At 43.9% G+C, this 142,451-nt stretch overlaps 7 protein-coding genes and 2 pseudogenes across 14 annotated transcripts; 5 read left to right on the forward strand and 4 right to left on the reverse strand.

The window, feature by feature from the left end:
- Positions 1-15,027: 15,027 nt before the first annotated feature.
- Positions 15,028-21,489, reverse strand: LOC106586739 (junctional adhesion molecule 2A-like; annotated as a pseudogene).
- A 5,369-nt stretch (positions 21,490-26,858) lies between these two features.
- Positions 26,859-34,321, forward strand: LOC106586767 (titin homolog). Its single transcript, XM_014174373.2, has 7 exons — positions 26,859-26,959; positions 27,090-27,132; positions 29,907-32,042; positions 32,941-33,023; positions 33,169-33,309; positions 33,397-33,508; positions 33,689-34,321. The coding sequence occupies exons 2-7, from the start codon at positions 27,090-27,092 to the stop codon at positions 33,754-33,756; spliced, it is 2,583 nt and encodes an 860-aa protein (XP_014029848.2). The 5' UTR covers positions 26,859-26,959; the 3' UTR covers positions 33,757-34,321.
- A 15,972-nt stretch (positions 34,322-50,293) lies between these two features.
- LOC106586737 (protein-lysine methyltransferase METTL21C-like) lies at positions 50,294-56,031 on the forward strand. Its single transcript, XM_045707442.1, has 4 exons — positions 50,294-50,453; positions 50,655-50,791; positions 55,081-55,198; positions 55,335-56,031. The coding sequence occupies exons 1-4, from the start codon at positions 50,294-50,296 to the stop codon at positions 55,745-55,747; spliced, it is 828 nt and encodes a 275-aa protein (XP_045563398.1). The 3' UTR covers positions 55,748-56,031.
- A 6-nt stretch (positions 56,032-56,037) lies between these two features.
- grk1a (G protein-coupled receptor kinase 1 a) lies at positions 56,038-61,572 on the reverse strand. The gene is made up of 7 exons (XM_014174369.2): positions 59,994-61,572; positions 59,180-59,307; positions 58,780-58,937; positions 58,608-58,691; positions 58,382-58,506; positions 57,903-58,104; positions 56,038-57,716 (listed from the first exon to the last, which is right to left on the reverse strand). Exons 1-7 carry the CDS (start codon positions 60,690-60,692, stop codon positions 57,427-57,429), a joined length of 1,686 nt encoding a protein of 561 aa, XP_014029844.2. The 5' UTR covers positions 60,693-61,572; the 3' UTR covers positions 56,038-57,426.
- Positions 61,573-61,705: 133 nt separating this feature from the next.
- On the reverse strand, positions 61,706-75,664 carry LOC106586764 (transcription factor Dp-1). Of its 3 annotated transcripts, XM_014174372.2 has the most exons (12): positions 74,687-75,585; positions 72,798-72,841; positions 72,612-72,678; positions 72,163-72,266; positions 71,305-71,426; positions 70,945-71,110; positions 67,023-67,169; positions 66,769-66,837; positions 66,488-66,639; positions 66,113-66,279; positions 65,805-65,886; positions 61,706-62,891 (listed from the first exon to the last, which is right to left on the reverse strand). In XM_014174372.2, exons 2-12 carry the CDS (start codon positions 72,807-72,809, stop codon positions 62,753-62,755), a joined length of 1,227 nt encoding a protein of 408 aa, XP_014029847.1. In that variant the 5' UTR covers positions 72,810-72,841; positions 74,687-75,585; the 3' UTR covers positions 61,706-62,752. The 3 variants fall into 3 exon arrangements, with proteins under 3 accessions (XP_014029847.1, XP_014029845.2, XP_014029846.1); XM_014174370.2 differs by lacking the exons at positions 72,798-72,841; positions 74,687-75,585 and adding an exon at positions 75,622-75,664; XM_014174371.2 differs by lacking the exon at positions 72,798-72,841.
- A 14,507-nt stretch (positions 75,665-90,171) lies between these two features.
- On the forward strand, positions 90,172-95,976 carry LOC106586765 (DCN1-like protein 2; annotated as a pseudogene).
- A 6,589-nt stretch (positions 95,977-102,565) lies between these two features.
- LOC106586762 (growth hormone-regulated TBC protein 1-A) lies at positions 102,566-112,151 on the forward strand. The gene is made up of 8 exons (XM_014174368.2): positions 102,566-103,755; positions 104,190-104,335; positions 104,508-104,672; positions 104,923-105,047; positions 106,732-106,828; positions 110,416-110,588; positions 110,720-110,905; positions 111,175-112,151. The coding sequence occupies exons 1-8, from the start codon at positions 103,637-103,639 to the stop codon at positions 111,277-111,279; spliced, it is 1,116 nt and encodes a 371-aa protein (XP_014029843.1). The 5' UTR covers positions 102,566-103,636; the 3' UTR covers positions 111,280-112,151.
- Positions 112,152-116,041: 3,890 nt separating this feature from the next.
- On the reverse strand, positions 116,042-125,314 carry LOC106586760 (lysosome-associated membrane glycoprotein 1). The gene is made up of 6 exons (XM_014174360.2): positions 124,964-125,314; positions 120,678-120,877; positions 120,241-120,369; positions 119,896-119,962; positions 119,255-119,422; positions 116,042-119,038 (listed from the first exon to the last, which is right to left on the reverse strand). The coding sequence occupies exons 1-6, from the start codon at positions 125,019-125,021 to the stop codon at positions 118,899-118,901; spliced, it is 762 nt and encodes a 253-aa protein (XP_014029835.1). The 5' UTR covers positions 125,022-125,314; the 3' UTR covers positions 116,042-118,898.
- On the forward strand, positions 124,758-139,298 carry LOC106586761 (high affinity immunoglobulin epsilon receptor subunit gamma). Of its 6 annotated transcripts, none has more exons than XM_014174363.2 (7): positions 124,758-124,863; positions 137,557-137,651; positions 138,000-138,044; positions 138,153-138,206; positions 138,331-138,366; positions 138,509-138,568; positions 138,912-139,298. In XM_014174363.2, the coding sequence occupies exons 1-7, from the start codon at positions 124,857-124,859 to the stop codon at positions 138,993-138,995; spliced, it is 381 nt and encodes a 126-aa protein (XP_014029838.1). In that variant the 5' UTR covers positions 124,758-124,856; the 3' UTR covers positions 138,996-139,298. The 6 variants fall into 6 exon arrangements, with proteins under 6 accessions (XP_014029838.1, XP_014029839.1, XP_014029842.1 ...); XM_014174364.2 differs by having other exon boundaries at positions 124,820-124,843; XM_014174367.2 differs by lacking the exon at positions 124,758-124,863 and adding an exon at positions 125,238-125,476.
- Positions 139,299-142,451: the final 3,153 nt, after the last annotated feature.

Raw genomic sequence — 142,451 nt, forward strand, 5'->3', positions numbered from 1 at the left:
TCCAATTCCGAGGTGCATATTGAAGATATTGGAAGAACTGTCCACATTTACTTTTCATCAGCCAACAAATGAGTAGACCTAACAAACAGCAAAAGCACTAGCCTATGTCATTCTTTCAATCAATCAATCAAATATATTTATGAAGCCCTTTTTACATCAGCTGATGTCACAAAGTGCTGTACAGAAACCCAGTCTAAAACCCCAAACAATGCAGATGTAGAAGCACGGTGGCTAGGAAAAACTCCCTAGAAAGGCAGGAACCTAGGAAGAAACAGAGAGGAAACAGGCTCTGAGGGGTGGCCAGTCCTCTTCTGGCTGTGCCAGGTGGAGATTATAACAGTACATGGCCAAGATGTTCAAACATTCTAACAGGGTCAAATAATAATAATCACAGTGGTGGTAGAGGGTGCAACAGGTCAGCACCTCAGGAGTAAATGTCAGTTGGCTCTTCATAGCTGATCATTCAGAGTTAGAGTATTCTACTATCCCCTATAGTACAAAAGTTGATCTATTCTATTCTGTGTATTCTACTATCCCCATAGTACAAAAGTTGATCTATTCTATTCTGTGTATTCTACTATCCCCATCATACAAAAGTTGACCTATGCTATTCTGTGTGAGAAATAAATATTCCAAGCATAGTCTGGGACTGTTGTGGGATGCAATAGATTCCAAATTAATCCAACCACTAGCATAAAAAAAAACGTTTTACGCAATGTGGCTGACGCAACAGATCAGAGCATTTAGCTTTAAATGTTAATTGTCTATGGCGGCTCCGGTTCTGGGCGTACTCCTCGCTCCACCCGCTGATCCTTCTGCTTTATTACCACCTGACCGTGGATCGTCATTGAAGGAACCGGACTGTAGATCATTGCTGGAGGTTCTGGGCTGCGGGCCGCCGCTGGAGGTTCTGGGCTGCGGGCCGCCGCTGGAGGTTCTGGGCTGCGGACCACCGCTGAAGGCTCTGGACTGGGGAGCGTCGCTGGAGGCTCCGGACTGGGGAGCGTCGCTGGTGGCTCCGGACTGGGGAGTGTAGCAGGAGGCTCCGGACTGAGGAGCGTCGCCGGAGGCTCCGGACTGAGGAGCGTCGCCGGAGGCTTCGGACTGAGGAGCGTCGCCGCAGGCTCCGGACTGGGAGGCGTCATAATAGGTTCCGGACTAGTGACCGTTGCTGCTGGCTCCATGCCATGGATCATCTCTACAGGTTCCGTGCCATGGATCATCACTGGAGGCTTCTTACCATGGATTGTCTCTACAGGTGCCGGGCCATGGATTATTCCTACCGGCTTCGTGCCCTGGTTTATCCCTACAGGCTCCGGTCCATTTATAATCCCTCCAGGCTTTTTGCCAAGGATTATCTCTTCAGGTTCCGGGCCATGGATTACCTCTGGAGGCTTCGTGCCATGGAATATCCCTACAGGCACCGGGCCATGGATCATCACTAGAGGCTTAGTGCCATGGATCATCTCTACAGGTGTCGGACCATCGATTATCACTGGAGGCTTTGTACGTGCAGCAGGAACCGGTCTCACCGGACTGGGGAGACGCACTGAGGACCGAGTGCTCAAAGCAGGCACCGGCCGTACTGGGTTATGGATGTGCACTGGAGGGAGAGTGCGAAGAACAGGCACAGGACCTACTGGATTCTGGAGGCGCGCTGGAGGGAGAGCGCGAGAGGCAGGCACATGCTTACCACAAAAAGCATGGGTAGTTGACTCAGGCCTCACCTCTGGCCCAGCCAAACTACCCGTGTGCCCCCCAAAAACATTTTTGGGGCTGCCTCTCATTTTTCCCAGGTAGGCTCCGATATCTATCGATTACCTGGCCCCAAGTCCAGTTCCTCCTCTCCATCCACTCCGTATATGACCAGGTGTCTATTTCTGCCCGGGGACGCCGCTTGATCCAATCATGGTGGGTAGTTCTGTAACAGGGGTCGTCTAAAGGGGACCAAGGCGTAGCGTGTAAAGTGCTCATATTTCCTTTCAATGATAACACTTAAACAAAATAACAAAAAACGACAGCCAACAGTTCCGTCAGGTACATAGACAAAACGGAAAACAACTACCCACAAAATCCCAGGAAGAAAAACCCCTGCTTAAATATGATCTCCAATCAGAGGCAACGAGGACCAGCTGCCTCCAATTGGAGATCAACCCAAAAACAACAACATAGAAATAGAAAACCTAGAACACAAACATAGAAATAGAAAACATAGAAAAACACAAAACACCCCCTGTCACGCCCTGACCTACTCTACTATAGAAAATAACATCTTACTAGGGTCAGGACGTGACACCTAGAGGCGGTAGAGGGAGCACACGTAACACATATCAGCTATGTTTAAAAGAGGTTTCTAACCTCAAAGGGTCTTTCTTATCTGGATAAATAAAGGTTAAATAAAAATGATGTTTTTTTGAAAGGCAGTAAATGAGGCTGAATGAACTGTTTCGCTGCCAGACAAGGCTCCACTGAAAGCAAGGTGTAGCAGTGGTAAGATGTTGGGACTCTGCTGTTTGGGACTCTGCTGTTGGGACAGCTTTATGTAGGCCCTAACAGTTTGTGGGTACCATTTGTCACTGGTATAGTTCAATTAATGTATTGTTAAGTGTTGTGTTGTGTTGTGTAGTGGCTTTGCTGGCATGCATCCAGCAAAGCCTGACCAAGATTTACATGCTCAAATCACCACTCGGTGTAAATACTTTCTGTAAATTAATAGAAACTAGAACTGGGAAAAGATACTGAGCACAGCTAAACATTTGTACAGGTGGAAAACAGATGTATAGTAGGGAAACAGAACTGAACACACAGTCAAATGGAAACATAGAAAAATAATGAATAGAACCAATTCCCCCACAAGCATAGACATGTTAGTTTATTTACAAACGTATCAAGATAAAGTATTGCAGTCAGGCAACATCAGAGATGTGAATAGGCAATATTTATTTCCAAAGTCGCAATGTATTTTCTCTTGCTTCAGCTGAAATAATGGCCACCATTGACTTCCAGAAATGTAGAAAACATTTTTACGTGGTTGCATCATATTTCTGTGCATACTTTCCATTGAAGCTTGCATGCTTCAAAATATGTACAAACGGAGTACACATTTGAGAAGTGCCCTCTGTGCTCCGTTTCGTATACTTTGATTTGGACTCATTCTTCGACCCTCCCGTGCTCCAATTTGCGTGCTCGGAGCATGGTAGTTTGCATTTTGATAAATACCCCTTGTCGCTGAGAATATGCTCCTTATTTGAAACAGGTGACAAAACACACATATCGTCTGACACACTCCTCTTTCACAGTTCCTCCTTTCACTTTCATGTTTAAAATAAACTGGTAGTGTTGTTGTCGAGAACTCACACACACTCACACACAGACTCATGAGCACACACACAACGACTCACAAAGATATTCACATACATATACAGGTGCAATCAGAAAGTATTCAGACCCCCTTTTCTACATTTTGTTACATTCCAGCCTTATTCTAAAATGGATTAAAAAAATTATATATCCTCATCAATCTACACACAATACCCGATAATGACAAACCGAAAACAGGTTTTGATAGATTTTTGCCAATTACATACGTTTTCAGAACCTTTCCTATGAGACTCGAAATTGAGCTCAGGCGCGTCCTGTTCCCATCGATCATCCTTGAGATGTTTCTACAACATGATTGGAGTACACTTGTGGTAAATTCAATTGATTGGACATTATTTGGAAAGGTACACACCTGTCTATATAAGGTCCCACAGTTGACAGTGCGTGTCAGAGCAAAAACCAAGCCATGAGGACAAAGGAATTCTCCGTAGTGCTCTGAGATAGGATTGTGTCGAGGCACAGATCTGGGGTAGGGTACCAAAAAATTCCTGCAGCATTGAAGGTTCCCAAGAACACGGTGGCCTTCATCATTCTTAAATGAAAGAAGTTAGAAACCACCAATTGGGGGAGAAGGGCCTTGGTCAGGGAGGTGATCAAGAACCCAATGGTCACTCTGACAGAGCTCCAGAGTTCCTCTGTGGAGCTGGAAGAAACGTCCAGAAGGACAATCATCTCATCAGCACTCCACCAATCAGGCCTTTATGGTAGAGTGGACAGACGGAAGCCACTCCACAGTAAAAAGCACATGACAGCCCACTTGGAGTTTGCCAAAAGGCACCTAAAGGACACTCAGACCATGACAAACAAGATTCTCTGGTCTGATGAAACCAAGATTGAACTCTTTGGCCTGGAGGAAACCTGGCACCGGAGGGCTCAGGACCTTTGACTGGGGCAAAGGTTCACCTTCCAACAGGATAACAACCCTAAGAACACAGCCAAGAAAACGCAGGATTGACTTCGGGACAAGTCTGTGAATGTCCTTGAGTGGCCCAGCCAGAGCCCGGACTTGAACCCGTTCGAACATCTCTGGAGAGACCTGAAAAGAGCTGTACAGCGACGCTCCCAATCCAACCTGACAGAGCTTGAGAGGTCTGCAGAGAAGAATGAGATAAACTTCCAAATACAGATCTGAATACTTATGTAAATGTCACATTTAAGTTTTAAGAATAAGGCTGTAATGTAACAAAATGTGGAAAAGGGGGTCTGAATACTTTCTGATTGCACCTGTATATGTATGTGAATATTTTTGTGACGTAACGCCCTGGCCATAAAGAGGGGTTTTTGTTCTTTATTTTGGTTAGGCCAGGGTGTTACATTGGGTGGGCGTTCTATGTTCATTTTTCTATGTTTTTGTATTTCTTTGTTTTGGGCCGTGTGTGGCTCCCAATCAGGCACAGCTGTAGTTCGTTGTTGCTGATTGGGAGTCACACATAAGTAGCCTGGTTTTCCTTTGGGGTTTTGTGGGTGATTGTTTCTGTTTAGAGTATTTCCTAACAGGACTGTTTTGCTGTCGTCTTTTGTTCATTTTTGTAGTGTTCTCTTTTGTATTAAAATTCATTCAAGATGAACACATCCTCCGCTGCACCTTGGTCTTTCTCTAACGACGGCCGTTACATGTGAGTCGTTGTGTGTGTGCTCATGAATCTGTGTGTGAGTGTGTGTGAGTTCTCGACAACAACACTACCAGTTTATTTTAAACATGAAAGTGAAAGGAGGAACTGTGAAAGAGGAGTGTGTCAGACGATATGTGTGTTTTGTCACCTGTTTCAAATAAGGAGCATATTCTCAGCGACAAGGGGTATTTATCAAAATGCAAACTACCATGCTCCGAGCACGCAAATTGGAGCACGGGAGGGTCGAAGAATGAGTCCAAATCAAAGTATACGAAACGGAGCACAGAGGGCACTTCTCAAATGCGTACTCCGTTTGTACATATTTTGAAGCATGCAAGCTTCAAGGGAAAGTATGCACAGAAATATGATGTAACCACGTAAAAATGTTTTCTACATTTATGGAAGTCAATGGCGGCCATTATTTCAGCTGAAGCGAGAGAAAATACATTCCGACTTTGGAATGAAATATTGCCTATTCACATCTCTGATGTTGCCTGACTGCAATATTTTATCTTGATACGTTTGTAAATACATGCTGTGTTAATTTTGCCATGTTTACCTGCCTACAATACCCACTGTAGTGTGCGTAAATTGCAAGCCCATAGTAAGTCAATTGGGTTAACCGGCTAGCTACTACTGTTAGCTAGCCAGATATCCGCGAAGAATAGTTTGCTAGCTAGCTACCCACGAATAATTGACATCTACCCACTAGTTTTAGGTCATTTTTGCCTGTTCAACTGTCTGGTTAGCGGCATTATTATGATACACATGTAGCTAGCTGATAGTTATGAAGTAAAACGTTTGCTTTGTGTATATCTTGTTTGGTCTCTATTGCCATTGTCCTGGCTGGAAGAAGGTTCAGTGAAAGAGTAAGTCCATAGTAAGTCAATAGAGCGAAGAATTGGTAGCTAGCTACTTATGAAAAATGTACGTCTACCTTGTATACCATTGGTTTTAGGTCATTTTAGCCTGTTTAACTATCTGGATTGCTCAATTATTACGTTCACATAGAGCTTGCTGGTAATTATGAAGTAAAAAGTTTCCTTTGCGTATATCTTGTTTGATCTTTATTGTTCCCATTGTCCTGGCTGGAAGAAGGTTCAGTGAATGGAGATGTGCAGCGTGAGGTAATACGGTAGGGGAAGTGCGAATGCTTTTTATGCGTTCTCCACATTCTCGTCCTCATAAGAACATACTCAAGAGAATGGTTTGCTAACATCAGCAAACCACTCGCCCACACCAGTTGAAACTGTGAAGAACCAACTTCTCCAGGGTGCCAGTGGCCATCAAATGTGAGCTGAAGTCAGTTACGACGTCATACTGCAATCAGGTCAAGACCTTGGTGAGGACAACAAGCATGCAGATGAGCTTCCCTGAGACTGTTTCTAAAAGCTTGTGCAGACATTCTTCGATTGTGCAAACCCACAGTTTTATCAGCTGTCCGGCATCTCAGACCATCCCACAGGTGAAAAAGCCAGATGTGGAGTTCCTGGGCTGGCATGTTTACACATTTTACCTTCAGTTAACTAGGCAAGTCAGTTAAGAACAAATTCTTATTTTCAATGACAGCCTAGGAACAGTGGGGGCAGAACAACAGATTTGTACCTTGTCAGCTCAGGGATTTGAGCTTGCAACCTTTCGGTTACTAGTCCAACGCTCTAACCACTAGGCTACACTGCCACCCCTGGTCTGCGGTTGTGAAGCCGGTTGGACATACTGCCAAATTTTCTAAAACGACGTTGGAGGCGGTTTATGGTAGACAAATGAACATTCAATTCTCTGGCAACAGCTCTGGTAGACATATCTGCAGTCTGCATGCCAATTGTACACTCCGTCAAAACTTGAGACATCTGTGGCATTGTGTTGTGTGATAAAAAAAATATTATTCTATGGTATAATGGTGTTTGCAACAATTAGATGTGCATTCCGCCACCTATCATGTAGGCGGATAATAAGGATCCCAAAAAGTAAAACATTTGGGTAAAGATAAATAGAAAATCATACAAACTACAAAAAAGAAAATTAACTAAACAAAATCAACCTGCTTTTCTGTAAAAACCTAATTCTAATCAAGTCCCAACACAGAAGATCCCCAGAAGCCTCTTGTGAGGGCTGGACATTTCCAAGCGACAATAGTCCTTGTAGTGTTTCTGTCATGAAGTGCCCCAAAAACTTCTCGGCTGTAGATATAATGATATCCAGATTTTGGACTTCTTAGATATTAATCACTGTGGCTATAAATGCCACAAAATCCACCTTCTTCACGATGAATGTATCCAGATCACCCGATTTACTTAAAACATTAGCAACTGGTTGCAATGCATCCACCTCCATATTTTCAACACTGTTGCCTCTTGCCCCTTCGACTGTTCACCGCCTCCACATAGGAGATCCGTTGGAAGCCCTGATCCTTGACACCTTGACCTCCTTCACCCTAACAGGGCACTCAGGGAAGTCCGGAGTATTATCCCCACCACAGTTGCAACATTTTTCAATCACAGATTTTTCAAATTCATACTTCTCCTGTCAGAGAACATTTGAAATGTGACCATATCCTTTACAATTTCCACACACAAATGCTCTCACGGCATACCTCACATATCCAAGCTTCACATATTCAGGTAGAGTCTCCTCAAACAACAATAATATTGACAGGCTTTTCTCCTTCCTTCCATTTACCATATGGGTCAGGCGATGTGTACTGACCACTCCTGGGATTTTATGACTAATGTACTCATCATCTATATTTAACGAGACTCCAGCTATAACTCCTTTGGCAGGCGCCCTGCTCCGAAGATCAATATGTTACTTCTGACGTGGACAATTTAGCCAGATCCAGTACACGCTTCTTCTGTTCTTCATCAACACAATTAACCAAAACAAGGCCGCTTCTAGTCACCTTGATTGAATCCACCTTTCCCACTGCTTTCTACACAGTCCTCGATATTACAAATGGATTTCCAAAATAAATCTCCTCGTCCAAAAAAAACACAGTCCAATGTCTACTACAACATTTGCTTGTGCTGATCCATTCTTTGATTTCACTATTTTCCATTCCTTATCACACACTTCACTTGCCACACTTTCAGATTCAAGAACAATCGCCATTTCCTTCTCCCTTCCGGCAAACCTCCTTAGTACTATGCCACTGCTGTGACAAAACTGCACATTTTAGAGTGGCCTTTTGTTGTCCACAGCACAAGGTGCACCTGTGTAATGATCATGCTGTTTAATTAGCTTATTGATATGTCACACCTGTCAGGTGGATGGATTATCTTGGCAAAGGAGAAATGTTCAGTAACAGGGAAGTAAACATACTTGTGCACAAAATTTGAGAGAAATAAGTTTGTGCGTATGGAACATTTCTGTGATCTTTTACTTTAGCTCATGAAACATGGGACCAACACCTTACATGCTGCATTTATATTTTTGTTCAGTATAGAACAGATATGATATTCAGTCATGCAGAACTCAATTGGGCATCATGTCAGCTCTATTCATTACAGACATGCCACTAAAGGTCTCTTCACAATCCCCAAGTCCAGAGCTGACTATGGGAGGCGCACAGTACTACATAAAGCCATGGCTACATGGAACTCTATTCCACATCAGGTAACTGATGCAAGCATTAGAATCAGATAAAAAAAACAGATACAAATACAGCTCATGGAACAGCATGGACTGTGAAAAGACACAAAGGCACAGACATACACATGATAACACACACACTCTACACACACGTACACATGGATTTTGTACTGTAGATACGTGGTAGATATGTCATGTAATATTTTGTATTGTATATAACTGCCTTGAAGTTTCTGGACCCCAGGAAGAGTAGCTGCTGCCTTTGCAGAAGCTAAAGGGGATCCTTAATAAGTACAAATTGAATTCCCATCTGCAATGTTCTGAACATAGAGGTCCTGTATTCTAATTATATTGTTCTGGATGTTTCACCTCAGTGAATACACCCCAGATGTAATGTCTCAGGAACCTTGGTCCAAGTCTATTGTGATGCTGCTGCCTACGGTAAAGTCTGTTTTCTCAGCGTGATGTGATACTGATGCCTCGCTAACTGTTTTCTCGTGCTGAGCGTTAATGAAATGTCGTTGTTTTATTATTAAACAACTAATTGACCGACGTTGGTTCAATTACTTAAATTCCATTTACTTCATTATTTTTTGTGAAATAACCGTGCCGTTTCTCTAAATATAAATAGTTTCAATAGGAAAATATTCGACTTAGTTCAGCGCAGAAAACGTGGTAATGAACTACAATGACCAGAATCCATTGCGCCTATTCTTCCAGGCACTGCACACAGCATGAGAGAGGAATGTAAACACAATGACGAGAAGGATAGAGACAGTTTGTGAGGTAGTTCTAGCGGATTCATAGTTGTAGCAGCCTTGAAAGAATGTATTCTCTACTTTGAAGAACTACTCAAATATTGATTTCGTCCGACAGCTCTGCAGTATGGGCAGCTGTTGCGACCCAATGATCATTGACTACCGTTTTCGCTAGTCAAGAGCACATATATAACGTTAGATGGTTGTTTGGCTGCTACTGCCTGAGAGATGACGACTTTAAGAAATTAAATAATAAAGTAATCTGATAAAGTTATATGCTATACACAACTTAAATATTTTATTGAATTAAAGTAATGAGAGTAAATGATGGTTAATAAGTGATAAGCTGACGGGCAGTCACCATCATTTGGTTCTTATTAATTGCTTTGTCCTATGTTTTTGGAGACAATAGAATGTTTCCAATGTTTTGGCAATTGAATGTTCTCAATATTTAGCTTTGGAATTTCTATTAAAAAACGAAAATAATAAAAAAAAGAATAAAAACATTTACGAACCCAACCCAAACCGACCTCAATTAGCACTAATCACCGACCTCAAAAAATCACTAACCACTCAGCACTACTGTTTTCTCAGTGTTATGTGATGCATGGCTAATGTCTGTTTAGCAGAGGCGGGCACAGAGAGAGACAGGCCAAGGATACGTCTTAGAGGAGAGCTTGTTTGAGGCTTAATTTAACATCTGACAACAGGAGGTTCTGGCGCAGAATCTGGGGGACAGCCATCACCTCACACACACGGTGACAAGACCAAGGTCACACACACGGTGACAAGTCCAAGGTCAAACACACGGTGACAAGACCACACTCACACACACGCATGTACACAAACACAAGATCCCAAACATATGCACATACATGTAGCGGGTTTCTTATGCACCACAGGAGAACCAAGAAATGAAGAGCGACACCACGGCTGTCTTTTAGGCTTTTATGTCGATCTGCAATAGTATTATGAAAAGACAGGACAGGAACACATCAGTCTCCAATGTACCACCTGACAAGTTGTTCTTTCTCTCTCAGTGTTTTCTCAGACTCTCACAATCACACTCATACATAAAGCCATAATGTATAGTATAAAATAATAACCAGTCCTTAATACAAAGAATGTATAATCTTAATTCTTAGACAATAGAACCATACCTGCAATAGTATTATGAAAAGACAGGACAGGAACACATCAGTCTCCAATGCACCACCTGACAAGTTGTTCTACACAGGAGCATGAAGAAAGGTAAAACACATATCCTGTCTCACATCCCCAATACATTGCTAGGTGCTTTCAGTGTTGATAGTAGCAAAATACAACAACTCATGTACAAAACCACTGCAACACAAACAAGTTACAACATAAAATCGCCTTAGAGGGCAAAACTACATCCCCCATAATGCAACACCATCACTAGTCGGCAGCTCAGCTAGCCGTCTGCATCACAGAAAGAAAGTCATACTAGCTAGCAACACTTTTAGCACTCTGTAACTATATTAATAACAACAATAAAACTCTGAAAGTTACGTGTTTCGATAGTCTCACATCCCCTTATAACAATATCTACAGCATTAACCTTGGGACGTTTATTTATTTCACGTTACGGACTTCTACAAAGGAGTAATCTGCAACCCGTACCTTTCTCTCTCAGTGTTTTCTCAGACTGAGGAGAGCGGGATCTATGGGTAGTACCAGGGTGTCAGTAGGTGACGTAAGCACCCAGATAAAATAAAATACATTTAATGAAACAAAACCTGAAGATGTTAACATCATTCAGCTACTGTAGCTGCCTACCTAACATCAACAGGCATCACCAGTAGCGCAACAATTACAATTAGAAACCAAAAGTAAAGTTCCTGGCGATCTGACTCCCCCCTTCTGTCTGAACTTGGAACATTCCTGTTCGCGGGCTTTTGGCCACTGACCCTCAACCTGATTATTCTGTTCTGCGTTGTGTACTATTCTAATAATTTGAAGTTTGCTGGAATAACCATTTTAACTCTACTACATACACACGAGTATTTGAAAAAACTGAATTGAATTGATGTTCAGAAAAACAGTTTATGGCCCAAACGTAGAGGCAGCAGATTAACAATAGAACAATAAAATAACTAAATGAACACGAGAGACATTGTTTCTGGACCACTAATAGATACAAGCTAAGTCTTAGCTAAGGTCTCTGTGCAGTGTTTTCCCCAGAGAAATACCCTGCTCAGTAGCACCACCTTGAGGGAACCAACTCAAAGGAAATATGTGCATGATGACAGCATGAACATTCAAACGTTTGTTCATTTTTTCAACCGACTACTTTTTACCTACCTACCACTTTATTCCTTATACATTTTAAGATATTTAAAAAAAGTAATAGGATCAGTATAAGGTTTATAGCCAAATGTATCATGTTGTCAAATAGGAGGCAACGTGTGGTAAAATATATTTAATGAAAACAAGATATTCAGATGATTTAATAGTCACATGTGCGTACAAACACCTGTTCAAACATGACACATCCTTCATCACACAAAAGCCCAAAACAAATACTTAAAAAATATGGGTATACAAATATCTCTGTAAAACAACAATGTTAATATAATTCATTGCTTCTCAGTACAGTAATAAACAGCAGAATTGTAAATAAAACACACTGAGAAGGGTACAGCAGTGAGCTTTATCATAGGTGGTGTAAGCTAGCTAAAATATGTATTCTGTTGCACATTCTCTCCATCCATCCACCGAATGTGTCTGTGTGTGTGTGTGTATGTACGTGCTATACCCTCAGATCATGAAGGACTGGGTGTGGTTGTAGTTCTTAGGCTGCAGAAAGGGAAAGGCGTATCCATCAGTTAACTAGACTGGTTACTATTATCACCAACTCACTCAACAACTCAGGCTTATCAATACACTGGTGTGGTCAACAACTGCTCCAAGAACAGTCCAATTTAAAACAAGACCACTGCTCAACTAAGTTAATACTGACAGTAGAAGGAATAATAACAGTTCCTGATCAACAACAACTGGGAATGGCAACACACTCACATTTCTGGTGGGACTGTAGAAGTTGGTGCAACAAAAAGCAAAGAAACAAACACCACAATGAATGACTTTCTTTTTCTGTTAAGAAGAGTTATGACATTAAGAGTCTCAGCCATGTATATCAGTGGAGGCTGCTGAGGGGAGGACGACTCATAATAATAGCTGGAACGGCATCAAACGCATGGAAACGATATGTTTCACATATTTGATACCATTTCACTAATTCCGCTCCAGCCATTACCACAAGCCTGTCCTTTCTTACCTCTATTTAACTAGGCCAGTAAGTTAAAAACAAATTCTAATTTCCAATGACAACCTACACAATGCAGGGCCAATTGTGCGCCACCCTATGGGACTCCAAATCACAGCCGGTTGCGATAGAGCCTGGGATTGAACCAGGGTGTCTGTGGTGATGCCTCTAGCACTGAAATGCAGTGCCTTAGACTGCTGCACCACTCGGGAGCCCAATGAAGGTGACCTATACAGTTGAAGTCAGAAGTTTACATACACCTTGGCCAAATACATTTAAACTCGGTTTTTCAGTATTCCTGACATTTAATCCTAGTAAAAAATCCATGTCTTAGGTCAGTTAGGATCACCACTTTATTTTAAGAATGTGAAATGTCAGAGTAATAGTAGAGAGATTTCTTTCTTTCAGATTTTATTTCTTTCATCACATTCCCAGTGGGTCAGAAGTTTACATACACTCAATTAGTATTTGGTAGCATCGCCTTTAAATTGTTTAACTTGGGTCAAACGTTTAAGGTAGCCTTCCACAAGCTTCCCACCGGAGGTTGGGTGAATTTTGACCCATTCCTCCTGGCTGAGCTGGTGTAACTGAGTCAGGTTTGTAGGCCTCCTTGCTCTCACACGCTTTTTCAGTCCTGCCCACACATTTTTTATAGGATTAAGGTCACGGCTTTGTGATGGCCACTCCAATACATTGACTTTGTTGTCCTTAAGCCATTTTGACACAACTTTGGAAGTATGCTTGGGGTCATTGTCCATTTGGAAGACCCATTTGCGACCAAGCTTTAACTTCCTGACTGATGTCTTGAGATGTTGCTTCAATATATCCACATAATTTCCCTTCCTCATGACGCCATCTATTTTGTGAAGTGCACCAGTCCCTCCTGCCGCAAAGCACCTCCACAACATGATGCTGCCACCCCCGTGCTTCACGGTTGGGATGGTGTTCTTCGGATTGCAAGCCTCCCCCTTTTTCCTCCAAACATAACGATGGTCATTATGGCCAAACAGTTGTATTTTTGTGTCATCAGACCAGAGGACATTTCTCCAAAAAGTACGATCTTTGTCCCCATGTGCAGTTGAAAACCGTAGTCTGGGTTTTTTATGGCGGCTTTGGAGCAGCGGCTTCTTCCTTACTGAGCGGCCTTTCAGGTTATATCGATATAGGACTCGTTTTACTGTGGATATAGATACTTTTGTACCTGTTTCCTCCAGCATCTTCACAAGGTACTTTGCTGTTGTTCTGGGATTGATTTTGCACTTTTCGCACCAAAGTACGTTCATCTCTAGGAGACAGAATGCGTCTCCTTCCTGAGCGGTATGATGGCTGCATGGTCCCATGGTGTTTATACTTGCGTACTATTGTTTGTACAGATGAACATGGTACCTTCGGGCATTTGGAAATTGCTCCCAAGGATGAACCCGACTTGTGGAGGTCTACAATTTTCTTTCTGAGTTCTTGGCTGATTTCTTTTGGTTTTCCCATGATGTCAAGCAACGAGGCACTGCGTTTGAAGGCAGACCTTGAAATACATCCACAGGTACACCTCCAATTGACTCAAATGATGTCAATTAGCCTATCAGAAGTTTCTAAAGCCATGACATAATTTTCTGGAATTTTCCAAGCTGTTTAAAGGCACAGTCAACTTAGTGAATGTACACTTCTGACCCACTGGAATTGTGATACAGTGAGTTATAAGTGAAATAATCTGTCTGTAAACATTTGTTAGAGAAATTACTTGTGTCAAGCACAAAGTAGATGTCCTAACCGACTTGCCAAAACTATAGTTTGTTACCAACAAATTTGTGGAGTGGTTGAAAATCAAGTTTTAATGACTCCAACCTAAGTGTATGTAAACTTCCGACTTCAACTGTATATATATATATATTTATATATGTGTGTATATGTTGTGTGAAACTGTACCTCTTGCACGTGTAACTATAACATGCATACACATCAGCAACACAATAAGAAGTTGACAGAATGGTTGTCTGAAATACTGACCTGCTTCCTTCCTGCTCCTCTGTTGGCAAGCATGAAGAAAGAAGAGGAACAGGACAATTAGAAAATATTGTTAATTGTAAACTGGGTGGTTCGAGCCCTGAATGCTGATTGGCTGACAGCCGTGGTATATCAGACCGTATACCACGGGTATGACAAAACATTTATTTTCCCTGCTCTAATTACGTTGGTATCCAGTTTATAATAACACCTCAGGGGTTTGTGGTATATGGCCATTATACCACGGCTAAGGGCTGTATCCAGGCACTCCGCGTTGCGTTGTGCATAAGAACATCCGTTAGCCGTGGTATATCGGCCTTATGCCACACCCCCTCGTGCCTTATTGCTTAATTGTATCAGTCGGCCACAAGCACATATAGTCTGTGTGGTGATGTACTCACCCTTTTTGCAGCAGCCCTGTCAATGGGAGACACACATCCAGGCAGCACATGAGGATGAGTAGGAAGAGGCCTACAGCTCCGGCTATCAGTGTCGTCATGCTGAACGAATCTGAAGGAGGGGGGACAGAGGGAGAGAGGGATGAAGAAAGGGGAAAGGGGTGATACCTAGTCAGTTGTACAACTGAAGACATTCAACTGAAATGTCTTCCTCATTTAACCCACCCCTCTGAATCAGAGGTGCGGGGGGCTGCCTTAATCAACATCCACGTCATCGGCGCCCGGGGAACAATGGGTTAACTGACTTGCTCAGGTGTAGAACGACAGATTTTTACCTTGTCAGCTCGGGGATTCGATCCAGCAACCTTTCGGTTACTGGCCCAACGCTCCTACCCGGCACAGGGGACAGGGGTCAAGAGAGAACAGAGAGAGGCAGGAAAGATAAGGATGAAGGATGGTTGGAGAAGGATGAAGGATGATTGGAGAAGGATGAAGGATGATTGGAGAAAGATTAAGGATGAAGGATGATTGGAGAAGGATGATAGGAGAAGGATGAAGGATTATTGGAGAAGGATAAGGGATGATTGGAGAAGGATGAAAGATGATTGGAGAAGGATGAAGGATGATTGGAGAAGGATTAAGGATGAAGGAGGATTGGAGAAGGATTAAGGATGATTGGAGGATGAAGGATGATTGGAGAAGGATGATTGGAAAAGGATGAAGGATGATTGGAAAAGGATGAAGGATGATTGGTGATGGATGAAGGATGATTGGAGAAGGATGAAGGATGATTGGAGAAGGATGAAGGATGATAGAAGAGATGACGAAGAAAAGGAAAAGAAAATACAGAAATAGTTCAATTTCCACAAACCCACAGACATTCTAGCGCACACACATACACACACATACACACACATACACACACACATACACACACACACACACACAGACACACACAGACACACACAGACACACTGGATTGTACGTACATTATATGACCTTCATGTGATGGGCCACAGAGCTTTTGGACGCCCCCATGCTATTGGAGACTTCACAGCGGTACTGGCCCGAGTCGGCCTTGGACACACTCTTAATCTTCTGCTCCGGAGACACACAGAGAGAGGAGAGAGGGGGTGAGGACAGAGAATGAAGAGAGAGGGGGTGAGGACAGAGAGAGGATAAAGGTGAGGAGAGAGGGGTGAGGACAGATAGAGAAGAGAGGTGAGGACAGAGAGAGAAGAGAGGAGGTGAGGACAGAGCGAGGAGAGAGGGGTGAGGACAGAAAGAGTAGTGAGGTGGTGAGCATAGAGGGAGAAGAAAGGGGGTGAGGACAGAGGGAGGAGAGACGGAGTGATGACAGAGGGAGGAGAGACGGAGTGATGACAGAGGGAGGAGAGACAGGGTGATGACAGAGGGAGGAGAGACAGGGTGATGACAGAGGGAGGAGAGACAGGGTGATGTCAAAGAGGGAGGAGTGACAGAGGGAGGAGAGAAAAAGGTGATGACAGAGGGAGGAGAGACGGAGTGATGACAGAGGGAGGAGAGACGGAGTGAGGACAGAGGGAGAAGAGACGGAGTGAGGACAGAGGGAGGAGAGACGGAGTGATGACAGAGGGAGGAGAGACAGGGTGATGACAGAGGGAGGAGAGACAGGGTGATGACAGAGGGAGGAGAGACAGGGTGATGTCAAAGAGGGAGGAGTGACAGAGGGAGGAGAGAAAAAGGTGATGATAGAGGGAGGAGAGACGGAGTGATGACAGAGGGAGGAGAGACGGAGTGAGGACAGAGGGAGGAGAGACGGAGTGAGGACAGAGGGAGGAGAGACGGGGTGAGGACAGAGGGAGGAGAGATGGAGTGATGACAGAGGGAGGAGAGACAGAGTGAGGACAAAGGGAGGAGAGACAGGGTGATGACAGAGGGAGGAGAGACAGGGTGATGTCAAAGAGGGAGGAGTGACAGAGGGAGGAGAGAAAAAGGTGATGACAGAGGGAGGAGAGACGGAGTGATGACAGAGGGAGGAGAGACGGAGTGAGGACAGAGGGAGGAGAGACAGGGTGAGGACAGAGGGAGGAGAGACGGGGTAAGGACAGAGGGAGGAGAGATGGAGTGATGACAGAGGGAGGAGAGACAGAGTGAGGACAAAGGGAGGAGAGACAGGGTGATGACAGAGGGAGGAGAGACAGGGTGAGGACAGAGGGAGGAGAGACGGAGTGATGACAGAGGGAGGAGAGACAGGGTGATGATAGTGGGAGGAGAGGCAGGGTGATGATAGAGGGAGGAGAGACAGGGTGAGGACAGAGGGAGGAGAGACGGGGTGAATACAGAGGGAGGAGAGACGGAGTGAGGACAGAGGGAGGAGAGACAGGGTGAGGACAGAGGGAGGAGAGACAGGGTGATGACAGTGGGAGGAGAGACGGAGTGAGGACAGAGGGAGGAGAGACGGAGTGAGGACAGACGGAGGAGAGACAGGGTGATGACAGAGGGAGGAGAGACAGGGTGATGACAGAGGGAGGGGAGACAGGGTGATGACAGAGGGAGGAGAGACGGAGTGAGGACAGAGGGAGGAGAGACGGAGTGAGGACAGAGGGAGGAGAGACAGGGTGATGACAGAGGGAGGAGAGACGGAGTGAGGACAGAGGGAGGAGAGGCAGGGTGATGATAGAGGGAGGAGAGACGGAGTGAGGACAGAGGGAGGAGAGACAGGGTGAGAACAGAGGGAGGAGAGACAGAGTGATGACAGAGGGAGGAGAGACAGGGTGATGACAGAGGGAGGAGAGACGGAGTGAGGACAGAGGGAGGAGAGACAGGGTGAGGACAGAGGGAGGAGAGACGGAGTGAGGACAGAGGGAGGAGAGACAGGGTGATGACAGAGGGAGGAGAGACGGAGTTAGGACAGAGGGAGGAGAGACGGACTGAGGACAGAGGGAGGAGAGATGGAGTGAGGACAGAGGGAGGAGAGACAGGGTGAGAACAGAGGGAGGAGAGACGGAGTGAGGACAGAGGGAGAACGGAGTGAGGACAGAGGGAGGAGAGACAGGGTGATGACAGAGGGAGGAGAGACAGGGTGATGACAGAGGGAGGAGAGACAGGGTGATGACAGAGGGAGGAGAGACAGAGTGAGGACAGAGGGAGAGGAGATGGAGTGAGGACAGAGGGAGGAGAGACAGGGTGATGACAGAGGGAGGAGAGACGGAGTGAGGACAGAGGGAGGAGAGGCAGGGTGATGATAGACGGAGGAGCGACGGAGTGAGGACAGAGGGAGGAGAGACGTCTCTCCTCCCTCTGTCATCACCCTGTCTCTCCTCCTTCTGTCATCACCCTGTCTCTCCTCCCTCTGTCCTCACCCCTCTCTGTCCTCACCCCTCTCTCCTCTCCTCTCTGTCCTCACCTCCTCTCTCTGTCCTCACCCCTCTCTCCTCTCTGTCCTCTCTCCTCACCTCCTCTCTGTCCTCTCTCCTCTCTGTCCTCTCTCCTCTCTGTCCTCTCTCCTCTCTGTCCTCTCTCCTCTCTCTCCTCTCTCCTCTCTCTCCTCACCTCCTCTCTCCTCTCTGTCCTCACCTCCTCTCTGTCCTCACCCCTCTCTCCTCTCTGTCCTCACCCCTCTCTCCTCTCTGTCCTCACCTCCTCTCTGTCCTCACCCCTCTGTCCTCACCTCCTTTCTGTCCTCACCCCTCTCTCCTCTCTGTCCTCACCCCTCTCTCCTCTCTGTCCTCACTCCTCTATCCTCTCTGTCATCACCTCCTCTCTCCTCTCTGTCCTCTCTCCTCTCTGTCCTCACCTCCTCTCTCTGTCTTCACCTCCTCTCTGTCCTCTCTCCTCTCTGTCCTCACCCCTCTCTCCTCTCTGTCCTCACTCCTCTATCCTCTCTGTCATCACCTCCTCTCTCCTCTTTGTCCTCTCTTCTCTGTCCTCACCTCCTCTCTCTGTCCTCACCTCCTCTCTGTCCTCTCTCCTCTCTGTCCTCACTCCTCTCTCCTCTCTGTCCTCACTCCTCTCTCCTGTCTGTCCTCACCCCTCTCTCCTCTCTGTCCTCACTCCTCTCTCCTCTCTGTCCTCACCCCTCTCTCCTCTCTGTCCTCACTCCTCTCTCCTCTCTGTCCTCACCCCTCTCTCCTCTCTGTCCTCACCCCTCTCTCCTCTCTGTCCTCACTCCTCTCTCCTCTCTGTCCTCACTCCTCTCTCCTCTCTCCTCTCTGTCCTCACCCCTCTCTCCTCTCTGTCCTCACTCCTCTCTCCTCTCTGTCCTCACCCCTCTCTCCTCTCTGTCCTCACTCCTCTCTCCTCTCTGTCCTCACTCCTCTCTCCTCTCTGTCCTCACCCCTCTCTCCTCTCTGTCCTCACTCCTCTCTCCTCTCTGTCCTCACCCCTCTCTCCTCTCTGTCCTCACCCCTCTCTCCTCTCTGTCCTCACCCCTCTCTCCTCTCTGTCCTCACCCCTCTCTCCTCTCTGTCCTCACCTCTTTCCTCTCTGTCCTCACTCCTCTCTCCTCTCTGTCCTCACCCCTCTCTCCTCTCTGTCCTCACCCCTCTCTCCTCTCTGTCCTCACCTCTTTCCTCTCTCTGTGACTTAAATAGTCCCTTTAATAATGTTTACATACTGTTTTACTCATTTCATATGTATATATTGTATTCTACTGTATTTTAGTCAATGCCAGTCCAACATTACTCCATCTTATTTCTTAATTCCATTCTTTAACTTTAGATGTGTGTGTTTTGTTGTGAATTGTTAGATACTACTGCACTGTTGGAGCTAGGAACACAAGCATTTAGCTACACCTTAATAACATCTGCTAAATATGTGTATGTGACCAATTTGATTTGATTTGACAACACACAAGACAACCGTGTGGCTCAGTTAGTAGAGCATGGTGCTTGCAACGCCAGGGTTGTGGTTTCCATTCCAACACGAGAACACTACCAGAATAATAAATGTATGAAAATAAGTTGCTCTGAATAAGTGTTAAATTACTCAAATGTAAAGGCACAGGGTGGGTGGATGACACTGTTACTAACACACACACACACACACACACACAGCAGCTCACCCAGTACGTTGAGGGTAACGTTGACCTCTCCAGGTTGGTGTGGTCTGCTGGTGCGCTGACCTCACAGCGGTACAACCCAGAGTCCTTCTGGGTAACGGCATGCAGTGTCACCGTTGCCCCCTTGATCTTGGCCCGACCTGCAAAGGATCCTGGAATACCACAAGGACCACATTTAACATTTACGTCATTTAGCAGACGCTCTTATCCAGAGCGACTTACAAATTGGTGGATTCACCTTATGATATCCAGTGGAACAACCACTTTACAATAGTGCATCTAAATCTTTTAAGGGGGGGGGTTAGAAGGATTACTTTATGCTATCCTAGGTATTCCTTAAAGAGGTGGGGTTTCAGGTGTCTCCGGAAGGTGGTGATTGACTCCGCTGTCCTGGCGTCATGAGGGAGCTTGTTCCACCATTGGGGTGCCAGAGCAGCGAACAGTTTTGACTGGGCTGAGCGGGAACTGTGCTTCCTCAGAGGTAGGGAGGCGAGCAGGCCAGAGGTGGATGAACGCAGTGCCCTTGTTTGGGTGTAGGGACTGATCAGAGCCTGAAGGTACGGAGGTGCCGTTCCCCTCACAGCTCCGTAGGCAAGCACCATGGTCTTGTAGCGGATGCGAGCTTCAACAGGAAGCCAGTGGAGAGAGCGGAGGAGCGGGGTGACGTGAGAGAACTTGGGAAGGTTGAACACCAGACGGGCTGCGGCGTTCTGGATGAGTTGTAGGGCTTTAATGGCACAGGCAGGGAGCCTAGCCAACAGCGAGTTGCAGTAATCCAGACGGGAGATGACAAGTGCCTGGATTAGGACCTGCGCCGCTTCCTGTGTGAGGCAGGGTCATACTCTGCGAATGTTGTAGAGCATGAACCTACAGGATCGGGTCACCGCCTTGATGTTAGTGGAGAACGACAGGGTGTTGTCCAGGGTCACGCCAAGGTTCTTAGCACTCTGGGAGGAGGACACAATGGAGTTGTCAACCGTGATGGCGAGATCATGGAACGGGCAGTCCTTCCCCAGGAGGAAGAGCAGCTCCGTCTTGCCGAGGTTCAGCTTGAGGTGGTGAGGGTTGAGGAAAGAGAGAAGAAACATGTGAAGAGGGGGAGAGATGGAAGAGAGGTAGGGGAAACGAGGCAGAGCGAGGTCTAGTAGTCACCGGGGAATTCTCCAGCGAAATAAACAAAGTGGATGTCCTTCCCTTTCTTCTTCCACTCAATACGAGGGTTAGTCTCCTTCTCTGTCTTGAACTGACAGGACAGCACAGCGTCTGAGAGAGAAAGAGAGAGATGTACAAAAACAGTTCATCAACTGTCACAATTCATCCCTCCTCCTCTCTTACCTGAGTACTCATGGACCTCCATTTTGGCCTTACTGGTGCTCACTGTCAAAGAGAGGCAGGCAGGACCTGAGAGAGAGAGAGAGAGAGAGAGAGAGAGAGAGAGAGAGAGAGAGAGAGAGAGAGAGAGAGAATGATTCACAAGTAAATAGTACACACAGCAGCACTGAATGATAACTATTTGTAGCAATGTTTCTAACTTTCTTAAATGCAAAGTTAAACATTGATTCAACTGAGATTTGTGCTACACAGTCCAGATTGGGCTGAGGGGGGTACTTCAGAAGATATTTGTTTGCGAAAGAGCAGACACACAGCCAGACACACACACACACACATTGCAAACACTCATTCACACACCTACTATACACCCTCACTAACACATGTTAACACACACAGAGAGAGAGAGGTGGAGTAAACCTTCAGAATGTACAGTACATGACCTGGTGCCTGGTGGTACCAGCAGGAATGGAGTGTGTAGGAGATATAGAGGTGATTGATGACAGCCTGTCTACTACTGCTAGACCTGATTAACCTTCCCACACACACACACACACACACACACACACACACACACACACACACACACACACACACACACACACACACACACTAACATATGATTACACACTGCTGAAACAACATGTAAATATCAACACAGGCGAACACACATCAACTGGCAGATGATTTGTTTATACACACTTTCTCTCTCTCTCTGATTGATTCAATTAGAAGCAGGGTCATGACGGTGCTATCGACAACATCAAACAGGGAGATCAGCCTGCCTGCCTGGGCATCACAGAGGTTGGCTCTCCAGAGCCCTGAAGCCCCTTAGTGGTCTGGCCTTTCATCAGCCTCTGGGTCTCTGGGTCTCTGGGTCTCTGGGCTTGGACAGCATCAGAGGGTTTAATGTAAACCGAAGACCTGTATGATCCCAGAACCAGTCCTCCCAATCCCAACGCACGCCCAGCCCCTAAACACATTACACACTACACACACACTTCACCAAACCTAACTGTTAAAAGTGTGCTCGGAAACGTACATACATACATAGCCTGCATATATACACACACACACACACACACACACACACACACACACACACACACACACACACACACACACACACACACACACACACATACATACATACATACATACAGACGCATGCACACACACACAGCTTGAGAGGCGCTGATGCAGTGCATGATGGGTATACTAGAAAAATGATATTTAGCCTGACGTGCAAACTGCCTCTTAACTTACTGTCATTACACAAATGATATCTGTTTTGCAATGTAAAAATACAACATCTGAAATCATCACACATCAACACTATGGCATGTATGGTCCTATTGAATACTACTCTCCTGCATTAGTCATGTATGGTCCTATTGAATACTACTCTCCTGCATTAGTCATGTATGGTCCTATTGAATAGTACTCTCCTGCATTAGTCATGTATGGTCCTATTGAATACTACTCTCCTGCATTAGTCATGTATGGTCCTATTGAATACTACTCTCCTGCATTAGTCATGTATGGTCCTATTGAATACTACTCTCCTGCATTAGTCATGTATGATCCTATTGAATACTACTCTCCTGCATTAGTCATGTATGGTCCTATTGAATACTACTCTCCTGCATTAGTCATGTATGGTCCTATTGAATACTACTCTCCTGCATTAGTCATGTATGGTCCTATTGAATACTATTCTCCTGCATTAGTCATGTATGGTCCTATTAAATACTACTCTCCTGCATTAGTCATATATGGTCCTATTAAATACTACTCTCCTGCATTAGTCATGTATGGTCCTATTGAATACTACTCTCCTGCATTAGTCATGTATGAAGGCTATAGTTTGTATGATTGTTCATTCACTCCCTTAAAAATGATATTTTTAGACAAAATTTACGTTAGGGATAATTCAGAAAGTAAAAGGCTACTCACTCTGTGACAAGAGGAGGAGAAGGGTGAGAGACAAAATCCCCATGCTGTCCATAGTTATTAAACACTACTGAGCAGTGAACTGAAATATCCTGGAAATGCTCTTGAGTGTCTGAGAACACACGCTCCACAAGAGACTGATGAAATTCCAGACTGAGAAGTTCCTGAAGTTTTCCATGTGCGCGCTCCCAATGGAGACCATCTCATCTAGCGGAGGAACTCAGGCGCGCGCTCACCATGAAACACGCGTCTGTGGTTCGTGGTGGGCAAACGTTTTGCTCCCATAGAGGATTTTACCGCATATGTATCTCTAATGTGTATTTCGGCCAACGTATGCGTAGGTTGTAAACGGCTATAAACGATGTTATTAACGGGACCAATTATAAACCGTCACAACACACCACACAGCAAACACACAACCACCACATAACGTCGCATCAAAATTGTGGGTCTTGATGTGCCATTGTTACTATCATAGCCTACAGTAGCCTACATATTGATGATCAATTTGTAATTTCCAACAATTTGTAATAAACATTTATTTTTATCAATTTGTGACAAGATGCGATTTTACTCTTGTTGACTTAACTATTTCTAAGTTAAGGTTTTGTCATTAAGATGTCTGTTGTGCTCCTTGTAAGATCTACGACTCTGCTTTGGAGCGTTGACATCTATTTGTGATATTTGTATTTTTATACTTTTTAGTTGTTGTAATAACTTATAGTTCGATAAGACTTACTTTGATATTGTTGGTGAGGTGATTTATAAATTCAGAATGGCTGTTTCCAACAGTTTGAACTGTCTTGTTTAGTTCCATACATAAGCACATCACTGGGGCCAAGCTTCCTGCCATCCAGGACCTTTATACCAGGCGGTGTCAGAGGAAGGCCCTAAAAATGTTCAAAGACTCCAGACACCTGTTATAGACGGTTCTCTCGGATATCGCACGGCAAGTGATACCCACGCACCAAGTCTGGAACCAACAGGACCAGGACTAACAGCTAACTAACAGCTTCTACCCCCAAACCATAAGACTGTAAATAGTTTGTTAAATAGTTAACCAAATATCTACCCGGACCACACACACACAGTGTTCCTAAGTTAGTTACTGTCTGTGTAACTGCTGTGTTGAGAGAGAGCCCCGCTGCTGTTACCTCAACACACACAGTGTTCCTAAGTTAGTTACTGTCTGTGTAGCTGCTGTGTTGAGAGAGAGCCCCGCTGCTGTTACCTCAACACACACAGTGTTCCTAAGTTAGTTACTGTCTGTGTAGCTTCTATGTTGAGAGACAGCCCCGCTGCTGTTACCTCAACACACACAGTGTTCCTAAGTTACTGTCTGTGTAGCTGCTGTGTTGAGAGAGAGCCCCGCTGCTGTTACCTCAACACACACAGTGTTCCTAAGTTAGTTACTGTCTGTGTAGCTTCTATGTTGAGAGACAGCCCCGCTGCTGTTACCTCAACACACACAGTGTTCCTAAGTTACTGTCTGTGTAGCTGCTGTGTTGAGAGACAGCCCCGCTGCTGTTACCTCAACACACACAGTGTTCCTAAGTTAGTTACTGTCTGTGTAGCTGCTGTGTTGAGAGACAGCCCCGCTGCTGTTACCTCAACACACACAGTGTTCCTAAGTTAGTTACTGTCTGTGTAGCTGCTGTGTTGAGAGACAGCCCCGCTGCTGTTACCTCAACACACACAGTGTTCCTAAGTTAGTTACTGTCTGTGTAGCTTCTATGTTGAGAGACAGCCCCGCTGCTGTTACCTCAACACACACAGTGTTCCTAAGTTAGTTACTGTCTGTGTAGCTGCTGTGTTGAGAGACAGCCCCGCTGCTGTTACCTCAACACACACAGCACATTGTTTTTTATTTATTTAACCTTTATTTAACTAGGCAAGTCAGTTAAGAACACATTCTTATTGACAATGTCATCCTACCCTGGCCAATCCCTAACGACGCTGGGCCAATTGTGCACCGCCCTATGAGAAGTAGGAGCTACATTCACTATTTCATTTAATATTTGTTGTAGATTAGACACATGTGGAGGGGTTGTCATGAAACCCTATTTCCATTACCCACAACCATTCCCTCTGACTACACACTCACTGCACATGACCACACAGGCACCATTCATCAGTATTCTACCATATTTACTACCTTTTCTTGTCAGGCCACGAAAACCGATAAGCAGCGGGTCAAAGTTCACAAAACAAAACGTGAGCGACAGATTAATGACAGGCTGGCTTTCGATGTGATGTGTATGGAAATACAAACATTTCCTTATTCCTCAGTTTCTGACTGTTGACGTTCTTTAGCCCAGTCTAAACTGAAAAACAATCCTCTGATCTAGTCTTGTACCTTCCGGATCGGTTGTAGCTCTTTGGTGATGGTTCAACCTTACCTTCCAAAGATCTTAGGGGAGTTTCAGCCAGTGCCGTTACACCTATCGACCTATCCCTTTCCTGAGCTCTAGAAACAGACTTTCAGCATCATTTCTTGTTTTTGATAGCAACTGTTTTAAGAAGTTTGAGCTGAACTAAACCAGTAAACAATGAAGGGGAGGATCTGTTGGATTGTTTTAAGACAGAACCTCAGTCTCCTGTTCTGTGTGGCTCAGTTGGTAGAGAATGGCGCTTGCAACGTCATTGGTTTGATTCCCGCTGGGGCCACCCATACCAAAAAGTGTATGCACGCATGACTGTACATTTCTTTGGATGAAAGTGTCTGCTAAATGGCATATAGTAATAGTATAATCCTGTCCTGTCAAACCTCTCTGTTCTGTAGTGACCACTGAATTAGGAGGTTGCCCCCTAGTGGGATAGGAACATACTATTCAGTCTGAACAAGGACCATACTTTCGACCCCATGTCCCAAACCAGGAAACAAACTGGGTGAATGAATGTTGTTTCCAAGTTATTCAACCAAAGAATTGAGACATTGAACTGACGTCTGTGTCCAGTGGCTAGTCATGACTTAGAATTGCTGTTCAGAAAACGACAGGTTTGAGCAAGTCAATTGTTATGATATCTTTAATCACATTCAAAATATCCAAAGGAAATTAACCATTGCAGGATTGTTAGAAAAGGACCACTTTACAGTTGAATAGCCATTCCTTAACCTGATGTTATACATCTGCCCCTGTGAGAAGTAGGAGCTTCATTCACTATTTCATTTTATATTCATTGTAGATTAGACACATTCTGCAAGGCCTCATACACGTGACCAAAACATGCTGTAATAAAGTCTGCCAGCGACTGTTGTTGATTATTGCTATATGGTTATTGCATATTGAGATAGGGATATTGTTTTTCTTCTGTAATGAGAAGTTATCAGAGTGTTGTGCACTTTGGGCCCATGTAATGTCTGGCGAACCAGGAAGCATAGGGAGAAAAATAGAGGGCTGCTAAAGAGATACTGAGGTAGGGGAACAGATGTGTTGATGGACTAACCTGCAGGTGATAGGAGTGGAGGGGGGGGGGTTTAGGGGAGGGGGGTCATAAAGAGTGTAGGAATAGCTCTTTATAGGGTCAGGAGAGCTCATAACAAGCTTATAAAGAGACAGACACCACAAAGCAGACAGCTGGAGCCGTTACCTAGACTCCATTCACAGGTAAGACAATAACAGCAAAGCGTTGAATTAATTATTTGTTTTTACTCAAAAAGAACAAGGTTGGTGATTTATTAGACAGTTGTGTCTTGAGTATTCAGTGTTCTAATCAGTAATTTCTCTCCCTCTCCAGATGAAGATGAAGACTCTGGTCTTACTGTTGTTGAGCCTGGCAGGTAAGGTGTCTGTCTCAGTGAGAGCTCTAGAAAGATTTCTAAGTTCTCTCCCAAAGTTCTCTTCTCTTATTTTCCTAAAGAATGATAGGCTGAAGTGTTGTACATATAGCCTATCACATGATACAGCACCAAAATATATATTTCAAAGATGTGTTTGACCTACTACATTTCTTCATTGGCGTAGCACACACCCGTAGCACACACCCCCACCGCCCCAGCAAGGCAGGGGGGCCCACAAACTTTTTAAATCTATTTTTGGGGATGTCGGGCCCCCTAGATAGCATATGAACCCCTCATAAGCCATGATTTTTGGGGGGGGATGACAGGAAATGTTCCTTAAGGCTAATGGCAAAATGTGTAGAATAGCAAGAAATTATCTCAGGGATTCTTGAAAGTTGGGACAATCCTACATTTTTTTTTATATATGTCATTATTTGAGCTTGAAGTTTACATTTAGGGGAATTTAAAAGGGAAAATACTTGTTTGGGAATTTTCTAAATATTATACATTTCCATGTCGGGTCTATGCCTGGAAGTACCCTTGTCCGGAGCAAAGATTCTCAAATCTGGCAAAAATGTATATTCACTGAAAAATGATTGTATGTAGTAACTTGCAATAGCCCTCTGTGACAAATGATATTTCTCTCAAAACTTTGATCCCTAAAAGATGTGTCCGAAAATTTGGTTAATTTCATCACATTTGTATAAAATCCTAAATGAATCAGGAATGGGCAGGGTCAGCTAAACAATAAGGACCCCTTATTCATGTCCTTATTACATGTAATGCAACAAGATCACTCATGGTCTGGAAGGTTCTATACTGCTAATAGATTAAAACAAACAATTTTGGAATCACCATGGTCACAACCATACACTATCAACTCCATCTGCCTGATAGATTAAAATATAATATTAATTTTGGTTCTAATATGTTACATTTAATTAGGTTTTAGAGTCATAAAGCAACTTAGGAAAAACTATATTGCTACTGTGTATATCACATCAACTCCGTCAGAGTTTTGACTGATGTCAACTCCGTCAGAGTGCTGAAAGATCTGATATAATGGTTATGTTTTGATTGGGGATTTGAAAACATTTCCATATTTTACAAATGATTGTACTCAACTTTTATACAAGTACATTATACGAGACCAAAAAATATATATGTTTTGAGTATCTGTTGTCAACTCCGTTTACTGATGGCTAACCCCCTTATGATCAATTTCTTTGTCAATATTCAGAAAAATATTTTCATCACTTTTCTGCAACATATGCTTAAACAACTGAAGTATTTGCTGTTCTTTCTTTATAAATGTTATGTTCTAAATGTAGAAAAACATGTCACAATGATATGGAAATTAGCCCTGGAACATTTCATAGCGCTATAAAACAACATAAAAAGAAGTTTAGAGATTTGTATTAATACATATTTGAATAACATACTGTTAGAATTAGACAATTAATGACTTTAAACACTTGGACAGTAATTGTTGAAATGAAATGTATTTTATGGTGTCTGATGGAGTTGATATATATCCAGTTAGTTGGGTGGTTGTTCCTTTACATGGTGTGATAGCTGATACTTTGGTCTATCAACAATATATATTTCAAATGTTGCTAATATTAAGACAAATATTTGAGATTGTCCCATCTTTCAAGAATCCCTAAGCTCTAAAACAGCAACATTTTCTCTCATGGCAAAATGTCTAAATTAGCATTAGCATGGACCTTGCGGGCCACGCGAAACTGTGCTACAGCTCTTCTGTTGCTTGGCCCCTCTGTGCTAGTGCGTATTGTTGTGTGCATTTTGTTTGCAATACCAGTACAGTTTACTTTAGGGGCCACTCTAGCTAATATACATTTTTGAGATATACAGTGCCTTCGGAAAGTATTTAGACCCCTTCACTTTTTCCACAGTTTGTTACGTTACAGCCTTATTCTAAAATTGATTCATATGGTTTTTTCCTTCATCAATCAACACACAGTACCCCATAATGACAAAGCAAAAACAGGATTTAAAAAAAAAAATTGTTTTGTCTATAGATTGCTGAGGATTTGTATTTCTTTCATCAATTCTAGAATAAGGCTGTAACGTAACAAAATGTGGAAAACGTCAAGGGGTCTGAATACTTTCCGAAGGCACTGTACAGTACTTGGGGGGCTGGATTGTGATGGTCTTACTAAAAGAAGAACTTAATAATTAATTTTCAAATCTTTTTTTTACAAGTCTAAGACTGTGGCTGAAGTGAAAGTTAAGAGTCACTGTGACTTTGTGATCAAACCTTAATCTCTGTTTATGACTCTGTTGTCTAGGCTCATATCAGCATTACATTTACCCTTATCATTACCTGATTATCCTTTACTTTATCTCCATCAGGTGGTTTAATTACATTTTTTCATGTAACTTTTATTTGACTAAGCAAGTCAGTTAAGAACAAGTTCTTATTTACAATGACGACCTACCCTGGCCAAACCCGGACGATGCTGGGCCAATTGTGCGCTGCCCTATGGGACTCCCAATCACAGCCGGGTGTGATCCAGCCTGGATTCGAACCAGTGTCTTAGACCACTGCGCCACTTTATGATACAATACTGATATGCACTACTGTATACCTGGGATCAGAGTTACTCAATTCCTGAATCTCAAATCATTCCATATTTTCTACAAAGTGCATTATTTTTGTCCAGGGCCATTTAAAAAACGATGCACCGATTACACAGGTTAAAATGGGTAATGGTCAATTGAAGCACTTCTGATTTTTCTCTCTTTCTCAGTGGCTCTGGGAAGACCACATGGAGTCATGGATGAATGGATTGATGAATGGAAACCACCTTTGCACCAGAGAGAGATCTACCCAGTCCCGAGAGACCTAGAGAAACCCGCTGGCTGGAACACTGAGGCGATTGTAAAACAAACCCAGCTTAGTTCTGTGATGGAGGAGAAACCTAATGAACTGAGCCCTCTAGTGCAGGAGAAACCAGAAGAGCTGAGCCCCCTGGTGCAGGAGAATCTAGTGGAACCCAGCCTGGATTTACAGGTGATTCCAGTAAGACATGAAAAACCAGCTGAATGGATGGCAGTGGTTCAGAAGCTGGAGCTGGAGAAGAAAGTAGAGAAAGCCCAGGAGAAACCAGTAGAGAAAGCCCAGGAGAAACCAGTAGAGAAAGCCCAGGAGAAACAAGTAGAGAAAGCCCAGGAGAAACCAGAAGAACTGAGCCTTCCAGTGCAGGAAAAAACAGAAGCACTGAGCCCTGTTGATCAGGAGAAACCAGAAGAACTGAGCCCTGTTGAGCAGGAGAAACCAGAAGAACTGAGCCCTGTTGATCAGGAGAAACCAGAAGAACTGAGCCCTGTTGAGCAGGAGAAACCAGAAGAACTGAGCCCTGTTGATCAGGAGAAACCAGAAGAACTGAGCCCTGTTGAGCAGGAGAAACCAGAAGAACTGAGCCCTGTTGATCAGGAGAAACCAGAAGAACTGAGCCCTGTTGAGCAGGAGAAACCAGAAGAACTGAGCCCTGTTGATCAGGAGAAACCAGAAGAACTGAGCCCTGTTGAGCAGGAGAAACCAGAAGAACTGAGCCCTGTTGAGCAGGAGAAACCAGAAGAACTGAGCCCTGTTGAGCAGGAGAAACCAGAAGAACTGAGCCCTGTTGAGCAGGAGAAACTAGAAGAACTGAGCCCTGTTGAGCAGGAGAAACCAGAAGAACTGAGCCCTGTTGAGCAGGAGAAACCAGAAGAACTGAGCCCTGTTGAGCAGGAGAAACCAGAAGAACTGAGCCCTGTTGAGCAGGAGAAACCAGAAGAACTGAGCCCTGTTGAGCAGGAGAAACCAGAAGAACTGAGCCCTGTTGAGCAGGAGAAACCACGGGAAGATGTGGCCCCTGTGGTTGAAGAGGAGTTGGGGGAGGTGGGCCCAGCAGCAGAGGAGGAGGCTCAGCCTGAGCAGGAGATGGAGGTGGAGGCTGAGATGGAGGAGGATCTACTGAGGATGGAAGATCCTGAGATGGGGAAACCAGAGATGGAAGAAGCAGAGATGGGATTAAATATGGAACAACCAGAGATGGAAGAACTAGAGATGGAAGGAAAAGAAACGGAAGAACCAGAAATGGAGGAACCAGAAGTACCAAGGGTAAAAATGGAACCTGAAGTAGAAATAGAGGCAGAGATGGTGCTTGCAATGGACAAGGGGCTCACCTACCAAGAGGAGGGCCCTCTTATGGAGGGTGAATATGTCATGGCTGAAGAGCCAATCATGGATTTGGAACCACTACCAGAGGACAGATTGACAGAACAGTATTGGAGAGGAGGCAGTCCTATGGATGGCAACAAGATGGCTCCAGAAATGATGTATAATTTTGATCTGGAAGAGGAGCCAATGACAGAACTGAAGCCGTTGCTAAGGGAGGGGCCTAGCCTGGAGGAAGACGATGAGTATGTCATGGCGGAACAACCAATCATGGAGCTGGAGCCTGAAACGAGGGATGTGCCTTTTGGAGAGAATCCAATCACGACAGATTACGCCTTCAAGGGGGAGGAGCCAGTGAGGGAACTGATGGAAGACATGGGGCCTATGATGGAGAGGGAGTACTTCCTGGCTGAGGAACCAATCATGGAGCTGGAACCTGAAATGAGGGAGGGGCTATACACTGGGCATTATCCAATGACAGACTCAGCTGTGATGGTAGAGGAGCCAATGATGGAGTTGGAACCTCTAGAAGAGGAGAGGGAAGAGCGTTTGCTATTGGAGGAGGGGGTAAGAGAGAGGCCTCTTATGGAGCAGCCAATGATGGGCGAGGACCAAATGATGGATGGAGAGGCGCGCATGTGGGTGGAACCAGAGAGGGAGAGGCGGTCTTTAAATATGGAGGAGGTGGGGCTAATGGAGAACATGGCCCAACGTGAACCTACAGGTGAGAGATTTTTATTTGTATTTATTTATTTAACCTTTATTTAACCAGGCAAGTCAGTTAAGAACAAATTACGTATTTTCAATGACGGCCTACCAAAAGGCAAAAGGCCTCCTGCGGGGACGGGGGCTGGGATTAAAAATTAAAATTAAAATTATAAATATAGGACAAAACACACATCACGACAAGAGAGACAACACAACACTACATAAAGAGAGACCTAAGACAGCAACACAACATGGTAGCAGCACAAAACATGGTACAAACATTATAGGGCGCAGACAACAGCACAAAGGGCAAGAAGGTAGAGATAACAATACATCACACAAAGCAGCCACAACTGTCAGTAAGAGTGTCCATGATTGAGTCTTTGAATGAAGAGATTGAGATAAAACTGTTCAGTTTGAGTGTTTGTTGCAGCTCGTTCCAGTCGCTAGCTGCAGCGAACTGAAAAGAGGAGCGACCCAGGGATGTGTGTGCTTTGGGGACTTTTAACATAATGTGACTGGCAGAGCGGGTGTTGTATGTGGAGGATGAGGGCTGCAGTAGATATCTCAGATAGGGGGGAGTGAGGCCTAAGAGGGTTTTATAAATAAGCATCAACCAGTGAGATGGAGGGAGGTCCACATATTCCAACAATCACACACACATCTCACAGGAGGTTTGTGGCACGTTAACTGGGGAGGACGGGCTCGTGATAATGGCTGGAGCGTTATCAGTGGAAGGGTATCAAATACATCAAAGAAGTGGTTTCCATGTGTTTGATGCCATTCCATTCGCTCCGTTCCAGCCATTATTATGAGCCGTCCTGCCCTCAGCGGCCTCTGACGCGAGCGCACACACACACTTACACAAACGTGTTAAATATGGAATGACGTTGCAATGCTGATTTCTACCACAGGGAGGAGCTCCTGCGGTGGTGTGGTCCTGGAGGGGAAATGTTACCAGTTCTTCAGAGGCCCAAAGACAGCTTCAGATGCTGAGGTGAGTGGGAAATAATATCTTATTTTTTCCATGTTTTAATGTTTTCTCTGTTTCTTCTCTGTTTTGTCTCTCAGTGAATCGTTCACCATCTCTAACTCAACAAACATGTCAACATTTAACCAGTGTTTTCTCTGCTCCTCCGCAGTTCTACTGCCAGGCTAACTTCCCTCGTGGCCACCTGGCATCCATCACCAGTCAGACCGTCCACAGACAGGTCATGGACCTCATGCTGCAACAGATCGGAGGATACACACGCACCTGGGTTGGAGGACTACGCTACCTGGACGTGAGTGTGTGAATGTGTGTACGTGTGTGTGTGTGTGTGTCACTATCCTGTTTATTTGTTTACACATTTTCTCCTCTACTCTGTCAGACTGGTCGCTTCATCTGGTTGGATGGTGCCCACTGGTCCTATGAGGATTGGCTGCCTGGTGAGCCCAATTACACGGCAGGGGTTGAGAACTGTCTGGAGCTACTGGCACTTGGTACGTCCCACAGAAAGCTAACTAATCGTGTAAAGTATTCTTGAGCATACATCCATACTGCCATTGAGAGTATGGAAGGATAGCTATAGATAATATAATTATTGATGACTTACACAGTTGAATAACACTTTGTTGTTCTGTTATATGGACTATTATTGATGTTTGTTTTCTGCTTTTCAGGAAATGGGAAGTTCAATGATATGCCGTGCTGGGATCTGCGAGCGTTTGTCTGCTCTCACCCTGTCTAGGAAACAGTAGGATAAAGCTGTTGAGGGGAGAACGGCTCATAATAATGGCTGGAATGGATTATAATGGATGGAATGTAATGGTGTCAAACCCATGAAAACCATGTTTTTGATACCATTCCATTAACTCCATTCCAGCCATTATATTGAGCTGTCCTCCACCGCCCAAGAAAGACACTGATCTATAGTCAGATTACATTCTTCATCCCAGTGTGGAAGATTTGGGGGGAAACTGATCCTAGAGCTGTACATATTAGTGCATCCTCTATCCCGAGCTCTAGGAACACAGCGGTGTCAGATTTGATGACCCTTGCACTTTGAACCTCTCAGGAGGTTTCCAGTTTGAGTCATGGGGGATTCAAGTACCTGGCTTCAGTGGTGAAAGAGATTCTTAAACATTTGACTGCATTCACACTGTAAGATATTATTTCTCAATGATAAACAATCTATTTTAGAGCCATAGGAAAGCCCTTTTTATATTTTGAAGATAGAACTATGATCATATGTTTGTGTAAAAGTTATATAAATGACTGTAATGAATTCTATAAAGGGACATTTTTGCTAGAAACGTTCTTGGTCCTGTGTTTCAGTATTACTAACTTCTCTTTGTGTGTGCATGTTTGCTCACTGGTCTCATATTTGAGATGACTCCATTTTTATGGCACCCAGTTATAGCTAAGCTTCAGGGTCATAGCAAAGAGCTGTCTGAGGGGCTTTGGCTCAGCACTGTTAACCCAGCAAGAAAACTGTCGTGGGTCTATGGCTCATATACAGCCCATATTAGACCCATATATGACTCACATACAGCCCACATTAGACCCATACATTAGACCCATACATTAGACCCATACATTAGACCCATACATTAGAACCATACATTAGACCCATACATTAGACCCATACATTAGACCCATACATTAGAACCATACATTAAACCCATACATGAGACCCATACATTAGACCCATACATTAGACCCATACATTAAACCCATACATTAGACCCATACATTAGACCCATACATTAGACCCATACATCAGGTCGTTCCACCAATTAGGTGGCTTTTGAGCAGTGGTGGAAAAAGTACCCAAAAGTCATACTGTAGTAAAAGTAATGATACCTTAACAGAAAATGACTCAAGTAAAAGTGGAAGTCACCCAGTAAAATACTACTTGATTAAAAGTCTAAAAGTACTTGGTTTTAAATATACTTAGGTATCACAAGTAAATGTAATTGCTAAGATGTACATAAGTATCAAAAGTAAATGTATAAATAATTTCCAATTCCTTATATTAAGCAAACCAGACCGCACAATGTTCTTGATTTTTTTATTTACAGATAGCCAGGGGCTCACTCCAACACTCAGACATAATTTACAAACTAAGCATGTGTGTTTAGTGAGTCCGCCAGATCAGAGGCAGTAGGGATGACCAGGGATGTTCTCTTGATAAGTGCGTGAATTGGACCATTTTCCTGTCCTGCTAAGCATTCAAAATGTAATGAGTACTTTTGTGTGTCAGGGAAAATGTATGGAGTAAAAGTACATAATTATCTTTAGGAATGTAGTGAAGTAAAAGTAAAAGTTAAAAATACTTATTTCCCTCATTAAAATGCAAATCAAATTCAGGATTTTTTTGTTGTTATTTTGTCTCTCACTGTTCAAATAAACCTACCATTAAAATTATAGACTGATCATTTCTTTGTCAGTGGGCAAACGTACAAAATCATCTGGGGATCAAATACTTTTTTCCCTCACTGTAGTAGATGCCTATTAAGTGCCAAATAAATGTACAGGGTTGACCGTAACAGGGTTGACCGTAACAGGGTTGACCGTAACAGGGTTGACGACTTCATTTTAAATCATCCATAAATCCCCTTGTGATAGGGGGAATGGAAGGAAGCTTGTTGTGCGCAACAGAGAGTGGCAATTGAATGCAAAATGTAATTGATAAAACATTTCTAGCCTGTCTATCTCTGGGTAACAAGGTTGATGTGTTATGTACGTCCCGCTCAGTTTTCCGCCACAAACACCAGAACATTTCCAAAAAGAGTAGAACCATCTATGCACTACTGTAAGGGTAGGGTATGTAGGGCCCCGTTTATACCTGGTGCTAACATGAGACCTTTCTCCTGACCTTATCTACATTCTGATTGTGCACACATTTCCAGAAATGTGTCTACAAATGGTAAAAAAAATTGTCTTTTATCCGTCCACTGCGTGTCATATGCGTCGTAAGGGACAGACCAAGGCGCAGCGGGTATAGTGCTCATCTTTTCTTTATTTTAAAGAGAACTCTCAAACAAAATAAACAAAACGACGAAACAGTTCCGTAAGGCACACAGGCTATACAGGAAACAACCACCCACAAAAACACAGGAAAAACAGGCTGCCTAAGTATGGCTTCCAATCAGAGACAACGAAAGACACCTACCTCTGATTGGAAACCATACTCGACCACACATACAAAACGAACATAGAAAATTACAACTAGAACAAATCCCCTCTAAATAAACCAACCCCAAAACACAAAAACAACACCACCTGCCACGCCCTGACCATACTACAATGACAAATTACCCCTTTACTGGTCAGGACGTGACACTGCGTCTGCATTGTGACCAGATTTCCTGGTTCCTTACTTTATGCAAATTATTTCAGAGCCATTCTTTGAAAATAATATTTATTTATTTATTGTAAGACACACATTGATGGAATCAGTTAATGGTGCAACCTGTAAATGATTTTAGAGGGTGGAATAATGATGATTTAAGTTGATTCTTAGGTCCAGCTCTGTCTACACTTGCACACTGTGTTAACTAACCTCCAAACAAGCTTCAATTCCATAGAACACTCCTTCCGTGGCCTTCAACTGCTCTTAAATCAAGTAAAACCAAATGCATGCTTTTCAACCGTTCGCTGCCCGCACCCGCCTGACTAGCATCACTACCCTGGACGGTTCTGACCTAGAATATGTGGACCCTTACAAATACCTAGGTGTCTGGCTAGACTGTAAACTCTCCTCCTCAGCTCACTGATCACGATAACAACACCCACCCGTAGCACGCGCTCCAGCGGGTATATCTCACTGGTCATCCCCAAAGCCAACACCTCCTTTGGCCGCCTTTCCTTCCAGTTCTCTGCTGCCAGTGACTGGAACGAAATGCAAAAATCGCTGAAGCTGGAGACTTATATTTCCATCGCTAATTTTAAACATCAGCCATCTGAGCAGCTAACCGATCGCTGCAGCTATACATAGTCCATCTGTAAATAGCCCACCCAATCTACCTACCTCATCCCCATACTGTTTTTATTTACTTTTCTGCTCTTTTGCACACCAGTATCTCTATTTGCACATCATCATCTGCTCATTTATCACTCCAGTGTTAATCTGCTAAATTGTAGTTACTTCGCTACTATGGCCTATTTATTGCCTACCTCCTCACGCCATTTGCACACACTGTATATAGACTTTCTTTTTTTCTATTGTGTTATTGACTGTACGCTTGATTATTCCATGTGTAACTCTGTGTTGTTGTATGTGTCGAACTGCTTTGCTCTATCTTGGCCAGGTTGCAGTTGTAAATGAGAACTTGTTGTCAACTAGCCTACCTGGTTAAATAAAGGTGAAATAACTGAAGGAAAAAAAAGATATCCAGACACACTGCGTGTCTGACTACCTCTGGAAGTGGGCAGGAAGATCTGATCACAGTCAGATCACTTTGTGTCTTTTGATTGTCTACACCTGTCTAAAAATGTGGACCCAATCAGAATGTGGACAGGATCGGGACAAAGGACGTACGTTAGAACCAATAATAAACGCACCCTAAATTGCTCTGGTTAAGGGACAGTTCGAAATTGACTTCGGTGAAGGGGGAGGGTTGTGTGTTTTTTCCCTGCTTTACATTCACTCTTCAGCAGGTTTGACTAAATCATTTCTTCCATCCTGGCTAAAGTTCCTCATCTACGTGCATGCTCCTCCCCAATATCAAGGTGTTTTGGAAACTTCCCTCATGCACACTATGCTTTTCCACACGGTAACTCTACCATAGGTCAGTATCGTGTACCAGTCTAACTGTCTATGCTGCCTTCTATCCACCATTCATAGTGACAATAGTGGTAGGTTGATCGTTTGTCCAGATCTGCAATATGCTAACTAGCAATGACGCCACACATTACATCCTTTCAAAGCTGCACCAATTTTCAATATAAGCAGAGAGGCCAGGTGCGTCATTGCGCATTAAACATGCAACTCAAAAAGCTCACCTAACGATCTTGTTTAGGAACAATACAATTATCCTTCCTAGCCTAGCCTACAACACCACAATACAATTAATAATTGCATTATTGTTTTCAAGTGAGTAAAAAAATGCTACTCTAGGCTGTAAACTGCAGTGAAAATGTCATTTGAATAACAGAGCAAAAGAGCCCTGTGATTTGAATATTTCATTCCATTTGGATCAGATGTGGGTCTACTTTCGATGTGCTGTCTGTTGTGGATCATAATTCTCCCAAATTGTCCTGTAATAATGTGGCCACACATGCTCCCAGCAGACCCAGTTATTCAGGAGCTTCAACAGCACTCTCCCTCCTCTCCAATCCGAGTGGCAATTCCTCGTGCACCTAGAACAATATCGCCAACATTTTTGTAATTGATCTTTTAAAATCTATTACCTTTTATGTGTGGCATAAAAACAACCAGTCACAATGTTTTAATCTAATTACGTTGCTTCAAAAGTCTCCTGTGGGCTACCTCCGCTGGCAGTGGCAGTTCTAGCTCTCTGGGCGAACCCCCCCCTTCAAATAAAAAACACCATTCTGCACTTATTGTAATTTTTATTCAGACATTTGGAACAACACAAATAAGTAACCATAACATTTAAAACTATATAAATATATATACAAAAATAAGACTCATAAACATAGACTCATAAATAAACTCAAAAATATAAATAATATACTCATAAATAAGAAGTAACAAAGACAACTTTAAGCACCAGCTGTCAGAGCAGCTCACAGATCACTGCACCTGTACATAGTCCATCTGTAAATAGCCCATCCAACTACCTCATCCCCACACTGTTATTTTTTTTTTTTTTTTTGAATGTACAAGTATTCATCTTCTGAACATCTATCACTCCAGTGTTTAATTGCTAAATTGTAATTATTTCGCCACTATAGCCTATTTATTGCCTTACCTCCCTTATCTTACCTCATTTGCACACACTGTATATAGACTTTTTTTCTATTGTGTTATTGACTGTATGTTAGTTTATTCCATGTGTAACTCTGTGTTGTTGTTTGTGTTGCACTGCTTTGCTTTATCTTGGCCAGGTCGCAGTTGTAAATGAGAACTTGTTCTCAACTGGCCTACCTGGTTAAATAAAGGTGAACTAAAATAAAAAATAAAAATAGAAACAAATTGTAGTATATAAATACAAATAAAAAGACAAAAAACACACAAATAAAACTAAATTGCACAAATCCTATATTACACAAATAGAATAACACACTTATAAAGAAGATAACCTGATTATTGCACTTCAAACAAGAAACACACAAACTAAATTGCACAACTAATTGCATTACTAATTGCATTAGTACTGTACAAAGTTAGAGGTGCGCCATTTGATAGATTCCCCTGCTCCCCCTACCTCGGGCTTCCAGTGGGGAGACCTGAGGTCAAACTACCTCCGCTCCCTCTCGTACTTCTGAGTGGGAGACCTTCCCAGACAGTAGCCTGCCTAGCTCACAAACTAGAATCAGGGCGCCCACTCCGACAAGGTTAATTGACCCACAGTCGCACACAGTGACATGATATCATTGACGTGACGTACCAATGAGCGATAGAAAACCGATAGCTTAAATGTCACTATTCGGAATATATATACTGCTCAAAAAAATAAAGGGAACACTTAAACAACACATCCTAGATCTGAATGAAAGAAATAATCTTATTAAATACTTTTGTCTTTACATAGTTGAATGTGCTGACAACAAAATCACACAAAATAATCAATGGAAATCTAATTTATCAACCCATGGAGGTCTGGATTTGGAGTCACACTCAAAATTAAAGTGGAAAACCACACTACAGGCTGATCCAACTTTGATGTAATGTCCTTAAAACAAGTAAAAATGAGGCTCAGTAGTGTGTGTGGCCTCCACGTGCCTGTATGACCTCCCTACAACGCCTGGGCATGCTCCTGATGAGGTGGCGGATGGTCTCCGGAGGGATCTCCTCCCAGACCTGGACTAAAGCATCCGCCAACTCCTGGACAGTCTGTGGTGCAACGTGGCGTTGGTGGATGGAGTGAGACATGATGTCCCAGATGTGCTCAATTGGATTCAGGTCTGGGGAACGGGCGGGCCAGTCCATAGCATCAATGCCTTCCTCTTGCAGGAACTGCTGACACACTCCAGCCACATGAGGTCTAGCATTGTCTTGCATTAGGAGGAACCCAGGGCCAACCGCACCAGCATATGGTCTCACAAGGGGTCTGAGGATCTCATCTCGGTACCTAATGACAGTCAGGCTACCTCTGGCGAGCACATGGAGGGCTGTGCGGTCCCCCAAAGAAATGCCACCCCACCCATGACTGACCCACCGCCAAACCGGTCATGCTGGAGGATGTTGCAGGCAGCAGAACGTTCTCCACGGCATCTCCAGACTCTGTCACGTCTGTCATGTGCTCAGTGTGAACCTGCTTTCATCTGTGAAGAGCACAGGGCGCCAGTGGCGAATTTGTCAATCTTGGTGTTCTCTGGCAAATGCCAAACGTCCTGCACGGTGTTGGGCTGTAAGCACAACCCCCACCTGTAGCGCCTCCATGCTCTGGACACTACGCTGACAGACACAGCAAACGTTCTTGCCACAGCTCGCATTGATGTGCCATCCTGGATGAGCTGCACTACCTGAGCCACTTGTGTGGGTTGTAGACTCCGTCTCATGCTACCACTAGAGTGAAAGCACCTGGCGGTACAGCATTCAAAAGTGACCAAAACATCAGCCAGGAAGCATAGGAACTGAGAAGTGGTCTGTGGTCCCCACCTGCAGAACCACTCCTTTATTGGGGGTGTCTTGCTAATTGCCTATAATTTCCACCTGTTGTCTATTCCATTTGCACAACAGCATGTGAAATTTATTGTCAATCAGTGTTGCTTCCTAAGTGGACAGTTTGATTTCACAGAAGTGTGATTGACTTGGAGTTACATTGTGTTGTTTAAGTGATCCCTTTATTTTATTGAGCAGTGTATATATATATATATATATATATATATATATATATATATATATATATATATATATACACACACAGTTGAAGTCAGAAGTTTACATACACCTTGGCCAAATACATTTAAACTCAGTTTTTCACAATTCCTGACATTTAATCCTAATAAAATTCCCTGTTTTAGGTCTGTCAGGATCACCACTTTATTTTAAGAATGTGAAATGTCAGAATAATAGTAAAGAGAATGATTTATTTCAGCTTTTATTTCTTTCATCACATTCCCAGTGGGTCAGAAGTTTAAATACACTCAATTAGTATTTGGTAGCATTGTCTTTGAATTGTTTAACTTGGGTCAAATGTTTCAGGTTGCCTTCCACAAGCTTCCCACAATAAGTTGGGTGAATTTTGGCCCATTCTGGTGTAACTGAGTCTGGTTTTTAGCCCTCCTTGCTCGCACATGCTTTTTCAGTTCTGCCCACAAATTTTCTATAGGATTAAGGTCAGGGCTTTGTGATGGCCACTCCAATATATTGACTTTGTTGTCCTTAAGCCATTTTGCCACAACTTTGGAAGAATGCTTGGGGTCAATGTCCATTTGGAAGACCATTTGTGACCAAGCTTTAACTTCGTGACTGATGTCTTGAGATGTTGCTTCAATATATCCACACAATTGTCTTTCCTCATGATGCCATCTATTTTGTGAAGTGCACCAGTCCCTCCTGCAGCAAAGCACCTCCACAACATGATGCTGCCACCCCCGTGCTTCACGGTTGGGATGGTGTTCTTCGGCTTGCAAGCCTCCCCCTTTTTCCTCCAAACATAACGATGGTCATTATGGCCAAACAGTTATATTTCTGTTTCTTCTGACCAGAGGACATTTCTCAAAAAAATACAATCTTTGTCCCCGTGTGCAATTGCAAAATGTAGTCTGGCTTTTTTATGGCAGTTTTGGAGCAGTGGCTTCTTCCTTGCTGAGGGGCCTTTAAGGTTATGTCGATATAGGACTCTTTTTACTGTGGATATGGATCCTTTTGTACCTGTTTCCTCCAGCATCTTTACAAGGACCTTTGCTGTTGTTCTGGGATTGATTTGCACTTTTTGCACCGAAGTACGTTAATCTCTAGGAGACAAAACACGTCTCCTTCCTGAGCAGTATGACAGCTGTGTGGTCCCATGGTGTTTATACTTGCGTACTATTGTTTGTACAGATGAACGTTGTACCTTCAGGCATTTGTAAATTGCTCCCAAGGATGAACCAGACTTGTGGAGGTCTCCAATTCTTTTTCTGAGGTCTTGGCTGATTTCTTTTGATTTTCCCATGATGTCAAGCAAAGAGGCACTGAGTTTCAAGCTAGGCCTTGAAATACATCCACAGGTACACCCCAATTGACGTCAATTAGCCTATCAGAAGCGTCTAAAGCCATGACATAATTTTCTGGAATTTTCCACGCACCTTTCCCCCCTGGCAAGATGCCGCCCTGGGCAGCTGCACATGTTGCCTACGCCTAAATCCACCACAGTAGCTGCGCATGTTATCCAAAATAGAATTCCAGCATCCAAACTGTGCAGATTGTGGTGCTGAAAACGCAAACCACGAAGTTGAAGCGTCCAAAGTCAGTATGCTTTGCTTATTGGCTGTGGTGCATTGGCACAGAAACCTGCTGGTGGAAAACAGCCAGTGTCAAATCTCCCTAGGAGAGGTGGGGGGGTGAAGTCAGGCGCAGGAGACTTCATATACAGAGAAAGCATTTATTCCAGAGTCCTTCAAAATAAACAGGCACAGGACCAGAATAAGACCACACACAATGGTCCGGAACGCAGTCCAGAAAATACACCTGTCTAAATGAGCCAAAGACATAAAACACTACCCAAAACCATGACAGGGAAAACAAAACATTCCTGCACGAACCCAAACTGGTAGGGCGAGAATAAATCCCCCACTAATGAACCTAAACAAGAAACAGGTGAAACACAAGACAGACCAAACCAAATGAAAAGGAAAAGGGATCGGTGGCAGCTAGTAGACCGGCGACGACGACCGCCGAGCGCCGCCCGAACAGGAAGAGGTGCCACCTTCGGTAGAAGTCGTGACAGCCAGACCCAGACGACACTGGGGCAATTGTGCACCGTCCTATGGGACTCCCAATCACAGCCGGTTGTGATACAGCCTGGATAATATAAATTATAAATATAGCATAAAAATGTTGAAAATGTAATTTCCACCTAGCTGATCATTGTCTGCTGCCGGCTCTGATCGTAGTGTAATGAAACAGGCAGGGAGAGTTAGCTGTCGGTGGTGGTCAGCGAAACCTCAACCTTCTGGCCCATAGCCCTGCGTAGCATCAACTATGCCTCAAAAGCATGCTGAATCCACGTTTATATCCACGTTTATAAACACAGGTTCGCTACAGTTATTGTTATTTGTGGTCGTAAACATTATTTTGAGTTAATTCTGGGGGGGGGGGCATCTGCTAAATGACCAAAATGTAAATGTAACCAACTCACCTGATTTTACACTATCATTTGACTAATAGATGTACAAAATAAATTAAGAAGAAAAATAGTTTCACCATATTAAAACGAAAGTTCAGTTCACAGGTTCACCAGCAGGTTGATCTTAAAATAATGAATCACTAATAAATAATCATCTTCAGACATTGACTCTGTCAAATCAACAAATTAACTTTACAACGACGGTGAAATCTTGGAGAAATGTTGGGATTAAGTCAGTTAAAATCTTCCTAGAAGTCACAAAGGTTGCACAGAGGGACATGTCAAAATGCTTCATTTTGACACTTTAGAAAGTCTTTATTTTTATTAAAAATCTGATTTATAAAATGTTCCATGCAGTCTATATTAAAGGGAACTTCATATAACAGGCACTTAATATAACAGGATTTTAAAATTCTATATTTGTGCACAATTTCTATTTTAAATATCAAAGGGACGCAAAAGGCACTCATTTTGTGGAACGACCCACTAGCTACATGGCCCATATACAACCCATACATGGCTTTCTCTCTTCATCTGCCTCACAACTCCAAACGTTCCAGTGTTTTCTGCATGTCATCTGTAGGATCAGGGAAGAGCCACTCTGTCCAAGCAAGCATTAGTTCCCGGGCCAACAGTCTCCCATGACGACCAGGGCTGCTCACATCCAGCTCTTATATTACAACTCTCCGTCTCGTTGCCCACAGGGATGACAAAGAGTGTGTATGCATCTGTTTGTGATATGTTCCAGTTTGTATGAGTAGTTGAGAGAATAGACCAAACAACTGTATGCCCATCCACACCCATCCCCCAGGAGCTTAGGAGCCTTTGACACACACAATATGAAGCATGTTGGGACTCACATAGCTGTGTATGAGTGTGATTACAGAGGCTATTTATGGGCTACTGAGACAGAGGCAGGATTATCAGCTCTCAGGTGACAATCAACCCTGTCTAATCTTTCTATTTTAATCAATATTTACCACACACAAAGACATATCCCATACGTCATGACACAAATTCTCCCTCTCTCCCTCCCAGTGGTTGAGAAAGGCAACCTTAAAGGGATGCCTGTTTGGATGATCTGAAACAGGTTCATTGTTCATTTCTAGAGAACCGGGCCGTTTTGAACAGCCCTCACAATACAACTCCCATCAACACAACTCTCATGGTGTTGAACTCTAGACCAGCTTCACAACGCAATATATGAATATGACGAACTTATCCAATCATATCTGGAGATTCAACACATTCAAGCCGTGTTAGTCACAGTCACTAAACAGAGAGTGTTGTCCTCTGAAGATTATTATACTGTTGAACCCTTTCACCACTTGATGACAGTTATTTTGTAGTTCGCAGACATGGAAAAAATGAACACCTATGTGAGAATGCTGTTCATTGACTACAGCTCAGAGTTCAACACCATAGTGCCCACGAAGCTCATCACTAAGCTAAGGACCCTGGGACTAAACACCTCCCTCTGCAACTGGATCCTGGACTTCCTCACGGGCCGTCCCCAGGTGTAAGGGTACACAACAACACTTCTGCCACCTTGATCCTCAACACTGGGGCCCCTCAGGGGTGTGTGCTTAGTCCCCTCCTGTACTCCCTGTTCACCCACAACTGCGTGGCCAAAGACGACTTCAACCCCATCATTAAGTTTGCTGACAACACAACAGTGGTAGGCCTGATCACCGACAACGACGAGACAGCCTATAGGGAGGAGGGCAGATACCTGGCAGTGTGGTGCCACGACAACAATCTCTCCCTCAATGTGAGCAAGACAAAGGAGCTGATCGTGAACTTCAGGAAAAGACGGGCCGAACAGGCCCCCCCCCATTAACATTGACGGGGCTGTAGTGGAGCAGGTCGAGAGTTTCAAGTTCCTTGGTGTCTACATCACCTACGAACTACAATGGTCCAAACACACCGAGACAGTCGTGAAGAGGGCATGACAACACCTTTTCCCCCTCAGGAGACTGAAAAGATTTGGCATGGGTCCCCAGATCTTCAAAAGGTTCAGCACCTGCACCATCGAGAGCATCCTGACCGGTTCCATCACCGTCTGGTATGGCAACTGCTCTGCATCTGACAATAAGGCGCTACAAAGGGTAGTGCGTACATCACTGGGGCCAAGCTTCCTGTCATCCAGGAACTATACATACACTCCGGTACTGCTACTGCATGGCAAGCGGTATCGGAGCGCCAAGTCTAGGACCAAAAGGCTCCTTAACAGCTTCTACCTCCAAGCCATAAGACTGCTCAACAACTAATCAAATGGCCACCCGGATTATTTACATTGACCCCCCTGCTGCTACTTGCTGTTTATTATCTATGCAGTGTCACTTTACCCCTAACTACATGTACAAATTACCTCGACTAACCTGTACTGCCGCACATTGACTCACAACCGGTTGAAGTTGAAGTCGGAAGTTTACATACACTTAGGTTGGAGTCATTAAAACTCGTTTTTCAACTACTCTACAAATTTCTTGTTAACAAACTATAGTTTTGGCAAGTGGGTTAGGACATCTACTTTATGCATGACACAAGTAATGTTTCCAACAATTGTTTACAGACAGATTATTTCACTGTGTCACAATTCCAGTGGGTCAGAAGTTTACATACACTAAGTTGACTGTGCCTTTAAAGCAGCTTGGAAAATTCCAGAAAATGATGTCATGGCTTTACAAGCTTCTGATAGGCTAATTGACATCATTTGAGTCAATTGGAGGTGTACCTGTGGATGTATTTCAAGGTCTACCCTCAAACTCAGTGCCTCTTTGCTTGACATCATGGGAAAATCAAAAGAAATCAACCAAGACCTCAGATTTTTTTTTGTAGACATCCACAAGTCTGGTTCATCCTTGGGAGCAATTTCCAAAAGCCTGAAGGTACCACGTTCATCTGAACAAACAATAGTACGCAAGTATAAACACCATGGGACCACGCAGCCGTTATACCGCTCAGGAAGGAGACGCATTCTGTCTCCTAGAAATGAACAAACTTTGGTGTGAAAAGTGCAAAATCAATCCCAGAACAACAGCAAAGGACCTTGTGAAGATGATGGAGGAAACAGGTACAAAAGTATCTATATCCACAGTAAAAAGAGTCCTATATCGACATAACCTTAAAGGCCACTCAGCAAGGAAGAAGCCACTGCCCCAAAACCGCAAAAAAAAAGTCAGACTGCGGTTTGCAACTGCACATGGGGACAAAGATCATACTTTTTGGAGTAATGTCCTCTGGTCTGATGAAACAAAAATATAACTCTTTGGCCATAATGACCATCGTTATGTTTGGAGGAAAAAGGGGGAGGCTTGCAAGCCGAAAAACACCACCCCAACCGTGAAGCACGGGGGTGGCAGCATCATGTTGTGGGGGTGCTTTGCTGCAGGAGGGACTGGTGCACTTCACAAAATAGATGGCATCATGAGGGAGGAAAATTATGTGGATATATTGAAGCAACATCTCAAGACATCAGTCACGAAGTTAAAGCTTGGTCACAAATGGGTCTTCCAAATGGACATTGACCCCAAGCATACTTCCAAAGTTGTGTCAAAATGGTTTAAGGACAACCAAGTCAACGTATTGGAGTGGCCATCACAAAGCCCTGACCTTAATCCTATGGAAAATGTGTGGGCAGAACTGAAAAAGCGTGTGCGAGCAAGGAGGCCTACAAACCTGACTCAGTTACACCAGCTCTGTCAGGACCATTGGGCCAAAATTCACCCAACCTATTGTGGGAAGCTTGGGGAAGGCTACCTGAAACGTTTGACCCAAGTTAAACAATTTAAAGGCGATGCTACCAAATACTAATTGAGTGTATGTTAACTTCTGACCCACTGGGAATGTGATGAAAGAAATAAAAGCTGAAATAAATCATTCTCTCTACTATTATTCTGACATTTCACATTCTTAAAATAAAGTGGTGATCCTAACTGACCTAAAACAGGGAATTTTTACTAGGATTAAATGTCAGGAATTGTGAAAAACTGAGTTTAAATGTATTTGGCTAAGATGTATGTAAACTTCCGACTTCAACTGTATATAGCCCCGTTATTATTTTTTTATTACTTTTTTATGTTTTTATTTTTCACTTTAATTTATTTAGTAAATATTTTCTTAAGACCGCATTGTCAGTTAAGGGCTTGTAAGTAAGCATTTCACATATTGTTTGTGATGATCACACTTCTCCAGCATGCCAGTGGCCATCAAAGGTGAGCATTTTTCCCACCGAAGTCAGTTCCAACACCAAAGTGCAGTCAGGTCAAGACCCTGGTGAGAATGACAAGCACGCAGATATGCTTCCCTGAGACGATTTATGATAGTTTGTGTCAGAGTTCTTCGGTCGCGCAAACCCACAGTTTCATCAGCTGTCCAGGTGGCTGGTCTCAGATGATCCCACAGTTTCATCAACTGTCCAGGTGGCTGGTCTCAGATGATCCCACAGTTTCATCAGCTGTCCAGGTGGCTGGTCTCAGATGATCCCACAGTTTCATCAGCTGTCCAGGTGGCTGGTCTCAGATGATCCCACAGTTTCATCAACTGTCCAGGTGGCTGGTCTCAGATGATCCCACAAGTGAAGAAGCCGGCTGTAGAGGGCACATCAACAGATTATTTTTACCTAGTTAGCTCAGGGAATCGAACCAGCGACCTTTTGTTTACTGGCCCTAGAGAGGAACCAGGCTCTGAGGCTTGGCCAGTCCTCTTCTGACTGTGCCAGTGGAGACTATAAGACTAAATGGTAGGGGTGTGCTATACATTTTAAATAGTGCCTTAATTAAGTGTACAAGCATGTAAAGTATGATGTGTGCCGGCATGGCTGTACACGTGTTCGTATGCGTAAATTTACAGTTGATAGTCGGATTCGATGATACTCTTGATCGGGGAAAAAAACGGAAGTGTTTTAATATACCTAAATAGATGTTGTCAAATAACTCCCTGCACATTGTCACTGCATAAAAACCTGCAGATTAGGAGCAGCGCGCGGATGGATGTGTTTGTGTGTCTGTCCTCAACTGCAGGGGACAGCCAAGTTTGCTGTCACTCACTCAGTCAAATCAAAAATCAAATCAAATCTAATTTTATTTGTCACATGCACCGAATACAACAGGTGTATTTCAGAGTCATTGTGGGTTTTGGAGGAGAGAAGGCTGCCGAGGTATGGGAAGTGTTCCACATTTTCAAGGGTGTTATTGTCAACATGTATTGTGGGCGGAGTAGGGGGCTTGTTGAAGGATTTGAGGCTTCTTTAAATTCAGGGCTAGACCCAGGAGCCTCTATGCCTTGGCAAAGGCATCCAGGACACACTGGAGGTCTGCTTCGGAGTGTGCTGCAATGGCATTGTTGTCAGGATACTGAAGCTCCATGATGGTGATGGTGAAGACTGTTTTGACCTTGAACCTGTTGAGGTTGTACAGCCTGCCATTTGTTCAGCACATGATTTTAATTCCCTGTGGCAGGTCTTGGCCAATGTGGTGGAGGATGGCAGCAATGAAGACAGCAAACAGGGTAGGCGCGATGATACAGCTCTGTTTGACCCATGTCTCCCCAGTGAAGGGCTTTGACTCAGAGCCGCTACTGCTTAGCACTATGGCAGATTCGTCATCACGATGAAGCCTCAGTCTAACACACACGTCTCTGAAAATGTGGACTTTACTTGGCTCCATGTGAGTGGGATCAAAGAGGGAGTTTCACTTTAGGCAGTATATCTTTCGCTCTCTCTATGTCTGTCGGTCTGTCACTATCATACTAGCTTAGTCTTTCTGACTTTCTGCCTCTCTCTCTCTCTCCATTATAGCTCAGTGATTTTGGGGGCGTGTTTGAAGGAATGCTGCCCAGGTATAAACAGGATGCAGTAGGACAGTCACAAAGACAGAGAGAGACAGAGACAGAGACAACCACCTCATACAGGTCTGTATCACATACAACATCCTCCCGTTGATTCTGTTCAATTCCATGGAACTTTATTAATCTCTCTGGAGCATGAGTCTGCAAGCCCCCGTAAACATCAATATGTGGGTATTTATGTGTTTGCATCAGTGTCTTCTGCTGCTTTTTGACTGTAGCACCAGTGTTACACTAGTGTATACACACCCTTATGTTGTGTTTCCATAGCTAGGGCTGACAGTGAGGACTTGTGAAGTGCAGAATCAACAACTTCTGCATAATCAGAACAGTTGCTTTGTGAGAAGGTATTGAAGTTTACGGTTAACAATTGTTATGTAAATACCAGCTGAAAAGTACCAGTGGCCTGGCTTTATCCCCAAGTGAGAGCTGGTCCACCAGAGCCATGGCCCAGAGAGACACGGGTGCCGGCCCGCTTAGATGGAAATAGAAAAGTCCTAGCCTTTGGGCTAAAACACTGGGGAAAATCCTGTATGGAAATGCATAATTTGAGTCTGTAAAAGCCTTGGTACTAATGCTGCTCCATTTCTGATACTAACACCATCTTAGCTAACAATGTTTGATGTGAAGTCTGGTGATTGTGTGTGGAGAAGAGAAACTAAGCGTATGGAACTGAGGAAGTTCGGTGATGTGGGTCCTAAGCTATGGCAGGTATTTCCCTCCAGAGTCCGAGTGGTCTGCTGATGGTTGGTTATAAACAAGTATTTCTCTGGGCCCGAACCCAGACAACCAGACCCAGGGGAGATAAGGGAAAAGAGCCCAGTTCATCATAGCCCAGTCTAAGCTTCCTTGGCTGGATTTACACACATGTAACATGTAGCCTAACCAATACAGTATTTACACACATGTACGGATGGACGCACACACAAGGTCAACTAAAGTTTCGTCTAATGTCGACAGTGTTCTGTGGCGATGGAGAGCCCCTCTACAGTAAAACAGCCAGACCAAGAGGATCCCAAGAAGGAGAGGACAGATGGAGAGCCGGGTGAGAACAAGGAAGAAGAAAAGAGACCACAGGTGATGGAAAATGGAACACGAGATGAACGCAAGCAGCGGTTTCCTAACCCTAACCGTAAGGAATGGTGAATGTGTTCTAGTGGTCACGGTCAATTATATTAGCAGTCCAGTGTGGTTGTGTTGTGGTTCTGATGCTGTTGTGTGTAACAGTCCATCTTAGTTATGCTGTGACCGTGTGGAGTAGTGGTTATTAACAGTTGGCTGTCCAGTGTGGTGTGTAGTGTACCTGGTTGTGTTGTGGTCCTGTCTTCTACAGTGGTGTCTGACTGTAAGCAGATGGCCATTGAGTCCAGTGTTTCCTACACCCTGGGGAAGGAGTTTTTCCTTATTGCTGGTCATGAAATCTGCATCAGAGAGTCTCTGGACTCCTATGGCGCCCTTGTCTGGCCAGGGGTGAGTTCAAAAGACACTCAGTAACATGATGATTGAACTTAAAGGAAATGCATCAGAGGGTGCTGAGAAGTATTTCTGTCTGTAATAAAGCCCGGCTCCCCATGGGTCCTGGCTCCCCGTGGGTCGGCCTAGCTCCCAAGTGGGTGGGCCTATGCCTTCCCAGACCCACCCATGACTGTGCCCCTGCCCATTCATGTGAAATCCATAGATTAGGGCCTAATTTATTTATTTCAATTGACTGATTTCCTTATATCAGTGGTTCCCAAACTTTTTATAGTCCCGTACCCCTTCAAACATTCAACCTCCAGCTGCGTACCACCTCTAGCACCAGGGTCAGCACACTCTCAAATGTTGAAACACTGAGCGCAGCTCTATCCAGAAATCTGGCAGTGGCTTCTGATTAAATTCCATTTTCACAGAACAGCTTGTTGCATTTTCGATGAGGCTCTCTTGTTCAGATATCGGTAAGTGGACTGGAGGCAGGGCATGAAAGGGATAACGAATCCAGTTGTTTGTGTCATCCGTTTCTGGAAAGTACATACGTAATTGCACACCCAACTCACTGAGGTGCTTCACTATATCACATTTGACATTGTCTGTAAGCTTGAGTTCATTTGCATACAAAAAATAATACAATGATGGAAAGACCTGTGTGGTGTCCTTGTTATTGCAGACAGAGAAGAGCTCCAACTTTTTAAATCAGCCTCAATTTTGTCAGGCACATTGAATATAGTTGCGGAGAGTCTCTGTAATCCTAGATTCAGATCATTCAGGAGAGAAAAAACATCACCCAGATAGGCCAATCGTGTGAGAAACTCATCATCATGCAAGTGGTCAGACAAGTGAAAATAATTGTCTAAGAAAACTTTAAGCTCGTCTCTCATTTAAAAATTTTTTCAATACTTTGCCCCTTGATAACCAGCTCACTTCTGTATGTTGTAAAAGCGCTACATGGTCGCTGCCCATATCATTGCATAATGCAGAAAATACACGAGAGTTCAGGGGCCTTGCTTTAACAACATTAACCATTTTCACTATAGTGTTCAAAACATATTTCATGCTGTCAGGCATTCCCTTGGCAGCAAGAGCCTCTCGGTGGATGCTGCAGTGTACCCAAGTGGTGTCGGGAGAAACTGCTTGCACGCACGTTACCACTCCACTATGTCTCCCTGTCATGGCTTTTGCACCATCAGTACAGATACCAACACAACTTGACCACCAAAGTCCATTTGATGTCACAAAGATGTCCAGTAGTTTAAAAATATCCTCTCATGTTGTCCTGGTTTCCAGTGGTTTGCAGAAGAGGATGTCTTTCTTAATTGACCCCCCAGAAACGTAACAGACATATACCAGGAGCTGTGCCAGGCCCGCCACGTCTGTTGACTCATCCAGCTGTAACACATAGAATTCACTGGCTTGTATGTGAAGCAATAATTGTTTCAAAACATCTCCTGCCATGTCACTGATGTGTTGTGAAACTGTTGTTTGATGAAGAGATTGTCTGTATAGTGTTTTTGGGGCCTTTCCCCCCCGCATTGTACCAGCCATATCCGCGGCAGCAGGAAGTATTAAGTCCTCCACAATAGTATGGGGCTTGCCTGTCCTAGCCACTCGGTAGCTCACCATATAAGACACTTCTAGCCACTTCTTAGTAATGGTATCTGTTGCTTTTATAAATGTCTTACTACTCAAAAGTCACCTTTATTCTCGCTCAAAAAACTCCTGTGGCTTATTTTTCAAATTGTCATGTTTCGAAATGTCTGCGCGAGAGTGAAAGTTTCCCGCGAGAGAGTAATGGTTAATGTGATTTGATGTTAATTATTTGACTAGGCTACCTGTATTTGACATTGTGTTGTTATTTCTTACTACATTTGCACACACTGTATATAGATTTTTCTATTGTGTTATTGGCTGTACGTTTGTTTATCCCATGTGTAGCTGTGTTGTTTTTGTCGTCGTACTGCTTTGCTTTATCTTGGCCAGGTCGCAGTTGTAAACTTGTTCTCAACTGGCCTACCTGGTTAAATAAAGGTGAAATAAAAATAAAAAAATTTGGCTGAACACTAGACGGTTGAATTTTCTTTTTGGCAGTGAAACGAGGCTACTCAGGCGAGAAAAAATACTCACCCAAATGTATAGCCCCATTGGAAAATATAAATGCGCTGTTTGAAAAAGTGAAGAAAACAATAATAAAAAAAATATATATATATATCCCTTTATTTTTTTAATTAAGGGAACACTAAAATAACACATCCTAGATCTGAATGAATGAAATCTTTTTAAATCCTTTTGTCTTTACATAGTTGAATGTGCTGACAACAAAATCACACAAAAATAATCAATGGAAATCCAATTTATCAACCCATGGAGGTCTGGATTTGGAGTCACACTCAAAATTAAAGTGGAAAACCACACTACAGGCTGATCCAACTTTGATGTAATGTCCTTAAAACAAGTCAAAATGAGGCTCAGTAGTGTGTGTGGCCTCCACGTGCCTGTATGACCTCCCTACAACGCCTGGGCATGCTCCTGATGAGGTGGCGGATGGTCTCCGGAGGGATCTCCTCCCAGACCTGGACTAAAGCATCCGCCAACTCCTGGACAGTCTGTGGTGCAACGTGGCGTTGGTGGATGGAGCGAGACATGATGTCCCAGATGTGCTCAATTGGATTCAGGTCTGGGGGAACGGGCGGGCCAGTCCATAGCATTAATGCCTGCCTCTTGCAGGAACTGCTGACACACTCCAGCCACATGAGGTCTAACATTGTCTTGCATTAGGAGGAACCCAGGGCCAACCGCACCAGCATATGGTCTCACAAGGGGTCTGAGGATCTCATCTCGGTACCTAATGGCAGTCAGGCTACCTCTGGCGAGCACATGGAGGGCTGTGCGGCCCCCCAAAGAAATGCCACCCCACACCATGACTGACCCACCGCCAAACCGGTCATGCTGGAGGATGTTGCAGGCAGCAGAAAGTTCTCCACGGCGTCTCCAGGCTGTCACGTGCTCAGTGTGAACCTGCTTTCATCTGTGAAGAGCACAGGGCGCCAGTGGCGAATTTGCCAATCTTGGTGTTCTCTGGCAAATGCCAAACGTCCTGCACGGTGTTGGGCTGTAAGCACAACCCCCACCTGTGGACGTCGGGCCCTCTTACCACCCTCATGGAGTTTGTTTCTGACCATTTGAGCAGACACATGCACATTTGTGGCCTGCTGGAGGTCATTTTGCAGGGCTCTGGCAGTGCTCCTCCTCCTTGCACAAAGGCGGAGGTAGCTGTCCTGCTGCTGGGTTGTTGCCCTCCTACGGCCTCCTCCACGTCTCCTGATGTACTGGCCTGTCTCCTGGTAGCGCCTCCATGCTCTGGACACTACGCTGACAGACACAGCAAACCTTCTTGCCACAGCTCGCATTGATGTGCCATCCTGGATGAGCTGCACTACCTGAACCACTTGTGTGGGTTGTAGACTCCGTCTCATGCTACCACTAGAGTGAAAGCACCGCCAGCATTCAAAAGTGACCAAAACATCAGCCAGGAAGCATAGGAACTGAGAAGTGGTCTGTGGTCCCCACCTGCAGAACCACTCCTTTATTGGGGGTGTCTTGCTAATTGCCTATAATTTCCACCTGTTGTCTATTCCATTTGCACAACAGCATGTGAAATTTATTGTCAATCAGTGTTGCTTCCTAAGTGGACAGTTTGATTTCACAGAAGTGTGATTGACTTGGAGTTACATTGTGTTGTTTAAGTGTTCCCTTTATTATATATATATATATATATATATATATATATATATATATTTTTTTTTTATCAGATTTTTATTTGCCGTACCCATGACGGCATTGCGCGTACGTACCACAGTTTGGGAATCCTGCCTTATATGAACTAACTCAGTAAAATCTTTGACACTTGCGTTTATATATTTGTTCAGTATATTTCTCAAGCAACAATTTAGCTAGGACTGTCTGGGAGTGGTCTTCGTGGGGAGTGGAAGCTGTTATTGGCAGAGAGGTTCGGCACTCTGTTGGTCTATTAACCAATTTACTGCATGGTGATGTCACCATGGAAAGCAGAAACTCCCACGTAGATTTTATTTTCAATCAGCACACATTTACAGTGTTAGTTTCATCAGCTGTTGTGCGATATGATATAAAGCACAGCAAAAACAGAACTTTGATTGCACTGGGCCTTTAATTCATATTGACTGATCATGGTTGCTGGCAGTGATGATGATAATAATGCGGTTGCTGCTGATGATGACGAGGATGTGTTTGTGCGTGTGCATGGGTAGGCGGTGGCTCTGAGTCAGTTCCTGGAGAATAACCGGCAGCAGGTGAATTTCCTGGATAAAGCAGTACTGGAGATTGGAGCAGGGACAGGCTTACTGTCTATTGTGGCTAGTCTACTGGGTGAGTCTGTCCATCTGTCTCTTTTTCAGTCTGGCTAACTGTATAATGGCCCATGGCCAGTCTACTAGATGAGTCTGTCAGTTGGTGATATGGTTTGACAGACTGATTACATTTCCCTAACTGACTGTTCCCCTTGTGTCCTGTTTTCCAGGTGCCTGGGTAACAGCCACCGACCTGCCCGAAATCATTCCCAACCTGACCTTTAACCTCTCTCGGAACTCCAAGGGCCGCTGCCGCTACACGCCCCAGGTGACTGCCCTCACCTGGGGTCACGACCTTGAGAAAGACTTCCCCAGCACTTCCTGTCACTATGACTACGTGCTGGCAGCCGATGTAGTGTATCACCACAACTACCTGGAGGAGTTGCTAGCGACCATGCACCACTTCTGCAAACCAGGAAGTGGCACCACACTGATGTGGGCCAATAAGGTAAGGTTCCAGTCAGACCTGAAGTTCACAGAGAGATTTAAGAGTTGTTTTGATACAACACTGATGACAGAGCTAAAGGAGGGAGACGTGATGATCTACAAGGCCACGGCACGAGAGTGAAGAGAGGAGAGGGGATAGAATGGAGAGACCAGGGAGTAGAGGAGACTCTGTGGAAAAGTGTTGAGAAAGAGAAAGAAGAGAAATTGTTCTCCACTGTGGATGAATGAAACAGGAGCTCACTACAGACTGCCTGGAGCCCATTGTGTGGGTACATTCACCTCACCAACACACACTATTATTAGACACAACAAAAGCAGATTCTGGGTTTCAAGGACATTGCTGTGAGCGACATTATATTTTCCACCCGTGTCCTGCAAAAAACACAGAAACCAAAATGAATCTAAACCATGTGACTTTTCAAAATGCAATTTTATCTACCAATATTTTTTCATACATTTGATACATTGACAAATGTTTTGTAAATAAATTTGATTTGCACTACAGTGTGAAAAATGTGTTCATTTCTCGCTACTTACGCATAGTCTGCATTGGCATCAACACAGATATTCTGAAAGTTACTATATAGACATCTACTAGAGACAGTATCACCTGCATTTACGATAATGGTAAACAAACCCTTTTCCACTATACATGAAAACAGACTAGTTCAAGAAGGTAAGCTCTTACACTGAGCATACAAAACATTAACAACTGCTCTTTCCAAAGTTAGAATCCACTTCAAATCAGTGTAGATGAAGGGGGGAGACAGGTTAAAGAAGGATTTTTAAGCCTAGAGACAACTGAGACATGGATTGTGTATGTGTGCCATTCAGATGGTGAATGGGCAAGACAAAAAAAATAAGCGCCTTTGAACAGGGTATGGTAGTAGGTGCCAGGCGCACCAGTTTGTGTCAAGAACTGCAACGCTGTTGGGTTTTTCACGCTCAACAGTTTCCCGTATGTAACAAGAATGGTCCTCCCACCCAAAGGACATCCAGCCAACTTGACACAAATGTGGGAAGCATTGGAGTCAACGTGGGCCAGCATCCCTGTGGATCCCTGTGATACCTTGTAGAGTTCATGCGGTCATTCATGCGGTTCATGAGTTCATTCATCTGAGGGCAAGGGGTGGGGCGGTGCAACTCAATATTGGGAAGGTGTTCCTGATGTTTGATAGACTCAGTGTATATTGACATATTTAGAGAACTGCAAGATTTCGTGTTTCTTAGCACATTTCACTAGTGTTATAGTGAGCAGAATCAGAAAGCATCTCACACACACACACACACACACACACACACACACACACACACACACACTTATATCTTGATGATGCTAAATGATCTGTCAGTATGCTTTGAGAATTCAGAATATCTATTGCTGGGCCCAACTGAAGTACAAAGGTCCAAAGTCCATCTAACAGTTTCACTCTAAGAGCAGCGGAACAGTCTCTCAATCTCAACCAATGAGCAGTCAGAACGCCATGCCACTCAGGAGTTCCATCTCCATGGCAACGTTATTGTGTAGAACCTGATTTGCTGTTCTGGACTGTCTTGAGTGTTTGTCTGGGTCCAGGTGTTGTTGTCACGATGGCGACGCATTTTCCCATCAATGCCCTTTGAGGTGTATGTTTTTTTTTTACAGTTTCTCTCATTGTTCTACTCTAAACGTAAAGCCTTCAAAAAAATATTCAGTTGGCAGCGCTTCCGCGTGTACTAAACACAACATCACCTCAAAGAGCTACGGTTGGTCTGATCCGGAACGTCTGAGCTCCCTTCTTCGTTGTTCCAAAGAGACAATCACGCTAAGCAGCAGGTGGATGACTTGGGCTGTTCCAAGATGGACTCCCTGCGCAGGTCGTTGGGTATGGTGCCTGCGGGTCCCCACACGTTGAGCTCACCATAGATCCCTGTCTCAATCATCTCCTCCTGCCAGGGAATGGCAATGTTCCCAGAGGAGAACTCATCAAAGAACACGCGGTCGGGGTCGTCCAGCCCCACCCCCTTCACCGAGGAGAACTCCCCCACGTCATCCAGGTCCTTGGCGTAGACCACCTTGGAGTCAGGGACAAACGGAGGGGGCAGGATGCCTGTAGGAGAGAGGGAGGGGGTTAGAGAGACTCTTACTGAGTGAACTTCAGAAGAAGGGATGGTGTGCTTCTGATTGGGAGTCTGTCTGTGTGGCAACTGTAGAGTGTGACACAGCAAAATGATCATGGCCCAAATACACAACTTAACATTTGGTTCAGTTAGCACTTAGAAATAGCAGTTCGTACCTGCATCCAGTCTCGTCCAGTGGATGGCGCTGAAGAAGGGGTGTGTCCTGATCTCATCACAGGTCCCGTCCTTGAAACCTAGTCTCTTGTCCACCTGTTTCTCCAGCAGCGCAGAGCAGATGGACTTGGCGTTCTCACTGAATGTCTCTGGGTAGACCACAGTCCCGGTCATGATGCGCTCCTTTAGTGCCTCCTTCTCAACCTGACCAGAAGATGACTGCAGGTTAGCTACAGTACATCAAAGCCATAAACCAACTGGGTGTGCAGGCTTTTGTTCCAGCCCTGCACAGACACACCCTTGATTCAAATAATGATGGCCTTTGAAGGAAGAATCAAAGACAGGTGTGTAAGTGCTGGGATGGAACGAAAGCCTTCAGACACCAGTGGCTCTACACGACCAGAATTGACGACCTACACTGTTATCCAGTTTGCACTTTCAGTGTGAAGGGATGAAAGGGAGGAGGGATAGAGCAGGTTACCTTCTCTCCGCGTTCCCTGAAGGGGTTCTTGGCGGCCATAAACTCAAACAGTGTGACCCCTAGGGTGAAATAGTCCACCGAGGTGTCATACTTCTCCCCCTTCAGGAGCTCCGGGGCCATAAACCCTGGGGGTAGATAGCAAAGGTCAGTCACAACAGCCAATATGGAACCTCTTGGAGACACTAAACGTGAAACCCCAGGTCGGGCCGCTGCAGCCGAGACTGACCTGGAGTTCCGGCATAGCCTTTGATCTTTGTCTGGTTCTCCTTCAGCTCCACTGCCAGACCCAGGTCAGAGATACGCACGTTACCTAAGGACATATGGACAGCGTCACATCACACAAGCATCACATGCGTGTGGGTGTGTTTGTATGTACATGCACACCTCTCATTGTGTACCTTCATTGTCCAGCAGCACGTTCTCAGGTTTGAGGTCTCTGTAGATGATTCTCTTCTGGTGGAGGTGCTCCATGCCCTGGATGATCTGAGCTGCGTAGAAACAGGCTCTGGGCTCCTCAAACCCTGGGTTGTTCTCATCCACCAGATAGATGTGGTACCTGGGGCGGCAGGTAGCCTAGTGGTTAAGAGCGTTGGGACAGAAACCGAAAGGTCGCTGGTTCGAATCCCCAAAGCTGACTAGGTGAAACATATGTTGATGTGCCCTTGAGCAAAGCACTTAACCCCAATTACTCCTGTAAGTCGCTCTGGATAAGTGTGTCTGCTAAATTACTAAAATGTGAAGTATGGGAACAAACATGTTACAAATCTATCATAGGTAGGTAGGTGTGTGTGTGTGTACTTCAGGTCTCCTCCATTCATGATGGTCATAACCAGGCAAAGCTCATCCTTGGTCTGGAAAGCGTAGGCCAGTGACACGATGAAGCGACTATGAACCCTGGCAAGAATCCTCTTCTCCACCATCGCCCCCTAGAGTAGAGGGACAAACATGGCAATAGCAACCATCACTCACAAATTCATACCGGTAGGCAGCAAGGAAGCGGCAAAGCGAGAGGATCCACTCCAGTCACTTCCCCCCCACTGGGGGAAGCTCCCAATACTTCCATTGTTAGGGAGACAATATGGTCATTACATACAGTATCTCAGCAGTAGGCCCTGCTCAATTACTTTTCAAATGCATCCTTGAAGTATATGAAGTGGAATCCTTGCTTTCACCTATCTAATCATATCAGTGATTGGCATTTTAACAGGGCATTGGACTAGCTGTAAAGGACATGGACAAACCTTCCCCAGCAGTTCCATTGAGAACAGCTTTTCCCTAAACCTCTCCGTAATCGCTCTATCCCTGTGTTGTGTTTAACACAGAGGGCTAAGACAGAGGCAAATGTTTCACTCAAGATTACAGGGGTTCTAACACAGTCGCAGAGGGTATGACACCTGGCCACACACTGTAGGACTACCCTTCCATGTCATTAGTCATTGTGACTCTCAGCTTGATCTAGCGTTAATAGGCTACAGAAGAGTTCTGTATTCTAATTAACTGATTTCCTCTTGGGATATCATCTGATATCATACAGGAAGTATCACATGACTAGAGATGATGGACCACACCAAAGACCCTCAGAAACGACCTCCTTCCCACCCCGTCTTTTCACCTCATAGCCTTTCCTCTTCTTCAGCCTCTTCTTGTTGAGCTTCTTGCAGGCGTACAGTTTCCCCGTGGCCTTCATCTGGCAGGCAGACACCTCTCCGAAGCCCCCCTTCCCTAGCACACGGAAGTCCTGGAACCAGTCTTGGTCCATGGGCTGCATCTCCAGCCACTTCCACTGCAGGAACCTCTTCAGGTACATGCTCTCCAGGAAGAAGGTGTAGGGAACTTCCTGGAGGTAGCCCAGCACCGAGACCAGTGTCTGGGAAAAGAGGGTGTCCCCAGCTCCCTGCTGTGCATCCTTCACCTGGGTCACGGTCTCCAGGGTCAGGAAGGGGCAGTAGAGCTTAGCAGAGGATTCCAGGTAACGCTGGACGATCCTAGATGCCTTCTGGGCCCGGTCTGTGTCTTCGGCTAAGTCGTACTCTTCGATGTCCCGCCACAAGTGGCAAGGACCGTGGTATTCGGGCACTGTCTCCAGGAACTCGCGGAACAGTCGTTTGCCGATGGGTTGCTCCACGCAGACTGACTGAAAGGTTAGGTCCAGGGTTTCCTGGAGGCCCTCACACACGGTGATATGGGGCAGCTTGAGGCGGGCGTGGTACTTCTTGTCACGCGAGGCTGCCGGGTTGGAGCCATCGAAGCTGCCGCGGGCGCTTATGTAGGCCGAGTTGGCAACCACCGTGGTCAGGCTGCCCAAATCCATGGCAACGGAGGGAGAGAGGCTGTCGCCGACAGCGAGGACACTCAGAGGGAGAGCATGGTGAAGGAGAGCGGGGGGGCAAGGAGGGATAGGGTGAGAAAAGAGATAACGAAAAATATGTTGAAGTGTGAGCAAAAGGTGGTAGAGGAGAAAGAGGGAGTGAAACAGTAAAAGGGAGGATTAGAGAGGAATGCTGAGAGGAAAGATGAACAGCGGGAGAGAAAGGAAAAGGAGAGCAGTGCCAGCAGCAGGACAGAGGACACAAGAAGATCCTCCTCCTGACCCGAGCGCTTTACCCGTATCTCTCACACACACCTGGCTCAGCACCTTTCAGACAGTAATGCCTTTATCCACTAACTCCCTAATACCTCAGGCTGAGAGTGAGAGCCCAAGCTGTGACTGATGTATTCAGACTGTGTCATGGAGGCCAGAGCAGCACCTGTTATCTAAAGAACAAGACAAGGGAGCAGCACAGTAGAAAAGAAGGGAGGGAGTAAAGCGCAGTCTAAAATTGACACCTCTCGAAACATCGGAATGGCCCTGGCCTTCATAGATATGGAAGGATCAGAAAGGTGAAATCAAAATGGTTATATCTCCCTCTAGCCTTCAGCATATTCTCTAATTTGATTGTAAACAATTAACAAGCTAGTTAACTACCACATGTTCTTGTCAAAATTATCAACAGAGTAGCTAGCAAGCAACAAGATATGCCAAACTGTCTAAAAACCTACAAAGGTGGTTTTAAATGTGGCTTGAAATATCTGATTCCATGTGCTTTTTGGCTGTTGACTGCAGGAAAAAGGATTTGAGTTACTTCAAAATACCAATGTGAACAAGGCTTTAGAGACCGCAAGTCAACCCATCAGATTTCCCCAGAGGAAAATTCCCAAAGGATGTCATATGTTTGACCCATTTGAGGTTATTACAGTCCTATTTCAGCTATTGAAGCCAATTGAGTAGTGCAAAATTCCGTATGCTTTTCAGATTATAACACTGCACAAAACCACTAACTGAAGTAAACTTGTTAAAACATTCTCTATATTTAATTGGTAAAATTATATTAGATTACAGAAAAGGTATTTTGGAAGAGTCAGTACATGTTGTTCAGTTAAAAAAAAAGGAGATCTTCGAAGGGAGTCCATGGAGACAGACCTATACAACCCACATTTTAGATACATCAATAATGTCCAGGTCATCCTTCCGCCACTGACCTGTAAAGGATGTTATAAACTACAATCTTCATAGGATCAGTTTACATCATTCAAACACAAAGCTTAACATTTTCCTATAGGGGAGCGTGGCTAGGAGAGTTATTTTCCTCGCTCGTGCCCGTCACTTGTAAACACTACCATGGTGTGGAAGGGCGCTCTCCAAAACTTAAACAAATAAGGACCAGAAAAGCAGCTGCCTACAGAATGAGAGGAAGCTAGCCCAACACACCAGCCCATTGATATCAATGCCACAAAAGAGGGGTATAACAAAACAGTGTCCACACTTTCGAAAGGCAGTCCCAAACTTTCTTAGGGCGTTGTGGCGACTAAACTGGACATTTTGGATCCAGTGAGTGTCTCTGAGCCAGCGGTCTGGGGGCAGTTGCACTGGTAGCCATCTTGAAACAGTGGTGCACCATTGAGTCTGTCCAAAGAAATCAAAACATAACAAAGCTAACTATTTCACACATAAGGAACACTATACATTCTCCAACAGCAGTGGGTTGTCTGGAAGATGTTTCTTTTCCCTTTATTCTCCAGCGGGATGGCTTGACAAGAAGAGGGTGATAATAGACAGAGAAATGCACAGTGCACGATGCACAGTGCCAAAGCCATAGACTACACTTCCCAGAGAGCCAATGTGCATCATGTGATTCAGGACCACCCCTTCTGAGGAGAAGAGGGCTGCACACCCTTCATACCCAGAAAAACATTCTTCAACGCCCCTTACAGAGAGAGAGAGAGAGATACTTGGAGGGGGATAAATACTCAGAGAGAGAGAGAGATACTCAGAGAGAGAGGGCGAGAAAGAGAGACAGACTGCTTGTTCGAGAGGCTTGGCGCGGCAGAAAGTTAATCTTCATCGTCGTTCTCATCGAAGTCGTCCTCCTCGTCATCATCCCCCATGTACGACACAGGGGTCTCAACACGGGAGCTGCTGTAGTGAGAGTCATTAGAGCTGGAGGCCAGGGGACCATCTGCACCGCTGTCACTACAGAGAGAGATACAGAGGGGGAAGAAGAGAGTCGTAGAGTTTGTAGGGATGTGCATCTTTCCCTTTCAGGACAATTCAATACCTACGGTGGCTTCGGAAAGTATTCAGACCCCTTGACTATTTCCGAATTTTGTTAGGTTACAGCCTTATTCTAAAATTGATTAAATGTTTTTTTCCTCCTCATCAATCTACACACAATACCCCATAACAACAAAGCTAAAACAGGTTTACAAATGTTTGCTAATTTATAATTAAAATAAATAACTGAAATATGACATTTACATAAGTATTCAGGACCCTTTACTCAGTACTTTGTTGAAGCACCTTTGGCAGCGATTGCAGCCTCAAGGCTTCTTGGGTATGACGCTGCAAGCTTGGCACACCTGTATTTGAGAAGTTTCTCACATTCCTCTCTGCAGATCCTCTCAAGCTCTGTCAGCTTAGATGGGGAGCGTCGCTGCACAGCCATTTTCAGGTCTCTCCAGAGATGTTCAATTAGGTTCAAGTCCGGGCTCTGGCTGGGTTACTCACGGATATTCAGAGACTTGTCCCAAAGCCACTCCAGCGTTGTCTTAGCTGTGTGCTTAAGGTCGTTGTCCTTTTGGAAGGTGAACCTTCGCCCCAGTCTGAGGTCCTGAGTGCTCTGGAGCAGGTTTTCATCAAGGATGTCTCTGTACTTTGCTCTGTTCATCTTTGCCTTGATCCTGACTAGCCTCCCAGTCCCCGCCACTGAAAAACATCCCCACAGCATGATGCTGCCACCACCATGCATCACAGACTGGGATGGTGCCAGGTTTCCGACAGACATGACGCTTGGCATTCAGGCCAAAGAGTTCAATCTTGGTTTCATCAGACCAGAGAATCTTGTTTCTCATGGTTTGAGTCTTTAAGTGCATTTTGGAAACCGCCAATCTGGCTACATGTGCCTTTTACTGAGGAGTGGCTTCCGTCTGGCCACGCTACCATAAAGGCCTGATTGGTTGAGTGCTGCAGAGATGGCAGTCCTTCTGGAAGTTTCTCCCATCTCCACAGAGGAACTCTGTCACAGTGACTATCGGGTTCTTGGTCACCTCCCTGACCAAGGTCGTTCTCCCCCGATTGCTCAGTTTGGCCTGGCAGCCAACTCTAGGAAGAGTTTGGAACCACCAAGACTCTTCCATTTAAGAATGATGGAGGCCACTGTGTTCTTGGGGACCTTCAATGCTGCAGACATTTTTTGCTACCTTTCCCCAGATCTGTGCCTCGACAAAATCCTGTCTCTGAGCTCTACGGACAATTCCTTCAACCTCATGGTTTTTGCTCTGACATGCACTGTCAACTGTGGGACGTTATATAGACAGGTGTGTGCCTTTCCTGTCCAATCTATTGAATTTAACACAAGTGGACTCCAATCAAGTTGGAGAAACATCTCAAGGATTATCAATGGAAACAGGATGCACCTGAGCTCAATTTCAAGTCTTAAAGCAAAGGGTCTGAATACTTATGTAAATTAGGTATTTCTGTTTTGTATTTTTAATACATTTGCAAAAATGTCTAAAAACCTCTTTTCGCTTTGTCATTATGGGGCATTTTGTGTAGATTTGAGATTTTCAATTTACTTTATTTTAGATAAAGGCTGTAATGTAATAAAATGTGGAAAAAGTCAAGGGGTCTGAATACTTTCCGAAGGCACTATATCTAGACACATGGGCTCCGATACCATACAGGAACTAAACGTTTTAGTTTGATTAGAGAACGAATCGCACAAACATTTGCTGCATTAACACATTCATTTTCCATTCTAAATGAAAATGTGCTGCTGATGAAGCTCGTGAGCTGGGCCTCTCTGATCTGGATCTGTCTGAGCCGACTACTATGGTGTACGTACTATGTAGGCACCTGAGCTGAGCCATAAGGGAGACTAAGCATCTACCACTCACTACCACTATCGGATTAGGTTGGGCAATGTAGCCCATTTTGTCCCCACACTCTGGTTCTGAAATCACCATAACCCACTAATTAACTTGTCATTTTTGCAGATTGTGTTTGAGCTAGTTACGTATCAATATTTATTATTTACAAATTAGCTATGACATAGTCAATGGATATATAGCACAACTCTGGATTTCCCACCCTCCCATCTCAAAATCAAATGGTTTGGACGTTTTTAGAGAGTGGTGATCTCTTCTCCTCTCGCTTCAGCCATGCAGTGCGCCTCACAAAAGTGATTGCTGTCCTCGTTATGAAATGATCAACTTAACCCTGTACATATGAAAAACGACCAAAATAATTGCTGATGGTGAACCTGAACAATCAAAATAAAATCCATTGTAAGCCCCGTTCAGCAGGTATAGCCAGATGACTTGGCTCCGGTAGATTACTTTTTATTTCCGGTAAAACACCATTTTCAACAGCGCATGATAACAATCAACTAATTATACAGGTTGTTACTCAACTCATAAAGCCTAATATCACGCAAGTCATTTTATCATTTGAATGCTTAAGCTGCTGCGCAATGTGCCAGATCAGGAACAGGCCGCCTACCTCCCATGGGTCAGTGTGCAGAGCTGGGCACAGTGTGCAGTTTGACTAGCCTACCGGTATTCCCTGAGGTTGTTCAGCACGCAAAATGTCTTGTAGATCAATGACTGTCAACACAGTTACATGCAGTTGGACACTGAAGGAGAGGAAGTATCAGTTGTCATAAGAGATGATGTATTTTTGGAAGGAAGAATGTAATATGAGATAAAGAAATGTGTGAACTGCTGATTCGTAACGTTTGTATTGATTTTCTGACCGCTACATTTGGATCGGGTTGGGGTCCGCGGACTGATGCACTTGTATCTTAAACATTTGAATCGGGGACCGATGCGTATCAGTGAATTGTTACATGGGCCGGTGGCAAGCCTGACTAAGAGGAGAGAGACTCACCTGCCCTGGCCGTGATTGCGCCGCCCGTTGGTGGAGGATCCTCCAGTGATGTAGACGTTACTGATGGGACCCTGGGCCATCTCTATGTGACAGACAGTAGTACACACATTCACATATAGACCTTAGAGAAAACCACACAGGCCCTTGTTTCTCATAGCCAATGTACCCCGAATGATCAGCGTTTTACAATGCCCAATTCATTTACTTTAATAGAGATTGTGTGTAGCTCGATGACTCAAGCTATGACAGATGATTTGGGCATTAAGTTTAAGCATACGCTATGACCCCTGATCCCAATGACCTCTGACCTGTGACGTAGGGCTCCAGGGCTTTGGGCACCAGGCTGCGTGCCACCTTCAGGTCCTCCGGGGAACATTTGCCCACCTCCAGGCCACAGGCCATGCCCATGCGCTTCAGCACCTCAATATCGTCGTGGATCTCAAACATGTTGTCAAAGTTAAACAGGTACTCAAACCTGAACACAGCAGAATGGGAGAGGAAGAAATGAAGAATATAATAGCATGGTTAGAACATGAATAAATTCATTCAAAACATTCAACCATGAAAAACTCAATCGGTGTGTTGCCATGGCCTCGACGTTGGACAAAATAAAATGTCTTTACATTACTTTAATTGATGATCAATTTCCACTGACATACACCAACACACACACAGTCACTGACTTGTCATTTGAGATGCTGCAGTCGATGACTGTCTTCTTGCTGGTGTTGATGATGATGAAGGGGAGGTGGATGAGAGAGTTGGGGGGTGGAGGTCTGTTGGCCTGCTGTTCCGTCTGTCTGTTCCGCTGCACCAGGTTCTTAAAGGCTATTTGCTGCAGGAGAGGAACATCACGGAGAGAATGTTAGAATAATGTTAAGTCAACCCGTGGTCTTGTATTTTATGCTTCCCTTAAATCATTGATTGTATTGTTGTCTATGAGGCAGGCTTGTCCTATGATCACCTGTAATATGAGCTCTTGGAGTTGTGACTGCTTCTGCTTGATTCTCTCCAGTCGCCTTTGTCTCTCCACCTACAAAGGAAGAGCAGAACGCAGACAGGGTGTCAGAGCATAAGAGAAAAGGGGGAGTGAGGAGAGTTCATAGTTGGCCAGGTGACTGTGTGTGTGTGTGTGTGTGTGTGTGTGTGTGTGTGTGTGTGTGTGTGTGTGTGTGTGTGTGTGTGTGTGTGTGTGTGTGCGCGCGCGCATAGACTTACCTCTAGGTTCTGGCACTCCTGGGCTGAGTTGGTAGGCAGACCAATCCACTTGATCTCTTTCTTCTCTTTAGAGATGATGTTCATGGCCATGAGCACATTGAGCGCGTCATACACACGCCGTCGGATGTTCTTCTGGTCATACACATGCTACAAGGAGAGAGGGAAGAGGTTCATCTCTGACTTTGATTCCTGTGTGTGCAGAGAGCTTACAATGGATTTTTGAGGCGATTTCGTAAGAAAACCAGTGTCCTAAAGCCTCCTGTCCGCACATTGATTCCGAAATCGCAGCAGAAGTTTTCAAGGAGGTGAATGTGGACGAGAGAGGACGTTCGATGTCCAAACACTGAAGCAGTAGTAGCGCAAATAAATTAGGCTCGAGGAAGACCATGTCAGAGAATCGTCATTTCCTAAACAGGTTTGTTGTGTCTATGAAATTGTGACAACATAAAGAGGTTTGCTTTGTCTGAGCGATGCCACAATGATGTGTTCTGTCTGAGAGAAAGTGATATTAAAGTTCTGTCAGAGAGAGGTGTCATAATGAGGAGTTCTGTAAGAGAGAGTGATGTCATAATGAGGTGTTCTGTCAGAGAGAGGTGTGTCATAATGAGGAGTTCTGTAAGAGAGAGTGATGTCATAATGAGGTGTTCTGTCAGAGAGAGGTGTGTCATAATGAGGAGTTCTGTAAGAGAGAGTGATGTCATAATGAGGTGTTCTGTCAGAGAGAGGTGTGTCATAATGAGGAGTTCTGTAAGAGAGAGTGATGTCATAATGAGGTGTTCTGTCAGAGAGAGGTGTGTCATAATGAGGAGTTCTGTAAGAGAGAGTGATGTCATAATGAGGTGTTCTGTAAGAGAGAGTGATGTCATAATGAGGTGTTCTGTCAGAGAGAGGTGTGTCATAATGAGGAGTTCTGTAAGAGAGAGTGATGTCATAATGAGGTGTTCTGTCAGAGAGAGGTGTGTCATAATGAGGAGTTCTGTAAGAGAGAGTGATGTCATAATGAGGTGTTCTGTCAGAGAGAGGTGTGTATTCTTCTGTGTTTAATCACGATTGCTGCTGACAGACTACTTTGATTGACGGCCAACGTCAAATTGGCTAGCTAGCTAATAACAGATCACATCAATATGGCTAGTTAACAAGCCAACTTTCAGGGGGTGAACTAGGTGGCTATATTTGTTTGCTATCTATAGTGGTGATGACAGTAGTCCGACTGACAACTTTACCGGGACGAGGACTTGCCAATGTCAAGCTCTTTCCAAAAGCCTAATCTCTGATGAAGCAAGCTAAATGACACGCTGTTTGCTTAGCTACCTAGCTACATGCCAAATGGATAGGCTACCCTCACGTATCTGAAAACAGTAAACTGATGTTTACTGATCATGAAAAGCATGCAGTTACTTGCTGTATGACTGATGTTAAAGATAAATGCGGAATAACCGGAAATGTGTAGTTCAGACTATGCTTTTCAAATCAAATCAAATTGTATTAGTCACATGCGCCGAATACAACAGGTAAGAGCAGCAGTAAAACAACAATAGCGAGACAATATACAGGGGGGTACCGGTACAGAGTCAATTGTGTGGGGGCACCGGTTAGTTGAGGTAATATGTACATGTAGGTAGAGTTACTAAAGTGACTATGCATAGATGATAACAGAGAGCAGCAGCGGTGCAAAAGAGGGGGAGAGGGCAATGCAAATAGTCTGGGTAGCCATCTGATTATTTGTTCAGGAGTCTTATGGCTTGTTTGGCAGAAGCTGTTTAGAACCCTCTTGGACCAAGACTTGGCGCTCCGGTACAGTCTATGACTTGGGTGGCTGGAGTCTTTAACAATTTTTAGGGCCTTCCTCTGACACTGCCTGGTATCGAGGTCCTGGATGGCAGGAAGCATGGACCCAGTGATGTACTGGGCGGTTTGCACTACCTTCTGTAGTGCCTTGTGGTCGGAGGCCGAGCAGTTGCCATACCAGGCACTGATGCAACCAGTCAGGATGCTCTCGATGGTGTAGCTGTAGAACCTTTTGAGGATCTGAGGACCCATGCCAAATATGTTCAGTCTCCTGAAAGGGAATAGGTTTTGTCGTGTCCCCTTCACAACTGTCTTGGTGTGCTTGGACCATGTTAGTTTGTTGGTGATGTGGACACCAAGGAACTTGAAGCTCTCAACCTGCTCCACTGCAGCCCCGTCGATGAGAATGGGGGCGTGCTCGGTCCTCTTTTTCCTGTAGTCCACAATCATCTCCTTTGTCTTGATCACGTTGAGGGAGAGGTTATTGTCCTGGCACCACACGGCCAGGTCTCTGACCTCCTCCCTATAGGCTGTCTAGTCGTTGTCGGTGATCAGCCCTACCTACCACTGTTGTGTCATCGACAAACTTAATGATGGTGTTGGAGTCGTGCCTGGCCGTGCAGTCATGAGTGAACAGGGAGTACAGGAGGGGACTGAGCACTCACCCCTGAGGGGCCCCTGTGTTGAGGATCAGCGTGGCGGATGTGTTGTTAACTACCCTTACCACCTGGGGGTGGCTCATCAGGAAGTCCAGAATCCAGTTGCAGAGGGAGGAGTTTAGTCCCTGGGTCCTTAGCTTATTGATGAGCTTTGAGCGCACTATGGTGTTGAACGCTGAGCTGTAGTCAGTGAATAGCATTCTCACATAGGTGTTCCTTTTGTCCAGGTGGGAAAGGGCAGTGTGGAGTGCAATAGAGATTGCAAAGTCTGTGAATCTGTTGGGGCAATATGCAAATTGGAGTGGGTCTAGGGTTTCTGGGATAACGGTGTTGATGTGAGCCATGACCAGCCTTTCAAAGCACTTCATGGCTACAGAAGTGCAATGTTAGTGCAATGGGTCGGTAGTCATTTAGGCAGGTTACCTTAGTGTTCTTGGGCACAGGCACTATGGTGGTCTGCTTAAAACATGTTGGTATTACTGACTCAGACAGGTAGAGGTTGAAAATGTCAGTGAAGACACTTGCCAGCTGGTCAGCGCATGCTCGCAGTACACGTCCTGGTAATCCGTCTGGCCCTGCGGCCTTGTGAATGTTAACCTGTTTAAAGGTCTTACTCACATCGGCTGCGGAGAGCGTGATCACAGTCTTCTGGAACAGCTGGTGCTCTCATGCATGTTTCAGTGTTATTTGCCTAGAAGCGAGCATAGAAGTAGTTTAACTCGTCTGATAGGCTCATGTCACTGGGCAGCTCTCGGCTGTGCTTCCCTTTGTAGTCTGTAATGGTTTGCAAGCCCTGCCACATCGATGAGCATCAGAGCCGGTGTAGTACAATTCAATCTTAGTCCTGTATTGACGCTTTGCCTGTTTGATGGTTTGTCAGAGGGCATAGCGGGATTTCTTATAAGCTTCCAGGTTAGAGTTCCGCACCTTGAAAGCGACAGCACTAGCCTTTAGCTCAGTGCGGATGTTGCCTGTAATCCACGGCTTCTAATTGGAGTATGTACGTACGGTCACTGTGGGGACGACGTCATTGATGCACTTACTGATGAAGCCAGTGACTGATGTGGTGTACTCCTCAATGCCATCGGAAGAATCCCGGAACATATTCCAGTCTGTGCTAGCAAAACAGTCCTGTAGCTTAGCATCTGCTTTATCTGACCACGTTTTTATTGATAGATATATTCAATAGATGATATTAAAACCAAATAGTTATTACATATAACAATCCCTTGAAAATGGCACGTAGTTGTCAATGGTTTTAATAGAGCTAGGGGTCTTCTTGCCCACCCGGCAGCAAAATCGAACACTCTGCACCGTATTGTCACATTTTATTGATGAGGACCTATTCAGTCAGACAGAATGTGCGATGTCATAATGGAGAATTCCACCTGAGAAAAAGGGATGTCATAAATACCTCCCCTGCCTGCTCTGAGGTATAGCCCTATGCAGTGTGTGCATACAGATTCAGAACTCACTGAGTCGTTGGGGGAGATGTGGTTGTCTGCAGCGCTGAACTCCGCCACCAGCTCGTCTGCCACCTCGTTGTAGGTGGTCACACCTTTCTTCTGCACCTTCTCACACACCTTCATGGAGAAATGTCTCAGGCCCTTGCCATTCTTCTCCCCCTTCTTACCACGCTTCCTGTGGACAAAGAAGTGATCAAATAGCTGTTTACTTCTAGATTCCACTGGTATATCGCACACAATACCTAAACATCTAAAACCAGCTAGGTGCTCAAATAGCTTCTCTATCAATGAACAGAGAGGAGGGGGTGCCTCCTAAGTGACCTGCCAGGATGTGTGGTAGAATTATTTTTAGGGGGGGTAGTGACTCACCCCGAGGACCATGGCGACGCGTCGGCCGGCTGGCTCTGTGTGAGGAACTGGGAGTTTGGTGTTTGAGGGCTGTTCACAAGTATGGCACTGGAAACACTGGGCCTCTGGGGCGTACCAATCACCTACAGGGAGTGGGGGGGTGGGAAGAGAGGACCCAACCATTTTTAGTTTTAGAGTAAAATAGAAAATCTTTATTATTCCCATAGAGCAACTTGCTTTGCACCAAGCAGTCAAAATACAGTACACATACCTACAACAGAGCAATCTGAACTGACTCTCGACATCATGGCGTGGCAAGTGTGTCTCCCTCAAGACCAGCAGGAAAGATGGAAAGAGCATTATGCAGCTGACTCATAATGTACCAAGTGCCTGTGGTGGGGTGAACCTTCTCTGGGGTGATAAGGTGAAGAGAACTTCCTGCTTATAGTTGTTATGGGAGGCAGGCCAGGTAGGTGATGTATTCCACTGTCTACGGGCTGGTCATCGGGTGAAGCATAAGCTGTTCCCCATTATATATTATATATATATATATTACCATGTATGTAATGGGATGATGGGAGTAATCCTGCTGACTGCAGAGGTTGATCAGCTTAGGCTCAACCCCCGGTCACGTCACAATGATAATGGATGGGGCTTAGAGACCATGGATTCTGTGTGTGGTTTAAACTGTGTAGAGATTTCAGCAAGTGTATTTAAGTGGTGAGCTTGCAGTTAAGGTTGTGCTTGCAATGTCTGAGAGCAAATAACAACCTGCACTCTACCACACTGTGTCAAAATAAAATACTTTGTCATCAAGTCTGTGGTTGAGATATTTCTGTGGTAGACGCAATAGGGGGCCTGGGAAACGGACACACTCACCATGTGTGGAGCAATGTTGACATTGGAGGGCCCCAGGGTTTTAGGTAGTAGTTGTTTGGCCATGGGTATTGACACAGGATGGACAGCAACCAGAGACAGGACACCTGAGAGGGGACAGAGTCAACACTAGGGTTACTTGGAACCACTGTCCACAAAATGGCTGCATCTTTTCATATCCAGTTCTCAGGTAGATGGCTTCAGAGGACAGGAGGCCCTATAGAATGCAAGCTTACTGACCCAAAGGAAATTCTGAGTGTACCCAGAATCTATAGAACACCTGTCTGATAATGAAGCCCATGATTAGATGAGCAGAATGTTGTCAAAGGAGTAAAACGAGATGAGCTACATCTGTGCAGTCTCATTGCCCCCTGCTGTTGAGTTGAGACATACCTGACAGAGACCGGTATTGAATGAAACAGATCTGGAACACAACACACTGTTTTGCTCACCTTTACTGGGACTCCGATTCTGGTCAATGAAAACCTTCAATTCTCCATTGGTTTCCATCAGACCAACCTGTGGGAAAGACACCATCATCAACATCTATTCCAGTAAAATCTCAACAGCTGGTCTCTGTATTGAATCAGGACCAGCATGGAAGAACACTGCACCTGGTTGTCTCTGATCAGACTCACATCTTTGGCCATTATCCTCCTCTGATAAGTCACCAATTACTTCGCTGAAACAGAGAGCAACCATGATAGAGCCGGGTGTCTAATGAAATGGTCCACTCACAGTGTGGTGAAGAAGGTACAACAGTGTCTCTTCAACCTCAGGAGGCTGAAGAAATTTGGCGTGTCACCTAAAACCCTCACAAACTTTTACAGATGCACAACTGAGAGAATCCTGTCGAGCTGTATCACCGCCTGGTACGGCAACTGCACCGCCCTCAACCACAAGGCTCTCCAGAGGGTGGTGCGGTCTGCACAACGCATCCCCGGGGCCAAACTACCTGCCCTCCAGGACACCTACAGCACCCGATGTCAAAGGAAGGCCAAAAAGTTAATCAAGGACAACAACCACCCAAGCCCGACTGTTCACCTCGCTACCATCCAGAAGGCGAGGTCAGTACAGGTGCATCAAAGCTGGGACTGAGACTGAAAAACAGCTTCTATCTCAAGGCCATTAGACTGCTAAACAGCCATCACTAACTCAGAGAGGCTGCTGCCTACGTACAGACTCGAATCATTGCCCACTTTAATAAATGGATCACTAGTCACATTAACTAATGCAACTTTAATAATGTTTACATATCTTACATTACTCATCTCATATGTATATACTGTATCTCATATATATATACTATTTTATACCATCTTGCCTATGCTGCTCGGTCATCACTCATCCATATATTTATATGTACATATTCTTATTCCATCCCTTTAGATGTGTGTATTAGGTAGTTGTTGTGAAATTGTTAGATCACTTGTTAGATATTACTGCACTGTCAGAACTAGAAGCACAAACATTTCGCTACACTGGCAGTAACATCTGCTAACCATGTGTATGTGACCAATAAAATGTGATTTGATTTGGTTAGAACTCTGGATTTGTAGCCGTCTGTGTGTATAGAAGTATACACTGCTGGAAAACAAACTATTTTAAATTGGGGTTAACCTGCTTAAAATCACTTCAGGGTGGCATTGGAGAATGTAGAATGGCTTTGGTATGGGGTGCAAAAAAAGAAAATCGTGATTTGCGTTTAAAAAAAATACATTCAATCCCTCCCGTGTATGACAGTTGTATAGGCCTATGGGTGTTATGGGACAGTTCACAATCCCTGATATAACTATTTTCTTCACACAGGCAAACTATTGCACATTTATACGAACTGCATATTATACAATACATGTTTGCAAAGGTAGGCAGCAGATTGCGTTATTGATCAAGCAAAGCCTGCCTGTTTATAAGCAACATAGCTATTGCACAAAAGCACCACTAGCTGGCTACAGTACCTCGCTATTGCAGGAACAAAAACATGACTAGTCGACTAAATTATCTTTGCAAGTCAACTTCGATTGCATATTCCAAAGTGCTGAGACTGGTCAGCTGTGAGGAGTATCAGAAATTAATGTTTTAATATTTATGATATCTTATCATAACTTTCATCAAACTGTAAGGCCTAACGTTAGGTGTTGACCACGTCCTAGACCCGAGATTCCCCACGAAGTTTACAAGCAGAGCAGAAATTGCTAGCCAGCTACAACAATAAAAGGTGCCTGGATGGCTGATTACTTGTTGTAATGAGAATTTGTTTCCATTTAACATTCTGCGATGACCAGCTAGCTCGCACAAGGGACTAACTGATGCTAGCTATCTACCTAACATTAGTGATATTACAGGCTAGCTAACAACATTAGCTAATTCATTGAGGCACGTTTTGAGACGATTCCGAGTGCAAAACGATTGTGTATAAGAAAACTGATCCAATTTGATATTATGTGGTTATACTAATAAAAGCTAACATGCATTTGCAAGCAGGAATGACCGAGCAATTAAAAGGTTTAACTTGAAGTGCACTTACAAGTGCACTCTTTTCTTCTGCTTCTTCGGCGGCTGTTTTTGTTGGCATCGAGGACAGAGGAAGAGGAGGTCTAAATCCCTATCGCCAAACAGGAAACAAAACTAGACGCCAAATTATCGTGATTCTGAAATAATAGCTAGCTAATACATTTAGGTTTCTAAGCAACCCAATAATCCACGCATCAGATAAATGTACTTTTATTGGGGAGCATACATGGACCTTTAGGAATTACGTTAGTCAGCTTTCTGGTCAATCACGTCTCAATCTCAAAATGGATGCTTTTCAAAGTAACCTCGCTAGTCACCTAGCTTGCTAATAACTATGAATAATATTACTCGCGCTTGAAGGCCACGGGCGATTAAATAAAAAGTAAATGTATAGCTAGTTATAATAAAGCTAAAATAAAACGTGTCATTAATAAGTGGTCGAAAAGCGAAGACTGGAAGAGTAAGCGTTGCTAGCGCAAACCACTGCCTGAGGATATTATAACGGTGACGTTATTTAGAGAATTCATCTGCAAACTAATATAAAACGGCATAAATGTTAGCTAACTACGTCTGCAATATTTAACACAAACATACGAGCGAAAGATACAGCTATATAACTGGCTAGTTACAAGAACACGACTAATATTTTGATGAACAGCTGATGGATAAATTAGCCAACATTAGCAAGCTAGCGAGTTGGCATAAACAACGGGAAGTAGCTACAGTAGTAGCATGCAAGACAACTCGGTCAATGCAAATGGTTAGCTTACTTGCTAACATAACAAGATACCTCCAACTTTTAAAGCAGGTAGGCTATTCTTTTTGATAGCTAGACAGACAAATCCTCCTTTCGAATGTCACGTTAATAAATGCCCCCTTTCAATCGACAACGACCAAAGTCTATTGACTTTGTTAGCAGTAATCTCGAAATGCCTCTTAAGCAGTTACCATCCTTTCTCTCAAACCAATCTTGGCGGTGTCTAATATCTGATGTTTCGGATTGGATAGTTTTAACATGACGCAGGCATTCCGTGCCTGTAAAGCCACGCCTTTAGGGCAGGACCTCCTTTCCCGCGTTCTTCCATTGGTCTCCAGTTGTTCAGCGTTTCAGGACCCTTTTCCGGGATTTGAAACTGACACGCAAAATCCTATTTTTAACTGATAAAATTGCAAAGAAACCGCTTGTAAATCGTAAGGATCCATTTGAAATCATCGCAAATCAGAGGTCAGTGTCATAATGACTCACCTGTTCAGTGATATAGCTGGTATACAAGCTCAGCCATCTCTATATACACACTGATTTAGGAACAGCTCATCTTCACTGGATCTTTACCATAACATTTGGATGTAGTTGCAGCATTGACTTTAGATCAGTGGTCAGAGGAAACATCACCGTGTGTGTTATACCCCAATCCTTTAATTTATTGTGATTGATGAACTGAGATTGTGAAGTCAACCGTAAATTGTCTATAGTTTATTACAGTACATGCATGTAGTGGAGAGGGTACAGGAGCGCCAAGTCTAGGTCCAAAAGGCTTCTTATCAGTTTCTACCCCAAGCCATAAGACTCCTGAACCGCTAATCAAAGGGCTACCCGGACCCATCTTTTACGCTGCTTCTACTCTGTTTATTATCTATGCATAGTCACTCTAACTCAACCTACATGTACATATTACCTCAATTACCTCGACTAACCGGTACCCCCTGTATATAGCCTCGCTATTGTTTACTCCTGCTCTTTAATTATTATTTACTTTTATTTCTAGGTATTTTCTTAACTGTATTGTTGGTTAAGGGCTTGTAAGTAAGCATTTCACTGTAAGGTCTACTACACCTGTTGTATTAGGCGCATGTGACAAATACATTTTGATTTGCACTGTTTAGAGAAAGACTTTAAAAATAAGTATATGGTGTTTGTGCATTCCCAAATGAGATGAGAATGAATATGTACCTTTGTATGCTCAATACTGTCTGAGTTTCTGTTCAGCATTTTGTGACATCAGCTGATGTAAGAAGGGCTTTATAAATACATTTGATTTGAATACATTACATTTAGATCTGAATACCATGTTGAGACCAGTTGAATATATTCTCCTGATTACTGAGTGTGTGTGAGAGTGTTGTACCTGGGTGATTTTCATGAAACTAGTTAACAAAAAAACTGTAGAAAATTGAGTTACAAAACCATGATGCATCTGCCAAAATCAACTATTATTCTGAGGACTAAGATGTCTCGTTTTTGGGAAAGTGTCTTATTTTAAATACATTTTACATTTGACTGAATTTTGTCAATTTTCACACCAAATTCTCCTTCTCAGATCATTTTATACAATTTCTTTTCTTTAGAATTTTTTTTTATTTCAATAAAACATGTTTCTGTAGTTTGTCCATAAATCATACAAATTGTATACTACTTGAAATCTACATTAAACTATATTTATTACGTACAAAGCCTATCTCCGACCTTTTTAACCTGTCTCCTTTCTGGGGAGGTTCCCATTGCTTGGAAGGCAGCCATGGTCTGTCCTTTATTTAAAGGGGGAGATCAAGCTGACCCTAACTGTTATAGGCCTATTTATTTTTTTCCCTGTTTATCAAAAGTGTTGGAAAAACGTGTTAATAATCAACTGACTGGCTTTCTACAATATTCTCTCAGATATGCAATCTGGTTTTTGCTCAGGTTATGGATGTGTCACTGCAACCTTAAAGGTCCTCAATGACATCACCATTGCCCTTGATACTAAGCAATATTGTGCTGCTATTTTCATTGAGTTGGCCAAAGCTTTTACTACGGTAGACCTAGGGTTGCACATTTTGGGGAATATTCAGAGGTCGAAACTGTCCGTGGGTATTAACAGGAATATATGCAAATTAATATAAATACCATTTAAATGTAATGTTTTTTGCATTAGATATATTTACCATATCATATGGAGACAGAAACATAAACCTTTTACCTTATCATAAGTAGACATAATTTCAAATTGTTAAATCCTTCCAATAGAAATTTTAAAAAACGATTTAGTTACGAATTGACCTTTAATTAAATGAGTTGACTCACATGGGATGATTTCACTGAACAACAAAAGAAAGGGAATATTGAATGATCCATCGCATCTCCCAAAAACGTTTTCAACATACATCTGTAAAATGATAGTCTAGAAACTAAAGCTTTGGTTGTCTTCCTCTCAGGCTTCCATGTCTTCTCCCTGGACTTCCTCAATGTCCACCTCTTAAACATCAGACTGAGGCCTCATCTTCACTGTCACTTTCCAACCTTGTTGAGGATGGCTCGTTGTCAGGCTCAAAAAGCCTCAAATTTGCCCCGATGATCACCAATTTTTCAACCTTTGTATTGGTCAGCCAGTTGCGTGCTTTGGTGTGTGTGTTCCCAAACAAGGACCAGTTGCACTCTGAGGCGGCTGATGTTGGTGGGATTTGGAGGATGATGGAGGCAACAGGGGAAAGAGCCTCAGATCAAAGTCCCTTCCACCAGGTGGCTGATGAGATATGTTGGCACGACTGCCATATTGCATCTCCATCCCAAAACCCTTGCTTGGAAGTGTACTTCGCCAGACTGCCAAGAACCTTGCCCTCATCCAGGCCAAGGTGGCGAGACACGGTAGTGATGACACAATAGGCCTTGTTGATCTCTGCACCAGACAGGATGCTCTTGCCAGCATACTTGGGGTCCAACATGTACGTGGCGGCGTGAATGGGCTTCAGGCAGAAGTCTTCACGCTTTTTGATGTACTGTATTTCAGAACTGCAGTTTCCTCTGCTTGGAGCACCAGTGAAGTGGGCAGGGCATTATGGATTTCTTCTCTTACATCTGCAAGCAGAGTCTGAACATCAGACAGAATGGCATTGTCTCCCTCAATACGTGCAATGGCTACTGCTATAGGTTTCAGGCTGCTTTCCACTCTCTCCCAAAATACATCATCCAGGAGGATCCTCCTGATGGGGCTGTCCACATGGCCATTTCTTGGAGAGACTCCTTCCCCTCCAGGAGACTGTCAAACATGATGACAACACCACCCCAACGGGTGTTGCTGGGCAGCTTCAATGTAGTGCTCTTATTCTTCTCACTTTGCTTGGTGAGGTAGATTGCTGCTATAACTTGATAACCCTTCACATACCTAACCATTTCCTTGGCTCTCTTGTAGAGTGGATCCATTGTTTTCAGTGCCATGATGTCCTTGAGGAGCAGCACAGCCAATGGGTGTGATGTGTGGGTAGGACTCCTCCACTTTAGACCAAGCAGCCTTCATGTTTGTGGCATTGTCTGTCTCCAGTGCAAATACCTTCTGTGGTCCAAGGTCATTGATAACTGCCTTCAGATCATCTGCAATGTAGAGATACTGGTTGAGGGGTGGAGATCATGTAGTTAATTATTCCTTGCCCACGAACATTCGAACACCCATCAGAGAAGATTACAATACAACTGCTTTCTCTATGATTTGCATGACCTTCACTTGAACTATGTTGAACTCTGAATCCAGCAAATGAGTAGATAAAGCATGTCTGGTTGGATGGGTGTATGCTGGGCCAAGAACATTCAGAAATCTCTACCAATACACATTGCCTGTGAGCATCAGAGGTGAACCACTTGCGTACACAGGTCGAGCAAGACATTCATCAGCATTTGTCTGACTACGTTTCTCCATTGAGTCAAAAAAACTTCTGATTCCAGGAGGATCATGAGCTGTTGCTATCGATAAGGTGTCATTTTCACCTCGAATAGAAGTAGAGGGACTTTTGTCAGAGGTTGCTTGTTGTGAGCGCTGAGGGAACTTTATGCACTTGGCCAGATGATTCTGCATCTTTGTTGCATTCTTCAAATATGATTTGGCACAGTATTTGCAAATGTACACAGCTTTTCCTTCTACATTAGCTGCAGTGAAATGTCTCCACACATCAGATAGTGCACGTGGCATTTTCCTGTAAAGATTAGAAAGAAATTAGTAAAAAATAAATAATAATAATACAATTCCATGTACAGATAAATAGTTAAGCAGTTAGATTAAACTCCTTTGTAAGATAAATTTTTTAAAATGAAACATGTATGGAAACAGGTGAATTAACACTCCTCAGATAGCAGACTCAAGCAAGCTAAAACCCACATGGTAGCAAGAACTAACTAGCAGAAATTGTTAACAAGTTTGAAATGATTTAAACACACTTTGCTGTAGGCTACTATTTACTAGTTAACAAAAAATCATGTATGTCATATAAAATATATTCACCCCACCCAGTATTTTAATCAAAACTTACCAGAAAGCATGTAGTCCTTGGCTCAGACAGTGTAGTAGTGTGGGCTCAATAGCATCTCATTAGTGTGCAAGATCTTGAGAATCAGCTGTACATGTGGCGGAAGAATGCACTGTGCATGCAGAGGGTTGCGATTCCATTGAATTGGGGATAGTTTAACCAAAATATGCCACAAGACCTAGAATTGCCTTCACTGTTATAAGCTAACTTTTTTCAATGAATTTAAGCTAAATTCCCCAAATTCCAGGTCTTAACTTCCCACGGAAAATGTAAAAAAAAAAATCTGTAAATTTACCGGAAAGTTACAGACACTTTGCAACCCTCGTTAGACCATTCCATTCTTGTGGGCCGGCTAAGGACTATGGGTGTCTCTGAGGGGTCTTTGGCCTGGTGTGCTAACTACCTCTCTCAAAGAGTGCAGTGTATAAAGTCAGAAAATCTGCTGTCACCAAGGGAGTACCTCAAGGCTCGATCCTAGGCCCCACGCTCTTCTCAATTTATATCAACAACATAGCTCAGGCAGTCGGAAGCTCTCTCAGCCATTTATATGCAGATGATACAGTCTTATACTCAGCTGGCCCCACCCCGTATGTTGTGATAAATGCTCTACAACAAAGCTTTCTTAGTGTTCAACAAGCTTTCTCTACCCTTAACCTTGTTCTGAACACCTCTAAAACAAAGGTATTGTGGTTTGGTAAGAAATGCCCCTCTCCTCACAGGTGTGATTACTACCTCTGAGGGTTTAGAGCTTGAGGTAGTCACCTCACACAAGTACTTGGGAGTATGGCTAGACGGTACACTGCCCTTCTCTCAGCACATATCAAAGCTGCAGGCTAAAGTTAAATCTAGACTTGGTTTCCTCTATCGTAATTGCTCTTTCACCCCAGCTACCAAACTAACCCTGATTCAGATGACCATCCTACCCATGCTAGATTACAGAGACGTAATTTATAGATCGACAGGTAAGGGTGCTCTCGAGCGGCTAGATGTTCTTTACCATTCGGCCATCAGATTTGCCACCAATGCTCCTTATAGGACACATCACTGCACTCTATACTCCTCTGCAAACTTGTCATCTCTGTATACCCGTTGCAAGACCCACTGGTTGATGCTTATTTATAAAACCCTCTTAGGCCTCACTCCCCCCTATCTGAGATATCTACTGCAGCTCTCATCATCCACATACAACACCTTTTCTGCCAGTCACATTCTGTTAAAGGTCCCCAAAGCACACACAACCCTGGGTCGCTCCTCTTTTCATTTCGTTGCAGCTAACGACTGGGACGAGCTGCAACAAATACTCTAAAAACTGGACAGTTTTATCTCAAATCTCTTAATTTAAAGACTCAATCATGGACACTCTTACTGACAGTTGTGGCTGCTTTGCACGATTTATTGTTGTCTCTACCTTCTTGCCCTTTGTGCTGTTGTCTATAATAATGTTTGTACCATGTTTTGTGCTGCAACCATGTTGTGTTGCCACCATGCTGTGTTGTCATGTGTTGCTGCCTTGCTATGTTGTTGTCTTAGGTCTCTCTTTATGTAGTGTTGTGTTGTCTCGCTTGTCGTGATGTGTGTTTTGTCCTATATTTTTATATATATTTTTATTTTTAATCCCAGCCCCCGTCCCTGCAGGAGGCCTTTTTTTCTAGTCCAAACTGTGAACAAGCCAAGAGTCGTCAATACTTTCCGTGAAAGCGCAATATGAGCGATTGGTCAAAAAAGCCTTGTGAAAATGGTAGGTAACAAGAACATAAATAAACACAACTTCAACCATAAACCGCTGCGGTGACGTTGAACCACGGGATTATAACAAGGATAGATTGTTCCGTCGCGGTCTCCTGCGTGAATGTTTTTCCATTGTTGAGGTGTTTCACTTGAGTAATTTACTAGGGAAAGGAAGGCCAGTTGGGGGTATTTTGAGACCTAGAACCACATTGTCCAACACGCAGCTGACTACGACTCCCTTTTTTCTAGTCGGAATATGCGAGCCAGTCAGACGCACCAAGTTGAGAAGTGGTTTGCATTTGATGGTGGTTATGGGGGGTGACAAATGCCAGAATTAAGCCTCGTGAAGCTACTGATACCTCTCACCAAGTCACCTAACGTCTTCCTAGCGCCATTAAAATACTGCCATGAATTAACAATGGAGACAAGTTTTTTTCTAAGGTGTCAAACTGCCAACGCGTTCACATCACATTCATGTCACGTGACACGTACGCGTCATGTAGATGTAGTGTTTACATCGTGTAACGTCATGTAAGTTCATGAAATATCTTACCATGAACTCCTTAAAAATGTCTACATGTGTTACGCGCCATGTGTTAGTTTAAGGGGCTGTTTAGTTTATTATTAAAGATCTCACCATGAACGCCATACAAACGTCTACATGTACATGATTTTGTAAAAAAATATTTTTCATTGCCAGAGTAATCTAATCAATTTCATTTGTCGATTTAGCTAAAATAAGCATATCACTTCAATACAAAGGTTATCAGGCTAGTTGATATCGCAGCCAGCCACCATTACTGTGTAGATATGCCTATTTCTCACATCAATACAGACACAAGGGCTTCTTTGTTGGAGATAGCCCTATTCAGAAATAAGAGGTAACCTAGGTCTCTAGTGGCGCATTCAAAACCACTCGGAACTCGGCAATCTCTGACTTCCGACTTCAGTGCATTCAAGACAGCTGGGAACTCTGAAAAAAACGAGCTCAGACTGGGATTTAGTTTTTTGAACGGTCACCCAACTCGGAATTCCAATTCAGAAACTCTGGCATCTTTCTCTGACCTGAAAATCACTGATGTCATGATTTGACCTTGTTTTTTCCCCTGAGTTCCCAGTTTAACAAACACAATCACTGTCACCATGCAATCCTTAGGCTATCCATTTCTGTGGAGATGTCTTGTGGTTAAAAGCAGGGCTCGAATTGAGGGGGTATGTGAGGATATAGGCCTAACCCTTGTTATAGAGACAAGCAAAAATCATATGCTACCCCTTGTTTGCTTAGCCTTAGAAAAAACAACAGTCCAGATTATATAAAGCGATCTAGGCTATAACAATGATTAACTCCACGATTATTTCCGCATAGTCTACTGACCTATCCAAGGTTTTTCTCATCCTCAACATCACAGGAAAATGTGGTTGGCTTATTACATTTACATTTACGTCATTTAGCAGACGCTCTTATCCAGAGCGACTTACAAATTGGTGCATTCACCTATGATATCCAGTGGAACAACCACTTTACAATAGTACATCTATATCTTTTTTGGGGGGAGGGTTAGAAGGATTACTTAATCCTATCCCAAGTATTCCTTAAAGAGGTGGGGTTTCAGGTGTCTTCGGAAGGTGGTGATTGACTCCGCTGTCCTGGCGTCGTGAGGGAGCTTGTTCCACCAGTGGGGTGCCAGAGCAGCGAACAGTTTTGACTGGGCTGAGCGGGAACTGTGCTTCCGCAGAGGTAGGGGGGCCATTATTAAATGCTCTGCAATTTAGAATATTAGTGGTAGGCTATGCCTATCGCAAAATACCAAAGAAATAGAATCGGTATGGGTCTATGCATAGACAGATACAAATATTTGTATTCAGGAGAATCCCATTGAATCAGGCTATTCATTTCAGTGCAGTTGCGTTCTTACGCATAACCTTAGCCTAAACGGAACCGAAAACACCAGCCTGTTTTGATCACAGATCATGATGAAGTCTGAACATTTCAGCTGTTTGTCATTGATTTAGACCACAATAGCCTCCAGATTTGAGTCATATGAAAAACTGGATTTAATCTGGATTTGACAAACAATAGCCTGACTAGCATCCTGACTTTACCCCACGTCATATTTGTTACCAATTAGGCTAAATATGTTCATATTAATAAGCTTTTGTTTTCCAATTAATTTGTATAGGCTAACCATTGTGATGAATGTTATTTACCATCTTCTGCTTTATATGAATAAACAGGCATCGGGGTAAAAAAATCATATCATTTCGATGCCCCCCCCACACCACACACATTAGTGTTACTTACCTGAAACCAACTAGCCTAGAGCTAACTAGCACTTAGCCAAGCTAAATTTGGTTAGTGTCAAGCTAGCGAACTGTTAAACGCTATTTTCGTACAAATATTAACACTAGCACTTTTATTGTGACATCACATATTTACATATTACCTAAAGTAAACTGAGCCTTTGTTCATAGAAAATAAAACAAATTGGATCTAAAACATTGTTGAAAAAAAGTACAGAAAGTTCGGACGCCATCTTAATCCCTTCTCGTACATGTAAACCATTAGCAACCTAGCCAAACTCCATTACTTACAATGGGGAAAATACCAACCAGTTTTTCACTTGGTTAAAACTCCCTTCAGTTGCCTTCAAACATCACCAAACTCACCGACTATGTAATTAACCATGTTACCTCAATATTTTGGGTAATTATTTTCATTGTCTCTAAGGAAACTATCTGGAGCAGACACTCTTGAAAATCGCGTCTACCGCTTCTAAAAAACTACACTGCTCAAAAAAGAAAGGGAACACTTAAACAACACAATGTAACTCCAAGTCAATCACACTTCTGTGAAATCAAACTGTCCACTTAGGAAGCAACACTGATTGACAATACATTTCACATGCTGTTGTGCAAATGGAATAGACAACAGGTGGAAATTATAGGCAATTAGCAAGACACCCCCAATAAAGGAGTGGTTCGGCAGGTGGTGACCACAGACCGCTTCTCAGTTCTTATGCTTCCTGGCTGATGTTTTGGTCACTTTTGAATGCTGGCGGTGCTTTCACTCTAGTGGTAGCATGAGACGGAGTCTACAACCCACACAAGTGGCTCAGGTAGTGCAGCTCATCCAGGATGGCACATCAATGCGAGCTGTGGCAAGAAGGTTTGCTGTGTCTGTCAGCGTAGTGTCCAGAGCATGGAGGCGCTACCAGGAGACAGGCCAGTACATCAGGAGACGTGGAGGAGGCCGTAGGAGGGCAATAACCCAGCAGCAGGACCGCTACCTCCGCCTTTGTGCAAGGTAGAGCAGGAGGAGCACTGCCAGAGCCCTGCAAAATGACCTCCAGCAGGCCACAAATGTGCATGTGTCTGCTCAAACGGTCAGAAACAGACTCCATGAGGGTGGTATGAGGGCCCGACGTCCACAGGTGGGGGTTGTGCTTACAGCCCAACACCGTGCAGGACGTTTGGCATTTGCCAGAGAACACCAAGATTGGCAAATTCGCCACTGGCGCCCTGTGCTCTTCACAAATGAAAGCAGGTTCACACTGAGCACATGTGACAGACGTGACAGAGTCTGGAGACGCCGTGGAGAACGTTCTGCTGCCTGCAACATCCTCCAGCATGACCGGTTTGGCGGTGGGTCAGTCATGGTGTGGGGTGGCATTTCTTTGGGGGGCCGCACAGCCCTCCATGTGCTCGCCAGAGGTAAGCTGACTGCCATTAGGTACCGAGATGAGATCCTCAGACCCCTTGTGAGACCATATGCTGGTGCGATTGGCCCTGGGTTCCTCCTAATGCAAGACAATGCTAGACCTCATGTGGCTGGAGTGTGTCAGCAGTTCCTGCAAGAGGAAGGCATTGATGCTATGCACTGGCCCGCCCGTTCCCCAGACCTGAATCCAATTGAGCACATCTGGGACATCATGTCTCGCTCCATCCACCAATGCCACGTTGCACCACAGCCTGTCCAGGAGTTGGCGGATGCTTTAGTCCAGGTGTGGGAGGAGATCCCTCAGGAGACCATCCGCCACCTCATCAGGAGCATGCCCAGGCGTTGTAGGGAGGTCATACAGGCACGTGGAGGCCACACACACTACTGAGTCTCATTTTGACTTGTTTTAAGGACATTACATCAAAGTTGGATCAGCCTGTAGTGTGGTTTTCCACTTTAATTTTGAGTGTGACTCCAAATCCAGACCTCCATGGGTTGATAAATTGGATTTCCATTGGTTATTTTTGTGTGATTTTGTTGTCAGCACATTCAACTATGTAAAGAAAAAAGTATTTAATAAGATTATTTTATTCATTCAGATCTAGGATGTGTTATTTTAGTGTTCCCTTTATTTTTTTGAGCAGTATATTTAATATCTGCGTCGCCACCGAGCTCTCAGATACCGTGTCCGTCTCTCACTCTATGAACGGTCACTGCTATCCGGATAACTTGGGACGTCCCTACCCTGAACCATAAACCCTAAACTATAACCCTTAACCTCTATGGGCTAGGTGGGACGCTAGCGTGCCACCCGTGGTGCACTCCATCAACAGCAGGTGCATTTCAAGAGCGGCAAATTTGAATCCAAATAAATGTCAAAATTCAAATTTTTCAAACATACAACTATTTTACACCCTTTGAAAGATAAACATCTCCTTAATCTAACCACGTTTTACGATTTCAAAAAGGTTTTACGGCGAAAGCATACATTTAGAGTATGTTAGGACAGTACATTTACAAGAGTTGTGTGTAATGTTTTGTCAATTCAAAGACAGGGTCACCAAAACCATAAAACGAGCTAAAATGATGCACTAACCTTTTACAATCTCCATCAGATGACACTCCTAGGACATTATGTTAGACAATGCATGCATTTTTAGTTCTATCAAGTTCATATTTATATCCAAAAACAGCGTTTTACTAAGCCAGCCGGACTTCTCGTCATGAACGAGGGGAAAAAATATATTTACGTTCGTTCAAACATGTCAAACGTTGTATAGCATAAATCATTAGGGCCTTTTTTAACCAGAACATGAATAATATTCAAGGTGGACGAATGCATACTCTTTTATAATGTATTGGAACGAGGGTACCCAACATGAACTTGCGCGCCAGGTGTCTAATGGGCCATCATCGTTCCATGGCTCTTGTTTGGTCAGATCTCCCTCCAGAAGACTCAAAACACTTTGTAAAGGCTGGTGACATCTAGTGGAAGCAATAGGAAGTGCCAAAATATTCCTCAGCCCCTGTGTTTTTCAATGGGATAGGTTTAAAGGTAATACAACACATCAGGTATCCACTTCCTGTCAGAAAATGTCTCAGGGTTTTGCCTGCCAAATGAGTTCTGTTATACTCACAGACACCATTCAAACAGTTTTAGAAAATTTAGGGTGTTTTCTATCCATATGTAATAAGTATATGCATATTCTAGTTACTGGGTAGGAGTGGTAACCAGATTAAATCGGGTATGTTTTTTATCCGAGCCGTGTCAATACTGCCCCCAGCCCTAACAGGTTAACCTGTTAGGGCTAGGGGGCAGTATTGACACGGCCGGATAAAAAACGTACCCGATTTAATCTGGTTACCACTCCTACCCAGTAACTAGAATATGCATATAATTATTGGCTTTGGATAGAAAACACCCTAAACTTTCTAAAACTGTTTGAATGGTGTCTGTGAGTATAACAGAACTCATATGGCAGGCCAAAACCTGAGAAGATTCCATGCAGGAAGTGGCCTGTCTGACAAGTTGTGTTTCATCTTGGCTCTTTTTATTGAAGACTGAGGATCTTTGCTATAACGTGACACTTCCTACGGCTCCCATAGGCTCTCAGAGCCCGGGAAAAGCTGAACGATATCGAGGCAGCCTCTGGCTGAAACACATTATCGCTTTTGGCAAGTGGCCGATCAGAGTACTATGGGCTTAGGCGCGTGCCCGAGTCGACCCCATGCTTTATTTTCTTTCGTCTGTTTACCTAAACGCAGATTCCCGGTCGGAATATTATCGCTTTTTTATGAGAAAAATGGCATAAAAATTGATTTTAAACAGCGGTTGACATGCTTTGAAGTACGGTAATGGAATATTTAGAAATTATTTGTCACGAATTGCGCCATGCTCGTCAGCCTTATTTACCCTTTCGGATAGTGTCTTGAACGCACGAACAAAACGCCGCTATTTGGATATAACAATGGATTATTTTGAACCAAACCAACATTTGTTATTGAAGTAGAAGTCCATGGGAGTGCATTCTGACGAAGACAGCAAAGGTAATAACATTTCTCTTATAGTAAATCTGACTTTGGTGAGTGCTAAACTTGCTGGGTGTCTAAATAGCTAGCCCTGTGATGCCGGGCTATCTACTGAGAATATTGCAAAATGTGCTTTCACCGAAAAGCTATTTTAAAATCGGACATATCGAGTGCATAGAGGATTTCTGTATCTATAATTCTTAAAATAATTGTTATGCTTTTTGTGAACGTTTATCGTGAGTAATTTAGTAAATTCACCGGCAGTGTTCGGTGGGAATGCTAGTCACATGCTAGTCACATGCTAATGTAAAAAGCTGGTTTTTGATATAAATATGAACTTGATTGAACAAAACATGCATGTATTGTATAACATCATGTCCTAGGGTTGTCATCTGATGAAGATCATCAAAGGTTAGTGCTACATTTAGCTGTGGTTTGGGTTTATGTGACATTATATGCTAGCTTGAAAAATGGGTGTCTGATTATTTCTGGCTGGGTACTCTGCTGACATAATCTAATGTTTTGCTTTCGTTGTAAAGCCTTTTTGAAATCGGACAGTGTGGTTAGATTAACGAGAGTCTTATCTTTAAAATGGTGTAAAATAGTCATATGTTTGAGAAATTGAAGTTTTTGCATTTTTGAGGAATTTGAATAACGCGCCACGGGATTACACTGGCTGTTGAGTAGGTGGGACGCAAGCGTCCCACCTAGCCCATAGAGGTTAACTAACACTAAACTTAACCATTTTACATTCATACTTGATTGAGGTAGGGACATCCCAAGGATTCCGAATAGCATGGACCCTCTGGGAAAGCCTATGAACTCCTCCATTCGACTGAAAGCCATGGACACAACTCTTATTGGTTGTCTGATGTAGGCTGATGTAAACAACATTTTAGATCTGTATACAGCGAGATAAGATAACATACCATGCCATGAGGTGTTGAGAGAAAGACAGATTACCTATAGATTGGACATAATCTTTCCTAGGCAGTTAGCGATAACAGGAAATACACAAGCCGTAGGTTACACTATAGCTGGCTACTTCGGAATGTCGGCTTGCGCGCGAAAAACTGTACATTTCTAACATTTATGGTTGAGATTTAAATAATATAAATATCAAATATGCACCTTTTATGACTTTCATTAACACGCAGACATTAGTAAGGTGTTGCTATGACAACATATTAGTTACACGCAGGTGTCACGCAAACGTTAGTAAGGCATTGGTATCATGTCATGTCAGCCAGACATTCAATGGTAGGCAACAGCCACATGGCGGTACGTTTGCCTAGGCTTAATTCTGGCACATATCACCCCCCATAGGTGGTGTCCGAGCCAGTCCAGTGAGCGGGCAGGACGTGTACGGTTTTCTCACACATCCGTGACATATCATATGGATGCCCAATCTGACACTTGTTTTTGTTGATTACATTGCCGTTCGAGGTCATTTGTTTGTTCAACAACATAATAGTTGAGGCTTTTCGCTCACACTCTCAATAGAGTTATCAGCCTAATCCTGATCAAGATCAGTTATCAGACACCCGGGATCATGGGGTAGTATCGTTTACAAATCAAATAAAAATTGTATTGGCCACATACATGGTTAGCAAATGTTAATGCGAGTGTCTCGAGGCTATGGAAATTTGCCTAACTTTTAAAACTCAAGCAAATCAAATCAAATTGTATTAGTCACATGCGCCGAATACAACAGGTGTAGGTAGACCTTACAGTGAAATGCTTATTTATTAGCCCCTAACCAACAATGCAGTTTAATGAATATATATATATATATATATACGAATAAGAAATTAAAGAGCAGCAGTAAAATAACAATAGCGAGACTATATAAATGGGGCTACAGAGTCAATGTCCGGGGGCACTGGTTAGTCGAGGTAATATGTACATGTAGGTAGAGTTATTAACGTGACTATGCATAGATGATAACAACAGAGTAGCAGCGGTGTAAAAGGGGGGGGGGGCTTGGGGGAGTCTTATGGCTTGGGGGTAGAAGCTGTTTAGAAGCCTCTTGGACCTACACTTGGCCCTCCGGTACTGCTTGCCATGCGGTAGCAGAGAGAACAGTCTATGACTTGGGTGGCTAGAGTCTTTGACAATTTTTAGGGCCTTCCTCTGACACTGCCTGGTATAGAGGTCCTGGATGGCAGGAAGCTTGGCCCCAGTAATATACTGGGCCATACGCACTACCCTCTGTAGTGCCTTGCGGTCGGAGGCCGAGCAGTTGCCATACCAGGCAGTGATGCAACCAGTCAGGATGCTCTCGATGGGGCAGCTGTAAAACCGTTTGAGGATCTGAGGACCCATGCAAAATCTTTTCAGTCTCCTGAAGGACTGCAGGACTGCATTGCATGTTTCATTGTTCATGCACGCAGTTTGAAATACACCTAGTCACATCATTACAGAATCTGCTTACTCTGCAAAGGTGGACATAACACCTGTATATCTGGAATTATTAGTATGATGCGTTTGGGACCATTGGACACCCTGGACTAGTTGATGGCATCCTCCTACTCATGTTACATTACATTCCACCAGACGCCCCAAATGCTGGGGACCTTCTGGGATGCACAGCACATGCTCCGTGCTTAACCAACGTTCTCCACTCTCAGAATAGTTCTAAGTCTGCCTTGCTTGCTGACTGGATGCCCAAAGTATTGCCCACAGCTTGTTTGCTTGTCTGTTGGCTGCTGTTTGTCAACCTATATCTCACGATCATACAAAGTGAGTGTCTGTCTGTGACCATCTACCCTTGTTTCTGCATGACCTCGGCCTGAATGTCTATGGATGTGTGTGTCCCTGTGTATCCTGGTGTGCGTCTCTGTGTGTGTGTGCATCCTGTTTTCGGTGCTGCCTTGCCTGTCTGTGTCTGACAGTCCTGTCCCCGTGCAGCATAAGCTGAAGTCTTTGCAGAGAGACAAGGTCCGGCAGTTCATGGTCCTTCACGCAGGCGGGGGAGAAGACTGCCTCTTACTGCCTGACCCAGAATGACTGGAAACTAGAGGTGGTCACAGACAACTACTTCCAGAACCCAGACCTCTACTACAAGGAATCCATGCAATCTCCTGTGGAGAAGAAGCTGGAACAGCTCTACAACTGTTACAAAGGCAAGTGGGTGAAGTTCTGGAGGAATAGAGCACGTAGAGATTGTGTGTGCCAAAGATTGTGTGTCTGTTATGGTTTCGTAAGTGTGTGTGAATTATGTATTTGTGGTGTTATGCATTGTATTGCTTATTTTGTTCACCAGAAGAAGAAATGTGTGTTTGTGTTCTCTCAGATCCCTACGATAGTGATTTCTGGACTGTGTGTGTTTATTAAGCGTTTATATACACATGTATTTCCACAGATCCACAGGATGAGAATAAGATTGGCATCGACAGCATCCAGCAGTTCTGCGATGACCTCACCCTGGACCCGGCCTGCATCAGAGTCCTGGTGGTGGCATGGAAGTTCCGGGCCACCACCCAGTGCGAGTTCAGCAAGAAGGAGTTCCTTGACGGCATGTCTGAACTGGGGTGAGCGAGTGGTGATGTCATTACTCTGCGACACAGCTCAGTTTGGGGGCATGACAGTGTGATAATGGTTATAGCCAGAGCATGTTTTTGTGGTTTCTTGTTGGTGTGTATTCCCATGGTGGGGTGAGGTACTATATTTCGACTCAGTCAACTTTGGCATTAATGCTGTGTCTTCATGTTTGGTGTGAAGCCAAGTCAGCATAGGTTACCTCTGAGTCCTACGGGAACTTGTTTTTAAATGGATATCGAAAATGAGTGTTCTTATTGGACAACGTTCACTACAAAATGTTATCCTGTTTGTACCCACAGAACATGGCCCTGGGGAATCCAAATGATGGGTAGTAGATCGTAGCACAAGAACAGTTTAGGAACCTCCTGGATTAGATGAGGTTTGTTTGTGGTGTGCTTTTGATAGAGATATCCACTGACTTGCCCACTCTGTTTCTCTTCTCTCCAGGTGAGACAGCCCAGAGAAGCTGAAGGCTCTTCTTCCCAGATTAGAACAGGAGCTGAAAGACAGCGGCAAGTTCAAGGACTTCTACCAGTTCACGTTCAACTTTGCCAAGAACCCTGGACAGAAGGGTTTAGGTAAGCACAGATGAGTTGGTTACATCGGTGTTCACAAGAGTTACTGTACTGAAGTTGCATCAGTGTTTCTCAACTCTGGTCCTGAGGACACCGAAGGATGGTGTCCAGGCTTTTGTTTCAACCAAGTGAGAACACACCTGATTCAACTACAGTGAGATAGCAAGGTGTGATTCTTGCTGTGTTTCAGATCTAGAGATGGCTGTGGCCTACTGGAATCTGGTACTGACAGACCATTTTAAGTTCCTGGGCCTCTGAAACAGGTTCCTATTGGTGAGGGAGTAATGCTATGCATCCCTATCTAACATTACATTTGATGCTATTTGTTAGGTACAGCCTGTGTCTTGTTTTCTCTTGTGCATTTGTTGTGGAAATTCTTACACAGGGACACTCGAAGGCAATCTTAACGAATCATTGTTTTTTGTCAGCGCACTGGAGAGGTTCCAACAAACTTAATGCACCATAGTGAATGTCTGTCAGGAGCTCTGCTGGGGCAGTCCCAGCAGTTGTCTTATATACGGCTATACACAGACAAGTTATATTTGCATGATTTAGCATAATGAATGAATCATTACTATTTGTTTCATTCATGTGACCGACCAATACTGGGTAATAACATGTAACAGACCAATACCTCACGAGGCTTCTTTTCTCTAAGCTGATATCCTTGAAACTGAGCTCTTTCGTTCTCAAAACAATGTCTGGGCGTACTGCCAAATTGCAGCTACTGATAGTGACGATTTGTTCAGTCATTCACTTGCATGAACACAGAAATTGGTTCATAGGAAGACACAGAAATTATTTTAAAGAAAAGCACATCTATAAAGTTTCCATCACACTTTTCCCACTTTCGTTTTCTCGTGTTTTACGTAGGAACACCACAAACGGTCGAGTTCCAAAGACACGTGGAACTTACTCTTGGATTTTGGCAACATAATCGCAGACGACATGTCAAAGTAGGGCTCAGAGTAGTCATGGTTCGTTGCTGTCTGCAAAAGTGCAGTGCAACAAACGTTGCTCTCAACTGAATATACACAATGGCAGAATTCAGTAGTCATCAACCCTGAACCTGGAAAGCTACTGAGTGGGCAGGCTTTTGTTCTAGCTCAGCACCAATACACCTGATTCAGCTAATCAAGGTTCTGATGAGCTGTAAATTAGATGAATCAGGTGATTCAGTACTTGGCCGAAACAAAAGCCTGCAGACCCTGCAGCTCTCCTGGACCAGGTTTGGTGACCACTGCTCTAGATGAGGAGTTGATCCGGAATGAAGTTGCTCCTAGACACTGATTTAACGTCAGTTTTGCCTTTTCCCCCAATGCTGACAGTTAAGTTGTAGAGAGAGCCTGCTGTTCTCAGATCTGTGCTTAGGGCAACTTCTACCTGGAGCAAGACAGTCAGTAAATTGCCCTCTAATCATATGTTTCCTTCCTGTCAGGGGCGTGGCCAGTTCTCATAGACAACTTTGTGGAATTCGCCGGGCCGATCGTAACGGGATCCAAATGCAAAACCCACTAATAACAACCCAGCTCTTGGAAGAAGGGTAGAACTTTGTAGGATTTTTAAAATACTTGAAGAGAAAACAGTGAAACACTTGAAACCCGTGACACTGCACAATTATCAGGTAACCACCTATCAGGAATGAGTGGGAGGAAAACACAGGAAATTAACTCTGAGTTTTATTTCTGTCCTTGCTTGATGGCAATCGCCATGTGCACGTTGCTAGCTGGTGACTCCGGCAGTATATGTCCCAGCCTGAGGGCTAGCTGGGAAGAGGCCTTGTGAATATCAGTGTTCCAGACAACGCTCCCTTTGGAAATCAGTATTCCAGGACAGAATAAGAGAAAAGGAGAGAGCTACATCATCCCCTGGCACAGCCATGGTCTCTCTCTCTCTTTCTCTCTTGGAGGAATGACGAAACATTGAGAGCAGGGAACCACCTCTGGGAATTCAGATTTAAAAGACAAAGACTGCTGTGTGTGTGTGTTTGGGGTTGATTCTTGTTAGTTTGTTTTTTGTGGCAAGCAGGGCTCTGCGAAGACCATTCAGAACAGGCTTGTTTCTAACCGAAACACTTTGGAACAGACAGAGAATCATGCAACATTTGCTCACGACACAAGCGCCAACAAAACTGTTAGTTGTTATATACTGTCTTCTAAAAGAGTATGCACTGTTAATTATATTAAGAATAATATAAATATGTTACATTTATAAATATGAGAGAAATGTTTGCGTAAATACATTTTAAAAATGCAGGTATATGATGCCTCAATATAATTGGATTGATTTTGATTTTTAGGTCTGATGTACCAAGTCATCATTTTATTGGACAGTTTGGGTTTGAAAATAGCAACATTCTGTGTTTACAAATCTTCTTTTTTTTCCACTACTGTCTTTTGTTCACTACATTTTAGCCATTGAAGTAAATGGACCATGGTTTCTCTAAATGCTAGTCACATATGACATGCACAGTAGGGCAGGGCTGCTCATTCTGGACCACAAAGGGCAGAAATACTATTATTTTCTACCTGGTCGTGTTGGGGGGATTATATAAAATAACAAAAATCAGGTCTTCAAGGGCTGCATTGTCCTTGCCAATGAATGACACGAACTGATAAATTAAATGCAAGGCATGAATTAAAAGCAGGACTGTGGCATTGCCGCAGGAAGTAGGGTTGCTGAGGGTGCTGGAGCACCCCCCTGAAAAATCAGAATACCATTTTTTTGTAATAAAATATATTTTAATAATACATTTTTAAAAAGTAGTGCACTGGGCCTTTACTAGTATCAGCGGACCGATATAGACGTCTGTAGCATGGGCAACAACAAAAAAATTCAGTATCTCTGCTTTGGCATAAAATGTAGTTGGGTCATTAAGAACAGTATCTTGCAGGATTCAATAGTTGGAATTGTAAGTTGTTGCCTTGTGCCTTTTTCTATGATTGTCATTCTAATGGAATCCAGAAAGAACAAAACCCTGTCCTCAAACATTTACATCAAAAGGTGAAGAGTTATGGGCAAAGACACAAAACATCCACATCACATTAAATATTTTTCTTGATCAAATGACATGGAAAACAACCAGTTTTTGTGCAGTATTAATTTACAAACCACTTAATGTAAATGTACATTACTGTATTGTACATAGGCTGGTCATCTAGGTTTGTACCTGTAGACTTTCCATCACCATGAAGAAAAACAATGACCAATACAGTAACTGAGTACATGGAGACATCAAGTGGTTTGTGAGGATGTGATGTGGCTCAGTTGTAGAGAATGCTAGGGTTGTGGGTTGGATTCCCATGGGGGACCAGTACAAAAAAAGTATGAAAATGTATGCACTCACTATGGTAAGTTGCTCTGGATAAGAGTGTCTATGGAAAAGGAATGAATAGACCATTTTAGTGTTCACATAGAAATAAGTTGCATTTGTAAAGTATTTCAAGAAACTGGGAAAACATATCAAGCAAGTACTTTTATATTCAGATTAACTGTTTTGTACAGAATTGTCAGACTGAAGTTACAAATGCTGGTAAACACTCATACATTTAGTTAAAAAATGTTCACAAAAGTAGAGTACTGGGCCTTTACTAGTCCTGTATTAGCGGACCAATCTAGACATCTTTAGCACGGCAATTTCCCCCCCCCCCAAAAAAATTGCGGCATCCCCACCCCCAAACTACTTTCTGCAGCTATGGACTGTGGCCCTCAAGGACTGTGAGTTGTGTACTTCTACATTACATCATTTCAACACTCCAAAGACAAAACCACCAAGCAATACTAGGGGCGCTGTGTGTCCTCATGTTGAGAGCGAGAGAGCGCAATCCATTCAGTATTAATGCCTTTGTGAACAAGCAATATTTACGCTTTGACATTCACCAATCATAGAGGTATGGTTAGTTTGGAAAGGAATGTTGAATAAACCATGTTTTGCTGTAATGTGATGACTCAGTCTCCTATACGTTTTAGTGAACAGTCTCTATTGCTATTACGAACATGTTTTTTTAACGTTTCACCCTACTGAACACAATGTGGTGGAAAAAGTACCCAATTGTAATACTTGAGTAAAAGTAAAGATACCTTAATAGAAAATGACTCAAGTAAAAGTGAAAGTCACCCAGTAAAATACTACTTGAGTAAAAAACTAAATGTATATGGTTTTAAATCTACTTAACTATCAAAAGTAAATGTAATTGATAAAATATACTTAAGTATCAAAAGTTAAAAAAAAAATCAAATTTCTTATATTATATTAGGCAAACCAGACGGCACAATTTATTATTATTTTTTTTTAATTTACGGGTAGTCGGGCACACAACAACACTCAGACATTATTTACAAATGAAGCATGTGTGTTTAGTGAGTCCGCCAGATCAGTTTTTTTTTGCCCTAGCACTACACAACTGATTCAATTAATCAAAGCTTGATGATGAGTTGGTTATTTGTGTAGTGCTAGGGCAAAAAAAATCTACGTGCACCCAGTGGGCACAGGACCGAGTTTGGGAAAGCTGCTACAGAGTACCACCAAATGAGTCATAATACCCATAAAACCTAGTGGTCAAACAGGGAAATGGTTTCAATCGTTTTTCCACTTAAATTAACGGCTGTTTCTCACGTAGGCTTACCCTGGCGTGACGTTTTGATAACCGTGTAAATCTCTCTAGGACAAGGTGACTTATCAATATATTCGCCTGTATTTACCCCCAAAAATGAAGCGCTAATTAGCTGCTAATATGGCTATCATAAAGAACTACAAATTCCATGATGATCTGGACGAGACTGCCGAACCGAGGCAAAGGTAAGAATCGCTGGATTAATTATCTAATGTTTGCTAAATGCAGTAATTAATAAATTTGCTAAATTTCTTTAAATGGAAAATTCTGTGAACTGTCTTGTGCAAGTTTTAAATGGACACAAAACCTGTTAGCAAAGGTGTCAGGAGATGACATGCAGGAGCTTGCAGGGATTTACAGTTTTGCATGATGTCTACTTTGATGCTAATTAGCATTTTTGAATCAGAGTAAATAGGGCTGAATATATTGATAAGTCACCTGGTCCGAGAGATGGTTATCAAAATGTCACGCCAGTGTAAGCCTACATGAAACACAGCCCTTATTTTAAGTGTTTCTAAAATCCCCTATGGGAAAATGTAACATTGTGAAAAAACGATTGGAACCATTTTCCTATTTGACTGCTAGGTTTTATGGGTATTATGACACCTACACACTGTGGGGCTCTATGGGAGCGTGGAAAGTAGGCCAGTCTTTTGTGTGCAAAATCCATAACATTAACATAAAGGCTCAACACTGGCATCGGTTGTAAAACAAAAAAGACCATTGAGGATGGAAAGCGAAACAAGCACTCTATTTAGACAACAACAAAAAGTCTCACCTGATCACAGTTACCACTTTAAAGCTTGTGATGTTCAAACTCCCTCGAGATCATACAATAGATAGGCCTAGAGTAGTGAATTACAGCAGTAGACTTTAGGCCTACAGTATAGGTTGAATGTAGAATTTACTGAAGTTATCCATTTACCTGAGGTATTTGTATTTTATGGATCCCCATTAGTTCCTGCCAAAGCAGCAGCTACTCTTCCTGGGGTCCAGCAAAATTAAGGCAGTTTATACAATTTTAAAAACATTACAATACATTCACAGATTTCACAACACACTGTGTGTCCTCAGGCCCCTACTCGACCACTACCACATATCTACAGTACTAAATCCATGTGTATTTATTGTGTGTGTGTGTGTGTACACATGTGTCTGTGCCAATGTCATTGTTGCTTCACAGTCCCCGCTGTTCCATAAGGTGTTTTTTTTTAATCTGTTTTTTAAATATAATTTTACTGCTTGCGTCAGTTACTTGATGTGGAATAGAGTTCCATGTAGTCATGGCTCTATGTAGTACTGTGTGCCTCCCATAGTCTGTTCTGGACTTTGGGACTGTGGCATGTCTTGTGGGGTATGCATGGGTGTCCGAGCTGTGTGCCAGTAGTTTAGACAGACAGCTCAGTGCATTCAACATGTCAATACCTCTCATAAATAAAAGTAGTGATGTCATCCCAAAGTTTGCTCATCTTGCCAATGAAAAAGTAATTAAAGTAGTTGGCAATATCAGTGGGCTTTGTGATGAATGAGCCATCTGCAAGATTTAATTGCCATACCTTTTGCCTCATCCCTCTCAACCATGCAATTTTTCAATTCCTCATCAATCCAAGGGGATTTAACAGTTTTTACAGTTATTGTCTTAATGGGTGTGTGCTTATTAGTAACTGGAATAAGCAATTTCATGAATGTGTCAAGTGCAGCGTCTGGATGCTCCTCCTTAACGATATCATAACCGCCATCGATAAAAGACAGTACTGTGCCGCCATCTTCATCGGCCTGGCCAAGGCTTTCGACTCTGTCAATCACCGTATTCTTATCGGTAGACTCCACAGCCTTGGTTTCTCTAATGACTGTCTCGCCTGGTTCACTAACTACCTCTCAGATAGAGTTCGGTGTGTCAAATCGGAGGGCCTGTTGTCCGGACCTCTGGCAGTCTCTATGGGGGTACCACAGCGTTCAATTCTCGGGCTGACTCTTTTCTCTGTATACATCAATGATGTCGCTCTTGTTGTAGGGGATTCTTTGATCCACCTCTACGCAGACGACACCATTCTGTATACATCTGGCCCTTCTTTGGACACTGTGTTAACAAACCTCCAAACGAGCTTCAACGCCATACAACACTCCTTCCGTGGCCTCCAACTGCTCTTAAATGCTAGTAAAACGAAGCGCATGCTCAACCGATCGCTGCCTGCACCTGCCCGCCCGTCCAGCATCACTACTCTGGACGGTTCTGACTTAGAATATGTGGACAACTACAAATACCTAGGTGTCTGGTAAGACTGTAAACTCTCCTTCCAGACTCACATCAAACATCTCCAATCCAAAGTTAAATCTAGAATTGGCTTCCTATTTCGCAACAAAGCATCTTTCACTCATGCTACCAAACATACCCTCGTAAAACTGACCATCCTACCGATCCTCAACTTCGGCGAAGTCATTTACAAAATAGCCTCCAATACCCTACTCAATAAATTGGATGCAGTCTATCACAGTGCCATCCGTTTTGTATCCAAAGCCCCATATACTACCCACCACTGCGACCTGTACGCACTCGTTGGCTGGCCCTCGCTTCATACTCGTCGCCAAACCCACTGGCTCCAGGTCATCTACAAGACCCTGCTAGGTAAAGTTCCCCTTATCTCAGCTCGCTGGTCACCAAAGCAGCACCACCTGTAGCATGCGCTCCAGCAGGTCTATGGTCACCCCCAAAGCCAATTCCTCCTTCGGCCGCCTCTCCTTCCAGTTCTCTGCTGCCAATGACTGGAATGAACTACAAAAATCTCTAAAACTGGAAACACTTATCTCCCTCATTAGCTTTAAGCACCAGCTGTCAGAGCAGCTCACAGATTACTGCACCTGTACATAGCCCATCTATAATTTAGCCCAAACAACTACCTCTTCCCCTACTGTATTTATTTATTTTGCTCCTTTGCACCCCATTATTTATATTTCTATTTTGCACTTTCTTCCACTGCAAATCTACTATTCCAGTGTTTTACTTGCTATATTGTATTTACTTCGCCACCATGGCCTTTTTTGCCTTTACCTCCCTTATCTCACCTCATTTGCTCACTTTGTATATAGACTTATTTTTCTACAACATTATTGACTGTATGTTTGTTTTACTCTGTGTGTAACTCTGTGTTGTTGTATGTGTCAAACTGCTTTGCTTTATCTTGGCCAGGTCGCAATTGTAAATGAGAACTTGTTCTCAACTTGCCTACCTGGTTAAATAAAGGTTAACCTCTACAGGATCGGTGGGTCCCCCGCGGACAGTTGAGCTAACGTAGGCTAATGAGTTTGTAAGTAACAAGAACATTTCCCAGGACATAGACATACAGTTGAAGTGGGAAGTTTACATACACTTAGGTTGGAGTCATTAAAACTCGTTCTTCAACCACTCTACAAATTTCTTGTTAACAAATTATAGTTTTGGCAAGTCGGTTAGGGCATCTACTTTGTGGATGACACAAGTAATTTTTCCAACAATTGTTTACAGACAGATTATTTTACTTATAATTCACTGTATCACAATTCCAGTGGGTCAGAAGTTTACATACACTAAGTTGACTGTGCCTTTAAACAGCTTGGAAAATTCCAGAAAATGATGTCATGGCTTTAGAAGCTTCTCATAGGCTAATTTACATAATTTGAGTCAATTGGAGGCGTACCTGTGGATGTATTTCAAGGTCTACCTTCAAACTCAGTGCCTCTTTGCTTGTCATCATGGGAAAATCAAAAGAAATCAGCCAAGACCACAGAAAACAAATGGTAGACCTCCACAAGTCTGGTTCATCCTTGGGAGCAATTTCCAAATGCCTGAAGGTACCACGTTCATCTGTACAAACAATAGTACGCAAGTATAAACACCATGGAACCACGCAGCCGTCATACCGCTCAGGAAGGAGACGCGTTCTGTGTCCTAGAGATGAACGTACTTCGGTGCGAAAAGTGCAAATCAATCCCAGAATAACTGCAAAGGATCTTGTGAAGATGCTGGAGGAAACAGGTACAAACTATCTATATCCACTGTAAAACGAGTCCTATATCGACATAACCTGAAAGGCCGTTCAGCAAGGAAGAAGCCTCTGCTCCAAAACCTTTGTCCCCATGTTTACAACTGCACATGGGGACAAAGATCGTACTTTTTGGAGAAACAAAAATACAACTGTTTGGCCATAATGACCATCGTTATGTTTGGAGGAAAAAGGGGGAGGCTTGCAAGCCGAAGAACACCATCCCAACTGTGAAGCATGAGGGTGGCAGCATCATGTTGTGGGGGTGCTTTGCTGCAGGAGGGACTGGTGCACTTCACAAAATAGATGGCATCATGAGCAAGGGAAATTATGTGGATATATTGAAGCAACATCTCAAGACATCAGTCAGGAAGTTAAAGCTTGGTCGCAAATGGGTCTTCCAAATGGACAATGACCCCAAGCATACTTCCAAAGTTGTGGCAAAATGGCTTAAGGACAACAAAGTCAATGTATTGGAGTGGCCATCACAAAGCCCTGACCTCAATCCTATAGAAAATTTGTGGGCAGAACTGAAAAAGTGTGCGCAAGCAAGGAGGCCTACAAACCTGACTCAGTTACACCAGCTCTGTCAGGAAGAATGAGCCAAAATTCACCCAACTTATTGTGGGAAGCTTCTGGAAGGCTACCCAAAACGTTTGACCCAAGTTAAACAATTTAAAGGCATTGCTACCAAACACTAATTGAGTGTATGTAAATGTATGACCCACGGGAATGTGATGAAAGAAATAAAAGCTGAAATAAATAATTCTCTATTTTGACATTTCACATTCTTAAAATAAAGTGGTGATCCTAACTGACCTAAGACAGAGAATTTTTACTAGGATTAAATGTCAGGAATTGTGAAAAACTGAGTTTCAATGTATTTGGCTAAGGTACATGTAAACTTCCGACTTCAACCTTATCTGATTTTGGCAGAAAGCTTAAATTTGTATTAATCTAACTGCACTGTCCAATTTACAGTAGCTATTAGTGAAATAATACCATGCTATTGTTTGATGAGAGTGCAGTTATGAACTTTAAAAGTTATTAAGAAACCAATTAGGCTCATTTGGGAAGTCTTGATCCAAAAGTTTGAACAGAAATGCAATGGTTCATTGGATCAGTCTAAAACTTTGCACATACACTGCTTGCGCCTGGGCTGGAATAATACATTATGGCCTTTCTCTTGCATTTCAAAGATGATGGTACATCATGTATTATCATTTACCAGATCTAATGTGTTATATTCTCCTACATTCGTTTCACATTTCCACAAACTTCAAAGTGTTTCCTTTCAAATGAAATGTGTAATTAAATTAAATGAAGTATTTCGCTGCACTTGCAATTTACATTTGACATTTTAGTCATTTAGCAGACGCTCTTATCCAGAGGGACTTACAGTAGTGAATGCATACATTTCATACATTTGTTTTTGTACTGTCTCCCGTGGGAATCGAATAACATCTGCTAACCATGTGTATGTGACCAATAAAATTTGATGAATATGCATATCCTTGCTTCAGGTCCTGAGCTACAGGCAGTTAGATTTGGGTATGTCATTTTAGGCAAAAATTGAAGAAAAAAAAGTATTTGACTCTAGTGACAAAATTATGGAAATTAGAAGGGGGCGAGAATTTCGGCAGGCAAGAAAATGGTCTTGCCTAAATCACCCCCTTCTAATTTCCTTAATTTTGTCAGTAGAGTCAATTACTTTCTGTGGCACACAGAGTTAAATACTTCCTATAGAACAAACTTCATGTCAGGATAGGCAACCGAAATGAATAATTAATGTATGTGTGTTATATTAAATATAGAGGGAGGTAAATGTAGGCAAGCAATAAACATTTCAGAACAACTACTAGTCGAATAAGACATGGGAGAGATTACGAATTTTGGCAAATAGATTTATTTATAGACTAATACACTTGAAACAAATAGCCAAACCGAAAACTGCAGATATTACTAGTGCTTCCCCCGTGATCAAACCGCCGTAAAATAAAAAAAAAACATGAAACGCAGCCTAGTGTGATCATTGACAGCTGCCTTGAAGGACACACAAATTGCTTTCTGCTTCTAAGATCAGTGGCTAAACTGACAACGGCGTGAAGAGCAGAAATCTCAACTAGCAAGCAAGTCGCAGCAATGAAGAATTGAGTGTGTGCTAGTTCACGCGAAGGGGGGGAATTCTGGCAGGGGGAGATTTTCGGTACGACACCGGTCTCTCATGCAGCCTCACGGTCTGATGAGGGTGGGAGATCCGAGGATCTGAACCCGAGGTAGAAGCCACCGGAGAGGGAGACAGAACCGAGCACAAAGACGCAGGTACCTCCGGATCCGATCTTGAATGTGAAGCCCCCAAGGAAGAAGGCGCCGGAACCTCTGGATCCAGGATGGCAAAGCTGTTTCTGGTCTGTGTCAGATCCGGGTTCAACATCTCCATGGACACCCCCGTTGGCAAAGGACACTCTCTTCGACTTCCACGGCGAGTGACGTACATCCATGGCTGGTTGGTTGGGTCGAACGGCTCCGTTTTCCAGGGAAGGGGGAGACCCCGTCGGGGATGGAACCCTGCAGAGCACCGGCCAGTCGGCTGTAGAGAGCAGACACGGTGGCGAACCCTCCACCGCGCTCGGCAACTGGGTTGGAAGAAAAATAAAAACTAGGCAGGCGTGCGTTCCCCAGTAGCGTGTGTATGTTTGCTACTTGCTTGTTAGGAGTAGCCACTTCGCTCCTGTAGTCCTCAACAAGCAAGCAGTTGCTACATTGAAAGTCTGCGCGGTCCACATTGACCCGGAACAAAGCAAAGTAAACACGGTTCCCGCAGCGCTAGAAACGTTCAATAGTGGCCTGCATTTGATACCTCCGAGCCAGATACCGCAGTGTCTCTCCCCCTATGCGGACTGAAAGTTACATTGATTTCTAATGTAACTGCGCACTATTAAAGTTGGTGGATCAGACAATCTACTAATGGGGTGCGTTTTCACATGTTACGGTCAATTTGGAGGAGTTCACGCTATGGAGAGTGAAACGAACGGAAACATCTCTTCCCAGCTTCACCTGAACAACAGCATTAACGCGAATGACAGGTAACGCTTATATTTCCGTGTGTCTTGTAAATGTTTTAATAACAGCCTATGTATGATGAACGTTTTAATGATCAAAACAATAAATGACATATTTATCTTTTAAGGATGTTTGAACTCTCGGGATTTTTCCTCGTTTGGCTTGTTTTTTTCTCTAATCAGCTTGTCTCTCGGGTTGTAATTTCACACGGGTTGATTCAACAGCATGTTATCTGATCCTATAGCTAGCTAGCTACCTGTCACATAAATCCTTACCAACCACCTAGTCTGGGTTATTGTTGCTAAGGCTTGGCCAATGTCAGGTCATCTGACTCACTGTGCTATTACAGGCTGTGATCAATACAGTCTGCTGGGTCTAAAATGTGGGTCATATAGATGTGAATGATCCATAGTTATTTATGTGTGTGTCTCTTCCCGGACTGACCCTGTCTCTATAGGGTTGACACCTATGGGTTTGAGAAGCCTGAGGGTTATGAATCCTATGAGGAGATGATGGCTCAATATGTAGCTGTTCTCACCAGGCAGTCTGCCAAGTGGTCCAAACTCCTGCAGGGGAAAGTCAACGTGGAAAATAACCTGAAGGGTGAGAGAGAGAGACACACACACACACACCGAGTGAGTGAGTGGGAGAAACACACGTTTACATTTTAGTTAGCAGACACTCTTATCCAGCACAACTTACAGTAGTGAGTGCATACATTTAAAAATAAAAAATAAACATTTTTGGGCTTTAGTCATGGTTTCGGTTCCCTTAGTGAAGCGGTACGTGCGTAAGGGTGTGCCCAACGAGCACCGAGCCCAGATCTGGATGGCAGCCAGCGGGGCCCAGGAGCACCTGGAGAAGAACCCAGGGTACTACCACTCTCTGCTGGGCACCGAGCAGCACCACGACGCCAAGCTGGAGGAGACAGTCCGCATAGGTAGTGTAACTATATTCACATGATTGTAATCACCTCGACTTAACTCAGCTCACCTGCCGTGGATGCATCTGGAACATGTTCATTAGGGCACGCAATATAAAATGTTTTATAGTGTTTTGCAACAGAAAACAGAAATTAGTGCTTTTGAGGTCCCTGTTACTGTCAATTTTCTTCAGTTTTGTTCCCTGATGATCAAGACCCTAATGATTTCTTTATGATTGGTTGATGGTTGAGTGTCCTGTGTTGATAGACATGCACAGGACATTCCCCGAAAACGTGCAGTTCCGGAAGAGCTCTGAGCCCTGTCTGCAGAAGGCCCTGTACAATGTGCTGCTGGCGTACGGACACCACAACCAGGTTGTGGGATACTGCCAGGTACTGGGCCTTATATCAAATTTTATTGGTCACATACACGTGTTTAGCAGATGTTATTGTGGGTGTAGTGAAATGCATGTTTTTCTAGCTCCGACAATGCAGTAATATCTAACAAGTCATGTCTAACAATTACACAACTTACACCCAATACATTTACATTTACGTCATTTAGCAGACGCTCTTATCCAGAGCGACTTACAAATTGGTGCATTCACCTTATGATAACCAGTGGATCAACCACTTTACAATAGTACATCTATATCTTTTTGGGGGGGAGGTGGGTTAGAAGGATTACTTTATCCTATCCCAGGTATTCCTTAAAGAGGTGGGGTTTCAGGTGTCTCCGGAAGGTGGTGATTGACTCCGCTGTCCTGGCGTCGTGAGGGAGCTTGTTCCACCATTGGGGTGCCAGAGCAGCGAACAGTTTTGACTGGGCTGAGCGGGAACTGTGCTTCCGCAGAGGTAGGGGGGCCAGCAGGCCAGAGGTGGATGAACGCAGTGCCCTTGTTTGGGTGTAGGGACTGATCAGAGCCTGAAGGTACGGAGTTGCCGTTCCCCTCACAGCTCCGTAGCCAAGTACCATGGTCTTGTAGCAGATGCGAGCTTCAACTGGAAGCCAGTGGAGTGTGCGGAGGAGCGGGGTGACGTGAGAGAACTTGGGAAGGTTGAACACCAGACGGGCTGCGGCGTTCTGGATGAGTTGTAGGGGTTTAATGGCACAGGCAGGGAGCCCAGCCAACAGCGAGTTGCAGTAATCCAGACGGGAGATGAGAAGTGCCTGGATTAGGACCTGCGCCGCTTCATGTGTAAGGCAGGGTCGTACTCTACGAATGTTGTAGAGCATGAACCTACAGGATTGGGTCACCGCCTTGATGTTAGCGGAGAACGACAGGGTGTTGTCCAGGGTCACGCCAAGGCTCTTAGCACTCTGGGAGGAGGACACAATGGAGTTGTCAACCGTGTGGGCGAGATCATGGAACGGGCAGTCCTTCCCCGGGAGGAAGAGCAGCTCCGTCTTGCCGAGGTTCAGCTTGAAATGGTGATCCGTCATCCACACTGATATGTCATCCACAATACACACAAATCTAGTAAAGGACTAGAATTAAGAATATTTAAATATTTGGATGAGCGATGGCAGAGCGGCATAGACTAAGATACAGTATATGAGATGGGTAATGCAAAATATGTAGACATCATTAAAGTGACTAGTGTTCCGTTTATTAAAGTGGCCAGTGATTTCAAGTCTATGTATATAGGCAGCAGACTATGTGCTAGTGATGGCAACACTATACTATAAACCAGGGTTCTCCAACCCTGTTCCTGGAGAGCTACCCTCCTGTAGGTTTTAACACTAACCCCAGTTGTAACTAACCTAATTCAGCTTATCAACCAGCAAATTATTAGAATCAGGTGCACTCGATTAGGGTTGGAGTGAAAACCTACAGGACGGTAACTTTCCAGGAAAATGGTTGGAGAGCCCGCTCCTGGTATAAATAATCTGTTAACTGAGTGGATTTCACTTGTCTCCTGTGTCTGACTTACCTTGTGTGTATTGTACGTCTACTGTCGCCTCTTCTGTTTACCTGTTCTGTCCCCAGCCATAACCGCTTATATCTCACCTGTTCTCTGTTGTGTGCATACCGTGTGTGTGAAGGGAGTTATAGTTTCTCTCTCTCTATTCTAGGGTATGAATTTCATTGCAGGCTACCTCATCATCATCACTAAGGATGAAGAGAAGTCCTTCTGGCTGATGGATGCTTTATTGGGAAGAATACTCCCCGGTTAGTACCACACACTCCTGTTGTGTCTGTCTGCTCGTCTGTGTTTGTATGCCTGTGTGAATGCGTGGTTGTGTGAGGATGTGTGTGGTGAGGTGTGCATGTACAGAGCCTTCAGAAAGTATTCATACCCCTTGACTTATTCCACATTTTGTTGTTACAGCCTGAATTCAAAATGGATTAAATATTATTTTTTCTTCTCACCAATCTACACACAATACCCTATAATGACAAAGTGAAAACATGTATTTAGACATTTTTGCTAATTTAGTCACAATAAAATACAGAAATATCAAATGTACATCAGTATTCACACCCCTGAGTCAATACTTTGTAGAAGCACCTTTGGTGACAATTACAGCTTTGAGTCATCTTTGGTATGTCTGTATCAGATTTGAGTCATCTTGGGTATGTCTGCATCAGCTTTGAGTCATCTTGGGTATGTCTATCAGATTTGAGTCATCTGGATTTGGGAAAAAATTGTATTCAAGTCTGGGCTTTGGCTGGGCCACACAAGGACTTTCTCACTCTTGTTCTGAAGCCATTCCAACGTTGCTTTAGCTGTATGCTTAAGATCTTTGTCCTGTTGGAGCATACATCTTCGCCCCCAGTCTAAAGTCGTTTGCACTCTGAAGCAGGTTCTCATCAGGGATTTGCCTGTATTTGGCTCCATTCATTGTTCCCTCTATCCTTACCAGTCTCCCTGTCGCTGAAAAGCATCCTTATATCATGATGCTGCCACCACCATGCTTCACGGTAGGGATGGTGTTAGATGGGTGATGAGCTGTGTATGGTTTTCTCCAGACATAGCACTTTGCATTCAGGCCAAAGAGTTAAATTTTTATCTCAGACAACAGAATCTTGTGTCTTATGATCTGTCTTTCACGTGCCTTTTTACAAACTCCAGGTGTGCTGTCATGTGCCTTGTTCTCAGGAGTGGCTTCCGTCTGGTCACTCTCCCATAAAGCCCAGATTGGTTAAGTGCTGTAGAGACTGTTGTCCTTCTGGCAGGTTCTCCCATCTCCCAGTACCCATCTACCAATAGGGGCCCTTCTTTGCAAGCCATTGGAAAACCTCCCTGCTCTTTGTGGTTAAATCTGGGTTTGAAATTCACTGCTTGACTGAGGGACCTTACAGATAATTGTATGTGTGGGGTACAGAAATTAGGTATTGTAGTCGTTCAAAAATCTGGTTAACACTATTATAGTCCATGCGACTTCTTCTTAAGCAAATTTTTACTCCTGAACTTATTTAGGCTTGCCATAAAAGGAGTTTTGAATACTTATTGACTTAAGATATTTCAGCTTTAATTTTTTTAAATTAATTTTTAAACATTTCAAAATTCATAATTCTACTTTGACATTATGGGGGTATTGTGTGTAGGCCAGTGACACAAAAATCACAAAATGTTACATTCAGCCTGTAACACAACAAAATGTGGAACAAGTCAAAAGGTGTAACTACTTCCAGAAGCCACTGTACATACTGTAGTTGTAGACCTATTTGTTTGTGGAAGGCTCTATTGCTGTGTGCTTCTTTGCAATAGCACCATGATCACGTGGCTTGTGGTAAGACACTGTTTGTTGTTGGTTTGTCAGGCTCCCATTACAAGATTAATAACCACAGGATGTTTCTCAGGATATATACCATTTATGTACCCCTCATAGCCTGGTTCGTCTCTAGGTTTCTTCCTAGGTTTTGGCCTTTCTAGGGAGTTTTTCCTAGCCACCGTGCTTCTACACCTGCATTGCTTGCTGTTTGGGATTTTAGGCTGGGTTTCTGTATAGCACTTTGAGATATCAGCTGATGTAAGAAGGGCTATATAAATGAATTTGAATGTACCACACACACACCTTTACACTCATCATATGCTGCTGCTACTGTTTTTATTTTACTCTTATCTATCCTGATGCCTAGTCATTTTACCCTGCCTTCATGTACATATCTACCTCAAATACCTTATACTCCTGCACATTGATCTGGTACTTCCTGTATACAGCTCCATTCTTGTGTATTTTATTCCTCATTTTAATATATTTATTTTTATTATATTGATTTAACTCTATCGTTGGGAAGGGCTATATAGTGTACACCCATTGTATTCAGCGCATGTGACAAATAAAATGAGATTTTACACACACGCACACAACCTCATCTCACACACACAGAACTGAATGAACCTCTATGGGACCCCTTCCCGTTCTCATCCCGGTAACGGGATTGCTTGACAAGATAGCATGGTGCGAAATTCAAAACAGCAAAAATCTAATAATTTCAATTTCTCAAACAATCAACTATTTTACACCATTTTGAAAGATAAAAATCTCCTTAATCCAATCACATTGTCCGATTTCAAAGAGGCTTTACGGCGAAAGCATAAAGTTAGATTATGTTAGGACAGTACATAGACAAAAAATTACACACAGCCATTTTCAATGCAAGGACAGGCGTCACCAAAAGCAGAAAACCAGCTAAAATTATGCACTAACCTCTGACAATCTTCATCAGATGACACTCCTAGGACATTGTTAGACAATACATGCATTTTTTGTTCTATCAAGTTCATATTTATATCCAAAAACAGCATTTTACATTGGCGCGTGACGTTCAGAAAATGTATTTCCCCCAAAACTGCCGGTGGATCAGCACTACAATTTACAAAAATACTCGTCATAAATGTAGATAAAATATTAAACTGTTATTCAAAGAATTATAGATTAACATCTCCTGAATGCAACCGCATTGACAGATTTCAAAATAACTTGCGCAATACAGATGGCTGCCATTTTGGAGTCATCTAAATGCATAAATAGCATTAGAAATATTCATTTACCTTTTAATAATCTTCATCAGAAGCCACTTCCAGGAATCCCAGGTCCACAACAAAACTTGTTTTGTTCGATTAAAGTTCATCATTTATGTCCAAATAACTCCATGTTGTTTGCGCGTTCAGTAAGCTACTCAAAATGTAGGATGCGCGAGGAAAATGTCACAATGAAAAGTCAACAAATAAAATCTATTTACGTTCGTTCAAACATGTCAAACGTTGTATAGCATCAATCTTTAGGGCCTTTATAACGTGAAACTTCAGTAATATTCCAACCGGACTCATGCATTGTCTTGAAAAACGTTTTGGAACAGAGCTACCTCTCGTGCGAATGTGCGCCAATGAACTGACATCCTTCCCTGGGTCACCAACTTCCCAGCCTTCTCATTCAGTCTCTGTTCATCATAGACGCCTCAAACAACTTTCTAAAGACTGTTGACATCTAGTGGAAGCCTTAGGAAGTGCAAAATGAATCCTTAGTCACTGTGTGTTCGATTGGCAATGACTTGAAAAACCTACAGGCACCAGATTTTTCATTTCCTGGTTGTATTTTTCTCAGGTTTTTGCCTGCCATATGAGTTCTGTTATACTCACAGACACCATTCAAACAGTTTTAGAAATCTATCCAAATCTACTAATAATATGCATATTCTAGTTTCTGGGCCAGAGTAGTAACCTGTTTAAATTAGGTACGTTTTTCATCCGGCCGTGAAAATACTGCCCCCTAGCCCAGACAGGTTAACCTGAGCTGTCCATGTTGTAGACTACTACAGCCCGGCCATGCTGGGGTTGAAGACGGACCAGGAGGTGTTGGGGGAGCTGGTAAGGGTCAAAGCCCCAGCCGTGTGGCAGGCCATGGTCCAACACAACGTCATGTGGACCTTGGTGGTCTCCCAATGGTTCATCTGCCTCTACATCGATGTCCTGCCTGTAGAGGTGAGGGGCAGTGGGGTCTGGGGGGGTTCCGTGTGCTTGTTGACACAGGGCCCAGACTGAAATACTGTCATCACCACCCTCTGTAAGATAATGATTCTCTTTGTCTTTCTCACATCTCTCGTCTTCCCTAGACAGTTCTGCGGATCTGGGATTGCCTGTTTTACGAGGGTTCTAAGATCCTATTCCGCGTGGCCTTGACTCTGATTCGCCACCACCAGGCTGAGATCCTGCAGGCCCGCTCCATGGTTGAGGTGTGTGAGCGCTTCAAACTGATCACCCAGGGAGCCTTTACATACGACTGCCACACCTTCATGCAGGTAAGGTACTCCAAAAGAGAGAAGTAACCTTAGGCACAGATCTAGGGTCTGTGATCAGTGTATATTGGTAACTTAATCTGTCCAACAAACAGTTTACTAACTCCTTTCTCTTCTTCCTGATATTGATAGGAAGTCCTCCTTTCTCTTCTACCTGATATTGATAGGAAATCCTCCTTTCTCTTCTTCCTGATATTGATAGGAAGTCCTCCTTTCTCTTCTAACTGATATTGATAGGAAATCCTCCTTTCTCTTCTTCCTGATATTGACAGGAAATCTTCAGGGAACCAGGAAGTCTCTCCATGGCAACCATAACTAAGCTGCGGGAGACGTACAGAGAGCGTATCGTGGCAGAGGAGACCAGACTCTGCCCCTGACCACCACTCCACTACCAATAACCTCCCTAAAGCAATCGCCTTGCGGTTCACCTGGCCGTGTTCCATGTCATTTTTGTTGCCCTGACGCTAAACAGATTATTAGATCTCACAATCCCTGGGGAAATGTGTAATATCTCAGGAACCATATGATATGAGGTGCTAAAATGGTCTGAGCGATTGTAGTACCCCATCTAACTCAAGATGATTTATTTTTTTCTCAGGTAGCGATTCTTTGCATTGTAAAAAGCTAACTGTAATTTTCCTGTGGTAGGATCTTGGGAACAATGGGTTGTGGTTTGTCAAAGTGGAGTTTTTTTGTAAATATTTTAACCTTTATTTAGTCCATTAAGAACAAATTCTTATTTTATAATGACAGCCTACCGCGGAACAGTGGGTTAACTGCCTTGTTCAAGGGCAGAATGACAGATTTTTACCTTGTCAGCTTAGGGATTCGATCCAGCAACCTTTCGGTTACTGTCCCAATGCTCTAACCACTAGGCCGCCCCAATACGTAAGCATAGGCTTGTTGAGTTGAAGATAATGAGGTGTCAACTCTGAAATGAAGTCACGGGCTGTAGTCCACTCCTCCACGAAGTGTACCATCATTCACTCCCACCCAGGAATCGTCTGGGAAATAAATTCCAGCCTATACTTACACCATCCAAATGCTTTAAATCCATGAACAAGTGCATACTTAGGCCCAAATCTTAACTTGATCTGTGCATGTATGTTTCTGCGCTAATCTTCCATTGCACATGCATGAATTCATGCATTCAATCATACCTCTATAGATTTTGACTTTAGGGTATACGGTTTTGGAATTAGACCTTTTTACTGTTTTGCCACAATAAAGGACTGCTCTCTCATAATTACCTTTGTCGATTTAATCAATGTATTGCTTTGTTCCAAGGCCTGTAGCCATGGAAGTCAACATAGGGGGGACCAAATCTGCTGCCCCCCCCCCAGGAAAAAATCTAAATTTGAAAACTCATTTCCTGCCATTCTAAAATACATAAAAAAATTCACTAACACATGGATTAACTTTTTATATTTTTACAATAAGGTCTATTGTATTACATTTGTTTATTTTTTACCAAATCTTATTTTATTTCACCTTTATTTAACCAGGTAGGCTAGTTGAGAACAAGTTCTCATTTACAACTGCGACCTGGCCAAGATAAAGTAAAGCAGTGCGACACAAACAACAACAGAGTTACACATGGAATAAACAAACGTACAGTCAATAACACAATAGAAAAAGTCTATATACAGTGTGTGCAAATGGCGTAAGGCAATAAATAGGCCATAGTAGATGGTCCTATATTCTCCTCTCCAGTCATTTCTTCTCTCCTCTCCCCTGCTCTCCAGTCATCTCTTCTCCTTTCCTCTGCTCTCCTATGTCTTCAGCCTCCCCAGGGCACTAAAACTCCTCTCAGCCTCTACAGAGGAGGCAGGGACGACCAGCAGAAGCCTTACTAAAGCTTCCACCTGACTGAAGAGACCTCTCACCCCTGGCACCATTTCCTGAATAATGCTAGCAACATCTGAGCTCGTTTGATGTGTAATTAGCCCCAAACATGGCCAGCTGCACCTGCAGTAGTCTTGAACTCAATTCAGAATACTCGTCTACCACCTTGTCCATGTCTCCGCGTAGCAGCACATTTTCAAGCTGCTGCAGCTTGTGGAATCCGGCTTGATCAAACCTCTATGAATTGAGTATTCATTGTGTCCAAGGCGTTGTAGAATTGGGCTCTGTACAAAGACTGGGCATCCGGATGGATATGGGCTGCAGCCTGACCGGTGTAACACTTTGTAGGTTTGCGGATATGAAGCATCTGAATAGGTTGTAGGTCCAACTTCGTTGCCATAGCAGTTGCTTTTGTGAACAAGACATCAAAGTGCTCCTCCGTTTGCTGGTCCTGCATGCTTGATTTGACGTGGTCCACAGCCTCCAACATGCCTGAAACGGTCTGTTTCCTAAGCTGTAGGAAGGTGTTCAGGCACTCCAAATCCCCCATCGGGTCTTCAGCCATTACAAGGCCGAGCACAGTGTTCCCTTTTAGAAATGTTCCATGAAGACCATTAGCCTTGAGCAGATGGCAAGGGGCCAACAGTCCACCTGGTAGGACAGAGAGGTTTCAACGAGGTGAAACAATGCTTTGATTTTGCAATTTCCTGGAAAATCACCTTGAACTTGCCAAATTGATTAAAGAAGCCCCCCAATTCATGCACCAGACCCATTGAATCTCTTCCTAGTGGAGAGGCTACACAGGCAGCCTGCGTAACTAAGTTCACGCAGTGTGGACCACAGTGACAATACATAGCCAGGGCTAGTTCTTTCCTTAAAATGGCATGCACCCCCTGCAATCGTCCAGCCATGATTGTGGCACCGTCATAGGTGCCTTCCTTGTGGCTCAGTTGGTAGAGCATGGTGTGTGCAACGCCAGGGTTATGGTTTTGATTCCCACGGGGGGCCAGTACAAAAAAAAAATGCATGATGAGGATGAGATATGAGTCTCCAGCTTCAGTGATTTTTGCAGTTCGTTCCAGTCATTGGCAGCAGAGAACTGGAAGGAAAGGCGGCCGAATGAGGAATTGGCTTTGGGGGTGACCAGTGAGATATACCTGCTGGGAGCGCGTGCTGCAGGTGGGTGCTGCTATGGTGACCAGTGAACTGAGATAAGGCGGGGCTTTACCTAGCAAAGACTTGTAGATGACGATAGGTTGAAGAGCATGCATTTAGTTTTACTTGCATTTAAGAGCAGTTGGAGGCTACGGAAGGAGAGTTGTATGGCATTGAAGCTCGTCTGGAGGTTAGTTAGCACAGTGTCCAAAGAAGGGCCAGAAGTATACAGAATGGTGTTGTCTACGTAGAGGAGGATCAGAGAATCACCAGCAGCAAGAGCGACATCATTGATGTATACAGAGAAGAGTCGGCCAGAGAATTGAACCCTGTGGCACCCCCATAGAGACTGCTAGAGGTCCGGACAACAGGCCCTCCGATTTGACACACTGAACTCTATCAGAGAAGTAGTTGGTGAACCAGGCGAGGCAATCATTTGAGAAACCAAGGCTGTTGAGTCTGCCGATAAGAATGTGGTGATTGACAGAGTCGAAAGCCTTGGCCAGGTCAATGAAGACAGCTGCACAGTATTGTCTCTTATCGATGGCAGTTATATCGTTTAGGACCTTGAGCGTGGCTGAGGTGCACCCATGACCAGCTCGGAAACCAGATTGCTGAGTGGAGAAGGTACGGTGGGATTCGAAATGGTCGGTGATCTGTTTGTGAACTTGGCTTTCGAAGACCTTAGAAAGGCAGGGTAGGATAGATATAGGTCTGTAGTAGTTTGGGTCTAGATTGTCTCCCCCTTTGAAGAGGGGGATGACCACGGCAGCTTTCCAATCTTTGGGGATCTCAGATGATACAAAAGAGGTTGAACAGGCTAATAATAGGGGTTGCAACAATTTCGGCAGATAATTTTAGAAAGAGGGTCCAGATTCTCTAGCCCGGCTGATTTGTAGGGGTCCAGATTTTGCAGCTCTTTCAGAACATCATCTATCTGGATTTGGGTGAAGGAGAAATGGGGGAGGCTTGGGCGAGTTGCTGTGGGGGGGTGCAGGGCAGTTGACCGGGGTAGCCAGGTGGAAAGAGTGGGGTAACATCTCACAGCAAGAACTGACAAATCTGGTGCAATCCATGAGGAGATGCACTGCAGTTCTCGGTGCAGCTGGTGGCCACACCAGATACTGTTACTTTTGACCCCTGCTTTGTTCAGGGACACATTATTCCATTTCTGTTAGTCACGTCTGTGGAACTTGTTCGGTTTATGTCCCAGTTGTTGAATCTTATGTTCATACAAATATTTACATGTTAAGTTTGCTGAAAAGAAACAGTTGACAGTGAGAGGACATTTATTTTTGCTGAGTTTATAACATAGTAAAGACATTGTTAGTTGAATACGCCCGTGAGCGCCATTGTTGGTCGCTGGGTGAATGTGTGGCTAATTAACTTTCCAGGTAACTTCGCTATGATAGCTAACGTTAGTGATGGTTGATTAGCACTCGCAAATCGTCCTGTTTCCACCAAAAACGTTTGTTACATATTCCCACTGCATGCAATTACTGACACTTTAGGAAAATATTTATTTCCACAATTACAGTTCGTGCAAAATGACGTTTTGACGTTAAAACTATTGACAGTGATATAGCCTAAAACTCATTACATTCTAGTTTTCCACTTTAATACATTTGAAAGTAATGAAAGAGACATTGATTGTACCTACCTGCAAGGGTGGCAGGTAGCCTAGTGGTTAGAGTGTTGGCCTGGTAACCGGGAGGTTGCTGGAGCAAATCTCCAAGCTAACAAGTTAAATATCAGTTGTTCTGCCCCTGAACACTGTTGGCCGTCATTGTAAATAAGAATTTGTTCTTACCCGACTTACCTAGTTAAATAGTAATAAAATGAAGACACAGCAGTTGAGCAACGGCAACACCACTTGGACAAACCACATGCGGAACTATAATAATAATGGCCATTTGCTAATTATTTTGGATGGCGGTGCGAGGTAGCATAGCAAATGTTTTATATATTGGGGACATTGAAATATGGGGGGGGAATGTGTGTCCCCCCCAATCTATATTATAATTACGGCCCTGCTTTGTTCTCCAAGCATTGTGATCGGTTCCCAAATACAAGTCCTCTAGAATAGAGCGAAAGGTTTTGGCAAACGCCAGACCGACAAATTAAAGACAACAGAGCTCATTCCTTCAGTTTATTTTTATTGACCACTACACTTAAGAAAACAATTAAAACATTCTTAAAGCCATATTAAATCACTACCTATGGATGTTAACACTTCTAGATGAGGGGTGGAACAAAAATGCAGTTTCATTACTCCAAATGATGCATTCTCTGATCGTTCAACAGGCAAGGCAAGGCAAAATCTAAGAAAGACGCCAAAGATCTTTATAACTAAACCAAGAGACCACAGCCATTTATACATCCGGTGAAATATGTCATTGTTCTATGGTAACGCCGTGTAGAGACAAAAGGCTATGACTCAAATGACACCCAACTAAGATATGCACTACATGGGGAATAGGGTGTCATTTGAGACAGATTAGAGTGCGAGTAACTCTAGAACATTAGCATAGATCCCATCCTTCTTGTAAGTGGGGAGGCACAGATTCCATTTGGCTTAACATTATTTTGGGGTGGAGAAATTATGTCCTCCCTAAAATTGTGCTGTTCTTTTGACAGTAACGCCAACAGAACAATTTAAACTATAATATCTGGAATTCTAACTTGAGAACCACCAAATAAATGTGACTATTCACTAAAGTGTCCCAAGTTACACAGGTGCATTTTGAGTTAGTGTTCAGCCATTTGTAAGCACCATGTAATTCAACTGTAACAACCCTCCCCTTAGTGTATCACTCGACGTACCATCTGTACAACCCCCCCAGAAAAGGAAAAAAAAAATTAAATTAAAAAAATCCGTCTTAAAGCCAATTTATGCTTAGTCAACAAATGTGAATCGGAGGCTTCGTATGGAGGGTGTGAACCAAATGCGGAGCCTCTTGAGGCATGCAGAGGCCAAATCAAGCTCTGTACCACATGAGCGGGCCCATCAAATGTTGTACAATGTGGAGGGCTCCGTATAGCTTCACTTCCTTAACAGCTCTGCTTTGCTCCATGAAGCACAACAAGTATGAATGCCCTGACTTCTGCAGAGGCCGTATCACCGTAAATGCTGCACAGACAATGCAGATGTCGGATTGACCATGCAGTGCCGTTTAATAAATGTAACTATAAGCGGTGGTATGCAGACCTCAACTGCTTCACCATCAAATTACCCTTGTTCCTCAACCCAGTCCAAGAGGAACCCAAGAAGGTGCACAAAAATGTCCACCTAGGGGACCTCTAAGAGATGGATTAAGAAACACCACCATTCTCAAAACTGCCGCTGGTACCTAGCTTAGCCCCTAACCACAGATCTGGGATCAGATTTCCCAGCCCCAACCATTAGGTGGATGCAAAAAATATCTGACCCTCGAACTCGGGTTAGGGGGCGACTTCCATCAACTCCATATTATATTCAGAGTTAAAACTTCATTATGTTTAATGATGTTGAAAACCTTAAGCAACAAGTTTGGTTGGAGCAGCCAGCGACAGTCATAATATTCCCTTTACACAGGAGTAACAACGGCCTCCTATTATGATGTGACTGACAAAATGGCCACCAACCAAAACAGAGAAGTAGCCATTAAACGGAGCAGCAATGGTTGTACACAAACAATCCCTCAGAATTCCTGTCAGACACCAGTAAAATGTAAGCATGATATGAGACCCTAGGCTACAAATAGAGTGGATTATTATTCAGCATATGGTTACATGAGAACTCCACCCCACCCCCCGCCATGTTGAGTGATGGTGTCTCTCAAGTAGAGGTCTTCACGGGTCCAAAAAGCTGGACCTGTTCCATAATGGACCTGGGCTTTCCCTACTCGAACCCGATATGTATAAATACATTTTTTGAATTTAGTCAGACGCATTCCGAACGGACCCAGAGACAGCTAGACCCGTTCCGTATAGACCTGGTCAGATCCAGACCCGGTCCGATCCGAGTGAGGGAAGCAACAAAATATATATTTTTTACAGCTACTTTAACTGGAGCCGATAAAACGCGAGATGGAGGTGTCGCACCAGCAGGTGGGGGAGGGGCCGTACTGTGAGCGAGTGAGGGAGAGATGAGACAGCAACCAACCAAGCCGACTCGTGCTATAGTAGATTAATAGCTAAATTATTTATCAAATATGATTACGTAGTACTGGGCTTGACTGCATCAAACCGGGAGAAGCTAATTAAGCTAGCTAATATTAGCTAGCTAGGCTAACTGCGGCTTCAGTGCATACACTTTCTCATCCTACACTTACAACTCCATTCAGACTATGGTTGTTGTAGCCCATCCTTCTCCTTTAACTTTTAATTATATTTATTAGATATCTCCTAACTTTTGCCACACAGGAAGGCTCTATGACTTGCCTATTGTGGCTTTGATAACTTATGATTGGCCAACAACAACAAACGCCACTCTCGTGAAACGCAAGAGCAGCAGCATAAATTACTACATTTCTCTGTACTGTAGCAGTCGCGTTTAGATCTGTACGGGCTCTTCCGGACAAGTAAATTAAAGTTACATGTAGGCCTACCCGTGATAATCAGTTCAGATTCGACCCGTGACATTATTTTGAATTCTGGATCAGGTCTCGGGTATAGGTGGATCCGTGAAAAGCTCTACTGTCAAGAGTGTTTCGTTATGTAAATACAAATCTCTCAGCAGATTCACACTTTTTTCTCCATACGAAGGAGCAGTTCAGTCCTGAAAGCGCATATCAACCCAACATGGGGCTAGTGAGAGAGTTCAGAGGGGAGGGGATGATGGGGCAGCAAGGATTGTAAGATAAGACCAACTGAATGGGGGTAAGGAAGTTCAGTTTACGGGTCGCAGTGAGGTTCAGTCAATCCAGGTGATGGTTAGTAGCTGGAGGGTGAGATGGGGAGGGCTTGCACTCTCTGGCTCTTGGGGGGGGGGGGGGTCAGTTGACAGGAAGTGATTTTAAATGGTCTGATAGCCAGCGTGGCTCCTCTTCCTGCCGATGAGGTAGGCCACGAGAACGACGAGGACCAGGCCAGCCAGCGCAGCGCCCACGATGATGGGGATCAACATGTCATCCTCATCCAGCTGACACTCCTCCGCTGGAGAGGGAGAGAGAGGCAGTGAGAGAGGGGGAATTATAGAGACCGAAGAGCAGGCAAGGGAAAGTGGAGAAAAACAATAAATAAAAATGATAGAGTGATGGAATGATAATCACCAGAATCTATGTTATCCACATTTCTGAGATTGGAATAAATCTTCTCCTGAAACATTGAATGGTAACCCATAGTACCACATGAAGTGGTAACCCACAGTACCTGCTCCAAACTGGTCCCCGGTGAGGCCGAAGGGCTGCACCTGCAGCTGGAAGGTGTTGAGAGAGAAGTTCACAGTCACAGCCAGAGTCTGCTCCTCACGACACATGTAACTACGCCCCAGGGTACCACGCAGGTAGTCCAGACTACTGTTACTGGCTGAGAAGGGCACTGGAGGGACGACAGGGAGAGTGAGAGATAATGGTGGGAAGGAGGGAGAGAGGTTATGAGTGGGGTAAGAAAGGGAAGATAGAGGGAAAGGGGGATACATAGTTGTACAACTGAACTATGTCTTCCACATTTAACCCAACCCCTCTGAATCAGAGAGGTACGGGGGGCTGCCTTAATCAACATCCACGTCATCGGTGCCCGGGGAACAGTGGGTTAACTGACTTGCTCAGGTGTAGAACGACAGATGTTTACCTTGTCAGCTCGGGGGGAGGTAATGGTTGGGATGTGAAACAGGATAAAGAAAGGATGGAAGAAGACGTTACAGTAATGACAGGGATGGAAGAGTGTGGCAAAGGAAGATTATAGAGGGGTTTCAACACTGCAGATTGGGGTTGTAAGAGGATAGACAGTAGATTCATTATATGCATGTACTATTCACTAGATGATCTAGTGATTGTTGGATCCAGACTCACCACGCATGTCTGGCCAGGCTGCCGACAGGGTCACTCCACTGAGGTGGTACTTACTGGACGTGGCATTCTGCAGACACAAGAGAACCAGTAACGCCACACAGTATCTACGCCACACACAGGACTGGAACAATAGATCACGAATGCCTGTCCTCAACTTGTTCATGAGGCGCCATCTTGTGGCAGTCAGGTGTTAGTGCCAAAAGCCTTCTACTACTGATACAGAAAACCTTACTGCATGTACTAATGTATTAATGGATGCAAGAAGAAATAAAGATAAAGAGCGAGCACTAAGTGGCAGACAGAGAAAAGTAAAGAGAAAGAAAAAGGTCAAACGAGAGTTCTGACCAGGGAGAAGACGAGGGTGAGGTTGGTTGTTTTCTCGTCAGCCTTCAGCAATAGGGTGGCGCTATCAGAGTCACATGACCCTGAGCTCTTAGTCACGTTGGGCTGCAGGTTCACCACTTCCAGCACAGTCTGCACACAGGACAACAAGACACAGGGCAGTGTGTGGACATGTTTAACTAGAATTGTAGGGACCAGAAGTCTCCACAAGAATAGTGAACAAACATTTGACCAACTGGGGACATTTTGCCAGTCCCCACAAGGGGAAAAAAATGGCTATTCCTAGGGGGTTTAGGGTTAAAGGTTCAGTTTAGGGGTTAAGAAAAATAGGATTTTGAATGGGAATTAACTGTCCCCCCCACAAGGTTAGTAAAACAAGACTGTGTGTGAGAGGCGCTGGGATTCAAAGTATGTGCAAGTCTGTGTGTGTGTGTGTGTACCTTATTGAGAGAGGCAGAGCTGAAGCTGACATTGAGCTGCAGTCCCATGCGGGCCATCAGACAGGCGGTCCCATTGCCGTTGGTTACAGTGTAGTCGCCTCTCTCGGGCCGAGCCGGGGGTGCTGGAGGGGGAGACGTGGTTTGAGGGGCAGCCGTGGGCGGGGCGTCAGTGGCAGCAAAGCTCTGATGCAACGTGACCGCTGTAATGACGTAACAAAACAACCACAGATGGACAAATAGACACAGCACGGTTTGATCCTCAGCTGGCGGCTGGTAAATTCTTCTCAATAGTCTTTAAGAGGCCTCCTCTCCTCACCTGTATCTGCACAGATGTGAAATGCATTCACCGCCATAATGTTGCTTTCACCCATCATGTGGGTTAGATAAGATATTAGATACGTGCAGATGAAGGAGAAGAGCTGGAGCGGAGGAGCCATTTCAGACTATAGCGATACAACCACTGACTAGGTCAGTAACTTTGGAGTAATGTTGTGGCGAATTCCTTTTATGTGGTGGCAGACTGGATTGTGCAAAAAAAAAAAAAAAAAAAAATAAAATGTAACTGCTGATTCCATTGATATGGCAGTCCACATAAATTCCAAAAGCTTTAGTGGGTCACACCACAAAAGAACCATTGGAATGAAGAGGCAGGTGTGCTACTTGGCTCATTTCTACAATACTAGTCTCACGTGGCTTACGAGGAGACATCACTACTGATGTCAATCACATCGTCTTCAGCTGATGTCTGTCTTACCTGTTTGTGCAGATTAAAAATACTAGTGAGTGCCTTGCTTTGACAAAACAACGGTGGTAGGCCTGATCAACGACAGCGATGAGACAGCCTACAAGGAGGTCAGACACTTGGCTGTGTGGTGCCAGAACAACAACAACCTCTCCCTCAAAGTTAGAAAGACCAAGCAGCTGATCGTGGACTACAGGTGAAAGAGGGGACAGCACGCCCATCCACGGGGCTGTAGTGGAGCAGGTCGAGAGCTTCCTTGGCATCCACATCACTAAGGACTTAGCATGGTCCACACACACCCGGACAGTCGTAAAGAGAGCATGACGGCTTATTTTCCCTCTCAGGAGGCTGACAAGATTTGGTATGAGCCCTCGGATCCTCAAAATGTTATACAGCTGCACCATCGAGAGCATCTTGACTGGCTTCATCACCGCTTGGTATGGCGAATGCACCGCCCTCGACTGCAAACCGCTGCAGAGGGTGGTGCGGACAGCCAAGTACATCACTAGGGGTCGAGCTCCCTGCCATCCAGGACCTCTATATCAGGGGGTGTCAGAGGAAGGCCTGAAAAATTGCTAGACTCCAGCCACCTAAGCCAAAGACATCACTTCGCTACTGTCTGGCAAACGGTACCGGTGCATCAGCTCTCGGATCTACAGGCTCAGAGACCAGCTTCTATCCCCAAGCCATAAGACTGCTAAATAGTTCATTAAAATGGTAACCTGGACTATCTGACCCTTTCTTGCACTGGCTCTATGCACACACACACAATATTATTATAAATGCCATTTAGCAGACGCTTTTATCCAAAGCAACACTACAACAACAAAAAATACACACATACATTTATATTTAACCAGGCAAGTCAGTTAAGAACAAATTCTTATTTACAATGATGGAGTACTTGCAGGCGTGCGTGCATACATTTTATGGATAGGTACTTCCGAGAATCGAACCTACTACTCTGGCATCGCAAAACGCCATGCTCTACCAACTGAGCTACAGAGGACCACACACACACAAGAAACATCCATACCGACAAACACTTTTATTACACCACTATTCTTATTCATTTTGTTGCCTAGTCACCTTACCATGCCTTCATGTACATATCTACCTCATACCCCTGCACATTGATCTGGTACTTCCTGTATACAGCTCCATTCTTGTGTATTTTATTCCTCGTGTTAATATAAATGTATTAACTATGCATTGTTGGGAAGGGCTCGTAAGCAAGCATTTCGCGATAAAGTCTACACCCGTAGTATTTGGCGCATGTGACACATACAATTTGATTTTGAACCAAGGTGTATGAATATGAGGAAACCTGAAATGTCAAATATTTAGCAACTGAGGAAAGTTTGTTAATACATCTTCATGATCAAACCACAGCGTTTTAACAGCCATCGTCATCAGGGTTTGTAACACACTCAGTTCCCCTGTATCATTGATCTGTTGACGCCTTCTGCTCTCTCTTATCTGTTTGACTATCACTCTCCCTGATATCTTGACGTTTAGGCTACATTTAGGCCCAGTTTGTCCTACAAAAGAGAATATTACAAAGACAGGCTGTGCAAATGTGATTGATATCCAATAGCTTGCCTTGGCCTAGCCCAAAGGACGGCAGACGGTGCTATGGAGTCATTTCATCTTACCACCCAAAGGGAATCCATGCAACTGGCTATACACTTGTATCCCTTCAAATCAAATGTTTTTGGTCACATACACATATTTAGCAGATGTTACTGCGGATGAAGCAAAATGCTTGTGGACCGGTTCGTGCATAAAACATTCTCCATTCAGGCTGCAAAGGCATCGACTTCCTCCTTAACTCGATTTAATGGCAAGAAAGTGGGGTGGGATATGCATACTTTATGAAACACCATTTTCCACCACTATGCTATGGTGGCTAATGCTACTTCCTGACATCGTATAGTGTTCAGACCAAGGATAACCTAACGTAAAAAGTGTCAAATAAACGCCTGAGCGAGTTCCCACAGACGGTTTATCATCAGAAAAGGTAGCTAAGTTGAATTAGCTGTATTCCTGAAAACCGGATGCATTCAGTTGTTGGTAACTCTGCTAACAGCGGACTGATATACTAAACAATTGATGCATCAATTCATTCTTTTCAATTTAAGCTTTTATTTAAAATTCTCACTACAAAAAGAATGTTCAGTTTATGGGGTATTCAAGTCAGACCGGTGCAGACTTTGCCCTACAGAAACAGAACCAATAGAGTATCCCTTCTGGTACTGTCCATCGGTGGCTCGTTTTTGGAGTCAGGTCCAGGAATGGTTATTATGCCATATTATCAGGGTCAGTTAGACCTGCAAATTGTATTACTGGAGGGGTTGAAGGACCACAGGCAGTCAATAGGAAATATCATTGTGCTCTTGGGTAATATGTTTATCTTCGGAGGCAATTTCGGCAGAAGTGTTGCAGATGGGGAGGTTCAAGTCCCTCGTGAGACACCATGGGAGAATGGAGGGATGTATTGGGAGAGGAAATGGTAGAATTATGTTTTATTGGGAAAGATGAGTTGATCTGTGGGTGTCTGAAAGGTGGAATTGATGAGTGTTGGAATAATTATATACACAAAATGTACAGTGTAAAATGTTTGAAGTCCTCCAATCAGAGGTGAGGGTGGGTCCTGGTAGGTCATGCTGTGAGCGGGTCCTGGTAGGTCATGCTGTGAGCGGGTCCTGGTAGGTCATGTTATGAGCGGTGTGTGTGCTGGTCCTGGTAGTTATGGATGCACTTGCTTCCATGCCCGCCCAGGCATCAGGCGGGGCTTGGTTTTTCCCACTCTTGGAAAATCCCTTTGTCCAATCTAACATGGTGGTGAAAAGGGGTGTTCCATAAAGAAAGCAGGCATTCTTTCATTTTTTTCCCCCACCTTCGACATTAAATCAAGTTGAGGAAATCAACGCATTTGTAGACTGGATGGAAAATGTTTTATGTATGAACCCGTCCATGGGCGATACGAGTGTATAGCCAGCTGCATGGATTCCCTTTGGACTGTAAAATTAAACGACTCAATAGCACCATCTGCTGGCCTTTGGTTAAGCCTTGGGCTACTCAGTACATGACCACCAGCTTCTAGCCCAAAGCTAAAAAGGTCACTTGCCAAGAAACAAGCAGAGAGTGTAAACAAAACGAATGAGTGCAATGTCATCAATAAATGAAAAAAAACATAGCCTGTTGTTTTTTTTATCACTAGGCACAGCGCTTTTGATATCACGTGAGGGTCCCATTGCACAACAGCCCACCTGCACCTCTTGACCTACCGATCGAGCTGTCAGCCAGCCACTAAGCACGAAAAACAACTCGGTCTGGTCTCGCATCGACCTGTAATACATAATCTAAGGCAGAAATGCAAGTCATCTGGAAAACGTAGAACCATGTTTAACCATCATGCACGGTAAATAACCATCATGCAAGGTAAAAACAATAGGTTGAATACCGAATTATGGTGTATGAGCTACTATTTCTATATGTAGGTGTTGTATTTACTGCGTCCATCCAGCATCAACATACTCACCTAAAAGCGCGATGAATGCAATGGACAAAGGTTGCTTGCGGCTATGTTGTTGTGTCATATTTCTGTTAAGTTGTTTGCCAAGGAAGGGGCGAATCACAACAACATGCACACGGTCCAGCGATGGGAACGAAGGACAGTAAGCAAGCTTTACTAGCAACAACGCAAGCTCACGGCTCGTGCTCTCTCTGCTGCCGCAAGCTAGAATCCTCACGAAACAAATCTTTGGAAATGTGCCCTTTTCCTTCAGTGTTGTTTTCTCTTTTTGGTTTAGTTGGTGCTAATTAAATTGGTCTTCGTTGAGTGTCTGGATCGTCACATACCACGGATGATTTCTGCACCAGGAAGAAGTGACAACGGTCATGTGATGTAGAGTTTAAGTACCGCCCAGAAGAGTCACATGGGTGGGGATCGTTGAACAGCTGTAGGGCGACAGATAACAACATTAACATGAATTACAAACTGGGGGGTTCGAGCACCGAATACCGATTGGCTGACAGCCGTGGTATACCACAGGTATGGAAAAACATTTATTTTTACTGCTCAAAATTACGTTGGTAACCAGTTTCTAATAGAAATAAGGCACCTCGGGAGTTTGTGGTATATGGCAAATATACCACGGCTAAGGGCTGTATCCAAGCACTCCGCGTTGCGTCGTTCCACGTCGTTAATAAGGACATCCCTTAGCCGTGGTATATTGGCCATATACCACACCTCCTTGTGCCTTATTACTTAACTGTACTTTTTGTGATGAGGATACAGAAACAGTTTTGCATTTATTTTAACATTTCCTACATGTTAAGAGATTATGGCAAGATATTTGTACGTTTATTATTGATAAATAGTATTGATGACTTTTGTTCATTATGGGAGAATGTACTGCTGGGTTTAAGGATAAAGAAAAACAATTTTACCTCCAAAATGTAATTGTGCTAATGGGATCATTTCATATTCATACATGTAAATTCACTAATAATTCACCGTTTTTTTTATTGGGAGTTCGAACAGTACATTAAGATCATTCTATTCTTCAAATAAGAAAGCTGTAAAAACTGTCAACAACTGACACCCCACGAAGCATCGTTACCCATCGAGCCACAAAGGCCGCGGCCCTTGCAACGCAAGGGGAAACCCTACTTCAAGTCTCAGAGCGAGTGACGTCACTGATTGAAATGCTATTAGCGCGCACCACCGCTAACTAACTAGCCATTTCACATCGGTTACACTCACCCCCCCTTTGACCTCCTCCTTTTTCCGCAGCAACCAATGATCCGGGTCACGGCACCAATGTAACAGTGTAGGTTCCGTCCCTCTCTTCGCCCCAACCTGGGCTCGAACCAGGGACCCTTGCACACATCAACAACTGACACCCCACGAAGCATCGTTACCCATCGCGCCACAAAAGCTGCGGCCCTTGCAACGCAAGGGGAAACCCTACTTCAAGTCTCAGAGCGAGTGACGTCACTGATTGAAATGCTATTAGCGCGCACCACCGCTAACTAACTAGCCATTTCACATTGGTTACATCAGCCCTTTATCTACTTCCCCAGAGTAAGATGAACTCATGGATACCATTTTTATTTCTCTGCATCCAGTATGAAGGAAGTTAGAGGTAAACAATGTGAACCAACGCTTACTAGCGTTAGCACAATGACTCGAAGTCTATGGTATCTACTAGCATGCTAGCAGTTACCATAGATTTACTTGTATATAACTGCCTTAATTTTGCTGGACCACAGGAAGAGTAGCCGCTGCCTTGGCAGCAGCTAATGGGGATCCATAATAAATACAAAAACAAACGCTAGTTAGCAACTTCCTTCAAACTGCACGAAGAGACTTAACAATTGTATCCACAAATTCATCTGACTCTAGGGAAGTAGATAAAGGGCTTCATTGCCAAAATCCTGAAGTATCCCTTTAAGGCCTTTGCATAATCTGTAATTTGTTGTACCCTCTAGCATATAGCGTATATGTTGTTCTTGTTTGTTTGTTTGTGTATTTCCTGTGGTGTTTTGTACAATAAAAAAATTATATATATATATATACAGTTTAAGTCGGAAGTTTACATACACTTAGGTTGGAGTCATTAAAACTCGTTCTTCAACCACTCCACAAATTTCTTGCTAACAAACTATAGTTTTGGCAAGTCGGTTAGGACATCTACTTTGTGCATGACACAAGTAATTCTTCCAACAATTGTTTACAGACAGATTATTTCACTTATAATTCACTGTATCACAATTCCAGTGGGTCAAAAGTTTACATACACCAAGTTGACTGTGCCTTTAAACAGCTTGGAAAATTCCAGAAAATGATGGCATGGCTTTAGAAGCTTCTGATAGGCTAATTGCCATCATTTGAGTCAATTGGAGGTGTACCTGTGGATGTATTTCAAGGCCTACCTTCAAACTCATTGCCTCTTTGCTTGACATCATGGGAAAATCAAAAGAAATCAGCCAAGAACTCAGAAAAACATTGTAAACCTCCACAAGTCTGGTTCATCCTTGGGAGCAATTTCCAAATGCCTGAAGGTACCACGTTCATCTGTACAAACAGTAGTACGCAAGAATAAACACCATGGGACCACGCAGCAGTCATACCTCTCAGGAAGGAGACGCGTTCTGTCTCCTAGAGATGAACATACTTTGATGCGAAAAGTGCAATTCAATCCCAAAACAACAGCAAAGCTGGAGGAAACATGTACAAAAGTATCTATATCCACAATAAAAGGAGTGCTATATAGACATAACCCGAAAGGCCGCTCAGCAAGGAAGAAGCCACTGCTCCAAAACCACCATAAAAAAGCCAGACTACGGTTTGCAACTGCACATGGGGACAAAGATTGTACTTTTTGGAGAAATGTCCTCTGGTCTGATGAAACAAAAATATAACTTTTTGGCCATAATGACCATCGTTATGTTTGGAGGAAAAAGGGGGAGGCTTGCAAGCCGAAGAACATTGTGTGGATATATTGAAGCAACATCTCAAGACATCAGTCAGGAAGTTAAAGCTTGGTCGCAAATGGGTCTTCCAAATGGACTATGACCCCAAGCATACTTCCAAAAAAATGTATGGGCAGAACTGAAAAAGCGTGTGCAAGCAAGGAGGCCTACAAACCTGACTCAGTTACACCAGCTCTGTCAGGAGGAATGGGCCAAAATTCACCCATCTTATTGTGGGAAGCTTGTGGAAAGCTACCCAAAACGTTTGACCCAAGTTAAACAATTTAAAGGCAATGCTACCAAATACTAATTGAGTGTATGTAAACTTCTGACCTACTCGGAATGTGATGAAAGAAATAAAAGCTGAAATAAATCATTCTCTCGACTATTATTCTGACATTTCACATTCTTAAAATAAAGTGGTGATCCTAACTGACCTAAGACAGGGAATTCTTACTAGGATTAAATGTCAGGAATTGTGAAAAACTGAGTTTAAATGTATTTGGCTAAGGTGTATGTAAACTTCCGACTTCAACTGTGTGTGTATATATAACAGCTGTGGAGTTACAGTAAAGTTGGATACAATGTTGCACTTAAGATTACAAGTGGCACATTCTGTATTTGGTATTTTTGGTCGAGGAAGTAGCCTCGTTGTAATAACAATGATATAGTTTTCTCGATATACAAAAGGTAAAGAACAAATAACATCTTATTCGTTTTGAAAGCAGGTGTATGCCCAGGTCTACTTCATCACTCTCTCTCTCTCTCTCTCTCTCTCTCTCTCTCTCTCTCTCTCTCTTCACTATCATCATGTCACATTTGAAGAGCATTTCCCCTCATCATTCAGACCAGTAGCAATCCACCTTCCATCGTCAGATGATGCCAGGGGGGCATTTCACACAGGGATGTCAAAAGGCTTTCTCGTCCCCATGCTATTTACCCCGTCCTTCACCTTAATTAAGCCTATTGACGAGTCCACAAACCTCCATTCTGGTCAATAATATTTAAAAACACCCTAGAGAGTTTAAGTTATTCTGAACCATATCTTTGAAACGTGATGATAAGTTGATATCCTTGCTCACTGTCCACAATACTGGAGCTGGCACTTTGTCGTGGTGGGGGAGATTACACGTCTTCCTGACGTGACCTGTGGGCTGTAACAACATGAGCCAAATCTAGGCTCCTGCAGGTCTAACCATCAGGTTGCGCCAATAAGCACAGTAATGCTTACCTTCTTCTTTACTATTGCTGGAGGAAGCATACAGTTTCTTTAGAAAATTACTCATGACACCGTAAAAGAGCAGAGACCATGGCCTTTGAACTAATGTCATTTCTCATCTCTGATTTTAGATTCATAGACAGTCTGTTGTTAAAGCATGCCAACTGTAACAAATGGAGAGACAGCCTAGTGAACCTACACTCTGGATAAACAAATCCTAAGGGGATAGATACATTTACATTTTAGTATTTTATTAGACTCTCGCGCAATTAGGGTTAAGTGCAGGGGCGAAAATCTGATATCAACTTTGGAGGGGACAATTACATTACATTTTCTCAAGAGCAATTCCTGAGGGGGACACCAAAAGTAGTGCTGTAACACATAGCCTACATTGTAATATGGTAAATGTATATTGAGGAACCAAAGAAATAAGGTGTTTGCCGTACTCCTAACTACCGGTACCCAAAACTACACAACTAATGTAACGGCTGTCTTCAGAAATGAACCAAGGCGCAGCAGGTATGTGAATACTCATATTTAATTACAAATAAGGAGTATTCACATACCTGCTGCTCCTTGGTTCATTTCTGAAGACAGCCGTTACAGAACCACCCACCAAACCAGGACCAAGCAGCAGAAGAGGAGGAAGCCACAGGAAAAGAAAATGGAGGAATGGACCTGGCAGGACGAAAGACAATTCTGGGAGGACAAGTTAAGGGAGCTAAGGAAACACGAGAGGCACCCCAAATAAAACATTTTGGGGGGGGCACACGGGTAGCTTGGCCAGGCCAGGGAAGAGCCGTAAGCCAGCTACCCGTGACTACAGGGAGGTGCGTATGAGGTGGAGGGCGCCATGTTACACTGAGGTACGCACCATCTCGCCTATACGGACGCACAGCCCAGTTCGCCCAGTACCAGTGCCCCGCAGGTGCCAGGGCAAGGTGAGCATCGAGCCAGAAGGGGTGATGCCAACCCTGCAATCAAGACCGCCAGCGCGCCCTTTCGGTCCGGTGTTTCCCGCTAGACGACACTAGCATGGAGGTGCGTGTCTCCAGGCTGGCACGTCCAATACCAGCCCCACGCATCAGGAGTCTAGTGTGTCAGCCCAGCCTCGCCAGTCAACAGTCACCAGAGCTGCCCGCCAGTCAACAGTCACCAGAGCTGCCCGCCAGTCAACAGTCACCAGAGCTGCCCGCCAGTCAACAGTCACCAGAGCTGCCCGCCAGTCAACAGTCACCAGAGCTGCCCGCCAGTCAACAGTCACCAGAGCTGCCCGCCAGTCAACAGTCACCAGAGCTGCCCGCCAGTCAACAGTCACCAGAGCTGCCCGCCAGTCGTAAGTCACCAGAGCTGCCCGCCAGTCGTAAGTCGCCAGAGCTGCCCGCCAGTCAGGAGCCACCAGAGCCGCCCGCTAGTCAGGAGCCACCAGAGCCGCCCGCTAGTCAGGAGCCGCCAGAGGGGCCCGGCTGCCCGGAACTGCCAGAGTAGCCAGACTGCCCGGAACTGCCAGAGTGGCCAGACTGCCCGGAACTGCCAGAGTGGCCAGACTGCCCGGAACTGCCGGAGGTGCCCGCCTGCCCGGATCTGCCAGGGTGCCCTGCCTGCCCTCCGGCCCAGCCCGAGTGGCCCTCCTGTCCTCCAGCCCAGCCCGAGTGGCCCGCATGCCTTCCGACCCAGCCCGAGTGGTCCGTCTGCCAGGGTCAGCCCGAGTGGCCCTCCTGCCCTCCGGCCCAGCCCGAGTGGCCCTCCTGCCCTCCGGCCCAGCCCGAGTGGCCCTCCTGCCCTCCGGCCCAGTCCGAGTGGCCCTCATGCCTTCCGACCCAGCCCGAGTGGTCCGTCTGCCAGGGTCAGCCCGAGTGGCCCGTCTGCCCGGCGCAGCTATCGGCGCCACCAAAGTGGGCGACGCCGAAGGTGGAGCGAGGTCCACGTCCTGCACCTGAGCCACCTCCAGGATAGGTGGGTTGGGGAGGGAGGGTGTAGCACAGTGCCGTCGGTGACGGCAGCCACCCTCCCTTCCCTCCCTTATTGTTTAGGGGTTATTGTTTGTTGGTTTTGTTGGGGTATTGGGGATTTTCTTGTGTTTTCTTTTTTTAGGTGCATCCGGGGTCTGCACCTTGAGGGGGGGGTACTGTCACGTCCTGACCAGCAGAGGGCGTAATTGTGTTAGTCTTGGTCAGGATGTGGCAGGTGGTTTGTGTTTGTTAAATGTTTGTGTTGTTGATTGGGACTTCCAATTGAAGGCAGGTGTGTTGAGTTGCCTTTGATTGGAAGTCCCATATAGGTGTGTGTGTTTTTCTTTGGGGTTGTGGGTGGTTGTTTTGCACTGCGTTTTTTAGCCTGCAAACTGTTGCTGCTGTCGTGTTTATTGTTTCCTGTGGATGCTTTACTCCTTTTGTTGGGTAATTAAATATGAGTATTCACATACCTGCTGCACCTTGGTTCATTTCTGAAGACAGCCGTTACAACTAATCACAACAGCAATACCATTGCCTTTAACAAATCTTAGTTCAGTCACAAGTTTAATTTGAGAGTGGGGGTATCCATGGCATTTTCCAATTATGTTCCTATTTTACAAGTAAAAAAAATGGAGAACCTTTCATAATGTTGCCAAACAAAGACTCAACAAACTTACCTGAGACTCCCTGTCTCTGCCAGTCTGTCCCTGCATATCTGTCCCCAACTCTGCTGTCTGTGTGCCATCTGTTGCCAGCTCTGCCTAATGACATCATTGTGAAACATTTCCATTAGAATTTCATTTCTTTCTTATGAACATTTTATCAATTAGTCTTTGAGATATTAGGCTACTAGGGTTCTTACTTTGCGTTTTGGTGTACTGAAAAATACTCTGATGTCCGTCTTTTATTTTTCTGCCATTTTTCTACCTGGCTGGCTGGCTGGCTACACACACACACACAGTGTGTAGGTTATTTACAGTAGGAGATGGGCTTCTATCATCTTATCTTTTATCATTCTATTTGGGCTTCGATCTAAAAGGTAGCTAGCAAATGTGAAACGGATTAAAATGACAAGAGTTGACAGCTGTATGAGTTCACCATTTACACAACATATGCTGCAACCTTTTGTAATTTTAATAGTTTGTTTCATATTGGCTGGCTTCCAACAATAGCTGAATTTGCAAAGCTAGCGAGCACCAATTCCGTTTCAGTGGTGTTTGCTATAATCTTTGCTACCCGGGTTAAATAAAGGTGAAATAAAATAAATAAATAAAAGTTCCCTTGCGACAATTTAGCTTTTGCAACGAGACCATTAAATATATTTAAGACAATGGTAGAAGAGAGTGTAGTTCTGTTCAGTTTGGACTTCAGTTTATCGCTAACCTTATCGCAGGGACTTTGAAGCACTAACTTACATCATCTGCATGCTGATCTTGGAATAAATTGACGATAGCAAAGATTCCATCTTTGACGAGGCCACATAAATGGAATAGGTACTAGCTAGCTTAATAGTTAATATTTGCGCACTAGCTCTGCATATTCAGCTAGTGTGTGTGCGCGATTGACTGGATTAACCTCACTTCAGTTATGTGCATTGAGTGCCTTTCAGACAGTAGATACGACCCCTCTGTTACCTTGCCAACTAAGGAACTGGCAGTGGATTAAAACATTGTGAGGCAAAGTGTGGGGGGGTCGCAATCTTTTGAAACTTAAAAACACGCTATTAAGTGTCTATAATCAGCACAATTGCTTTCATTGCGTATTATTAATATTATTTAAATTACATAGTTATGTTTCAGTGATATATTGGGGGGGACAAATCATATTTTTCCAAGGATGGGGGGGTCGTGTCCCCCCCAGCCCCCCCGGGATTTCTGCCCCTGGTTAAATGCCTTGCTCAAGAGCACAGACAGATTTTTCCACCTAGTTGGCTTCAGGATTCAAACCAGCAACTTTTCAGTTATTGGCTCACCGCTCTTAACCGCTAGGCTACCTGTCAGAGAATGATGGTTTGAGCAAGGAAGTGACACAGGGGGCAGAGATATTGGTGTCAGTGCAGCCACTTCCTGTCATCAGCGATAGAGAGAGAGTGTGCAAGAGAGAGAAAGAGAGAGGGAGGGAGGGAGGGCTAGAAAGCAATTAACCAAGAGAACCCTCTAGAGCCACCGCCATCATTCACCCCAGGACAGAAAGAGAGAGATCATCACTTGTTTCCTCGGAGGGAAAGAGAGGAAAAAAGGGAGAATGACTGCTCCATGGTGGACAGGTGTTGTGGTGATACTGAAGCTTGTGTCTTCTGCAGGTAAGTACCATTCCAGCTGTACCATGGGAGTCACGTACTAGCCATGGTGGAACAGACAGAAATGGCGATACCATCAAAACAGAGGTGTTTGACCTGAATTTAGTGTCAGGGTTAAGGTTAGGGCAATGTTTCGTTAAAGTTTGTTAAAGTGTCTGTTTGGTTAGAAACTTTTGACTTCTGTACTTTTTAGTGTGGCCAGATAGTAAGTTTCCTGTACTACAGTGCATTATTTTCTGTCCAACACCCTAGATTTTTACTCTCCCACCATCACCGCCTTCACCTTGTTTCCTACCCAGAGCACAGGTGGCTGGTGGCACCTTAATTTGGGAGGATGGGCTCATAGTAATGACTGGAACGGAATAAATAGAATCAGTGGTGTGTGTTCGTGGATGCCAAGGGAAGCCAGGCTACCCCAAAAAAGTATTTCAATTCACAAGAGGCTGAATATATCTCACCAGAGAAGGCATCCGAGCGAGCAAAACAGCGCCCCTCTGTCTCTGTTTGTGTAGGCCATATATCTGATGCTGTCTGGTCTAAAATAGTATGAGATCGTTGCCGCCCATATCATTGAAGGGAAGACAGAGAGCATTTGGCCTCCCTTGATAAAAAAAAAAGCTCAACTGTGAATGATCCTGGTGCACCAAAAAAAGTGTCAAGGGAAATACAAATCCAAAAGTGTTTGGATTTGTCTTCACTCCAATCACATCGCATCAAGAGCATACGTCACTAACAGAAACTCGTGTTGTGTTGTTGTCCTAGCTAGCTAGCTAAAAATGTCACTTTCCTAAATTAGCCATGGATGGAGATAGGGATTTGGACTTGGACTGGTTTTACTTAATTCTCCTTACTGGCCAATGATTATAATGGCACGAACCAAGATAGAGTGAGAGGAGATGCTGTGTACAATTCAAGGCTATCTCTTCAGACAATACAATTTTCCCTCACACCTTTTTTCTGGCTTAGCTTCCCCAGTGATTTTACCCCACACCACTACTGAATGGAATGGTATCAAACACATCAATTGCACGGTTTCCATGGTTTCCAAGTGTTTGATACCATTCCATTCACTCCGTTCCATCCATTATCCCATCACCAACCTGTGACCCAGAGGCGCTCTGCCCTGGGTATGAAAAGTGTCCTCCCCCTGGTCAGGTTGAGAGAGAAGGTTCCAGGAGCTCTATTGCTCTGTGCTAACTGTTCGTGTTTGTGATTGAGTTGCTACGTTTCTACACATCTATTTTTGCGTCTGTGTAGAACATGAAAGCTTTGTTCATTTCAACGTTACCACAAAGACAGAGAGTCACAGACGGATGAGAGACAGTAACACCTGTTGGTGAATGAGAATTGAAGTGGAAGTGGTGAGTGATTATTCTGAGACAATGTTGCTCCTGAGTAGTGTGTGGACTCAATAGTGAATTTGTCCTTGATGCAGATGTGTAGATGATCACCAGCTGGGCACAACTAAATGCCCCCCCCCCAAGCAGTTACACCACCAAAGACTCAATTTGTCACAATACAGCTTCTGTAGAAACCACTGAACTACATACTGAGTTGCACAGACACAAACCACAAAGAGGGAGAGAGATAGAGAGAGAGATAGATAGAGAGAGCGCTGAGAGGAAGACAGTTATCTACAGGGTCATTTTGTCTTTGCGATGACAGGGTGTCTGTTTCTTAGTTACTCTACTAAAATGTCTACCTGCGTAAGGGTATAGCCCTGTGCTCAGTACTACCCTATTCTCCCTTCTAGTTCATTATCCATGCACCTGTTCTTCTAGTTCATTATCCATGCACCTGTTCTTCTAGTTCATTATCCATGCACCTGTTCTTCTAGTTCAGTATCCATGCACCTGTTCTTCTAGTTCATTATCCATGCACCTGTTCTTCTAGTTCATTATCCATGCACCTGTTCTTCTAGTTCAGTATCCATGCACCTGTTCTTCTAGTTCATTATCCATGCACCTGTTCTTCTAGTTCATTATCCATGCACCTGTTCTTCTAGTTCAGTATCCATGCACCTGTTCTTCTAGTTCATTATCCATGCACCTGTTCTTCTAGTTCAGTATCCATGCACCTGTTCTTCTAGTTCATTATCCATGCACCTGTTCTTCTAGTTCAGTATCCATGCACCTGTTCTTCTAGTTCATTATCCATGCACCTGTTCTTCTAGTTCAGTATCCATGCACCTGTTCTTCTAGTTCAGTATCCATGCACCTGTTCTTCTAGTTCATTATCCATGCACCTGTTCTTCTAGTTCAGTATCCATGCACCTGTTCTTCTAGTTCAGTATCCATGCACCTGTTCTTCTAGTTCAGTATCCATGCACCTGTTCTTCTAGTTCAGTATCCATGCACCTGTTCTTCTAGTTCAGTATCCATGCACCTGTTCTTCTAGTTCATTATCCATGCACCTGTTCTTCTAGTTCAGTATCCATGCACCTGTTCTTCTAGTTCAGTATCCATGCACCTGTTCTTCTAGTTCAGTATCCATGCACCTGTTCTTCTAGTTCAGTATCCATGCACCTGTTCTTCTAGTTCAGTATCCATGCACCTGTTCTTCTAGTTCAGTATCCATGCACCTGTTCTTCTAGTTCAGTATCCATGCACCTGTTCTTCTAGTTCAGTATCCATGCACCTGTTCTTCTAGTTCAGTATCCATGCACCTGTTCTTCTAGTTCAGTATCCATGCACCTGTTCTTCTAGTTCAGTATCCATGCACCTGTTCTTCTAGTTCAGTATCCATGCACCTGTTCTTCTAGTTCAGTATCCATGCACCTGTTCTTCTAGTTCAGTATCCATGCACCTGTTCTTCTAGTTCAGTATCCATGCACCTGTTCTTCTAGTTCATTATCCATGCACCTGTTCTTCTAGTTCAGTATCCATGCACCTGTTCTTCTAGTTCAGTATCCATGCACCTGTTCTTCTAGTTCAGTATCCATGCACCTGTTCTTCTAGTTCAGTATCCATGCACCTGTTCTTCTAGTTCATTATCCATGCACCTGTTCTTCTAGTTCAGTATCCATGCACCTGTTCTTCTAGTTCATTATCCATGCACCTGTTCTTCTAGTTCAGTATCCATGCACCTGTTCTTCTAGTTCAGTATCCATGCACCTGTTCTTCTAGTTCAGTATCCATGCACCTGTTCTTCTAGTTCAGTATCCATGCACCTGTTCTTCTAGTTCAGTATCCATGCACCTGTTCTTCTAGTTCAGTATCCATGCACCTGTTCTTCTAGTTCAGTATCCATGCACCTGTTCTTCTAGTTCAGTATCCATGCACCTGTTCTTCTAGTTCAGTATCCATGCACCTGTTCTTCTAGTTCAGTATCCATGCACCTGTTCTTCTAGTTCAGTATCCATGCACCTGTTCTTCTAGTTCATTATCCATGCACCTGTTCTTCTAGTTCAGTATCCATGCACCTGTTCTTCTAGTTCAGTATCCATGCACCTGTTCTTCTAGTTCAGTATCCATGCACCTGTTCTTCTAGTTCAGTATCCATGCACCTGTTCTTCTAGTTCAGTATCCATGCACCTGTTCTTCTAGTTCAGTATCCATGCACCTGTTCTTCTAGTTCAGTATCCATGCACCTGTTCTTCTAGTTCAGTATCCATGCACCTGTTCTTCTAGTTCAGTATCCATGCACCTGTTCTTCTAGTTCATTATCCATGCACCTGTTCTTCTAGTTCAGTATCCATGCACCTGTTCTTCTAGTTCAGTATCCATGCACCTGTTCTTCTAGTTCAGTATCCATGCACCTGTTCAACTGACTGTGTTTATTTCAGCAATAAGGCACGAGGGGGTGTGGTATCTGGCCAATATACAACAGGCTAAGGGCTGTTCTTACACACGATGCAACGCGGAGTGCCTGGATACAGCCCTTAGCCGTGGTATATTGGCCATATACCACAAACCCCTGAGGTGCCTTATTGCTATTATAAACTGGTTACCAATGTAATTAGAGCAGTAAAAATACATGTTTTGTCATACCTATGGTATACGGTCTGATATACCATGGTTGTTAGCCAATCAGCATTTAGTGCTCAAACCACCTAGTTTAGAATGATATATTTTACCCCCCTCTTCCTCTGCACTCGTCTTGTGTTTGAATGACTGACTCTGTGCTCGTCTGTGTGCCCTGTCTGTGTTTTAATGGTTCTTGGTCTTCTGTGTGGCCTGTAGAGGCTTCAATGACTGATCCAGCCATCTGCTACATACTGGATGGAATCCTGCTCTTCTACTGCCTCATCACCACCTTGCTCTTCTTCAGAGCCAAGGTGGGTCACAATACAGACTGTCTACCACTTGTCAGGTACTAGTTATTCAAGTGTATACAGTGGGGGTGAGTTTGTACACAGGTAATTACAGAGGCATGTTCCCGTACAATTAAATATTGTGAGAGGATGTATTATAGATACTGTACATGGATATAGAAGAGTGTCATTATCTCTTCTGTCTCTGCTTTCCCCTCTCTCATTATCTCGCTCTCATGATCTCTCATCTCTTTCTCATTATCTCTCTCCCTCATCTCGCTCATTATCTCGCTCTCATTATCTCTGCTTTCCCCTCTCTCATCATCTCTCTCATTATCGCTCTCCCTCATCTCTATCTGTCTTTGTCTGTAGTGGTGCAAGTCTTCACCTGAACCCAAAGAGGACCCCACCCATGCAGTGAGTTCCCTAAAACGTCCCATACCTTTCAAGTGTGTGTGTGTGTGTGTGTGTGTGTCATCATGGACATGACGTGGTACTGACATTCTGAATATATGTTTTTTTAAGGAACTCAAGCCAGGTGCTAATGCTGACGACCAACAGTCTGCAGCTACTAGACGGGTGAGGGAGTGGGGGGACTATTATGGCTGGTGTGTGAGAGAGGCCTTGTTCTAATTCCGTGTACAGATATTCGTGATCCGTATAGTCTTGCTAATGTGTTTATGTTTGTGGTTGTCCGTCTCAGAAGCGCAAACAGGAAACTAGTAGCGACACATACCAGGTAAAGACTTCTCTTTATACCACAAGTTTATTAGCGTGCTGAGATGTTGCAGAACACTGAGACCCTGAATGCAGCCAGTGTTTTGGATAGGTTCATCCACTTCCACAAGCTCCTAATATTGAACTTGTATTTTGTTCTCTAGGCCCTCCAGATAAAAGATGATGGGAATGATGACTACCAGGTGATCATGTCCAAGGGGAGGGTAAGAGTCCATCAGGTCGCTCACATGGAACATGACATTTAGGAAATAACTGTCCATCTCAACTATGTATCAACATGTGACATAGAAGATTGAAATAGTCAGGGTAGTGTATGCATATGTTATTTATATACATTGGAGAGATGGAAAGAGGAAATATCCACTCCGTGGCGTGTGGATAGTCATCAGGGTGTCATAACGCTGCTATCAAACTTACATGAGTAAAGGAAGACAAAACTAGGGCAACTCAATGTGACATGTTGTCCGTCTGTAGAATAACTCTAAAGGATATTAACCTACCTACACTTTCTTCCTGTGGGTTCTCTCCTCACATGCTCGCAAAAAGAAGAACAAGAAGGCCCAAGTCCCCCAGCCTCTCAGTGCAAAGACCCAGACCCGGGCCACTGCCCCACCACTACCTCCACACTGATCTGACCCAGTCACCTCTGGGCACGGTGGCAGCAGCCGACTCCACTTGCAGCCCTGCCCTGCACTGATTCAATCTCTTAAGAGTACCTTTAGATTATTTTCCAACCTCTATGTGCATAGCAGTCTTCTACCCCTGAGCTCAACTCCCTGGCCTGTTATTGCATATTACAACTCAGCAGAAAAGTGTGCATGTGTCTTGTCAATGTGTATTATCATGTCATTTGTTAAGTCCATCTATGGCTGTATGTGGTAATGTCAACATTATGACCGTAATAAAAGACTGGAACGTTCCAATGTTAAAACACTTGGAAAATGGTTTAATGACGTTTACAACAAAAGAGAACTGTACAGTTACAGTAAAAGATTATCTTTATATATATATATATATATATATATAAAAAACTAAAACAAAAATACAGCAGACAAATGCATCAAATCTACCATGTATCTTGATTCACATACTTAATGTTCTACACAATCTTTCAGTTCTATATGCTGCCAACCGCCATGTCTGGGGGGGGGTTCTTAGTCGGATATGAGGCATGTGTCCCCGTGGCAACAGTGAGCAGTATTCTAGTCCATGGTGTAACAGTGGAACCGCGAGTCACAATGACAGCATGGCTCCCAGAGTTCTAGAGTGACAGACAGGAAGTATTGAGAGGGAAAACTAGTCAGAAAATAAAGGGGACACATTCCTTTAGTTTAGCCCAAGCTTGGTTTACAGAGGGAGAATTATCAAGGATTTTACAGAATGCATTTCTCAAAAATCCACAAACAGAAGTAATATTTACAAGTTGACCTTTTGTTTTTATTGTATTTTTTCTGCTTGTTTTTCTTTTTTTTTTAACCATGGACACTTGGTCCGTGTTAACTGATATAATCACACAGAATTTTTTTACACACCCCAAAACATACAAAAATACTATATCTTTAATCTACTAAGAGTAAGACAATTCTGCAATTAGTTCCATGCTGTGGCAGAAAAAGATCGATACACCAAACAGACAAGATTGTTGTTTTAAAACAACAGACTTTTTTTCCCATTTAGATTTCTCAGAAATATACCAAAATATACATCTAAGCTTTGGAATTACTGGGGCAAGGGCTAAAGCCAGTGCTGGGTTTATCTCTTAATACACAAGCTGCAGGGTGAGAGAAAGAGAAAGAGAGAGAGAGAGAGAGAGAGAGAGAGAGAGAGAGAGAGAGAGAGAGAGAGCGCGAGAGAGAGTGTGTGTGTGTGACAGGACAGAGAGAGTTATCTTTGGTATCTGCGTTTGTCAAACATTAAATATTTGGATATTTTTTGCTTTGGGATAGCGCTTGTGAGATCCTACAACTCCCCCACTTGGAATAAAGCATCCTACAACGTTTCCCTGGGACTCCATTGACCAAAGAGCTTAGCCAATCAGACACAGGCCATGTAGAGTGAAGGACCATGATGTATAGTGTCACAGCGGGAGAGAGAAGCAAGAGAGAACACAGAGAAATAAAGAAAGAAAACAGTGGTGAGACAGAGAGAAAGAACCAGAGAATTTGTATCCTAGAGGCAATGTATCCTGGCAACTACAATAAACAGATAGGGAGCCAGACAGAAGCACTGTATCCAAGAAGCAGAAACAGTGTATTTTTGTGACAGTCTGAGACGGAAAAGGTGTGTCCTAGCAACAGTCCCGGAGACAGACAGAGGGACAGAAACAGTGACTCCTGAGCCTTTACAGTATGCACAGGATGCACCCTCAATGTGTATTAACAAACATCACCCAGCAATCACGGGATTGGATAATTGATCTGTCTATCAGAGAACCTTACTTTGCCCCTCCAAACTCTACCTATCCTCACCCACAGGCCCTGCTACAGGTGCCTGTTGTGTCCGCGGCGTGCACACACACACACACACAGCTCTGCCATATAGGCGTATCGACATTACAGGTGCTCAGGGAAGAGCGTGTGTGAGCACAGCTGCATGTCTTTTCTCGTGGGATGATGAGGCGGAGAGGGGTGAGAGATGGTGTAGTCCATATACAATCACTTCGGAAGTCTTTGGTTAACAATACCACAGGAAAGAGAGTGCAGCGAGGCAGTGCGCCACCAGGTGAGTAGACACACACCAACATCTTCATTTACAATCTAAATAAGAATATAAAAAGGACAGGATTGTCAAATCATAGAAAACAGAATAGGAGTGGGATAAATCAAGTACATACTACTAAAAACTGAAATGTGAGTATACTTTCAGCATTATAATAGGAGGTGGAGGTGTGAGAGGTCGCTGTGTGTTTAGCGTGAGCGATGATGATGATGCTCTTGTAAAAAATAAAGAGAAGCAGACATTCTTGAGTGCTGGAGTGTGTCATGTCTCCCCCCGGTGGCAGCAGCTGTCATGACACTCTGTACTCTTAAAACAGACATTTGTGAGCTTCTCTGATAGGACCATGTGTTTTTGGTGTTGTTTATGTTTTTTTCTTACGTTTTATATTTTTCTTTACTAAAGTAGATTAAAGCAAGTTTCACTCAGTCTCGAGAAAGAAATGAGGTATACAGCAGCTCCCTTAACCAAGCTAGTTACCCCAGACTTCCTGGTGTCTTGCTGCCCTCTCCCTTTACAAAACCTTTACACCCACCACACAGAACCACTGCGCCACATGCATCAACAGAGAACCACTTCTAGAGCATCAGACAAACCTGAGAGAGACATCCAGATCCACAACTGCACCAAACACAATAAAACTGTATCAAAGGGGATCCCCTCTAATGCACAAAGAACCTGTATGTTTGAAGGATCCACTGACTGAGCAACAGGTTATATTTAAATATAGCAAACCAGAGGAGTCACTGGTGCACCACCGCATACCAACAAAGATCCTGGATCAGCCTCCATCACAGGCAATGGATCACTGAGATACTTCAGTTACTGTTCCATATTCTCATTCCCATCTTCCATGAATGCTCTTATCATTATACTTTATCTGTAAGCTGAGAACTAATGCACCGTTGTGGTCTGCAGTCAGCTCTCCCTTCCTTCCTTCCTTCCTTCCTTCCTTCCTTCCTTCCTTCCTTCCTTCCTTCCTTCCTTCCTTCCTTCCTTCCTTCCTTCCTTCCTTCCTTCCTTCCTTCCTTCCTTCCTTCCTTCCTTCCTTCCTTCCTAAACCCACACACACACACACACACACACACACACACACACACACACACACACACACCTCTGCTGGAGTTCAGTTATTAGTAAAGCTTTTCCTACAGGTATTCCCACCTGTCTGAGTCACCCCTAAAGTCATAGGTAGCAACATAACTGCGCCAGAACAGCACAAGTCCAAGACCTATGCACTGAGTCGGTTAGCTAAACACAAAAGATAGCGAGGAGGCAGCCTCTCTCACTAGATTACTCTCACACAAACAACATATGCTACAATGCTTTTGTCTTCTAAATAACAATAAGGCGTAAATGATAATTTTCATA

This window comes from Salmo salar, chromosome ssa25 (genome assembly GCF_905237065.1).
Source record: "Salmo salar chromosome ssa25, Ssal_v3.1, whole genome shotgun sequence".
NCBI lineage: Eukaryota > Metazoa > Chordata > Actinopteri > Salmoniformes > Salmonidae > Salmo > Salmo salar.

Coding starts and splice junctions, on each gene's coding strand:
- LOC106586767 (XM_014174373.2), top strand. CDS start 27,090: ATGAAGATGAAGACTCTGGTCTTACTGTTGTTGAGCCTGGCAG. Junction 32,043..32,940: donor GGCCCAACGTGAACCTACAG/GTGAGAGATTTT, acceptor TTTCTACCACAG/GGAGGAGCTCCTGCGGTGGT. Junction 33,310..33,396: donor GAGGACTACGCTACCTGGAC/GTGAGTGTGTGA, acceptor CTACTCTGTCAG/ACTGGTCGCTTCATCTGGTT.
- LOC106586737 (XM_045707442.1), top strand. CDS start 50,294: ATGGAGAGCCCCTCTACAGTAAAACAGCCAGACCAAGAGGATCCCAAG. Junction 50,454..50,654: donor GCGGTTTCCTAACCCTAACC/GTAAGGAATGGT, acceptor TGTCTTCTACAG/TGGTGTCTGACTGTAAGCAG. Junction 50,792..55,080: donor GCGCCCTTGTCTGGCCAGGG/GTGAGTTCAAAA, acceptor GTGCATGGGTAG/GCGGTGGCTCTGAGTCAGTT.
- grk1a (XM_014174369.2), bottom strand. CDS start 60,692: ATGGATTTGGGCAGCCTGACCACGGTGGTTGCCAACTCGGCCTACATA. Junction 59,308..59,993: donor AGAAGAGGAAAGGCTATGAG/GTGAAAAGACGG, acceptor CCTCTACTCTAG/GGGGCGATGGTGGAGAAGAG. Junction 58,507..58,607: donor AGGCTATGCCGGAACTCCAG/GTCAGTCTCGGC, acceptor ATCTACCCCCAG/GGTTTATGGCCCCGGAGCTC.
- LOC106586764 (XM_014174371.2), bottom strand. CDS start 74,734: ATGCCAACAAAAACAGCCGCCGAAGAAGCAGAAGAAAAGAGTGCACTT. Junction 66,838..67,022: donor AGGAGTGCCAGAACCTAGAG/GTAAGTCTATGC, acceptor CTTCCTTTGTAG/GTGGAGAGACAAAGGCGACT. Junction 62,892..65,804: donor CGCAATCACGGCCAGGGCAG/GTGAGTCTCTCT, acceptor CTCTCTCTGTAG/TGACAGCGGTGCAGATGGTC.
- LOC106586762 (XM_014174368.2), top strand. CDS start 103,637: ATGGGGTGCGTTTTCACATGTTACGGTCAATTTGGAGGAGTTCACGCT. Junction 104,336..104,507: donor CGTGGAAAATAACCTGAAGG/GTGAGAGAGAGA, acceptor CGGTTCCCTTAG/TGAAGCGGTACGTGCGTAAG. Junction 110,589..110,719: donor TCGATGTCCTGCCTGTAGAG/GTGAGGGGCAGT, acceptor CGTCTTCCCTAG/ACAGTTCTGCGGATCTGGGA.
- LOC106586760 (XM_014174360.2), bottom strand. CDS start 125,021: ATGACACAACAACATAGCCGCAAGCAACCTTTGTCCATTGCATTCATC. Junction 120,370..120,677: donor GCTCTGCCTCTCTCAATAAG/GTACACACACAC, acceptor TCCTGTGTGCAG/ACTGTGCTGGAAGTGGTGAA. Junction 119,039..119,254: donor CGGGGACCAGTTTGGAGCAG/GTACTGTGGGTT, acceptor CTCCCTCTCCAG/CGGAGGAGTGTCAGCTGGAT.
- LOC106586761 (XM_014174361.2), top strand. CDS start 133,321: ATGACTGCTCCATGGTGGACAGGTGTTGTGGTGATACTGAAGCTTGTG. Junction 138,045..138,152: donor AAGAGGACCCCACCCATGCA/GTGAGTTCCCTA, acceptor TGTTTTTTTAAG/GAACTCAAGCCAGGTGCTAA. Junction 138,207..138,330: donor AGTCTGCAGCTACTAGACGG/GTGAGGGAGTGG, acceptor TGTCCGTCTCAG/AAGCGCAAACAGGAAACTAG.